Consider the following 144,179-nt stretch of genomic DNA (forward strand, 5'->3'; position numbering starts at 1 on the left):
GAATCGTTGCGTTATTTATGTATAATTAGTAATATTTATTCATTTTCCACAACATGTTTATGTGAATGAAAGTTGTGTATGATAGGTGTGAATGAAAGTTGTAAACGAATGTTGTGACCATACTGGTATGCCCGATTAAAATTATTTTCTTTTAATAGTTGCATGGATTTGAACAGGTGCTCTTATGTACTGTTTCTCACGGACTTATACGTAAAACTTTTGAATAAAATTTGTGAACATACTAGTATCGATTGCTGAGGATAAATGTTTTCTTTGAACATGTGTATGAATGTATATGATCATTTTTAAAAGGATACTCTGCCAAAATTTTTACATTAATTTGATACTTTGAATGTGTATGAAAGTTGTGAATAAAATTTGTAAACATACTAGTTGAACTCTAACAAGAAAAAAACTTCAGAAGAAGAATGAGAACCATCTAGGGCAATACATTGGATACTCCATCATTTCCTTATGATTTATTATCTTCATTCTTCACCATTCAACTTCATGCAAAAATTCTTCCTCGTTATCATCCTACGAAACCTATAAATGAATAGAAACCTACTTATGTTAGGCACTAAAAACCATTGATGGAACAAAAGACACCCTTTGCTGATAGTAGCATCTGCATTCCACTGCGATGAACCCACTAGAAGAGCCAAAACTAAATCCTACATGAAACCAAGGATGAGAAAATCGGATAATTCATGCAAGTTGATGACGTGAACATGACAATGACGATGATCAAATCTTACCCAGTATGCAGGACCTGAGGGTTTTGTCGGAACAATCATCAATTATCTTAATTCCTTTTCCAGATCCCTTCATTTTAATCTGTTTGCACTGTGTAAAAAGGTGATAAATGACTTGCAAATTGCAAACCAATTGGTTCCAATGGGATGTGAAAGGCAAGGGATGCAACAATAGTGGATGAGTAGGTAACCATGGCCAAATGGATTGGTTGGGAGTACAAAGTCAGGGTGCACTAGGGCTTGCAACCAAGGGAAGTCAATTGTTAGCTTATTAAATAATTTCACAGAGAGGCTATGTTGGCTCTATTAGAAGATGACAAATTACAACTAATCCACATAAAATATAGTTGTTTTGAGTGAGGAGCATCTGATGACAACATTAAGAACATATAGCAACTCTTTGAAAAAGAAAAAAACGATTAACACGCTGTAGGGATGATGTTTCAGAGTTTAGAAACAGTTTATGTTATAAATTGCAATTAAAAAGATAAAAAGAAAATGAAATACTTAAGATTTCTTAATTAATAAAAAAAATTGAATGTACAATAAATTTCGCTGTTTGGTTCAATTGGACCAAGCACCAAGATTTACATGGCAGCCTAATCGATTTAGTGATGCGTGCCTGTGTGGTAAGTAAATTCATTAGATCAAATATCGAGATTACGTGACAACTAAGAAATTTTTTTTCAAACAGAGTATTTTATATTTTATTATAAAATAATAATAAACTAGGAAAAAACTCAAAGATGAGGAGTCCCTGTCCCACCGTGCCAGCTCTCGTGTCCGAAATATACAAATACCCCCTCCTCCCTCGCCTACTCCTCTCCTTCTTCCCTCTCCCCCTCGCCTTTTCCTTTCGAGTGCTTGCGTGCGTGGCTCTCTCATCTCCTCAGTATGGTTAACACCGTTGGAAAGTGGCAGGGGGCCGGCGTCTTCTCCTCCTCCGCCTCTCCTCGTTAATTCCAATGCTCAATTACTTCCTACATATAAACACCTCTAGACTTCTCATCCGCCACCTTTCCTTCTACCTATTACATTAAATACCTATTACATTACAAACACACACTCTCTCTCTCTCTCCGCCCAGGTCACGCACTTCTCCAGTTGAATCCATGGCTCCGATCCAGCTCAAACGATCCCCGCCCCAAACCCTAACCAATCCCCAGGACGCTCGCCTCCTCGTCCGCGAAACCATCCGAATCAGCGCCAATCTCGCCTCTGCTCCCCCTTCTTCTCCCTCTCTCTCTTCTTCTCCGGCGTCGGGAGTGGCTGAGAGCAGGCGCGACACGAATTTAGGCCTCCTTCAGGACGATTTTGTTGATTCCAGCTTGAGGTTGATCTGCTGTGAGGAAATCGACGGCCGTCGTTGGAAGTACGTCGTGGACAATGGCGCCCCTGGTTGCTCCAGCAAGGGTTCCCTCCGCGCCATTAGCCTGCACACCCCGCTGACTCCCGTGGATGTCAGTTTCTTTCTATGTTACCTTTTTCTGCATCTGCATGTTTTGTTTTATTTCATTGCTTTTGGTACTCTTTTCGTTATCGTTTGAAGGTGCTTTTCTTGCTTTCTTCCAAGTTAAAGAATCAATTCAGTTGCTGCTAAAATCACGACGGCATTGCGAACCAAATGATGCTTTTTTTACTATCAAGTAAATAATATAATCAGGATTAGTTACACCATTGTACGAAAGAAATGACGAACAGCTTGTCATCCAATGTAGTGCTGTGATTATAATCTGAATGAAACCCAACTTATCTATGACCAGAGTATTAGCCCATGGGTTCTGTGCTTGACGCAGGACACCCAACAGGAAATAAACATTTAACATGAATTAGACAGTTCTATAAATCATATCCTGGCGAGTGTTTTAGTGGCTTTTTACAAGTCTGAAAAATAGTTTTAGGGTTGCTTAAAAAAGTGCTAGTAGGCACAGAGTAGCTAGGCTTTTAATCATGGTTTTGGTGCTTGAAATTTGTGAAGCAATTGGATTACAAAAAACTTGCAGGTATACTGAAAATCAGGGCTGTGAACAGTACCATAAAATTACTAAGGTTTGTTTTAAGGATTTTGTGTTCTAGGATTGTGGCTTTGTGTTTTGTTCATTTGAAAAATTTAGATAGAACTGAGGAATTCCCCTAAGATTTGGGAGAAATCGCCTCAATCACCACAAAAATGACATGGCCAATGGAAGGCAGTATGCTGGAAAATTCTATTTAATTCATCATTAAATCAAATGATCAGAACCCTTTTTAAGGTTCATGCTTACCATTCGTAGTAGGAATTTACTTGTTGGGTAAGCATCGAACCAAAGCATGACTTAACTTTTAAGCATATAATTTGAGAACTAGATTCGCTAAGGACTCTTTAAAAATTGCGCTACAAATAATCCATGGGAGTATTTCCATTTCTTCCCTTGTAGTGACTTCAATTTTGCTTAGTTCTTCCCAAAGAAATACTTTAGCGACCTACAACCACTGAGAACATAAAAGAGCTAACAAATTTTCACTCAATTTTTTTTTTCACACAAGTTTTTTTTTGGGGTTAGGATAGAAAAATTTTGTTGCTAATTCAGCATTGAATAAAAAAAGAAATAGGGAGGATCTCCATCATGAGTGCCTTGTGGAGTAACTTCTTTTTGTTCCATGCATTTGATTTTTGGTGCAGGAGTTGATGTCGTTCATTCAATCCTATGTGGTACCTGAAGGTTTCCCTGACAGTGTTGCCCCATCATATGTGCCCTACATGACATGGAGAGCTTTGAAGGTACTTTACTATTACGGCCAACCATCTATTCTTTTCTTAGAATTTTAGATTCAATTGGGTTCTTGAATCATTGTTTGAAACATCCATTGGAGTCAGCTTGTCATTCTATACTCAGTTCAACCCCCTTATAACCACTTGTTTTTTTTTTTTTAAAACTTTTTGTGAACTCATCTACCCTTTTCTTTATCATTACTTGCACATGGATACAATCAAAATGGAGAAATGTACTTGGACGAATCATTGCTTATAAATTAGTTATTTAAAATGTTCTTTTGATTGTTTGATTGTTGCTGAATGGCTTTGCAAAAAAAGATCGATTGCTTAGTCGAATGAAATTAATTGAAATGGGACTGTTCTAGAAACAATATTTTTTTTATAAAGAATTTATTAATTTAAACCAAAAAAAAAGGGCAGCTTGTTGCACAAAACTCCCGCGTATGTAGGGTCCAAGGAAGGGGCGGACTACGATGGGTCTATATTATGCAACCTTACCTTGCATTTTTGCAAGAGGCTATTTCCACGCCTTGAATCTATATTTTAAAAATTGATAATTTGATACCATTAGGATTTTTATTAAAATTATAATTCCTGATATCAGAATTTGTTGAACAATATATGTAGACTATTAATTAGGCCCCTGATGGAGATAAAAAAACTTCGTTATGTTGGAGGCTCTCTAAATCTCTGTCTTTGGATATGTGAAACTTCGTTATGTTGGAGGCTCTCTAAATCTCTGTCATTGGATATGTGTTTCGTGTGTGGAAACAATTCAGAGGATGTGTTCATTGTTCTTTTGCTTGGAATATGTGGAATTATGTTTTTTGGGTGCTTGGTGAAATGTGAGTATGCTCAAAATTAGTTGAAGATTTGTTGGTTATTTCTTCTGCTGGGTTTGGGAAAGGGGAAGTTTGCTAAAAGGTTGTCAAGATGTGTTCTTTGCGCTTTGTTGTTGAGGATATTGACTAGAAAGAAATGTTAAAGTTTTCGTTATTTGCGGAGGTGGGATGTAGTGTTTTGGATTGGCTGCTGTCCTAACTTGGGCTTCCTTTGGGAGCTAACCCTAGATCCACTAGCTTTTGGGATCTTGTTGTGGAAAGGGTTTCCAAACAATTGGATGGGTGGAGAGGCGCTCTTTTTTCTCTTGGTGGTAGAACAACCCTTATCTAGGCTTGTCTCTTTAGTATCCCTTTATATTTTCTTTCAATTTTCAAGATTTTGGTGCGGGTTGCTAATAAGACTGAGAATATTATGAGGGATTTCTTATGGTCGGGGGTTAGGGATTTTAGGGATCATTTGTTGGGAAGTGGTGGGTAGGTCTAAACAAGAGGGTTGTTGGGTATTGGAGATTTTATGTCTAAAAATACAACTCTTTTGATTAAATGGCTTTGGCGGTTTCCGCTAGAGAATTCTTACTTGTGACATTTTGCTATTAAAAATAAGTATGGATCAGACAAGAATGGGTGGGATACTAATTTGAGATTTAGATGTTCTTTATTGAGTTTGCAGAAAGTTATCTCTTAGAGTTATCTCCTCTTCATTCCCCATATTAAATTCCTGGTGGGGAGAGGTAATAATATCTGTTTTGAGAAAGACCATTGGTTGGGGAATGTTGTTTTGTCCACCTCTTTTCCACGCCTTTTTTGCTTGCGTTTAAGGTGGTAGGATGGTTTCATTTCTTCTTTTTGTTGTTGATCCAGGTGGTCCTTTGCCTTCTTGGGATTTCTACTTCTGAAGATCGTTAAATGATAGGGAGATGGTAGACTGTCCTCTTTGCTAGCCTTGTTGAATTACTGTCATTTTTCTTTGGAGGAGGGTAAGTGGTCTTGGACTTTGGATCCTTAGGAGGTATACTCTTGCATATTATTTTTGTGATTTTTTGAATATATATAATTTCTTTTTTCCTCTCTGTAGTTCCATTTGGAGGGCCAAAGTCCCCTTTAAAATCAAGGCTTTTATTTGGTTGGTTGCGCTTGATAGAATTAATACCAATAACTTGCTATAGGTTAGGAGACCTTTGAAGGCTATTTCTCTAGACATTTGTGGTCTTTCTTTTAATTGTTCATGATTTGTTTCGCATTTGTTCATTCATTGTGACTATGCTTGGAGGGTGTGGAACAAGTTATTTGGTCTTTTTGCCGAATGTTGGCTGAGTTTTGAGATAGTGGAGGACTTTTTGGCAGTGTCTTTTGTTAGCTTTGGCGTATTCTCAAGAGGGGGGGTGAATTGGAATTTTGAAATTTATTCCTAAGTTTAGCTAGTCTAACAGCAGTGTATTTGTAACCTAGGGTCTGTCTATGAAGTTCCAAATGCGCATATAAATATAACATGGGAAAATTAAATCATGCGTGACATTCACAATATAACATACACGTGCGATAAATAAATTGCTGAAAAATCAAATGCACACACGATATGTTATCGTGGTTCAGCCAACTGTGCCTACGTCCCCGCCTCTAACTCGCAAGTCCGAGGATTCTACTAAACGGGTGGAGCGACACCGATTACAATCAGGTCAATTCAAGGGGCTGACCTCAACCAACACGCGTTAACAGAATGTCGTACCTTGCTTCCCTAATCGGATCTAAGCCAATCCAGGACTATTTACCCTGCTAGTCTCCCTCTTCAGGCCTGTGCTTGGAATACAACAGTATGTTCTCAATAATGAAATTGGTACAGTGATTATGCTTTCATATAAAGCAGATGTGTACCCAATCTATGCAATCACATACACCACCAAATGATATAATGAAGTAAGTTCAATGTGGTCTTAGAGTTCTACTCTCAAATAATTATATGAGCGATGTAATCAGTGCGTGAGAGTGCAAACAATATGATCTCTATATCACAAAATATATTCAATCACGATGCTCAGACAAAGATATTAGCAATACTTTAGATATCTCAATGAGTAGATTTTCTCAACGTATAAAGCTCAAGAAATATATATATATATTTGGTTTGCAAAGAGGATTTAATCTTTGTATTCAACAAATGATATTACTCAATGAATATTGCAACAAAGATTTTCACCACATAAACATATATCTCTTCAAAGATTTCTCAAGATGAAACACACTAGATATTTGAAAATGATTTGAAAAGATTTTTGCAACCAAAATCAGATAAGAACTTCTCAAGATATTGCAATGATAATGCAATACTTAGAAGCTCAAGTGAAGTCTTCTTAGGATAGACTTATCAATGAAGTCCCCTAAGAACACTTGAGGTTTTGCTCTCAAATAAAATAATATCAAACAAGTACAATCTTGAGAGAGCAAATCTATAGAACAATAACACTCAAATCACACTTACAAAGATATATGAGCAATAAAATCTGGTAAGAATGAGTGTTGGAGGCTCAAAAATGAGTATTGTAGATTTTAGAATTTCAAAAGATTTTTCCTAATTAAGATTGCTAATTCCATGCTAATTATTCCAAATGAGGGGGTATATATAGACATCCCAAAAAATATAACCGTTCAGGACACATATGGAATTATTAGGAAACTTTTAATACAATTTAATTATTTTAACCCCGTTTAAAAATATTAATCACGGTAAAATATTTGGGGCAACCCGAGAACACTGGTCAATCGAGGTAGGTTCGGTTGACCGAGTTGCTTGAAGTTCAATCAACCGGACTGAGGTTCAGAGCGATTTTTCCCTTTTAGCGCGGTTCGGTCGATCGGGAACTTTTTGAACTATCTAGGTCGGTCGACTAGACTGTTGAGTTCTCACACGTGGGAACTCGGTCGACCAGGGCGTTGTTATTCATTTTGGGCACGGTCGACCAGAAGGTCAATTATGTTGACTCCTAGGGAGTTCGGTTGATCAGGTATAAGTGAACTAAACAAGTTCGGTCGACCGGGCTGTGGTCAATCTGTTGATCCGGCACCGGTTCGGTTGACCGGGAGGATTTTGTACATAGGAGTACGGTCGACCGAATGTGCACATTTAGTGCATTTTGGTCTTGTTTAAGCATGCAATCACTCAATTTAAATGATCATTCGTATGTGTGCATGTGTGAGTGTCCTAGGGTCATTTCTAAGTCCTTTTTAGTTTGAGCTTACTTGTTGTCTCATGCAGATGATGCGTATGATTATTACAAGTCAAACCCTAATTTACTATTACAGACCCTTTAAATAAAAATGAAATTAAGAAATAGAATACAACATATATTGCGTCTTCAGCTTCAATTCCTCTTAGTGCTATCATTATGATTTGCCAATTAGAATACCTGCACATAATCTCAAGCATGCATCAAATACAATAGGTATCTGTCATTATCAAAACCGGGCGTGACCTATGCGGTCAACATCTTTAGTTGGTTTTGGCAGAAAAAAGTGAAGGGCAGTGCTCTGGAAATGTGTTTTTTTTTTGCAGTCTTTTGGGGCTGTCGATGGAGCGTAATGTGTGTATTTTTCTAGGGAGGAACTCATCTCTTTTTCTGGTTTGGGAAGAAAAGATACACTATTTGGCTTCTCTTTGGTGTGTGGGGCAGGGGAATTTTAAGGAGGCGAGCTTTTCTGATATTTGGCACGATTGGCATTATGTGTTGGAGTGTTAGTTTGTGTTTGTTTTTTCTCTCTTTTGTTTTATAGTTTTCAGATTGTTTCTTTGTGTTTCCTATTTGGATTTTCCAGACTATGTTAAGGAGATGTTTATTCTCCTAGTTGTACATTGTTATTCCTTTTTCCATTACTGAAATTCTTCTTTTACTATAATTTTTTTTTCCAAGGAAGCATTTTGTATTAGGATTCATTTGGATAGAATTGGGTACTTAGCTTCTTTTGGGTTATGGTGCTGATTTTTTAAGGGGTGTTGTTTTCAAGACATCCCCTGAGATTGGAGTGCTTTTTTATAATGATGTAGTTTTGTTTTCTATTTTCTTTTGTTAGAGCCTAGAGGACTTCTTGTTCTGCTTTATTTTTTTGGTATTTTTTCTCCTCTCGTTTTAAAAATGGCTTCTTTTCTATAAAAAAACCTCAATTGTGAAAAATTTGACGTTCAATGCATTTCTAATTTTTGTTCATAGTTCTTCCCTCTTGTGCTGTTGTGAAATGCTATTAAGATTACAATGTTCATTTGCAGCACTTCTTTGGTGGAGCAATGGGTGTCTTCACAACACAAACACTTTTAAGTTCAGTTGGAGTATCTAGAAATAGAGCGACTCCTGGTGCTGTTGCTATCAACTGGATTCTTAAGGTATCTATGGTGTTTATACAAATGCAATGAGCCAATGAGTGAATATGCATAAATTTGGGGAACATTGAGATTAAGATCTTGTAGCATTTAACCTCATGGAATGGATTCAACCTCTATATATGAAAAACTTGCTATTGGTTGCAAGGAACCACATCATAAATTTAGACTACCTTGGTATTTGCACTTAAAAATCTAATATGACATACACCATATATGCACCCAGCTTATATACATATACATTTATACACATGCATAGGGGCTGGAATTTGTTGGTTTGGCAAATGCTATTTCAGGGGTTATTTGGTATTATTGTCAAAATTTGTGAAAACGAAAATTGGTAGCAAAAACTGAAGACTAGAAACGAACTAAAACCAGCAACCTTTTTGGGTGATATTTATAGAGATAGTACAAATTTTGGAGTCACACAATGCGTAATTGTCATCAGATCCTCATTTGCCATTGATGGGTACAAGACTACAAGAATGCCATTTTTCATTGTCAGGTAAGTGTGTCCAGCTACCAGCACTTGTGGAAGAAACCTTGATGTTCATTGTTTGTTTATTGTTGTCGCTTGTTCAACATTACTCTTACTAAGAAGCAAGCCGTTCAGACAATTATAGCATCCTTTCACTCATTGTCATTGACAACAAGGTCCTAAATTTTCAAGGCTTGAGAATTATGGAAATTTCAATTGAAATTTTGATGTCAATGTCAATCTTGATATGGGTTTTAAAAATGATGGAAATTAATAGTAAAATATGGAATTTTTTAAAGAAAATCTATAAACTACAGGTAGACATAATAATGTATAATTCATAATTAAAATACATCAAGGACAAGTATGTCATGTATACAGTGCAATAATTGTAATATAATAATAATATTCAATCAATAAAGGTGGAATCTATAATAAGTTAAATATTATTTTGTTGTGCAAATGAATGCGCAGCGGAAACAAATGATCTTACAACGCAGCAACCAACAATGAAATATACAGAAAAACACAATCACGCAGATCATATGAAAGCAATAAAACAATGACATGAAGAATTATGTGGTTTGACAATGCCTACATTCACAGGAGCAAATGACAGTGATTTTTCACTATCCTCTGTCAAAAAACATAGAGTTACATCATACAACATGTATACATAACCCTCTCGGAGGTTTTTCCCCTGAAACCCAACCTATACAACTTCCCAATTCAAAATTTGAAAACCAGCGCTGAGTAACTGAGCAAAACCGTCGAAGGTTTGATGTCGAGACCAAACAGTCGGTGTAACACTACAAAACAATCGATTGTTTCTTCTGAACTTGACAAAACTGTCGACGGTTTAGTCTTGCAACCCAGCTTCTCTATTTTTAACCATGTTTTCTCTTTGTACATGCATTCTACTCAACATATGAGCCACATATTACAACAATCTCGACCGTGGTGAATATACACCCCTTAGGAGACAACTGAAAACATAACATGCTGCTCCACTTGGGACAATGGGTTGGGACCGCCTCCCGTCTAGTAACTGGAGACATAAACCAAGTCCAAGTGATGCTTTAACTTGTCCATGGTAGCTTCGGCTACTGCCATATACCTCGACTTAGTTGTAGTAGTGCAACCAGAGACTGTACCCTGAACTTCCAACAAATAGGCCTTCCCACAACAGTAAACACATGCCTTGTTGTAGACCTTTTGTCATCCAAGTCCCCTGCATAGTCTGCAACCACAAATCCCACAACTGACGAATCACTCTATTGCCTGGCGAACATGATATCATAGTCTGAAGTACCCACACTGACAGCTTGTGCCAGACCCGGTCTTGTACTAACCACAGTATACATCAAACATTTCACTGCACTAGCATAGGGGTCCTTTGACATGTCACGAATGTCATCATTCGTCCTTGGGCACTGAGCGGTAGACAATTAAAAATGATTCGCCAACGGTGTACATACCGGTTTTGCATAAGCCATGCTAAACCTCTCCAACACTTTTTTCACAAAACTGTCCTGAGATAACCACAATCTCCCTGCGGCTCTGTCCTTGCGAAACTTCAACCCAAGAAACTTCTTCGTTGTACCCAAAATCTTCAAATTCTTTTCTCAACAGAGTTTTCAACTGATTAACCTCAGTCAAAGTTTTTCCAGCAATTAACATGTTATTCACATAAAACAATAGAGAAATTACCCACTTGTATCCTATCGCCCTCTTCTCTTCTGGAAGTTCCACCAATTTCTATGTCTGATTCTTATGCAATGACTCCATTTTCTCCACTATAACACTCATCCAATTACTTTTTCCTTTACTGTGCACCGCCTCTTGAAAAATAGTTGGAACCTTGATGGTAGTATTGAATGCATAAGATACCATATCATCAAATTCATACCTGAGTGGTGGTCCGATAGTGCATCTGGGCCCATTGTGATTCTACTTGTTTCCCGAGCTAGAACTCCCTGCATTGTGAACAATGTCACCTCTGCCTTGAGTCTGTAACTTCACTTGTATCACGTATCACAATCTCATTTCTACTGCAGTTTATACTGCAATACTGCTGATCTCCTGAGCTAGAACTCCCTACATTATGAACAATGTCATCTCTACCCTGAGTCTCCAACTCCACCTACATCACATTCTCATTGCTGTTGCAGTTTTTTGGCACCTGTTTCTCTTCATCTACCTGAGTATGCTGCACCATGACTTTCTCATCAATAACCATGTCTCCGCTAATCATCACCTTGTTTTCCATTGGATCTCACAGCTTGAACCCACCTTTCTGATGCCCTAGAAAGATGCACCGTTTAGACATTACACCAGACTTAGATCTCACCTCACTAGAATTGTGCACGATTGAACATTCAAACACTCTCAAAATGGAGTAGTCTACCGCATTACCTATCCAAACCTTCCTGCAACTGTCCCATCTAGTGATGCCTTTGACGATCGGTTAATCGAGAAACATGCCATACTCACTGACTTTATCATGAAGTTCTTTTCAAGCCCTGCATACAACCTGAGACACAGAGCCACATCATTTTGTTGTGGTGTCCTGCGTACTGTGAAGTGTCTCCCTATGCCATGTTGCTCACAAAACTCCCTGAACACCAACGTATTCAGTTCTATTGTCTGACCTGAGGATCTTTCTCCCGATCTGATTTTTTACCTTAGCCACAGTTAGACCTGGCAAACATTTTTGACTTGTGTAGTATGAAGTACACCAAGACCTTTGGTGATAAAATCATGAAGTGCATATGTCCAACCCGTGATGCTATCCTTATCGGTCCCCAAACATCTGAATAAATGTAGTTAAGAATACCTTCCGTCTTGTGTGTGGCTGTTTTACACAAAACAGTATTATTTGACTCAGAATTTGCGGCTGCAACTCCACCTTCAACTGTGGTACCCAGTAGCACATAGATATTTCCCACTAATTTCTTGTCCCTTCATCACCATCAAGATGCCTTTACACACCTTCATTATCCCACTTTTAGACTTGTAACTATATCCGTTACAATCTAAAGTGCCCAATGAAATCACATTCTTTCATAGATCCGATACATGCCTTAAGTCACATAATGTTCTCACAACACCATCATACATTTTAATTATGATATTCCCTATTCCAATAATTTTGCATGAAGCATCATTTCCCATTAGAACAGAATCAGAATTTACTGACCTGTAGGTGTTGAACCATATTTTATTTAGTGTCATGTGATAAGAACATCCCAAATCTAGGATCTAAGAATCCGTGAGGCATTTTGAACCCGATGAAATAGAAAGCATATCACCATCACTGCTCCCTGAGTCTCCTTCTTCCACTATATTCGCAGATTTTGATGAACCCTCTTAATTTTTTGCATTCCCCTTCTTTCACTCCAGACACTCCGATTTTATGTGCCCAATTTTCCTGCACTTAAAACACCTTATGTCTTTCTTCTTCTCGGACTGCAACTGAGATTTATCAGTGTTTTAAAAGACGAAGGCGTAAGGCGAGGCGTTTTACCCTCCGCGAGGCAAGGCGTTGAGGCGTAAGCCTTTTGGGGCTGTATTTTTAAAACAATTAATAAATAAAAAAAATTATATATATAGTATTAAAATGAGAAAATGTTAGAATAATGGGAAAAAAAAATAGCATTCATAATTCTTAAGTATCACATGGGGCAATTTTAGGCTTTAGCTAACAAACTCAAACAATGCATGTTAAAAATAAGCCATAAGTTTTCAAAAAGAAGAGAAAAAACCAAATTACAACATCACAATATCTCATCATCCAAGATTCTAATTTCTAAGATTCTAGTAAATCTTAATCAACAAAGTAAAGAGGGAACTATCCAGATCTTCATCAACGTCCTCATCTTCATCATAATAAATAGGAGTTCTTCCAGTAATAAATTCCTCTCCCACTTCAACATCATTGTCTTCCTCAATTGTTTCTAATGTTGGCCCCTTGCCTTTGTCTTGAGTGCCTACATATTCAGTAAAGCTATAGGTTAGGAGTTAGGAGAAATGGAGAATTATAAATTAGTAGATTAAAAAATGACTATTGATATGTATGTACCCAAGTTCTCACAATAATCACTAATTTTCCTTTTTCTAGGAAGATTAGAATGCGAGCTACCGGAAGCTTGTGTTGCTTGAGCATCATCTCCTTCAAGAGGTACCATGGTCAAATCTCTAATAGCATCAACATCTAGGACATTTTCATCATCAACCTAAGAAGTATCTTTTGGGAGGATAGGTTCTTCCTTCTTTGTGATCCATTCATCATCTGAAGCTACTTCTGGCACCAATATTGGATCATAATTTTGTCTTTTTCTTATAGCTCTCTCCCTCAATTTGGTGTTGTACTTGACGTAAACTAGAGCATTCAATCTCTTGTGCTCAAATCTATTCCTATTTTTCATATGAATTTGCTCAAATGTGCTCCAATTACTCTCACATCCACTAGCACTAAATGTTAGGCTAAGAACATAAATAGCAAAGTTCATCAATTTTGGGGTCTTTGTCCCAAAACGCTTCCACCAATTAGCTACAAAATAAAAGAGAACATGTTTAAGTTCCAAGTTATATGAAGAAACAAGGATAGAGTACTACTAATTAACTATTTTTTACTAAAATATTATTTTTACCTAGGCTTTTCAACATTCTGGAGTCAACAGCCACTCGAGTCCCAAAATCCCCTAGTGCATTATCAAACAAATCCAACTGGATGTCTATAGCTAGCCTCTCCTCATATGTCAACATTCTATCCATGCATTCAAATAATCCTTTCTTCACTTCTTCACAATTAGAGAAGTTCTCCTTATAACGCAACTGGGGATTTAAATAATATCCTGCAACATGTAAATGGTGATGAAGTTGTGGAGTCCATCTAGTATCCATTTTTCTCCAAATGGATCCATATTTTTTCTCATTTCTAGAAAAATTTGCAGCAATTTTTTCCTTTGCCGAATCCATCATCTTATAGAGAAACCCCATGGTTGGTCTTTCCTCAGAATCCACTTCCCTTAGAACACACACAAGAAGGACAACACTCTTGATAACATACGCCACGTGAGGCAAAAAATGTTGGTCAAATAAAACTATTGAGCGAGTCCTTATACCTTCATGCATTTTTGCATATGTAGAAGTACACCACATCTCCGAAGAGAACATAGATTGAAGGCCTTGCTTTTGTATGTAAATGCTTTGAAGTGTCAAAAATGCAGTAGCAAAGCGTGTCACTGCAGGGCGGATGAGTTCTTTGTTGTTGGTGAAATGTTTCCTCATCATTGCAAATACATAGGAATGATTATAAATAAATTTCACAACTTGCGTAGCCTTTAAGATTGTGCTTGCCTGGATCTTCAATTTTGCAATATCCTCCAACATGAGATCCAAACAATGTGCAGCACATAGAGTCCAATAGAGCTTCTCCCTCTTTTCCATAAGCTTTTTTCCACCATTTATCATGTTTTTCGCATTATCAGTTATCACCTGCACAACCTTTTCCTCACCAACTTCCTCAACCTCCTCATGCATATACTTAAACAACAAATCCCCATTTTTATAGAATCAGAAGCATCAATGGATTTTAAAAACCACGTACCAACAGTACTATTCACAAGGAAATTAATTAAGACCCTTGAACACCCATCAGTCCTTCCATCAGTCATGATAGAACTTCCATATTCCTTCCAGACTTTTTTGTGATCTTTCAACATCCTTTCGATGTCTTTCACTTCATCTTTAAGGATCCTAGTCCTCATCTTATGTATAGATGGAGGCTTGAAACTTGGCCCATAATTAGCAATTCCATCCACCATAACATGCCAATATACGTCATCCATCAAATTAAATGGTAACTAAGTTGTTTGGTAAGGGCAAAAAGTTTACATTTGTTTTAAACCACCATCAACAGAAAAATTACGTGTATGTGCGTATTTATACTTCCCATTGTTCTTTGATAAATTCTTATTTGTGCTAACTTAATTAATAAAACAAAATACATTATACACCCCATTAATCTATTAGACCCATAAGGCATACGAATAATACAAATATACAATAACTAGAAAGGAAAGAAGGTTGAAGTTGAAAAATATGGAACATATAAATATTGACTTGCTAATATTATCAAAATAAAATATTTTCCTAAGTAGTTAGTATTTTTAAACTGTTGTATTTTCAAACAGTTAATTAATTCTTGTGAGTATTTTTAAAAAAATACTCAATTTTGTATCATTATCATCCTCATTATAATCTTTTCCCCTTGTCACAACATAGTGTATTGAGAATGATTTATGAAAGGGGGTGGGGGGACAAAAGTGAGAAGGAAAAGTAAAAAATAGAATAAATTTTTTGGTGTAACAGTCCTGTAGCGGTTATGTAATGGCTGTAGTGGCCTTTACGTAACGGTTGCGGTCCGTAATGGCTGTTACGGCCGTGATTTTTTCTTCCCTCTAATTTTGCGGTAATAGTATCGGGAACCCAAATAATCGTTTTGTAACAACGTTACGTAACTGTCACGGCCGTTATTTAAAACCATGCTAGCGATAACTATATAACACACTGTAATTTTTATGATCGCATCTTTGTAGGCAACATGTGTATAGGGAGGGAGGCAAGGTAACATGATTACAAAAGCTAGTGGGTTATACAATGATTGATGAACTCTCACTCTCCCCTAAAGAGCATTCTATGCTATTGTCATTTTGGCACTATGAAACAACAATGTGACTGAGGAGTCATACTCCCCCTTTTGACTAAGGCAGTATCGTTTTCAATGAATAAAACTTACACTATTATTTACCCGATGGTTACCCATCTCATGAGCACAAGACAAGTGGTCACTGGCAAGAATTAAACAAGCTTTGCTCGTGACATTGGTCCATTGAGGACTTTGTTATGGAGTACACAGCAATCATATGACTTAAATTTCATTGCCCGAGCTGCTGCCTTTGCTGCCATTGCTGAAAAATAGAAAAGTGTTGGAAAGATACTTGTAGAAAATGTTATTTTTACGCGAGTCACTTCCAGTCTTACTAAGTTGCCTTGTTCAAAGCGAGTTGAATGCTTTCTTATTGACTACCATAATTGTGGGCAAAAAATGACGCTCTTATTGCAATTGTCATATGGAGCCATTATCTCATCATAATGGAGATAGCTGAGTGAAAGCCGAGCCCATGACTGACAAGAGTTATACTCAGGTCGTGAATGCACTTGGGTATTCTAAGGGTGAAGATGACCAAGCCCATGACTAAAAAGAGTCATATTCAGGTCGTGAATGCACTTGGGTATTCTATGGATGAAAATGAAGTGGCTTATTTTACCTAGCATGCGTGTTTGCTTTAGCTCAAAGTTTTTTTTTTTGGAGGGGGTGGGGGGAGATAGAAAAAGAAGATATTAATGAAGGAAGAATGTACAAAAGGGAGCATAAGAGTCTTTCTAAGGAGAAAAGAGGACAAAAAAGATAAAAATCAATCAAAACAACATAGCCATCAGTCACACTGTAAATATAAAAAACACCTGCCATTTAAGTAACCTGCTGCAAAAGCCCATAGCAAGGCTATATTCTGATTCCTATCCTATCCTAAAGGCCAAGTAATCTTCTTCTCTGTAGAGATATGCACTGTTCCAACCAAATGCAACAGCAAAGTCCACACCTCGACAAAGCCAAACCATCATTTCTCCTACCATAACGTGTGAAGGAAATATTCAACAAATCCTCCACCTGTTCTGGTCAAATTTAGCTCCTTCAAAATGCCAAATAACTCGTTCCAAACCCTCCATGAAAAAAACTATGCAAGAAAATATGGGAACACATTCAGAACTATCAAAGCCTTGCAGTAGATTGCTGGTGTGAACTCTATCGAGAACAGCCAACCAATATAAGCCTTAATCTGACAGGGAATTCTGGCGTTCCAAATACTACAATATAGTGAAAAGGACATTTTTTCACGAATCAAAATCCTAAAGAAATACCCTGAGGAATCTAGAACCGACAACTTTGTGTCCTTCCAACAACCCTTCTTAGTAATGGAGATTTTTAACACTTGATCCATCTTAAACTGGATTAACCTTTTTAATACGCTAGCTAAGATGTTGGGTTTTGTTAGGCTGCTTGGGCAGCAATTTTATTCATGAACATGATTCAAATTCAATTGGATATTAAGAAGTGTTATGTGTTTGAGATCATTCTTATTTATTTGTTATTTATTTATTGATTGAATTTTCACCTGCCCATCAAATACATCTCCTCATACCAATATAGCGATATTCTTTCACCATGATGGTTGTGAAGTTGTTGCTGTGCAAATCATCTTATACAAGAATCATTATGGGATTTCATTAAATACAGCATTGACCAAGAAAATGCTACATTGGATCATAGAGAGAGTTTGTGCAAAATCAACACCATAAAAGGAGAAAAGCAAAGTAGCAAACTAATGAGGAAAACAATGTAGGAATAGGATAACCAGTTGGTAGGCATGCTAATGCAAGTAGCTGATTGATAAATCATTCTAAGCTGTCATTTTGTTATCTTGTTTATTTCAATTTTTCAATCAGGATCTAAGTGAATATCAACCTTGGATCTTATCTGCAAGACTGCAGCACGTGGATATGCTCCTTTTAGACTCCGACCTTATTAGGTATATGGTCTCTGTTGTGGAATGCCCTTCTGGTTCTGTGAGTGGTTCAGGAGAGCACAACTGTAAGGATGAGGAGCAGATTGTTAGTAAAGAAGTTGGGAGATGAGTCCAATGAGGCGACGCTGAGTGCAAATTTGCAAATGTTTTTGGGTGCAATGATGGAATAGTGTTGGATGATATTCACGCTCCGTATGGTTGTAGTTTGGACTCTCCTTCAGAAAATGCTTCTCATGTCTCGTAACTCCACAGGAGGCTTAAAAAGTTCCAATGTTTGATGGATTGAGAGTAACATTCTTATTAAGATTCAAGGTACGATAGAGCTGGAAGTTGCAATCAACGGAGATGGTTTTTACTGATTTCGAGCAATGCCAGTGGTGGAGGTTGCGTTTTGTGGTGGGATTGTGGAAAATGCAAGTAAAAGAAAGTGCAAAGAAAGGATAATTTGAAATGCATGGTATGCACCATTATTGGTGAAGGGAAACTTTTTATATATGAGCTGTCTTGGTTTAGGTATTTTATTATGTTCTTTGTCCTTTTCTTTTTTAGTTTGTATTCTTGTCTCTCCTGCACAATAATTTTTTTTTTCTATAAAAATTCGTAGGTCTATTTGGAAACTCGGGATGGGTAACCTTTTTTCTTCTTGTGGGAAATAATGCAGACCTGAGTTTATTTTCATATAGTTTCATTAAGACCAAAAAAAAAAAAATTGCTTGATTTCCTGCAGGTCTCCTTTTGAATGTTGCTAAGAGATCATGGTTAAGATCCAGATCTTGTTTAATTATGTTTGCATGTTTTTGAGTTCTAGTACTATGCACCAGTGTTTCTTTAGAATTATGTACTGTTGCTATTCCTAAAATAATTTACTCATGATGCCTGAGAGAAAGAAGAGTGTCTCTTGAAACTGGTTGCTTTGAAGTTGGAAATGGTAATAGAATCAGGTTTTGGTTGGATGTTTGGTGTGGGATGTGGAGATACAGCTTTTAAAAATGAATTTGTGGCTTTGTTTAATCTGACCATAGATGAGGAAGATTTGGTGGTGAAGCTGTGAATGTAGTCTTATTTGGCCTTAATCCAATCACTTGGAAGTTGGACTGTCCAGTTCTGAAGGGAACGCCATGAGTGGGAGAGTTGGCTGTAGGAACCTTGTGGACCCCTCTACAGCATAAATCCTGATAATCTCAGGGAGGATGTGATCAGATGGAAAGGTGGAATGAATGGCAGGTTCTCATTTAAATTGTTTTACAACCTTATCATTAACGGGAGGCAGTTATTCCTTAGAAATCTGCTTGGAGGCCAAAAGCCTCAGAAGGTAGCTATTTTGCCTTGGAAGCTGTTTGGGAAGCTATCCTCACTGGGGATAACCTCGGGGGGGGGGGGGGGGCGGGTGTGGGTAGAGGGTCATTTTGGTCATCTGGTTCTTCATGTGCAAGGAAGATGGAGAGGCATCTAATTACCTTCTCTACCACTAAGAGTTGCACAGGACCTGCGGAGTTCCATTTGGCAGGGGTTTGGGGTCCATTGGGTTATGCCAAAAAAGTGTGAAATCTCTTTTGCTGTGGTGAGGCAAAGTAGATTAACCCTAAGAGGAAGAAGGTGTGGGATTCGACCTCCCTTGCCTTTTTTGGTGCATTTTGGGGGAAAGGAACTCCAATGGAGAGGTATCAGTTCAAAAGTTGAACAACTTTCTCAATCATTTGGTTTTCTAGCACTCTAGGATCTTTTATCCAGATTTTCTCTCCTGGATTGAATTTTTTAGTGTAGGATTTTTTTGGTATAGATCTGACCTTGTAGTTGGGTTGGCACCCCTTTTGTGCCCATACTTTGCTTATAAAAGAAAAGTCTCTTGAATCAAGCTTACCATCTATCTTTGTATATATAAACATCTGGTTGTTTCTGTATACTTTAGTGATAGTTCTTCAGTTGTTAATCTTATTTTCTACTGTTCTATTGCTGTACAATCTTCTTTTTTAGGTTTGAGTCTGGAGAATTAGAAATATCCCATGATGTTATGTTCTAAACCTGTAGGATGGTGCTGGTCGTGTTGGAAAAATGATTTTTGCTCGCCAGGGAAAGAAATTTGATTATGATCTGAAACAGGTAAAACTTCTCCAAGATCTACTTGTCTTTGCAGTCAATCTTTTGGGGATGTTCCTGAATTATATACTAGCCATGTCATGAAATTATGGTGTATTCCAGCTTCGGTTTGCGGGTGATCTCCTAATGGAGTTGGGTGCTGGTGTTGAGTTGGCAACTGCAGCTGTGCCTCACCTTTTTCTGCCTTTGGCTTGTGCTGCCAATGTGGTGAAGGTCTGATTGCTTCCTTCTGTTTTCCTTCATTTACATTTAGTTAATTTTTCTTGACAGCATCCATGCTTGTTTCAGTTTCAATGTTTATTTTTATTAACTTGCAGAATGTTGCTGCTGTAACATCAACATCAACTCGTACTCCAATCTACAAAGCCTTTGCTAGAGGAGAAAACATTGGGGATGTCACTGCTAAAGGAGAGTGTGTTGGCAATATTGCAGATCTGGTACGCTTGCGCTCATTTCCTCTTTCAAACTCCATTTTCCTTGGATTGATACCTGTGTGATGAGGATGCTAAGACTAATGATTGCGTAGAAATGACACAGAAAGGACATGGCAGTACGTGTGTGCATATATGTGTGTGTACAAAGGAACAACAAAATTAACCTGCATAGCAAGGACATCTTAATTTCAGCATGTGTATCTGTCTCTGTTTGTGTGAACAAGGAAAGAACAAAGTAAACCTGCATAGCAAGGACATCTCAATTTCTGCATTTCTTCACATCAAACAACATCTCTGGGCAGGTCAAACATGCTAAGGTTATAGTTTTAAAAAATCATTCACAAAGCCTATGTTCTGATTCTATGTAGAACCCCTGTGGACACATGCTAAGCATGGAGGCACTCCGTCTATGATTCTTTAATACACTCACTTACATAGTAAAAATGGCAAATTATAATTAGAGAATTTTTTATTTCATTTATAAAAGAATTAGGGCCTGTTTGGTATCGTTGTTGTTTTCTATTTTCTGTTTCTGTTTTTGCACAGCAAAAAAATAGATTATAAAACGCGTTTGTTTCTACTGTCAGTTTTCTGCTTCTGTTGCCGATTTTCAGCTGTTTGCCAAAAACTGAAAAACCAAATTTTATGGTTTTTAGTTGTTTTGGCAACCTGTTTTTAGAAATTTTAATATCTAGAAATAGTTTTTTTGGATTAAATTATTCATTTTATACACTTGTAAATTAAAATCAAAATTAAATGAACATATGAATTTAATTATAATTAAAAGAAAAATATGCATAAATTTCAAAAAATAATAATAAAGCCAATTTACAAAATAATTTTACTATTTTTCAATTTTCATGTTCAATAAAATTTATATTGTAAAGTAAATTTTGAAAGAAGAATAATGAAGTAAAATAATTATAATAAATTTTATTTTTATTATAGTAATTTTTTAATGTATATTATTTGTAATTTTATTATTTTAATCGTATTTTTATGATACTATGATTCAAATATGAAAATGAGAATTTTTTAAATTAAAATTTTAAGTTGTATTAGTTTTATAAATGTTAACCAAATAGGTTGCTGGTTTCTAGTTTTTAGTTTTTGGTTTTCGTTTCTAGTTTTCGTTTCTCTAATTTTTGACAGTGATACCAAATAACCTCTTAGTTTTTTTAGATAATAGAAAAAGATCTGTTAAGAGAGAAGGAGAATATAGAGAAAAAAACAACAAAAACAACAAACCGAGCCTTAATTCACACTAGGTAGGGTCGGCTACATGAAGCCTTACCATCTCATTCCAAGTTATTTTAGGTCTACCCCTATTCTTCTACTCCTACTACGAGTAATTAGTGTACTCCTTATCTGTGCACTATTTGGCATATGTTGCATGTGTCCAAACCATCTAAGACGCCCCTTCCTTATCTTATCTTCTACAAGTGGTATGCCTAAATTACCACAATATGTGTTCATTCCTTAATTTGTTTTTTTTTTAACAGTATAATACTCATCAGCCTTAGCATTCTCATTTTTATCAACTTTTACTTTTTGGACATATAGTTTCGTAGTTGGCCAACATTTTGATCCATATAGTATAGCTAGTTTTATAGCCTATACAACTTCCCTTTTAATTTGAAGTGTATTCTATGATCACTCAACATGCTTAAAGCACTTATTTATTCACCCATTCCACTTTAACTCTGTGTATAAAATTTTGTTTGATTTCTCCTTCAGCTTGCAAGGTTTCAAAATATAGTAGTGCTATTATTTTCTTGACCATCAAGTGTAAGCTTTTTTCCAATATTCCTCCTACCATGACTGCACATTTCATATATTCTGTCGTATTTCTACTTATCCTAAAACCTTTATATTCTAAAGCTTCTCACCATATCTCTATCTTAGATTCTACTCCATCCCTAGTTTCATTCATCAAGACCATATCATTTGCAAATGACTTACACTATGGAGCCTCAGATGCTCCTACTAAGTTCATCCAACACTGGTGCAAAAAGATCAAGGTTGTTAGAATTAGGATCCTACATAGGATCATTGGGGGGGGGGGGGGTTTCCAAAGGATTGGATTGTAGGATTGGGTCGTGGTTCGTAAGATTCTACTTAAAATGTAAAAATAAATTAAGAATTTACGTGTTTGTCATTTTATGACAACTCAATAAAATAAGTAAACATGGTAGCAAGTTTAAGAAATTAAAACAAACTTCAGGAATGTAGTCAGCTTGCCAGCCAGCACCTAGCAGGATTTTTCTTCAGTAATTTCTACCTAAAAAAATCTGAATCATCTGAATTTCAAAGTGCTCCTCAAAGGGCAGACTGTTGCTAGTTTGTTTATTCAATAATTGTTACCAAAAATAAAAGCAAAAAGAATGAAGAAAAAAGGAAGAAGAAATTTCTATTCTTAATTAAATGAATTGCTGTTAACTTCTTAGCTTCTGTGGTCTTGTCATCAGATCATAAGAAGAAGAAGAAGAAGAAGAGGAAGAAGGAAAGAGACGAGGAATAGGAACAAAAAGAGGAGGAAGAAAAGCTTTTTCTTGAAAGGAAGAACTTTTTTTTAGTCGAAAAGATAAGAAGAAAAAGAAAGATGTCTGCTTGCTGCATTTGGGGAAAAAATAGGTCTCTGGCTTGTTGATAATAAGAAAAAAGAAAAGGAAGAAAGTAAAATATTAAAGATACGCATAACTGATACAAGCCTGCAACTTTAAGCTCTTAGCCTGATTGTACAATTCCTTGGTTGTTACTTTATGCTGATTTCAAGGCTCTCAGCTAGCCTTTGCTGCTGTTGGAAGAAGGAACAGTCCCAGCCTGCTGATAGACAGCTTGGTATCTGCCTCTCAAGAACTTTAAGCTCCCGAAGAGCTTTCGGTTTCGAAGGAAGAGAGCTTTCAAGAGATGCTCAGCTGCTCTCTTGACTTGGAACAAGCAAATCCCAAGAGATACTTGTTATTTTGCGCTAATTTTGAAGCAGTTGGGCCAACTGGGCTAAATTATGTGTTTATATGCAAAAGTGAAATTTTTGGGCCAATAAAAATATAGATTGGACATTTTATTTAAAATTCTAAAAAGAAAAAACCCATATTATGTTGCATAAGCAGGATCACAATCCTAAGATTCTAAAGATGTTGATAACTGGGATCCTACTTGATTCCAATCGTCAAACAATCCAGATTAATTGGGCAAATCTAGATCGAGGACCACACAAACACACAATCAAGATCGAGATTTTGATAACCATGAAAAAGACAAGGGCTCAAAGCAAATCTTGATGTACACGTATTGTGATTGGAAAGTCCTAACGCGAGTCATTATTCTATAGTATATATCCTTGTATGCCTACTTCATACTCATATTTTTTCCCCAAAACCCATCATACAACTTCCCTAGGTAGTAGGTACGCTGTTCTATAAGTCAATAAAAACCATATGCTAGCTCCTTGTCTTTTCCTTAAACTTTTCCATTACTTTTCTTAGAAGATATATAGCTTCTGTAGCCGCTCTCCTATGTTTCTGAGAGCCTTGGGTATAACCTTGTCTTTGTTCAGTTATCCTTTTTCAAAGCTTTATTGTATGGCTCATAAGTTTAATTCCACGGTAGTTATTATAACTTTGAATATTTCCTTTATTTTGGGAGATAGTTATTAAGGTGCTTTTCTTCTATTCATTTGGCATTTTTTTAGTTTTTGTAATTGTGTTAAACAATTAGTTAATTTCTCAGGCGAAGGATCGAGCACTAAAATCGAAGCCTCTGGAAGAGCCTTTGTTCCACCATTGAGAATCTTGCGACCTGTTCTCTCTTGCCACATCGACCCATACACCATCGCGACTCTTCTTCTTTGCTATAGAGAAACTGTAGTCAATTTCCTCTTTTGTTTGCGATTGTTCCCTTTTGCGATGATGACCGGTGTGACTCTTCTCCATCGCTGCATATCAGGTCTATCGTCTCACATCACAGAGTTATGCTTTGGTATTCTTTGGCCGACTTATCAAAGAAGATCTTTTCACACTTCGGGCAGAATCGAATCTCTACCTTTCGAAGTAGCTTTCTTTTTTTGGAAGCAGAACCTGTGAGCCCAAAAGTCCTAGTTTCTGGTAATCTGTTCTTTCGCTTTCTTTTGCTTATTTGAACTCTATAGAGTCAAAGGATTGAGGAAGAAGGTACAAAAAGTAAGAACGAGAGATCTCATGATGCCAAAACCCATCTCAATAGATAGAAAATTATTCTCTTTTGAATGGATTCCAACGTTGGGAGCCCCTCAAATCTTGGAGAAGGCAAGAAGGAAGGCATATCGCTATGTTTTGCTAAATAATAAGGTCCATCGGTTCCAGGAACAGATGTTAGAGTTTTGGGGGCAGAATACCAAATTCTCGTGGATTAAGCAGATGAAATTCCCAAGAGGTTTTTTGATCGTCAATTTTACGTGGAACAAATTCGGAAGAATGATAGTAGTTGAGAAATTACTGTACTCAAGGGGTAGAGTGTCATTGAGAATTCCAAAGGGCAGGGAAGCCTCAGGTTGGTGGAGTTCTTGTAGATCGTTGTAAGGGAACGATGAATGCTTGAAAGGAACCATTGAAAATTCGTGGGCATGGTGTTTAGATAGTGTAGTTCAACCGATATAGAGTAGAGAAATGGAATGGCTACTATACCGAAGGGATTACCCAATGTGCTAAGTTATGCATAGGTTGTAAAAAATGGAGCTGAGAATGAGCGTATTTCTCCGGTGAGTCGTGTCGGACAATTGAGAGAGGTAAGACTCTGATTTTGGAAAGATAAAAATTAGGGGAGAAAGGTGAAAGCCCTTTGCCTAAAATAATTGGTTCAATTAGAAGGCTGAAAATTGTGGAAGTGGATAAATAACTTTACGTCACTCATTATGAGCCAGGAGGACTTGTATGAAAACTTGCTTTCCTGACAGGTCCAAAAAATTTTAAGTGGGTTGGATCAGTGGGACTAGGGTGGGTGGAGAAGGAAATCTAGTTAGAGGAAGAATTTAGGAGGTAAACATGATTCTAACTTGCTGAAGGCACAAATGATTGGCAAGTTGGAACATTGTTGCCATTCACCAATCATGGGGGATTCTCTGATAGCATCATAAGAAAATGTAAAACCTATTGTTGACCTCTCACTTCAAGGAGAGAGGACAACAACAAAAAATGTAAAATCTTTAATTATAGAAGAAGCGGTTAAAAAGAATGAGATCCTTCAAAAAGTTGTGGAAAATACAACACTACTTTGTGAGTCTGAATAGAGGTTTATTTTCCAGGACTTTGATATTAAATTGGAAGATTGGTTTGGAGGATAATAATGGTTTGATTTTGGAATAGATTTGAGAATTTGAAGAGGCGTGCATGGGCTCTTATCAGTTGAAAACTTTGGATACTGGTTGCCAGGAAAGGAGTGATTGCGAAATCACGAGGCAAGAGGCTACTTCTCAAGACTAAGACATTAATATTATCCATTTGAGTCTATCAAAAAGTTACAGTAAAGAAAACAAGGGGAAAGAGTTGGCTAAGGGTGTCAAGTCAGTAATGATATTGCAATAGTTGGATAGATATTGCCTTCAACCGCCTCCTGAAAATGCTCAAGCAGGTAAAAATCTTATTGATTACAACTTTGATCATTTGCAAGTCTTAAATGTTGAGGGGCTTGTGCCTTCTAATGCTAGCCTTGGGATCGTTTGTTCTTATAAGGGCAATTCTATTAATCCTTCTAGTGTTGAGGGGGGGGGGGGTTTCTTTTGGGAAGGATGATCTTCTTTTGAAGGACCTTGGTTCATCTAGAATTAGCAAAGGTATTCTACCTATTCCTACCCAAACCATTCTTTCGTTGGAAAATATATGCCTTAAGTCAGACTCTAATAGGAGGAAGGGTTGCGACTTTAGCAGTTAGGGTGGTGAGAGAGACAATATAGACCCACTTAAACTCCTCAGGGATCTAGAGTTGTAGGATTTAGATGCTGTTGGAAACCCGGTGAAAGTGGGCCTTAGTCCTAGGACTTATGAAAGAAGGAAAAGGAAAGTCCAAAAAGAGCGAGTGTGGTAAAGGCTTTGGCAGGGGGGGTAAGTGAGTACTATGAAGCTTGTTAGTTGGAATGTAAAAGGACTGGGGGGGTTAGGAAGAGGAGTTTGATAAAGGAAGTCCTGGACAAATACTCTTCGGATATTGTCCTTATCTAGGAGACTAAATTGGAAGAGGTTGATTGGGGTGTGTGTGTGTGTGTGTGTGTGGGGGGGGGGGGCGTGCGCGTTTGTAGGGAGTGGGAGTTCATACCCTCGTGTAGTGCTTTTGTTGGCATACTAGTTATGTGGGATTCTCAACATATTTCCAAGTTGGACTCTTTGTCCAAAATTTTCTCCCTATCCGTGTTATTTGAAGTGCGAGGGAGAGGTCAATGGTGGGTTCCCTTTTTGTATGGGCCTACTAGACCAACTCTTAGGAGTTCTTTTTTGGGAGTAGTTGTATTATGTTTTTGGCTTCTGCTCTTCTAGATGGGTTGTGGGAGGTGATTATAATGCAGTGAGATTCCCTAGTGAGAAGAAAGGGAGTGGTAGAGCAAAACTAGCATACATAATTTTGATTTTCTTATCAAGGATTGTGGTTGAAGAGATATTCCCTTGGGAAACGCTTCGTTTGTTTGGTCTGTAGCAGGGGCTAGAGTGATGGGTATTAGAGTTGAAAGGTTTTTGTTTTGCAGTGAGTGGGAGGATGAATTTCCAAACCTTGCTCATTGTGTTCTTTCTAGGACTGTGTTTGACCATTTTCCAATCTTGTTGGAATCTAGTAAGTTGTCTTGGGGTTCTATGCCTTTTAGATTTGAGAATATGTGGTTGGATCATGCTGCCTTCAAGCCTTTGGTTAGGGACTCTTGGGGAGAGGATTTGGAAAGGGGTTGGGGTGGTTTCTGTTTCATGAGGAAGTTGAAACACCTGAAGGAGAAGTTGAAAGAATGGAATAAGGAGGTGTTGGTGACCTCATAATTAGAAAATCTAACATCTTGAGTGAGTTAACTTCACTGGATAAAAAGGAGTAGGATTGTATCCTACAGATAGTGAGGAGATTAGGAGAGTTTTCCTAGAAAACGAGCTAGAAGAGGTGATATTTTAGGAAATGAGGAGTTGGAGACAAAATACCAAATTCGAATGGGTTAAGGAAGGTGATTGCAACTCTTCTTTCTTGTATAGACTAGCTAATGTGAAAAAGGAGTAAGAATTTGATTTGGGAGTTAGATGTGGGGGATGGGATAGTTTCTAACAATCAAGGTCTTATTCGGAGGAGGATCAGTGTAGGCCGATGGTAGAGAGATTAGATTCAAACCCTATTTTTGTCAGGATCAAGCGCTACCGGTTCGTCTAAAAGCAAGTGCTGTTAGAGAGGGTGCAACTTTATTTCCTTATACTCGGCAGCGTAGAGCCTTGTTCTAAGTGGCAGGTGGGCATGGGGCCTGCACCATTTCTGGTGCCAATGGGCAGTCTGCTACGTTCTCCGATGAGCTGGGTAGATTGCTGGCCCCCATAAAGCCAACAATCTCCCCCCTAGCAGCTACCATGGGAGCACTCGAACCCATGACCCGCTTTGATACCAATTGTTAGGATCAAGTGCTATCGGTTCATCTAAAAGCAATTGCTGTTAGAGAGGGCGCAACTTTATTTCCTTATACACAGCAGCACAGAGCCCCGTGCTAAGTGGCAGGTGGGCATAGGGACTGCACCATTTCTAGTGCCATCGGGTGGCCTCGCTACGTTCTCCATCGAGCTGGGTAGACTGCTGACCCCCATAAAGCCAACAATTTTTGCTTATCAGATGTGTTGGTTAGAGAGACATTTTGATGATGAGGAATTTGGGGGGGGGGGGGGGGGTTGTTTTTGGGATGGATAGGGATAAGGCTCTAGGCCCGGATGGTTTTAACATTGCTTGCTTTCAAGATTGTTGGGAGGATAGGAGGATTTTTTGAAAGTTTTTAGCGAGTTCTTTGATAACGGAGTCCTTAGCTAATAGGTTGAATGCAGTGCTTGATGTTATCATCTCTAGTGCTCAAAGTGCATTTGTTTGGGGGAGGCATAATTGTGGATGCTATTTTCATTGCGTATGAGGTGGTGGAGGATATTTATAGGAATATTGTCTTTACAGTAGATTTTGATATAGCTTACGATGGAGTGAGTTGGATTTTTTTGGATAAGGTTTTTCATAAGAAGTGTGCGCTGGCGTCGTTGGATCAAGGGTTGTTTATCTAATGTGTGGTTTTTAGTAATTGTTAATGGTGAGCCTAAATCTTGGTTTGGTGCTCCGAGGGGTTTTAGATTAGGAGACCCTTTATCCTCTTTTTTGTTTGTTCTTATATTAGATGTTATATGTAGGATGGTGGATAGGGCGGTGAAAAGGGGTTTAGTTAGAGGTCCAGAAGTGGAAGAGCGGGGGTGGTGATTTCGCATCTTTAGTTTGCCGATGATACTGTTTTCTTTGTGGACTATCACAATTTCTCTTTTAGGTTTATTTTAGATATTTTTTATATTTTCAAGAGTGTTTGGGCTCGAAATTAATGTGGGGAAGAGTGGTTTAGCGGCTATGAATGTGCCAGTCGAATGTGTTAGGGAGCAGGCTAACGAACTGGGGTGTGGTATTTTGGATTGGCCTTTGACATACATAGGTGTCCCTTTGGGAGGTAGCCCTAGAGCTGCAGATTTTTGTAACTTGGTAGTGGAAAAAGGGTGACGAAAAGATTAGATGGTTGGAAGGGAGTCCTCTTTTCTCTTGGGCGTAGAATTACTTTGATTCAGGCTTATCTTGCTAGCATCCCGTTATATTTCCTATTTGTCTTCAAGATTTCGGTGGGGATTGTTAGCAAGCTTGAGAGGATCATGAGAGAGAGTATCTGTGGTCTAGTTGGGGAGCCATAGGGACCCATTATTGAGTTGGAATGAGGTTTGTAAATCTAAAAAGAAGGGGGAGGGGGCGGGGGTTGGGTCTTGGAAAATTGCTGCCTAAAAACACTACTCTTCTAGCTAAATGGCTATGGTGTTTCCCTTTAGAAGAATTGTCCCTCTGGAATAAAGTAATAAGAAGTTAGTTTGGGTTGGATGAGAACGGGTGGGATGCCAATGCTAATTTAAGATACTCTTTGGGGAGTCCGTGGAGATCCTTTTCTCAGATTTGCCGTTCTTTCATCCCTCACACTAAACTTGAGGTGGGGAGGGTTCCCATTTTCGTTTTGAAAAGACCCTTGGTTGGGAAATGCACCATTTTCTACTTCTTCCCATCGTCTATTTCATCTTAGTTACGAACAAAATAAAGCCATTTCTTTCTTTGTTGTCGATTTGAGTAGTCCTTTGGTTTCTTGGGATCTTCATTTTAGGAGACCTCTGAATGACAGGGAGATGGTGGAATTGTGATCTTTGTTATCTTTATTGTGCGGGAGTAATCTGTTTTTCAAGAGGGACATTCATTCTTGGTCTTTGGACTAGTCACGTATGTTTTCTTGCAATATATATATACTTTTTTTTGAAATTTTGATTCATTCCAACTCTTCTTTCTTGCTATACTCTACTATTTGGAAGGCTAAGGTTCCCACTAAAATAATGGCTTTCACTTGGTTGATTGTGCTTAATAAGATAAATACTAATAACTTTTTGCAAATTAGGAGACCTATGAAGACCCTCTCTCCCGACGCATGTGTGTTTTTGTTACAAGAACTCTGAGACAAACTTCTCATCTTCTTTTGCAATGAATTTGCTTGGAGTATTTGGAATATGCTTTTTGGCATTATGGGAGAAAGCTAGGTTAGTCCTCCCTCGGTGAAGGACCTTTTAGTAACATCCTTCGTAGGTTTTGGCAAAATAAAGGATAGGGCAACTTTATGGAAGTGTGGCTTTTTCTCAAAAGTCAAGATTATGGGTGTTTATAAATGGAATGTAATAATAGGATATTTTTTGGGAAAAGAAAGGAGAAGAGAGAGAAGTTCCTCAAGATGACGAAGAAACTCTTATAAGAAACCTTGTGAAGAGCATCAGAATGACGGCAAGAGAGGGAAGAGATGGAGGGCAGTGGGCGAAGACCAAGATTGTGAGTTAAGGTGTGATCCCAAGAGGGGGGTGAATTGGGTATTTAGAGATTTTATACAAAATCTTAATTAGTTTTTACTATGATTTTCACAAGTGATCTAACTTCTCAATAACAACAATATTCTCAGTAGATAAATGTATCAATATAAATATGCTTGAATATAAAAGTGTTTTTGCTATGATTCCAATAGGTGATCAAACTACACAATATAATAACAATATTCACAGCAAATAAATATCAATATAAATATGCTTAAAAATAAAAGAGTTAAGCAAGAGAGAGTGACACCGTGTTTTACAAGGTTCGGCGAGGATTTCACTATACCCTCCTTCAATAGGTGGAGAAACCTCTCTCCTTCAGTAGGCGGAGATGCCTCTCTCATTCAATAGGTGGAGAAATCTCTCACCTTCAATAGGCGGAGATGCCTTTACAATTCCCTCCTTTACTAGGCGGAGACGCCTCTCTCCTTCAATAGCCGGAAAAGCCTCTCAAGCGAAAATCCCCTTTCGCTTGTCAACGATTCAATCCCAGAATCGTCGAGATATAAAGAAGCAATCAAAGTAGAGTTGTACAGATAAAACTCTCTGAATAGAGCGGTTGTGTACACAAATCAAACACTAATACACTCTCAGTTGAAGATTGAAACGAAGCTCAGAGAGTAGCTAGGGTTTTTCTGGTTTTTGAAAGCAATGCGCTTGAAAAAAGAACTCAAAAAATTTTCTCAGCAATAGCGGTGTTAATCACAATCATTCTTTGTTCTTAACACGTTTAGGGCTAGGTATTTATTTATAGGAATGAATTCTAGCCGTTGGGTGTGTTTTATGGCTTGATAATTTAGAATCTTTGTGATTTTATTGCCGTTGCGAAAATTATCGCATGAGCTTTGCTCGACTGAGCTGTGTATTCGATCGTCTGAACCAATTAAATCAGGAATTTCCAAATAGACAGTACCCACTCAGTAGACTAAACTCTGAGGTTCAGTCGCCCGAACCAATTGAGTCTGGAAATTCAAATTGGCAGTAGCCATACAGTCGACTAAACCCCGAGGTTCGCTCACTCGAACCACCTGGAGCCAGACCAGTGTTTAGACAGTATGCATTCAGTCGATTGAGCACTTTGCCTCAGGTGCCCGAACTTCTTCGAATTACAAAATCCTTCATAATTCATTCCGAAAATAATTTTAGCATTTTGAAATACGTTTTGTACTTGTATAAAATTTTTTTCCAAGAATTTTAAGGTACGTAGGGTCCAACTATGTCACCTAAGAGTTTCGTCACAATGATCAAACAAGGTGTACTTACACAATTCCTAAATGCAATTACATAACAAAATTATATGTCTTTAAGCTTGGTCTTCATACAAGCTTCATGTTTATAGCCAAATATCATCGTCTTGTATGCTTTATGGCTTTCCATTTTGCATCTGTTATTGTGCTTTAATATCTTAATACCTGTATACACACTTAATAGCACAATTAGATACCTTGAATTGTCATTATCAAAATGGGATTAAACCTTGTTTGGCCAACAATTTCCCCCTTTTTGATTATGACAAACAAGGAGCAAAATGAGATTGCCTTTACAAGGCTCCCCCTCACAATATGCATAAGGAAAAAAATGAGCAATGTATAATCTTTTTAGGCATATTTGAATGAAGACTTAGAATTTTTAGGTATTTGAATAGAGACGTAGAATTTTCATGTTGCTGTCTATTAAACTCAATTTTGATTACATTTTGCAAATTAGGAGAATATATATCAAAGCTTTTAAAAATCCGATAAAATGTAAAATGAAATAATAATTTTTGCCTTTAATTCTCCCCCTTTTGACATCAACAAAAGGCTTAAAAAAAATATGAATAAGATTGCAATTTGCATTCTGCTTTACATTTTCCCAAAAAAATATATATGATTATTCATTTCAATTTCCATCAAACAGGAAATGGACATTGCCAACCAGCATACATAATTTTGCCAACATACAACAATCAACGGTATCCGCACAACCATTCACGTGATCATAACGTTGTCAAAACAAACCATATATATTAAGATTTGAAGCATGCATGAATAATCAGAATGTTTTCAAAAAACAAACTCATATACATAACAAATATATAATAAGATACAATAAGCTCTCCCCCTAAAAGTAAGCTCTCTCAATCTAATCTTCTTCGGTAGCATCTCCACTAGATGAACTCTCATCTTCCTCGTTCCTTTCACTTAGGCTTTCTTCCATAGGCACTTTCTTTTAGAAGAGGTAGCACCATTCAATTTAGTTTCAAGCCTTTCAAGTCTTTGGTTGAAGGACCGGAAGTTGGAATGGATGCCATGTTGAAGTGCGTTGAATTTAAAATCTATGTCCTATTGAAGTGCACTGAATTTGGAATCCATATCCTGACGAAAGTCCTGATACCAATCATGAGGAGCATGTGTGGCACCCTCAGGGTCATTTGGTTCCACCTGATGGGGATCATCCATACGGGCATATTCGCGTTCCTCCTCCACACGTGCATTGACATTTCCTCGTTGTGGTGGATGATGCTTCGGGATCCAACCATTTGGACCATCTAGTTGATAGCCCATTTGCTTTACGTAGTAGATGAAAAGAAATTAGAGGATTTGCATGGAATAAAGAGGGAAGAGTTGCGTTTTACCTTAAGAGACTCAAAAATTCGGTCTCCATAAGGCATAATTACCCGTTTAGAGCTTTCTTTGGTAAACATCCATTTAATAATTAGGGATGGAAGGTGAAGATGCCTACCAGTATAGAGACACCATAGGATAAAATGGTCGAGATGTGATAGGTGGTCTCTAGACCCGCTACGAGGAAGAATAGTGTACATTAGGATTAAATGGATGATTTTAGCTTCAAGAGTGAGTTGCTTGTAAAGTGGAGGATGACCAAAGTAGTCACTGGCTTCCTCTAATACAAGCGGTAAAAAATCTTGTGGAGTAAAATTTTGATCCATTATCCATGAGATTCCTATTTTGGGGCATTCAAACTTCCCTTGCTCTATTTCGAAAATTTCGGCTAACGTTTGATCACTAAAGTGGAAGGTTTTGGAAAGTATGTGTGTGGAGTAAAAATCGCTATCTTGAACAAGATTAGCGTAGAAAAGACGCACAAGATTTGGAAATACACCTTTGGGTTGATAAAACAGAAATTTTCCCCAACCAATATTTGTAAAAAGACGACAGATATTCGGAAAGTATTGTTCGATGAAAGGTAACTCAATAGCCTTACCAAAAATTGGTTCTAGAGTTTGAAGATATTCGTTATAAAGTTTCTTGGCCCGAGGAGTAACCAGCTAGCGACTAATTCCTTCAGAATCGTCTTTACTTGCGGATTTTCTCCTAATGCCTTTGATCCTAGGCATGGTGATGTTTAAGGACTAGAAGAGTGATCTTGATGGAGGATTTGAGCTTAGATAGGTCGAAAAGAGGGTTTCACACGTTCGGGTGAGAGCAACAGAGTGTGTTTGGGTGAGTGAAAGGGTAAGAAGTTAGGGTTTTATGTGAGGTTTAAGTTTTTAAATCACCGTGATTTGGTTGATCGAGTGTAGGATTCGGTTGCCCGAATAACCTGACACTCCCATTTAATGAAGTTAGAATGGATTCAGTTGACTGGGCTTATTCATTCAGTTGCCCGAGTCATTCGGTTGATTCACTTTTGACTGCTAGTCGCTTGAACCATTTAACACTCCCCAACAACCAATCAATATGAATTTGGTCGACCGACCTTGACACTTTGGTTGCCCGAGTTTCCTAGAACTCAAAAGAACCTAAGGCGGTATGTATTCGGTCGATTAGGCAAGAGCATTCAGTTGCCCGAATTGCCTGAGTTGCCAATTTCTTAGATTTAGCCTTGTATACTAATTTTGATGGCCCGATTTGCTTCAAATTCTCCCTTTTTGATCTAAGATCATTCATTTTGCAGAACTCCATTTAAGAACTCCATTTTACTTATGAAGAGCAACATGCGAATGGCCAATGTCTGAATGACTTTCCAATTTAGCTACTGGTGCATAGGTTTCTTCGAAATTGATACTTTCATCTTAATTAAAACTTTGTGCAACCAATCTAGATTTGTCCGCAACAATACCATTCTAATAATATGAAGCTCTAACTTATTGATCAAGGGTTGTAGGCTTATAAGGGAGTATGAATAAGTACTCTTATACAAAGAATAACTTAATAATGAATTCAGAAGAGTATTTAGAAGGAATATTTCTTTTTTGGATCAACCATATATATTGTGAATGCTCAGACCCAAATTGCATTGCACTAATACTTTGAAACTTATGGTTGAGCGTGGGTTTCGTAGATAAGCATGAATGTTCATTAAGAGAACCCATCATTGCTTTAAGATATTGATAAGATGAATCTTTTGTTTATTTAATGTTTGACACGAATAAGTATAAGGATCTAAACGATTTCCTTTCGTCCTATGAGGTTTCATATTTGATTCTCAAAGAAACACTTTACTTGATTAAAGTGAGTTAAGGATAATACCATGTTAGCTCATCTCTTGACAATATCAGCAGATCTTTCCACCATCGTCACTGTATAATTTCTTTTGAAAAATAAAAGACGTTCATTCTAATTATGTGGAAAACTAGCAGCTCTAGAATATGTCTATATAAGCATAACATAATACATAATGGAGCAATATGAATGAATATTGAATTTTGTTGAGCATTTTGTTAAGTACTTGATGCTTTTGTTGAGCAATTATCTCAACAAAGTGAATTTTAGATAAGGGGCTGAATTGTCCTATGTTAAGATAGCCTCTCTCTGAATTACTTTGGTATTGCTTTCCTGATTAGGATCCAAATGATGAGTCATGTATACCTTGGCAGATGATGCTTATTAGGTCGAGTATAGCTCGAGAGCTATTTTTCAATTTAGTATGTCATTCCAAAGTAATTATAAGTGGACTTTCTCAAACTAAGCATAATATTTTCATCTTAGAAATACAAGGTTCCCAAAAAATTTCCTATTGTAATTCTTAAATAGGTTAATTAAGCCCTTAACCTTTACTTTGGACATTTTGGAGGAATGATATCTTTTGGATTTATGTGGAGACTAATGTCCCATTAAAGCAAATGCTGTTTCATTCCTTTCTAGTCCTAAGCTAGCATGCTATCTTATCCCTTAAGCTATAGCCAATACTTTCATATATCAACAAAGATATATACAATTGAAAGATCATATATTGGATTTATCATTTGAATTTCTCATATTGGCTTAGTTCTCTAAAGTCCTTAGTATGGTAAATGCATATACTAGGATTTGACATCTTAAATGCTATCCCTTTTCATTTAGGTATGGTTGAAGCTACTTAATCCTTAATAGATAACTAATTCTAAGATCTATGAAAGATCCATTTTAAAGATTATGTAATTTGTTTTGGTACCCATTCTTCCTTGGGTCTTAAGGGGTTAACACTAGATGTTTCCTTAATTTTCCATATCTTTTTAGTTTTCACACTTTTCCTTTTAAACGGGCAATCAAATTTGACATGACCCTTCTTTTTTGCACAAGAAACAGGTGGTGGGCATTAATCGAAGAAATAATAGCATAAAATTTAGACTCTTTTCCTATTTTCTTTGCCATTAAAACCGATGCCTTCTTTATCCACGGTCATCTTTTGAGAACCCACTAGCTTATCAAAATTATCTTTTCCACTCGTAAATTTATAAATTATTTTAGAGTAGTCTTCAACTTCACTTTCTAAGTTAGTGATCTTCAAATCCTTTTTGTTTTCAAGGGTAGCATGGGATTTTAAGTCTTCTAATTCTTTTGTCAACTTTCCAATCTCTTTTTCTAATCTAGTAATATTCAAGTCCTTTTCCGTTTCAACAATATTATGAGATTCCAATTCTTTTACTAAAGCTTCATTTTCATTTTTCAATGTAGTGTTTCGTTTAGACACCCTAACAAGGCTCTCATGTAATTTAAACAGTTCATTTTGCAATTCAGTATAAGGAGGCATGCTATCACAAGATTCATCATAAGATTCAATAAATGAGTTCGAAGAAGAAATTTGTACTTCATCATTGTTTAATGCCATAAGGCAAAAGTTCGCAACCTCCTGATCGCTTGATTTGCTTTTGGAACTACTTGAGCTTGAATAGTCCCAAGTAGTAGCCTTCATAACCTTCTTCTTCTTCTTCTTCTTCTTGGTGTCCTTTTTGAGTAGTGGACACTCTGATTTGGTATGTTCGACCTTCTTGCAGTTCTAGCAAGTAGGCGGTTCTACTTCTGACTCTCTTCTACTTGACTCTCCTCTATCCATCTTGGAGCCTCTGAATTTTCTCGTGAATTTCTTGTTCTTCTTGAAGAACTTTCCGACTATTTTGGTAATAAGGGCTATGTCATCTTCATCCATCTCTTCGTCATCCTCATTACTGGAGCTTTCCTTGGAAGCTTTGAGAGCGATGGATTTCTTGGCTTTATGGTGTTCATTCGCTCATTTGTTGATAGCCATCTCATATGTGACAAGTGACCCAATGAGCTCATCTAGGGACATTGCCTTCAAATTCCTACCTTCAGCAATGGGTGTAGCCTTTGGTTCCCAGATGGATGGGAGTCCTCTAATTATCTTCCTAATCATCTTATAAGCGTGGTAAGTCTTTCCAAGAGCGTTAAGAGAATTTATAATGTGTGTGAATCTAGTGTACATGCTGGAAATAGATTCATCAGGGGTCATTTTAAAAGCTTCATACTCACTAGTGAGCATGTCTATACGACTATCCTTAACGTCTATGGTTCCTTCATATGTTATTTCTAACTTTTCCCAAATCTCCTCAACACTCTTACATGCCATTATCCTATTAAATTCATTTGCATCTAATGCACATTATAGGACATTCATAGCACTAGAGTTAATTTGCACTAACTTCATATCACTTTCGTTCATCTCATTCTCAACTTTAGGCACTTCCTTGTTATCAATAATTTTTGTAGGCACATTGCATTGGACAATTACTCTCCAAGCCCTCCAATCCGTAGTTTGAATAAAAATCCCCATTCTTTGTTTCCAAAAAGTGTAATTAACACCGCAAAAAATTGGAGGCCTTGTGGAGGATTGACCCTCCCCAAAAGAGGATACACCTAGGTTTGCCATAAGATCTTTATGCAACTACTTGTTAGGTTTATTGCAATCGTGTTCTGATACCAATTGTGAGTTAATGTGTGATCCCAAGAGGGGGGTGAATTTGGTATTTAGAGATTTTATACAAAATCTTAATCAATTTTTACTATGATTTTCACAAGTGATCTAACTTATCAATAACAACAGTATTCTCAGCAGATAAGTGTATCAATATAAATATGCTTGAATATAAAAGAGTTTTTGCTATGATTCCAATAGGCGATCAAACTACACAATAATAACAATATTCACAGCAAATAAATATCAATATAAATATGCTTAAAAATAAAAGAGTTAAGCAAGAGAGAGTGACACCGTGTTTTACAAGGTTCGGCGATCCATGCCTACGTCCTTGTCTCAAGCGGGTTGCTTGAGAATTTCACTATACCCTTCTTCAATAGGTGGAGAAACTTCTCTCCTTCAGTAGGTGGAGATGCCTCTCTCCTTCAGTAGGTGGAGAAACCTCTCTCCTTCAGTAGGCGGAGATACCTCTCTCCTTCAATAGGTGGGGAAACCTCTCTCTTTCAATAGGCGGAGATGCCTTTACAATTTCCTCCTTTACTAGGCGGAGACGCCTCTCTCCTTCAATTGACAGAGAGGCCTCTCAAGCGAAAATCCCCTTTCGCTTGTCAACGATTCAATCCCAGAATTGTCAAGATACAAAGAAGCAATCAAAGTAGAGTTGTACAAAAAAACTCTCTGAATAGAGCAGTTGTGTACACAAATCAAACACTAAACAGTTGAAGATTGAAACAAAGCTCAAAGAGTAGCTAGGGTTTTTCTAGTTTCTGAAAAGCAATACACTTGAAAAAAGAACTCAGAAAAATTTCTCAGCAATAGCGGCGTTAATCACAATCAATCTCTATCCTTAACATGTTTAGGGCTAGGTATTTATTTATAGGAATGAATTCTAGCCTTTGGGCATGCTTTATGTCTTGATAATTTAGAATCTTAGTGATTTTATTGTCGTGAAAATTATCGCGTGAGCTTCGATCAACTGAGCTGTGTATTCAGTTGTCCGAACCTATTAAATCAGGAATTTCCAAATAGGTAGTACCCACTCAGTCGACTAAACTCTAGGGTTCGGTCGCCCGAACCAATTGAGTTTAGAAATTCAAATTGGCAGTAGCCATTCGGTAGACTAAACCCTAAGGTTAGCTTGGCCGAATCACTTGGAGCCAGACCAGTGTTTAGACAATATGCATTCGGTCGACTGAGCACTTTGCATCAGGCACCTGAACTTCCTTGAATTACAAAATCCTTTATATTTCATTCCAAAAATAATTTTAGCATTTTGAAATACGTTTTATACTTATATAAAATTATTTTCCAAGAATTTTAAGGTACATTGGGTCTAACTATGTCACCTAAGAGTTTCGTCGCAATGATCAAACGGGGTGTACTTACATAATTCCTAATGAAATTACATAACAAAATTATTCTTTTCTTTAAGCTTGGTCTTCATACAAGCTTCATGTTTATAGCCAAATATCATCATCTTGTATGCTTTATGGCTTTCCATTTTGCATCTGTTATTGTGCTTTAATAACTTAAAACCTGTATACACACTCAATAGCACAATTAGATACCTTGGATTGTCATTATCAAAACTTGATTAAATCTTGTTTGGCCAACAAAGATGTCAAATATCTTTGCTATTACGGCGAGTGACAGCCCAATTCAAAAGATTGAATGATTATGAGAGGGAGCAAGGATGGAGGTGGATGAAGGGGCAGTTGGACAATTTGTGAACGGAGAGTAGACTTTTCTTTTAGGTGCATCTTTTGATGAGTGTATTCTCGTTTCAACTTTAGCATCCGAGGAGGTGTTCAACAACATCTAATCTTAGGTTGGTCTGGGATGGTGAATGACTCATGTTCCAAACCAGTGCTTTAGCCACCCAGGTGGTAGGTTTCTGACCATTATTACATGTTTGGCTATGCTTGCATGTGCTTGTGTGTGTGCACATGTTTTTCCCTTTGAGGAATCAATATGAGAGAAAGGCCAGAAATTAGTTTATAAATCGTAGCATGTGTATTGTTAGGCTAGCAGCATATGTATTTCAGCAGTATTTAATAAGATGGTACGATATAGTTCAGTTGTATGACAGTTGTGGTGAATCATGTTGTATTATTGAGCTGAAAATGAGTCCTCACAATGAATCCTGTTGCGTGTGATCTTAATACTCAATGGTACATATCTATGTTTTTGTGATTAAGCTAATGTAAGTGAACTTTTGGTTTGTGAAGCTGGGAACTGGACTGAGTATCATGATTTCAAAAAGAAATCCATCCTTGGTTACAACATTTGCCCTCCTCTCTTGTGGATATGTCCTCAGCTCTTATCAAGAGGTTTGGTCTTTTAAAATTAGTGGATATTACTTCTCTGCTTCTGGCCCAGCTCCCCCAACCCCAATTCCAATTGGCAAGGGAATATTTTCCCTTCTGCTTGCCGCAGTTGATTTTTTTTTGCCACTTACATAAATGTCATATTTTGCCAGGTAAAATCTGTTGTCTTGCGCACATTGAATCGGGCTAGGTTTACAGTGGCTGCAGAGTCGTACCTAAGAACAGGCTAGGACTGCAGCTTCTCCCAAGTACACTAAAATAAACTATTCTTTCCTATACTTGATGGCTAATTTGTGGCATCTTTCCATTTTGCAGGACAAGTACCTTCATTGCAGGAGGGGAACATGATGGAAGATATATTTAGCTTTCCATGGTTGAAAGACAGGCCTATTGTTCTTGGTGTGTATGACTAGTTGATTAGATGAAATGATTTATTGAAGCTTAAAAATTCTGTTCAAATTTGAGCTTGTTGGCAGGGCCGAGATTTAAGGATGCTTTCCAAGACCCTTCTTCTTATCTAGCAGTAGAGCGTCTCTTTGAAGTATAAATCTCTCTCTTCCTCTCACACATGCACGAACACAATCCCCCCCCCCCCCCCCCAACACCCCCAAAACAAAAAAAAAAAAAGAAAAAAATTGTGTTTTGTCTTACTCTCTTTCTTTCCATTTTAATTGATGGCAGGATGAGCGGTATATTGTGACGTTCAATCCTTCTAAGGGTAAAGTATATGCATTGCTCAAGGATAAAGCGAAGTCAGATGACATTCTAAAAGCAGCATTTCATGTGAGAATTCTTACTTCCTCATATTATGTGCATAATTACAGTGCGGATGATTTCATGTACTTGGGATTTAAGCTAAATTTGCTGTGTCCAGGCTCATGTGCTTCTGCATTTCATTCATTCTTCAAATAAGAATCATACTTCCAAGGATTGGGAATCTTCCAATTTAATGCTGACAATTACTGACCTTGAAGATCATATTGCCAAATCATGTAAGATGGTCTCGACATCATATGGACTTTTCAAAAGTAAAGCTGCAGAGCAGGTGTGTGGACATCATTACATTCTTTTTCCTTTTTTTTTTTTCTCTTGGAGATAACAAGTAGGTTTTTAGCACTTTTAGATTTGAGCTGTGTTATGTGTGGCTTAGCCACTATAATCTTAAAATGCTGTGTTGTCCTTCTGCTGTCTTGCAGAATTAACATACTCTGCGCTATGAGAAAACTCCATTAAAAAAAAAACCAACTTGTTTCCCAAGTGGTCTGTTTTTCTAACCACAAAGATGTTCAAGATCACTTCTTTTCCAGCAGCTAAAAGTGTTGTTGAGTTTGTGAGGAAGAAAGGTTTGTAATGCCTTCTGGAAAAAGCTGGTAATGCATATTGCATGATCCAGAAATTTTGAGCGTTCAAATGGGAGGATGCAAGGATCATTTCCTAGCAGCTATGATACCATACACCATGCCTCCATTTTTAAAAAAATTTGAAGCGGCTGATTGTTTATATCCATTTCATATGCCTGGGAGATTCTTGTTAGTACGCATCAAAGATTATCATCATTCTCATACGTGATACACAAGCATTTGGTGTCTCATGGTAACGTCAAACTTGGCTGGTCTATAACTGAAAGGTAGGAAAATGAATAGTGATATTCAACCTCCTCCAAACATGCACACAAACACAAACATCCAAAGAAAAAATATATATAGAAAATTGAAAAAAAATCCCAAAAATATCCTTGAAATAGATGGGAAATTATTGACATTGTTGAATTTGTTCTTTTGTTAGGCAATAACTTTTGTGACAAGCTGTAGGTTAAGTAAGAATGTAGTCTAATAAGAAAAGGTTCTGGGTTGTGCTTAAGACCCAGTGCTGATGCTGGGTGGTGGAAATTTTTATTTACAGGGGTGGATGATGTCAGAGTCACTTCTTAATCCTGGTCGAGCTCGGCTTTGTTAGCTGATTGCTATGATGAATATGCCAAACTCTTTTTTTTATCACTTTTTACAACAAAGTCGTCACATGCTGAGAGACTCAGACGGCTGCTGCTGCTGCTGCTCGCGCATTTACTGATCTCTCTACAGTTTTTGACAGACGAAACTGAGGAAGTGTGTATGTAACAGAGAGCGCTTACCTTGCCTTGTTATTTACCAATGGGAAAGTGTGAACTGTGTTTCTTACAAAGGCTGGTAAGTTCTCCATCTTGTGCAGTATCGGCTGCCATCGTCCTTTCTCTTCTGCTCCATCCAAATTTCTACATTTTACCTTGGGAAGCTGCCTGACATGTTGCATGTTACTGTAGTGTTGTACAGTGAAACAGTAAATATATACGCAGTGTGTCTCTTTGTTGTGATGGTTGGTGCGGCCGGGGTTCCATTTTTGTAGCTACTTGAATTGTTCTCAAATCCCACTTCACCTTGGCAAGCCATCGCATATGTGTAGAATGCTTTTATTTATCTATACAGTCGAAAAGATATGAATTCATCTTATGCTTATTGCACAGTTAATGTTCAAAAGGGTTTAGAAATTCAAAAAAACCATTCCACTCCTCGCAGGTTTAGTGTGTGACCATCACGAACATGCTTGCTGTCATGGTAGCAGGAGAGAGAAAGGACATGAGCTAACGGGCCTCTCTTCTCTCCTACCACATGAGCTAGTAATGTTACGGGTACATGATGTTTTAGCATTTTTCAATTCAAAAAACGAAAAATGGATGAACAGCATTAGAGGCATGGCTTCTTTTTAAGAGCTGTAAGACAGGCTGCCATGCGAGTGATGTGTTTGTTTCTGTGGCAATATTGTCAGGCATGACACTGTAGCTCCATCCCATGGATGGGAGCTTGATGGCACTCCCAGTATCAATTGTGTTGAATTGTTTTTTTTAAACCTTCCGGGCAGGACCTGTGTTTGGTTTACCCTCTATTTTATCATTCCCCATTTTCTTTATTTGTTTATAGTTATGTTATATATCCCTCATCCTTAGGACAATAAGAAATTACTATTCATATTTGAAATTTTAATGAATGTGGCTTGGAAAACAGGACTAGAAATTCTTTTTAATCATTTCACCTCATGAAAAGGATGTCTCTTAAGCCGCATGGCAATAGGTAAATAACATTTCCTTTTCTTGGCCAAAAGTGATAGAACCTACTTGTTTTCCTATGCCTCCATATTTCAATTTCTATCCTCGATTCGTATGTAAGTTCTCAGCTAGAACTTAAATATATTATATAATCAAACTTTAGAGGCTCAAGTGCTAGACAGTATGAAATGTCTAGGAATTGGTCACGTAGACCTCCCAATTGATATGAATAATTTTACGAAGGCTGTTAATGTTGACACATTTAGTATTCTTTAGTAAGTGCTGTTATGTTTTAGTGTCTTTACATAGCAACTTGGGACTGTTATTGTATGAGACAAACAATAAAGTGACCATTCATTTTTTGGATGATTACTTCATGACTATTAAGGATCGAAGTATTGGGAATTATTATTGTCATGTTCTTGACCCCTTTAAGAGCTCTCATTTTTTTTAACTTAGATTTTATGAACATATCATGTAACAAAGGTTATATTTATATGACATAAATAATTAATTTCATTAATTAATTAAATATGAGAAATTACAAATGTTGCAAATGTTACAAATGGTAGTTTATCTCTCGTTGTCCAAGGATAGCCCCCACAGCAAAGTCACTTGCATCACACATTAATTCAAAAGGAAGTGACTAGTCAGGAGATTGAATGATAGGTACAGTGGTGAGACATGTTTTTAGTTCATTAAAACCATTTTGACACTCTTGGGTCCATTCAAATTCCTTATGAATCTTCTATAAAAGTTTGCAAAGAGGTTTAGAGATAAAACTAAAATTCCTTATGAATCTTCTATAAAACCAGCATGTCCTAAAAATGATTTAACATCTTTCACATTTTTAGGTGCAGGCAAATTTGAAATCAAGTCTATTTTATCTTTATCCACCTCTATGGCTCAAGAAGATATAATGTGCCCCAAAACTATTCCTTGTTGGACCATGAAGTGACATTTTTCCCAATTTAACAACAATTGCTTTTTTTTCACATAAATAACTTGCAAATTAGACAAACATGCATCAAATGTTTTCCCAAAAACTGAAAAGTCATCCATGAAAACCTCTACACTATCCTTAATCAAGTTGCTGAAAATACTTAATATGCATATTTGAAAAGTAGCCGGGGCATTGCATAGCCCAAATGACATTCTCCTGAAAGCAAAAGTTCCAAAAGAACAAGCGAAGGTAGTCTTCTCTTGGTTTTTTGGAGCTATTTCTATTTGATAATAACTAGAGAATCCATCTAAAAAACAGTAGTATTCATGTCTTGCCACTTTTTCTAAAACCTGGTGAAGGAAAGGTAAAGAAAAATGATCCTTCCTTGAGGCGGCATTCAATTTCCTATAATCTACACACATCCTCCAGCATGTAATCTCTCTAGTAAGCACCAATCCTTCCTTATCATTTTCTACAACAGTTATACTAGATTTTTTTGGAACAACTTGTATTGGACTAACCCATTTACTGTCAGCAATTGGATATATGATGCTTATGTCTAACAATTTCAAGACATCCTTTTTTACCACTTCCTTCATTGTGGGGTTTAGTCTCCTTTGCATTTCTCTAGAGGGTTTTGAATCCTCTTCCAAATATATCCTATGGGTACAAATGAGAGGACTTATACCTTTGATGTCAGCAATGGACCAAACAATGATTGATTTGTATTGTGTCAAAATTCTCAACAACTTACTTTCTTGGTCAGGGATCAACAATGTAGAAATCACCACTATAAATGAGTTCTCTAGTCCAAGGTAGGCGTATTTCAACTCTGACGGTAGTGGCTTCAATTCTAGCACTGGTGTCTTCTCATTGGATGGTTGTGCTGGGGTTTGTATTGTTGGCAATGGCTTAAATTTGAGCTTCTATTGCATCTTAGTTGAATCACCTGAAGCACAAAGAGAGGAAAAATGATCACTGGACTCAGTTAAATTAAGGGAGTCTTCTAAATCCTCCCACTGCTTATCACAATCATAATTTAACCAAGGAGTGTCTGCAATTAAGGATTCCAGTGAATTGACTTCTTGAATGTCTTCATGTTCTTGAGGTTGCCTGCAAAAATTGAAGATATTCAGTTCTAAAGTCATATTTCCAAAACTCAATTTTAAAACACTACTCCTATAATTGATTATGGCATTAGAAGTTGTTAAAAATGGTCTTCCCAAAATCACAAGTGGTGAAGAATTTGCGTGGGTTACACTTTCATATCCAAGACCACAAAATCCACAAGGTAATAAAATTTATCCACTTGGACCAAAGATGTCCTCAACAATACCCTTAGGAATTTTTATGGATCTTTCAGCAAGCTGCAAAATAATGGATGTGGTTTTCAATTCCCCTAGCCCCAATTGTTCATACACACTATAAGTTAGCAAATTAACCTCCGCACCTAAGTCTAGCAAGGCATGCCCAATCTTAGAATTTCCAATGACACATGAAATAGTAGGTGACCTAGGATCCTTGTACTTGGGTGGTGTGTGATTTTGAATAATGGCACTAACTTGCTCAGTGAGGAAAGCCTTTTTCTGCACATTCAATTTGCGTTTCACAGTGCATAAATCCTTTAGAAATTTAGCATAAGCAGGAATTTGTTTTATAGCATCAAGAAGTGGAATGTTAATCCTAACTTGCTTAAAAATTTCTAGGATTTTAGCATGCTATTTATCCTTGTGCAAAGAAAGCAAATGTTGTGGTAACGGTGCAGGTGTGGGACATGAATCATTATTTGAATTTAAAGTGCTTGACTTACCACTATCAAGAGGAGGGTTAGCATTGTTACCTGAACTTCCTATACTATGGGCAGGGTTACCCAAAATCTTACCATTCCTCAAAGTTGTAATAACTTTCACTGATTTCACATTGCTCCCTTCACCCGAATTCTGAGATGATTGACTGTGCCCTTGTGGATTGGGTTGGGGTTGAGCTGAAAATTTTCCTTTCTTCTAGTTACTCAAGGTGGTGGTTACTCTAGTGAGAGTCCCTCTGATGTCATTGATGACCTGGGAGTTCTGATTTTTGATCATGCTTTGACTTTACATGAACTGTTGCAAGCAAACAATTAGTTGCTGTATGGAATCTTCCACTCCTCTTCTCTGCATAAGGGGCAGCTGATTTGGAAAATGAGGTGGTCCCAAGTCTTGGCCAATTGCTGCATAAGGAGTATATTGACTTGGTCCCTACGTAGATGGCCTCAGTTGGTCATTTTTCCAGCTGAAATTTGGATGATTTCTCCAACTTGCGTTGTAAGTATTAGAATAAGGTCCAGAAGAATTCTTAGAAAACATATGCACTGGGTTAGATTGATCAAGCAAAACTTCCTTAAAAGTAGGAATAGTTGGACATGCATTAGTCACATGCCCTGGATCCTCACATATGCTGCATTTTTCAGAAGATGATGGTAAAACATGCATTTCATTTACTTTCTTAAGTTCAATGGAATCTAACCTTTTGGACATCAATGCAAGCCTAGCATTCAAATCATCAACTTCTTTCAATTGATACTTACCACCCCCACTAATACATTTTTGTTTTTCAGATCTATCATACACATTAAAGACATCCCAAGATTGGGTGTTTTGAGCCAAATAATCAAAATAGTCAAAAGCTTCTTCGGGCCCTTTATTGAAAAACTCACCATTGCACATTGTTTTTACAAATGGCCTCATCTTTGGTTGCAACCCCTCATAGAAAAAAACTGATGACCCTCCAATTCTGATATCCATGGCGAGGACATGCATTTAAGAGGTCTTTGAAATGTTCCCAACACTAATAAAATGTTTCCACATGCTTTTGGCAAAAATTCATGATTTGTCTTTTCAAAGCATTAGTTCTCTGCATGGGAAAAAATTTCGTTAAAAACTCAGTTTGCATTTCTTGCCAAGTCCCAATGGATCTTGGTCTTAAGGAATTCAACTAGGTTTTTGCCTTATCTTTTAAAGAAAATGGAAACAATTGTAGTCTTATTACCTCTTCAATGCATGTTCTATCCATGAATGTGGAACACACTTCTTCAAACTCTTTGATATGCAAATATGAGTTTTCAGATTCAATGCCATGAAAATGAGATAACAATGGAATCATCCCAGGTTTAAAATTAAAAGCATTTGCATTCAAAGGTAGAATAATGTAAGATGAAGTGTTGGTCCTAACAAGTTATAAATATTCTTTGAGGGTCCTATTAGGATTCTCCCTATCATGATGTTCATTTTTAGCCACGATGCTATGAGTGTGAGATGACGATTCAAGTGATTCAAGTGAAACAGGTGCACTCGATGATGAGATGGATGAGTCTGTCCTAACCAGTCTAAATGTGTTATTTTTAGTCCAACCAGACATACAAACTCAGTATAAATGAAAAAAAAAAAAAAAAAAAAAAACAGGTCAAAGGAGAGGAAGTAGATATCACCCAGGCTGTGAAGGCGTTCACAGCTCTATAAACACCCTTTCTGAAATATGGGAAACACTTCGATGACACCAATTGGTCCTCGGCAATGGCGCCAAAAACTTGACTCGTTCTGAGTTTTGCTTCCAAGTGCAGAAGTGTCAAGTTGTATCAAGGATGAGTCCAGGATCGTATTCCACAGGGACCACTGAGTATCAAAGTATTTATGAAAGTTTAGTAAAATCTTATTTTTGTAAAATGTGGTTTGAAAATCTTTTAGGTTTTTTATGATTTTTGAAAACAGTAAATAGAGCGGGAGATGCTTGAGTAAACTATCAAAATGAGATTGAAATTTTATCAATTTTCCAAAAATATAAATCTAATAACGCAGCCAAAACTAAACATACTAACTGAAACAGTTTACCAAACACTTGGGTTACGGGTTCAACGCCCTTTTGCTTCCACCATTTACTAATTCCCTAGGCCTTACTCCTCTTCTTGTTAATCCAATTAAGACATTAATAAGATGAAAATTTCATACTAAAGCTCGAGTAAATTGGCCACATCCAATAGAAGAAAATAATTACTCTCATTAAGCATCAATCGAATTTCAAGTAATAATTTATTGACAAAAATCCTAGATTAAATTAAGGTTTTGATGTACCTAACGTCAACAACAAAAAAAGAAATAAGAGCCAGCGATTTATAAACAATGCCTTCAATTTTTGGTTTTAGCCAAATAAAAGTTTAGCAATAATATTGTAGGAAAACTATTACACCATGGAAAGCAATCAACACTAACCCACAACCCAAGTTATAAAACCTAGCCACTTATGCTTGCAATCCGCAATTTTTGGGTCAAACGAATTTCACAATAAATCATTGGAATAATAAAATAGAAAAAAAACAACAACTTAAAAGAACAATAAAGTAGATGTATACTAAAACTAAAGAACTAATTAATCTAACCTAAAATCATTCCAATCATTAGACTAAATGTATACTAAACTAAAACAAAAAATTAATTCAACCTTGAAAGCATTCAAAATAACAAAGTAAAAGATAAGCTATTAATTAATCTAATGACCATACTTAAACAAAAAAATGAAGAAACTTAGTATTAAAGCACTTTAATAAAGTATTAAAAATTATTATCAAAATACATGAACTTCTTCCCACAATCCATTAAAATAAACATTTAAAATAACTAAACAAGAAGAGAGAGAGAGAGGGAGAGAGAGAGAGAGAAAGAATGAAGAGAGTGGAGTGGCCGTAGGGGACCTCTCATACAGCAGTTACGGCTGTTGTGTATTCTCTTTGCAGCAACGCACGACCCCCCAAGGAGCTCCCCCAAACCCTAGTTAAAAACCCTATACTCTAGGCCTCATTTTTGACTTTTCTTCCTATTTTTTTCTTTACTTTTTTTTTTCTTTCTTTTTTTCTCACGTGCCTCTCATGCCTTTTCAAAGAACTCTCCCCAGTGACTCACTACCAGCACACTGCATGTGGCCCTCACGTGGTTACATCAACCTCTTTTTTTTTTTTCTTTCTTCCTTTTATTAACACATAGTGAGTTCTACACTTCAAGCCCGATTTTGATCTTCTTACAGCCTGAATCTCTCAAAACTCAAAATACAAAAATTGTAATGCACTCTCTCTTCTTTCCACATAATTTTGAATCGTCTCGATTGGAATTCGAACAAAAAATTTATGCCAAGATTACGAAGTAGTGTTAGTTTTAGCTTCCAATAGTTGCCTTACAATAAAAAATACCAAAAATTCATAAATTACTTAATAAAATCCAAATATTATAAATAGAACACAATGTTAAAATATTAATAATAATTAGGTATTTAATTAAAAATATAAGCCTTAATGCATGAGTTAAAACACCTAATTACGCAATTTAAGCGCATAATCACACACTCTTTTATAGGTTTCACACTCTTTTATAGGTTTTGTATTTTCATACATATCAGCTAGGGTACAAGCCCTTCTAGGCCTCATGTCTGAGATTTCATGCTCAATTAGTGATGGAGCTCCATTCCTCAGTGGTGAATGGAAACCGTGTGGAGGTGTCTGAAGTTCAGGAACTTGTAACTCGATAGCCACTTTTGTTGTCTATGTGAGTTCTTCTCCATGAAGCATCAATTCTGTATCTTTGGAAGATTCAACCTGTTCCCACTTTTAGTATCATTTTCTTCAAAAATGACATCCTGGCTGAAAATGACTTTCTTGTTGATGGGATTGTAAAGTCGATATTCCATGGTATTGTCGCCGTATCCAACAAGGATACACTTCTCTCCTTTGTCTTCCAACTTTGTTCTTCTTGCCTCTAGGATCTTGGCATAGGCTATGGAGCCAAACATTCTAAGATGACTCACACTAGACTTGTGAGTACTCCAAGCTTCATGCTGTGTCTTTGTATCAAGACTCTTCGTAGGACACCTGTTGAGCAGATAGACTGTACATAACATTACTTTTGCCCAAAAACTTTTGGGCACATTCTTATCATTTAACATGCTCTTGGCTATGTTAAGGATCGTGCGGTTCTTCCTCTTAGCTACACCGTTAAAAATAAGGAGTGTAGGTCAGTGTGAACTGGTTTTGAATTCTTGGAAAGTTTCTTTCTTGTACTCTCCTCCTTGGTCTAATCGGAGTGACTTAATGCGATAGCCACTCTGCTTCTCTACAAGAGTTTTGAACTCTTTGAATTTGTCAAATACTTTTGACTTCTTTTTCAGGAAGGAGACCCAAGTTCTTGCTGTAATCTTCAGTGAAGGTGAGGAAATTGTTGACTTTTTGAGTCTGATCCCTATTTTGATACTAATAAAGCACAAGGATATTATATGTCTTTAAGTGCTTGAACATAATTATATCTTGGCACACACATAAGATTAAAGGGTCATGGAAGCCAGGAGGAACTTGAAGACTATACAATCTGGTGCACTCCTTGGAAGACCGAAGAGCAAAGAAGATTGAAGACATTTAACTGTTTCAATTGTAATGGCATTTTTTGTTTTGGTTTGTAATAATGCATAACATGCATGATGTGGATGATAGCTCAGCGATGACCATAGACTGACCATAGGGGACTCAACACCTACACCAAAAATCTTTTCCCAAAAAGCTAAAATCATATAAGGGTTTTTGGAATAGTTTTGAGGTAAAAAACAGAGCCAAAATTAAATTTACAAAGACCTCGATTGACCTTTGGTCGACTGATGTTGCTTTTTTAGGCTTAGTTAAAAAACCTTGGTCGACCAAACCAATTCAGTTCAAAATCCCTCAGTCGACCAACATGCTAGAAGTTTAAGTTTGACAATGGCTCAATTGACCAACCACTTTATCAACGTAGTGTCTACAGTCTACTGACCTTATATTTAGGCATGTTTATTATGCCTCGGCCGACCGGCATTTAATTGAAATTTGCCTTGGCTGACCGACCTTCATAAATCGACAAACCGGCTTTAAGACTGGGGAACTGAACCTACGAAGGCTCGAAAAATCTCCTTGGCCAGCCAACCGGTCAGTTTACATGGCCAACTGAACCCCGGAATTAAATTCAAAATTTTGTGTGTAGTCGGTCGATCGGCCCTAGCATCAGTCGACCGAACCTCTCGGGTTCCGACATTTTTCAATGCTTAAAGGTAATTTCTTTTTAATTAAACAAATTCAAAAATGCCTAATATGTCTGTAAAGGTCAAAATTTTTCGAGAGTCTAATTGTACCCCTCCATTACTCATTTTAAAAAAAAAAAAGATATTAGAGAGAAAGTCCTCCCTAAATATTTTTGATTCTTGTTCATTTTTACACTCTCCTACACTTATTATTTTGAAAAATTTCTTTTGGAGAGCATATATTTTGGGGCATATATTTTATATCAAAATTTGTTTACTTTCATTGTTATTCAGTTTTCAAATCATCTTTTAGAGAGTAAATCAAAGTTTTTCTCCACTTATTTCATTTTGATAAATATCTTTGGAGAAAACTTATTTCTTGCTTGTGAATTTTGCAAATTCATTGCAAGATTCAAAAGCTCTTATTGTTCTTCATTGCAAAAATCTTTTGAGCTAAAATCCTTGATTCCCTTAAACTATATATTTGAAATATTTGTTGGGAATATTTCTTAGGGGTTAAGATCTTTGAAGTCTTTATTGCATACTCATTTTTATCAAAGATCATATATGATTTTATCTTTGCAAAAATCTCTTCGAAAGCAAAACCCTAGCTTCCTTTGAACTATACTTTTTAATATCTTGTTGTAAGAAATTATTTGGGGTTAACCTTTGAAGTACTCATCATATACACTTCTTTCAAAGGTTGCATTATATTGTTGAGAAAATTCACATACACACTGAGCTTTAAATTCATATCATATGTGAGTGCATTGTTCTTATTGGTGTATATATATGCTTTTTGAGAAGCATTTTGTATTCCCAACGTGTGGTGAGGATTGCACTAGCCTGTAATGTGCACTGGATTTCTTAGACCCGATTAAAGAAGCACCGGATAGTTTAGACCCGATTAGGAGAACTAGGAGCACCTTTCTAAGGTGTAGCTGTAAAGGTTGGGGTCAGCCTTGTAATCTGACCTAAGGTTTCCCTTGCCCAGTAAGGAGGGGAGGTTGTAATCGGTGTCGCTTCACCCGTTAAGTGAGTATTAGTGGAGTCCTCTTGCTTGTTAGCTTTAGGCGGGGACGTAAGCAAGTTTGGCCGAGCCCCGATGACATTTTCTGTGTCCGCTTTTTATTTCTCACACTTAAAATTTCCACACATGAATGCCCTATTTAAACTGCTTTGCAAGGTTTAAATATTTGCATATCTCATTATTTGTTGATTTAGTGAATGATTAGAAAGACCTTTGGTTGTAGAATACTGAATGTGATTTGAATCTGACCTAGGAAGGAAAAAATTTTAAGTACCCAATTCACCCTCCTTCTTGGGAGTACACCAATTATATCAATTGGTATCAGAGCCTCGTTGCATTAGACTTAAATGTTTTTGCAAAAGATCGCAGAGACTTTCATTGGTGTACCACATTCGGAGAGGGACAACCATTTACGAGTCCTCCTTTATTTTGTGGTGTTGATTACACCATCTTGAAAATTCGAATAAGCATATTTATAAAATCAATGGATTGGAGGGCTTGACAAATGGTTGTTAATAGAATTAGTATGCAAACGAATGAAAATGATACTACTTTAGTGCATGTGAATTCAATTGCCATGGATATGCTATATTGTGCTTTAGATTCCAATATTTTCGTGAAATTTTGGCATGTAATTTTGTGAGAGAAATATGGGAAAAGCTAGACAGGAGATATGGAGAGGCAAAGAAAGAAGTGACCACCACTCTTGAGGGATCATGATCAAATATTCAAGAAGTGGTAATTCATGAACATAGTGCATTAGTTAATGAGGCGGTAAATGTATCCTATTCTACCATGACTACTGATGGATTTAATGATTATAGTTCTGTATGCTGCTATACACTATATGTTAAATCATCTACTGTTTCTGATGATAATAGTGCTTGCATCGATTCATAGGAATATTTTAATGGTAAATCTTATGATTAATCATGCATTGAAATCAATGATGAAATCATAGCCTTTAACGAAAAGCTAGAACATGCTTTATTGAAAATGCATAAATTTCAAGTTAGGATATTGTAGACACCCTATTTTTGCCCTAACCAGATAGAACAAGGGGTATATTCTTATTTTCATTATTATTATTATTACCTTATTAATAGTATTATTATTTTATTATCACTATTACTTTTATTTATTATTTTTATTATTTTTAGTCTTATTTTTATTATCTTTATTTTATTATTAGTTTCTTATAATTATTTGTATTATTTATTATTATTACTAGTAGTATTATTAGTATTACTTTACTATTATTATTTTGGATATATTTATTATTATTATTATTATTATTATTATTATTAATATTTTCATATATTATTATTATTACTTTATTATTATTTTTATTATTTTGCTATTTATTGCTTTTAATATTAGTATTATTACTTTATTTTCTAATTATTATTATTTTTATTTATTATCATTATTACCATATCTATTATTACCATAAAAATATAAAAAATAAAAAAAAAAGAAAAAATAAAAAAAGGAAAAGAAGGGGGTGCTAGGGTTGGCAAAATTTTTATAAAAGGAGGGCGGGCGCACAGCACAAGGACACACGGGGAGAAGCCAAAGCCAAGGAAAAAAAAAAAAAAAAGCCTCCTTTTGATTCTGCTTCTCCGGCTTCTTCTTCTTCTTCTTCTTCTTCTTCTTCCTGTCAGCCCCTCATCTCCAGCCACCTTGCTCCCAGGCGCCACCCACACACCAGCAGATCCATTCCGGCACCCCAAACTCCACGGCTAGCCTCCCTTCTCCGATAGTAACAGCGTCTTCGGTAGAGCCTCACGGCTACCACGGCTTTGGCCTTAACTCCGGCTGCCCTGCTCCGGACATCCGAACGCCGCACTCCTGCATCATACCCGAACGACCTCTCGTGTCTCCGTCTTCAACCTGCAAACCACTCTCACGGCACCGTCTCTCACGCACGAGCCACCTTGCTACCAGCTCCGCTCTAGAACTCCGGTGAGAACCTGCTGCTGCTCAAGCCACAGGCAGCCGGTGCATCAACCCTTTGCCGGAGTCCTCTGCTCCGGCCATCTGCCGCTAGCCACAGCAACTCTCAGACCAGACCCAGAGCTCTGGCTTCTCCCCGGTGAGTTCCCTGCCTCCAAACACACACACACACACACACTGTACATGTACAGAACACACACACACATGCCATTTTATTTTATTTTCTTCATTTTGTTTTATTTTATTTTTATTTATTTCTATTCTGGTTTTGGTCATTACTAATATCTAATATTCAATTTTTTTTTTATTTTTTTTGGTTTTATTTATGCAGGTATGTGTAATATTTAGTGTCTTTTTTTTTTTTTTTTGTAATATATAGTTTTCATGTTTAGACTCTTATTATATGTATTAGTATTATTGTTGGATTATTAATTTTTTTTAATACCTTATTACATGTTCATATTTATTGTTTGAATATCGGTGTAAAGTGTTTATATTATCATTGTATTTTCAATCATTGTAGTATACTTATTTATTATTTAGGGTATCTATGTTATTGTTGTATACTATCTTGTGGTATGTTATTTATTTTAGTATATATTGTGTATTTAGGGTTTAAATTATTACATGTTATATTTAGGGTTTTAATGGTATATTTAGGGTTTTGTTCATCATATGCTTTATTTAGAGTTCGATTGGTCTCTCATATTGTCATGATATATTAATGGTAAGGTTTTAAAATTATTTCCATAATTTTTGTCGCGTGTTTTATTTGTTAACTCTAGGGTTTAAATTACTTTCCATAATATTACTTGTGTAATAGTTTCCATTATTGTATATATTGCATGTGTATTATAGGGTTTAATTTGTTTCCACATTGTTATTGTACATTAATTGTAAGGCTCTAATTATTTCCAAGCTATTATTATTATTGTACATACTGCCTATTATATTTAGGGTTTTCATTGGTTTCCATGTTATTAATATTTTTAGGGTTTAATTCCCTCTATATAGATTGTTTATTAATTTTAGGGTTATGAGTGTTTCCATATTGTTATCACATTTCAACTTTAGGGTTTCATATGTTTCCAAATTATTAGTACATATTTTTTAGGATTTTTGATTTATTTCCATATTATTGCATGTTTGATTATTTTCATATTATTGTATATTATTGCGGGTTTGATTGACATTGTATATTTATTTTAGGGTTTGTCTAATTCCATAATTTCGTCTTATTTGTTTCTATGTTTGTTTATATTGGCTTTAACTTTTAGGGTTTGATTTATTGTCATGTTCTTAAATGTTTCCTTTATTGTTAACATTAGGGTTTTATTAGTGTTATGTTAAAGTTTTGATTATTTATAGTTAGGGTTTTTGTATGTATTTGTTAAGATATATTATTATCATATTGTATAGTTAGTAAAATTATGATATATATATGTATTATTAGTCTAGTAGTATTATTATGATATAGTATTAATATTTACGTGTTATGATATATATATATATATATATATATTAAAGTGGTATTATAATATCGTATTGATATTTATGTGTTATTAATATTATGAGATATATATGTGTTATTATTATAGTAGTATTATTATTACAGGTAATGTATTATCATTATAATATATTAGGGCTATTATTTTCACATATTTATGGAATTTTCAACTATATCCTATGCTTATATTTTGTATTGAGATATCCATTATTTATAATATTTTGGTATTATTTTAGTAAGTATTTTTGTGTGGGTATATCCCTATGATTTTAATGTTGGGGTATGAGCGTTCGGGCTTCACGTACCTTTAGTTCTGAGGGAATATGTAAATATTTATATTTTACGTATATTTTTGTATTATTTATTTACTTATTTATTTATTTATTTATTCACTTTGTACGTGTATTAATAAATTTACTAGAGGAGTAATTTTAAAGACTTACTAGATTAACTTAGGGATAATTTCAAATTAGTTAGGTACCGTTCGTAAGAACGGGCGTGTAGGGGGTGCTCGTACCTTCCCCTCACGTAACCAAACTCCCGACCCCAGCTCTGATAATGTAGACCCATTCTACCCCTAACGGGGTAGTAATCAGGTGTTCTAACCACACTAAAGGTTAGTGGCGACTCTGATATTCCCATTTTTCATGAAAATATTAAAATTGATTTTTATTTCGCCGCCCGGGGCACACGGGCTCCGGGACGCTCGCGACAGCCTGGCGACTCCACTGGAGACATTAGAGAGTCGAGCCAGTAATTAATTAGAAATTATCCCAAGTTCAAATTTAATAAATCTTTTAATTACTCCTTATTTTGTGAATATTGTAATTTGTAAATAACCTTGATGAATTGTAAATATTTTATTTCCATAATTTACAAACAACCTTAATTAATTAAAATTATTTCATTTCCTAATTTTTTTGAATATTAATTGTAGATATTTTGTTTCCAATAAGTATATTAATTGTAGATATTTTGAATGAGCATATTAATTATAGATATTTTGTATACTAATCGTAAATATTTTGTTTCCATATTTTTTTTAAGTAAGCATATTAACTAAAAATATTTTGTTTCCAAATTTTTTGAATCAACACTATCGCGACGTCCCGGGAGCGTGTGTGCCCCGGGTGGCGAAATTAAAAATCGATTTAATATTTTCAAGAAAAAATATGGATGTCGGAGTCGCCACTAACCTTTTAGTGCGGTTAGAACACATGATTACTACCCCGTTAGGAGTAGAATGGGTCTACATTACCAAAGCTGGGGTCGGGAGTTCAGTTACGCGAGGGGAAGGTACGAGCACCCCCTACGCGCCCGTTCTTACGAATGGTACCTAATTAATTTAGAATTATCCCTAAGTTAATTTAAAAAGTCTTTAAATTACTCCTTTTATGAATTTATAAACACACATGAAAAATATATAAATAAATAAATAACTAAATAAATATAATGTATACATATATATTCCCTCAGAGCTTAGGGTACGTGATGCCCGAAGGCTCATACCCCCGCAATAAAATCATAGGGATATACCCACACAAAAATACTTACTAAAATAATACCAAAATATTAGGAATAATGGATATCTCAATATAAAATATAAACATAGGATATAGTTGAAAATTCTAGAAATATGTGATAATAATAGCCCTAATATATTACAATGATAATACATTATCTGTAATAATAATACTACTATGATAATAACACATATATATCTCATAATATTAATAACACATAAATACCAATACAATATTATAATACCACTTTAATATTTATATATATATCGTAACATGTAAATATTAATATTATACCATAATAATACTACTAGACTAATAATACACATATATCATAATTTTAATAACTATACAACATGATAATAATATATCCTAACAAATATAGGCAAAAGCCCTAATTATAAATAATCAAAACTTTGACATAACACTAACAAAACCCCGATATTAACAATAAAGGAAACATGACAATAAATCAAAACCTAAAAGTTAAATATGAACAAACATGGAAACAAATAAGACGAAAATTATGGCATTTAGACAAACCTAAAAATAAATATACAATGATATGGAAATAATCAAACCCTAAAAAAATTCAACGTGTAATAAAATGGAAATAAATCAAAAATCCTAAAAAATATGTACTAATAATTTGGAAACATAACAAATCCTAAAGTTAAAATGTGATCATAATATGGAAACACTCATAACCCTAAAGTTAATAATCAATCTATCTATAGAGGCAATTAAACCATAAAAATATTAATAACATGGAAACCAATCAAAACCCTAAATATAATAGGCAACATGTACAATAATAATAATAGCTTGAAAATAATTAGAGCCTTACAATTAATGTCCAATAACAATGTGGAAACAAATTTAACCCTATAATACACATGCAATATATATAATAATGGAAACTATCATACAAGTAATATTATGGGAAGCAATTTAAACCCTAGAGTTAACAAATAAAACACACGGCAATAATTATGGACATAATTTTAAAACCTTACCATTAATATATCATGAAAATATGAGAGATCAATCGAACCCTAAATGAAGCATATGATGCACAAAACCCTAAATATACCATTAAAACCCTAGATACAACATGTAATAATTTAAACCCTAAATACACAATATATACTAAAATAACATACCACAAGATAGTATACAACAATAACATAGATACAATTATTAATTAAATGCTACAACAAACAATATACTAATATGCACACATACATAGCATAGATATAAATATTACCTAAATATTACAACAAATAATATATTAATATACATGTATACATAGCCTATATACAAATGTTAACTAAATATTACAACAAATAGTATATTAATATACATATATATATACATAGCACTTATATTAATTAAATATTACAAAAAAATATCATATTAATATACACACACTAAATACCAGAACAAATATTATATTAGTATACTCACATGCAAATGAAAGAAGAACAGAAAAAAAGAAAACAAAATTTAAAAACTTAAACTTTAAGAAAATAATACTAACACACACACACACACACACACACATATGTATATATATATATGCCTGCAAAAGTAAAGAACCTTACGTATCTCAGAATATAATATACAAGCATGTACAATAAAATAAAATAAAATAAAAACATGTGTGTGCTGTGTGAGTGCGTGTGTGTGCGTTCACTGTGTGTAGAGCTGTGCAGAGAGCTTTACCGCAGATTTACCGTGGACTGGCGGAGAGGAAGCAAGTGGCCGGAGGATGGGCAACAAGGCGGTGACGGCGGAAACGGCGAGTGGTGGGACTGACGGTGACGACGGCGGTTGTTGGGTTGCTGTGCGTGGCCGGAGGCTGGTGTGACGGTGGCGACAATGGTGTCGAGAGTCAACGGCGCGGTTGTGCCGTGAAGCCGTATGACTGCTGCCCGGGAGCAGGAGCTTGCTGAGAAGCGGCTGGGAGCTTCGGTTGGAGGATGGTTCGCCGGTGAGATGGAGATGAGAGGAGGGGGTCGTGCTCTGCTTCACAGCAGTGCTAGTGTGGCTGGAGGGGGCTCGGGTTAGCTGCTCGGACAGAGCTGCTAGGCGCTGCTGGTACTCGGGCTGGCTGGTGGTCCTCGGGTCTGGTTTGGTCGGGGAAGAAGCAGGGAGAGAAACTGATAGAGCAGGGGAGGAGGCTGGAGCCGGGGAGAAAATTAGGGTGCGCAGGATGAAAATTTTCTGCTCTGCTTTCCTGCGCCCCCGGCTGTGTGTGTGCAGCACCCCGGCTGTGTCCATTGGGAGAGAAGAAGATGGTCTTTTATAAAAGCTTTTAGAAACCCTAGCTCCTCTCCTTCCTTTTTTGGTTTTTTATATATTTTTTATTATATATTTTTTCTTTTATACCTTTATGGAAATAATATATATGAGCATAATTACTAATATGGTAATAATGATATTATAATAATAATAAGGTAAAAATAATAATAATAATAATAATAATAATAATAATAATAATAATAAAATGCATATAGAAATAATGATAATAATAACAAGAGTAATAAAAATTAATAAAAATAGCCAAATAATAATAATAATAATAATAATAATAATAATAATAATAGTGGTGAATATAGTGGTAAAAATAACAAATAGAAATAATAATAATAATAATAATAATAAATAAATAAATAAATAAATAATAGTGATAATAATAAATTACTTATAACAATATAGGAAAAATAATAATAATAAAATAATAGTAATAATAATAAATTACTTATATCAATATAGGAAAATAAATAATAATAAAATAATAGTAATAATAATAAATTACTTATATCAACATAGGAAAATAAATAAAATAATAGTAATAATAATAAATTACTTATAAGGAAAATAAATAATAATAATAAAATAATAGTAATAATAATAAATTACTTATATCAATATAGAAAAATAATTAACAATAATAATAATAGTGAAAAAAAATAAAAAATAAAAATAAAAATAATAATAATAGTGTAAATAACAACGATAGAAATCATAGTAATAATGATAATAATAATAATAATAATAATAACAATCAAATAATAGTAATAATAATAACAAAAATAATAATAATGATCATAATAATAATAATAATATAAAGATAATACTAATAATAGAGAAAATAATAATAATAATAATAATAATAATAATAATAATAATAATAATAATAATAATAATAATAATAATAATAATACAATGAGAAAGGAACCCTTGTTCTATTTGGTTAGAGCAAAAATAGGGTGTCCACAAACATATTAATTGCAGATATTATGTTTCCATATCTTTTGAATAAATATATTAATTGTAGATATCATGTTTCCATATTCTTAATAGCATGTGAATAAATGTGGGGATAGCGGGATTAGGTTAAAATTTGAATTCACACACTTTCACGCTCTATACCCGAGCTTTCCTTGTTAGGATTAGATAGGAGTGTAATAGCGTCAGTCCCTTCGTGGCAGAGCTTGATGGGACCCGCGAACCTCTCCACTCAGTGCGGGTTTTATCCGGACCCCTATGGGGGATGATGGAATTCCAAACTGGGGACCTTTTGTCAATAGGGTTAGAGCCTACCCACACATACTTGTATACAGTTTTCCTTAATTAGGATAGTGCCATGACGAACCTTGTATATACATACCTACCCTGGGTCGGGACATCCTTCTCCCCATACCATCTATTGTATATATGTTGTGAGATACCTTGTATTATACCATGCATTCTGCATCCATTTTAGACTTACATACTACTTAGCCAGTATTTTAAAAAAGCCCAATAATGAGACCATGACCCATCCTTTCAAAGAATGAAGAACTTAGCCCAAGCATTTTATGGGTCGGCCCAACCCTTTCCAAATAACTCGAGCCCGACCTTTTCTTAAGCAAAAACTCGACCCAAGCTTGATTTTCAAAAAGGGTCAAACCCAAATTTCAAAAGAGGGCTTCGACATCATTGCCTAAAAATTTGGACTAACATTTTTCAAGTAATCCAAGCCTAATTCCTTTTCAATTAGGGCCTTATCCCATCATGAAATAGCTCGAAGCCTATATTTTAAAATACTTGAGGCCCAAGTGCACACTAAAGTTCACAAGTTCACAAGTTCACATTGAACAAATCCAACGCGTTGACTAGTCTGGGTCAATCCCAACCTCAGAACATAATCTGACCCTTCATAGAATCTGAGATACATGGACTGTCAACTAGGAAAAGAATGGTTAAGGGAAGATTTGAACTGAAATTGTGGCTCATCAAGGGTCGTGTTAATCTTGAAATCTCTCATTAGTGAAATTTTTCTAGAATCCTAGCAAAGTAGTCATTTAGGTTACATCGTATTCATGCATTTCATTTCATACATAGTCATGCACGATAAGCCGCATGCACGCTCATATCTTTGTTTGTATATACAAGCGCACTAGTTGCATCCATGCATAAACACCTATTGCATACCCTGATCATGCATCAAAACACATTCACTCATGTAGTGCATAATTGTGCATTCATGATTCTAAAAAGAAGTTTTTTGGTTTTCAACTCCTAATCACAGAGGTCTTGTAAAAACCCCAAAAAGAGATATAAAAGATTAATAGAATGATTTCAAAAAATAAATAAAATAAAAATAATTTTTTTTTAAAAATAAATAAATTAAAATTAAAATTAAAATAAAAAAAATAAAAAAAATTAATTAAAAAAAAATAAATTAATTAATCTGAGGAAAAATGTAAATTGCAAGAGTTAAATTTCGGGCTCCAAGGGCGTGAAATTTTAGGTCATAAGGAATTTTTCAGTAGGCAGGTAAGGGAATAAACTAAAGCAGTAATTTTTCCATACAAATTATTATCGATTATGAGTAAATTTATTTTCAGAAAAGCATATGTTATATTGTGTATTACAAATGAAATGTACGATTGGGAAAATACTGCTATGATGATTAAAATGTATATGTATGTATGAGATGTAAGGAATTCACGATTTTAGAATATGAAGTATGACTTTTAACAGCATATGTGTGGCATGAATATTATTTTATGTGAAATGTATGATGATGTGAAAGATTTTACGAACCAAGCATGATTTCAGGTATTATGAAAATATGAGTTATGTTGTGATGGTTTTGACGATTATGTAATAAATGATGTATTTTCAGTATATATATATACCTGAAACGATTTTGGCGCGAGGCCATATATTTATGTTATCGGCACTAGGCCGTATCTATGTTTTTGGCGTGAGGCCATATATTTATGTTATCGGAACGAGGCCGTATTTATGTTATTGGCGCGAGGCCATGTATTTATGTTATCGGCACGAGGCCGTATTTATGCTATCGGCAGGAGGCCGTATTTGTATTATTGGCGCGAGGCCATATTTACTATGATTTTGGCACGAGGCCATATATATGATTTCGGCGCGAGGCCGTATCTATGTTTTCGGCACGAGGCCGTAATGATGTTACGTGTGATCATGTATTATATGTTTTCACAACCAGGATGTTAGTTTAGTTCAGACTAGGAGCTCGGTACCGTAGCTATGGGTTCATTTTGGTACGAGGCCTTATTAGTGCTACCGTCCCACGAGGGGTTGGGAGATGGATAGTCGATGTGGCTTTCAGTAGAGTGTGGACGTCCACCTGGTAGTCCGGACCAGGGTGTGGCGGGCTCATCTTACTTATAGACATATTTGATTCGGCAGTGGTCGGCTAGCCATTGTCGGGTCCCGCCTTCGAGCTGCACAACCCGTCATGGGGGGTAATACATGACACCAACTAGCTAGTCATCCTGGGTTTGTTTTCAGTACTACAATTATAACAGATGATTTTATGTATGATATGATTTATTAACAGATGTGAAAATATATGTTTACCCAGTACAATATGATTATGTTTATAGAATTATGAAATGTACTGTATACGTACAAATGCATTAAATATTCATGTTGCCACACAGCTGTATTTAGTTTATTTTCCCTTACTGAGAATTGTCTCACCCCTAAACTTAATTAATTTTTCAGGAGCTCTTGAGAGACTGGCGGGTCAGGGCCGCCGTTGAGCTAGTGAGATTACCCTGTGAGAAGGGTAAGATTTTGTAATAGCGTCAGAGTTATTTTGTGTTTGACCGTAGAGATATTTGGATGTATGTGAGGATGTATAGAATTGCTCTGGTATTATGTTTTATGATTGGATGTTTGAGATTTTATGTTTACTGCTGCTAGGTTTTCTGCTGTGTTTGACAGGTGTCCCCGCTACCCACGGGTTCGGGTTGACCATTTTATTTATTATGTGATATTTTATGTTAAGAAATTGAGGGACGTTACAGGTCTTTTGAGTAACATAAAGCAATAATTGAGACCACCATGCATCAGTATAACACCAGGCGAAGAGCAAGAGAAATGAGTGAACAATTGGAAAATAGGGTCCTAGGTCTAGAACAAGGACAAGAAGAGATAAATGATAAGGTAAGTAAGATCCTAGAGTTACTGATGAATAAAGGAAAGGCGGTGCAGGTTGATCCCGAAGTAGATGTGGACCCCACTCATCCCCTAGGGTTCACCCCATATCATGGATAAACATCAATTCCACCACCTGGTGTCATGGGGGGTCCACTGCCAAATATGCCTCCTTTTATCCCTACTATGCCAGCACAGGGGTTCCCAGTGGCAGGAACTCCTCCGTTAGTACCTTCTGATATGGGGATAAGCAAATCTGAGGCTAAGCGTCGCTGCGACGTATTAGAAAAGTGCTTAAAAGCAATGGAAGGTTCTAATACTTTCGATTCCGTTAATCCAAATGACCTTTGCTTGGTGCCAAAAGTCACCCTGTCGCCAAAGCTCAAAATGCCCGACTTTGAAAAGTTCGACGGGACCCGGTGCCCTTGAACGCATTTAGTGATGTATTGCCAAGTAAGGGCCGCTTACTCAGACGATGAAAAACTAATGATGCATTGTTTTCAAAGCAGTTTGACCGGGTCCGCTATCCGTTGGTACATTCAGCAAGATAAGGCTCAGGTCCGCACTTGGAAGGACTTGGCCAATGCGTTTGTCACTCACTGCCGCCATGTGACAGAGATGGCGCCTGATCGAATGACTCTATGAGAAATGGAAAAGAAATCCACCGAAATATTTAGAGAATATGCTTATAGGTGGAGAGATATGTCGATCCAGGTGGACCCCTCGATGAGTGACTGAGAAGCCATCTCTTTGTTTGTAAACACATTAAAAGACCCCTACTGTATGCATCTTCGGGGGGCAACTCCCCACGATTTTATGGATATTGTGGCTGCGGGAGGAAGAATTGAAGGCGATATCAAGGCAGGCCTAGTCAAGGATAGTGGCACATAAACTGGTTTAGGCAAAAGGTGGACTAATAGGAAGAAGGAGGAAGAAGCACAAATGATACAGGGACAATTTAATTGGAAGAATCAATACCCAAAAGGTGGGAACCAATGGCCCAAGAGAAACTTTGGTTTTGAGCACGCGGTAAATCAAGCAGGGCATACAGGCACGAGGCCCCGGATTGTTCACTCTGGTCCTACGTTCACCCAGCTGAATGCTCAAGCACAAGAAAGAAGTGGCCAAAAGAATTTTTGGAGAATAGATCCTATCCCTATGTCGTATTCAGAGTTAGTCCCTCAATTGCTCGAAAGAAGAATGGTTTTAACCATCCCAGGGGCTTCCATTCCAACCCCTCTCCCGCAATGGTATGACCCGAACGCCAAGTGTGCATATCACGCCAATTCCCTCGGTCACGCCATCGATTGATGCTGGGCGTTCAAACACAAAGTGCAATCATTAAGAGATGCAGGATGGTTAGCTTTTGATGACAAGCAACCAGGAGTTCAGGGGAATCCTTTGCCTAAACACGAGGAAGGAAGTGGTTAACATATCAGGGAGGTTCCCAAATCAATGGTTTCAGTCATTATCCACCGAGGCTAAAGTGCTGGAGTAGCGAGTTTTTGACTATTTAATCCTTTTCATTTGATGTTCTTTTGTTTTCCCCATTGTTATTTGCCTTTTGTAATCCGTGGACGCCTATGTTTCGGAAGATTTTCTATCTTTAATAAAATGAATTATGCATTTCGTTATCTCACTTGCATCATAAGTCTAGTTGCAAATTTTGTTTGCTTATGTGTCATGCGGGAATAGGGCAAGTAATATTTCCAGTATTCACAAGCCAGAAAGAGCTATTAATTTTTGAAAATTTAACTCAAGAGGCGAAAGAAGAGAAGGATGAAACAATCATCAAATTCAAACGTTATGAAGAAGTATCTTACTTTCTAAGGAATTCAATGAAGCGGCTGCGCTGTTGTTCTGATAATTTCCTATCAATTCATCACTCATGTTTTGGTCAAATGATGGATGACCCTCTTTGGCCGACCAGTTATCCCTAAAAGAACCCAAACAATGATTTACCATTTGTCAACCAAGTTGAGCCTGAATGTTAAACCAGTTTTTTTTCGTAAAAGTTAGATCACCAGAAATCTAACTTGGGCATGGGTACCTTAGCGTTTGGCAAATCATTTGAGACAATAGTCATTACCAAAAGGATGGCAGACCATTGTTCTGCTACCCAAAAGAAAGTCGAAGAAGAAATCCCTTGACAACCCTTTTGAGCCTAAAAAATTTATTCCTTGATTAACCTGTTGAAGGATCACACCCCACACTGGGGTAGTTTAAAAAAAAAAAATCGGTCCCAAATGAAGTCAAAATGAAAATGAAGTTAAGATTCCTTTATAAAAGGAAAAGTGAAAGTTGTAGTAAAAGAAGGAAAAGAAGATGAAAAATTAAAGGAGAAAAAGAAGAAAGAAAATAAGGGGCTTACTACATATGTGATCTTCGACCAAATTACCCTTGATGAAATTGATGATTTTGAGCTTTATGTAACTCCTTCCTTCTTTAACCTATACCCTTAGCCTACATTACGATCCAAATGAAAGTCCTGACCAGATTGGTCTACATTGTTGTCTCTAATGATTTGTCAAACTCAATGTTGAGTCTGAACTACGTAATGACCTGATCCTGAAAAGGTACATAGGCAGCTTGTTTAAATAACAAGTTCGGTCAACATCTTGCAAAACGCCTCAACTCGAACTGGGGGCATAAAACATCATTTGGGGTGGTATTTTTGAGCCTTAGTTTCCCTTTTATTCTGAAAACCTACATCCCAAGGCCTACGTTTCGTCTCGAGTCTTAAAGACCATCTTGAGATCAAAGCATGGGTTGATGAAATTGGGACAATTGAAGAGAATGACAGTCGTTTAGGCTGGGAAATCAACGTTATACGACTCTTGAATACTGGTATAAATTTTCCCCTATGATAGCATTGAAACATGGTAAAACATTTATTTTGTGCGGATGACCTTTTGATCTAGCAAGTTGATGTCATAGTTGCATAATCATTCCTCGTTCCTTAAAAAAATAAAAAAAAGAAAAAAAGAAAAAAGGGAACCTTTCTTACTCTTCAGAGCATTTTCAAAATCCCCAATAGTTTCTACAAAAGATACCTGTGGAGAAAGAGCAGCCTAACTGGGGCAAATGTTATGTCAGGTTTCAAAGATTTGCTTATCCAACAATAAAGTCAAGATCAGTGGTAGGTAAATTTAACTGGGGCAAATTTTGAGTTGAGTTTCAGTGGATCCTATTCAAGCGCCTTCTTATCAGATGGGAATATGAAATCAGGGCCGAGATCAGCAATAGGTCCATTCAACTGGGGCAGATTTTGTGATTTTTATTTGAGACGAGTAAATCACTTCCATGACCGGATGAATCAAAGAGATTGAGCCAAGATCAGTTACAAATCCATTAAAATGCGGCGAGTTTCATGTACAGATCAAATATGAAGTCATTGATCACAAGCGCGTTAAGAGGAAAGATTTATGCATTGCCACGCATTTCATGCATTTCCCTATATTTCATGCATTACCATGCATCTCATGCATTATCTACATTTCATGCATTGCCATGCATTTCATGCATTACCTAATTTCATGCATTCTCATGCATCTCATGCATTACCCTACATGTCATGCGTGCATTGCCATGCGTTTCATGTATCACCTACATTTCATGCTTTGTCATGCATCTCATGCATTACCTTACATATCGTGCACTGTCATGTATTTCATGTATTACCTTACATTTCCCGCATTACCATACATGTCACACATTTTATGCATCATTATGTATTTCATGCATTGCACAAAAAATAAAAAGAATATAAAAAAAAAGAAAAAAAGAAAAGGGAAAATCACAAGTTAGCAGCATGCATATCAATAGCAACATATCACTGCATTCTAGCATCATAAGTTAACAACATGCATACATATAACAGCATATCATTACATTCTAGCATCACAAGCAGTAATAGAGCACCCTTCACACTTGTTTTAAGCTTTCAAATGATTATTTGACATCCTTGATGAAGAGATTCCTGTTGTGTATAATTTTGAGCTAGGGTAGCTGACCCCAAGCGCACATTGATTTACTTGGAAAACTGGGGATAGTTGACCCCAGACACATTGATTTATTTTGAAACTAGGGCAACATATCCCAAAGACAAGGGGATTCATTCATTGACATTCAGACCTTACCCCAAGTGCATTTTCAAAATAGAGTAACAAATTTCCAAACTTTGCTTTCACACCTTGTTACTGGTTGAGGTGGCTCGGATCATCGTATCTGCTACAGCTCGGATTCTTACATTCGAAGCAAGCTATCATTATGTCCTATGGCTGGATCATCGTATCCCTACAGCTCGAATTCTTACATTCGAAGCAAGCCATCATTGTGTCTCATGGCTAGATCATCGTATCCCTACAACTCGGATTCTTACATTCGAAGCAAGCCATCATTATGTCCTATGGCTGGATCATCGTATCCCTGTGGCTCGGATTCTCACATTCGAAGCAAGCCATCATTGTGTCTCATGGCTGGATCATCGTATCCCTATGGCTTGGATTCTTACATTCGAAGCAAGCCATCATTGTGTCCCATGGCTGGATCATCGTATCCCTATTGCTCGGATTCTTACATTCGAAGCAAGCTATCATTTTTTCCCATGGCTGGATCATCGTATCCCTACGGCTCGGATTCTTACATTTGAAGCAAGCCATCGTTGTGTCTCATGGCTGGATCATCGTATCCCTACGACTCGGATTCTTACATTCGAAGCAAGCCATCATTGTACTTAGGCGCTCGGGTTCTCAAAACCAGTGCAAGTTAGTTTCATTGCACTTAGGCACTCAGGTTCTCAAAACCAGTGCAAGTTAGTTTCATGTACTTTGGCGCCCGGGTTCTCAAACCTAGTGCAAGTTAGTCTCATGTACTTTGGCACTCGGGATCTCAAACCCAGTGCAAGTTAGTCTCACATACTTTAGCGCTCGGGTTCTCAAACCCAGTGCAAGTTAGTCTCACGTACTTTGGCGCTCGGGTTCTCAAAACCAGTGCAAGTTAGTTTCATTGTACTTTGGCGCTCAGGTTCTCAAACCCAGTGCAAGTTAGCCTCATGTACTTTGGCACTCGGATTCTCAAACCCAATGCAAGTTAGTCTCAGGTACTTTGGCACTCAGGTTCTCAAACCCAGTGCAAGTTAGCCTCATGTACTTTGGCGCTCGGGTTCTTAAACCCAGTGCAAGTTAGTCTCATGTACTTTGGCGCTCGGGTTCTCAAACCAAGTGCAAGTTAGTCTTATGTACTTTGGCGCTCGGGTTCTCAAACCCAGTGCAAGTTAGTCTCATGGACTTTGGCACTCGGGTTCTCAAACCCAGTGCAAGTTAGTCTCATGTACTTTGGGGCTCGGATCCTCAAATCCGGTGCAAGTCATTCTCATATACTTAGACGCTTGGGTTCTCAAACCCAGTGCAAGTCATTCTCACATACTTTGGCGCTCAAGTGCTCAAGACCGGTTCAAGTCATCATCATATACTTAGGCACTCGGGTTCTCAAACCCGGTGCAAGTCATCATCATATACTTCGGCATTTGGGACCACAAACCTGATGCAAGTTATCCTCCTTAATTCCTTTTGATCCTTTCAAGTTGGATTACCTCGTCCATTCAAGAAGTCATCTTCTAGAGAATCGTGCTAAACATTTCAAGTTGGCCTTAGTCACTCGTTATTATCTCTGATTGGTAAAAACAAATAGTACCTGATTGAAAGGCTCCAGGAAGTTGAATGGTTTGGCTAAAATAGGTGTCTTTTATCTTTGCAAGCTTGTTGCTACAAAAAACGTAGGAGAGTTCCTACCGTTACATTGAAGCAACTAAGCCTACAAAGAGGAGTAGCTGTAGACACCCTATTTTTGCCCTAACCAGATAGAACAAGGGGTATATTCTTATTTTCATTATTATTATTATTACCTTATTAATAGTATTATTATTTTTTTATTTCTATTACTTTTATTTATTATTTTTATTATTTTTATTCTTATTTTTATTATCTTTATTTTATTATTACTTTCTTATAATTATTTGTATTATTTATTATTATTACTAGTAGTATTATTAGTATTACTTTACTATTATTATTTTGGATATATTTATTATTATTATTATTATTACTATTTTCACATATTATTATTATTACTTTATTATTATTTTTATTATTTTGCTATTTATTGCTTTTAATATTAGTATTATTACTTTATTTATTATTATTATTATTTTTATTTATTATCATTATTACCATATCTATTATTACCATAAAAATATAAAAAATATAAAAAAAGAAAAAATGAAAAAAGGGAAAAGAAGGGGGTGCTAGGGTTGGCAAAATTTTTATAAAAGGGGGGCGGGCACACAGCACAAGGACACACGGGGAGAAGCCAAAGCCAAGGAAGAAAAAAAAAGCCTCCTTTTGATTCTGCTTCTCCGGCTTCTTCTTCTTCTTCTTCTTCTTCCTGTCAGCCCCTCATCTCCAGCCACCTTGCTCCCAGGCGCCACCCACACACCAGCAGGTCCATTCCGGCACCCCAAACTCCAGCCATACTCCACGGCTAGCCTCCCTTCTCCGATAGTAGCAGCGTCTTCGGCAGGGCCTCACGGCTACCACGGCTTTGGCCTTAACTCCGGCTGCCCTGGTCCGGACATCCGAACGCCGCACTCCTGCATCATACCCGAACGACCTCTCGTGTCTCCGTCTTCAACCTGCAAACCACTCTCACGGCACCGTCTCTCACGCACAAGCCACCTTGCTGCCAGCTCCGCTCCAGAACTCCGGTGAGAACCTGCTGCTGCTCAAGCCACAGGCAGCCAGTGCATCAACCCTTTGCCGGAGTCCTCTGCTCCGGCCATCTGCCGCTAGCCACAGCAACTCTCAGACCAGACCCAGAGCTTTGGCTTCTCCCCAGTGAGTTCCCTGCCTCCAAGCGCGCACACACACACACACACACTGTACATGTACAGAACACACACACACACATGCCATTTTATTTTATTTTCGTCATTTTGTTTTATTTTATTTTTATTTATTTATATTCTGGTTTTGGTCATTACTAATATCTAATATTCAATTTTTTATTTTTTATTTTTTTTGGTTTTATTTATGCAGGTATGTGTAATATTTAGTGTCTTTTTTTTTGGTAATATATAGTTTTCATGTTTAGACTCTTATTATATGTATTAGTATTATTGTTGGATTATTAATTTTTTTAATACCTTATTACATGTCCATATTTATTGTTTGAATATCGGTGTAAAGTGTTTATATTATCATTGTATTTTCAATCATTGTAATATACTTATTTATTATTTAGGGTATCTATGTTATTGTTGTATACTATCTTGTGGTATGTTATTTATTTTAGTATATATTGTGTATTTAGGGTTTAAATTATTACATGTTGTATTTAGGGTTTTAATGGTATATTTAGGGTTTTGTTCATCATATGCTTTATTTAGAGTTCGATTGGTCTCTCATATTGTCATGATATATTAATGGTAAGGTTTTAAAATTATTTCCATAATTTTTGTCGCGTGTTTTATTTGTTAACTCTAGGGTTTAAATTACTTCCCATAATATTACTTGTGTAATAGTTTCCATTATTGTATATATTGCATGTGTATTATAGGGTTTAATTTGTTTCCACATTGTTATTGTACATTAATTGTAAGGCTCTAATTATTTCCAAGCTATTATTATTATTGTACATACTGCCTATTATATTTAGGGTTTTCATTGGTTTTCATGTTATTAATATTTTTAGGGTTTAATTCCCTCTATATAGATTGTTTATTAATTTTAGGGTTATGAGTGTTTCCATATTGTTATCACATTTCAACTTTAGGGTTTCATATGTTTCCAAATTATTAGTACATATTTTTTAGGATTTTTGATTTATTTCCATATTATTGCATGTTTGATTATTTTCATATTATTGTATATTATTGCGGGTTTGATTGACATTGTATATTTATTTTAGGGTTTGTCTAATTCCATAATTTCGTATTATTTGTTTCCATGTTTGTTTATATTGCCGTTAACTTTTAGGGTTTGATTTATTGTCATGTTCTTAAATGTTTCCTTTATTGTTAACTTTAGGGTTTTATTAGTGTTATGTTAAAGTTTTGATTATTTATAGTTAGGGTTTTTGCATGTATTTGTTAAAATATATTATTATCATATTGTATAGTTAGTAAAATTATGATATATATGTATTATTAGTCTAGTTGTATTATTATGGTATAGTATTAATATTTACGTGTTATGATATATATATTAAAGTGGTATTATAATATCGTATTGATATTTATGTGTTATTAATATTATGAGATATATATGTGTTATTATTATAGTAGTATTATTATTACAGGTAATGTATTATCATTATAATATATTAGGGTTATCATTTTCACATATTTATGGAATTTTCAACTATATCCTATGCTTATATTTTGTATTGAGATATCCATTATTCATAATATTTTGGTATTATTTTAGTAAGTATTTTTATGTGGGTATATCCCTATGATTTTAATGTTGGGGTATGAGCCTTCGGGCTTCACGTACCTTTAGTTCTGAGGGAATATGTAAATATTTATATTTTACGTATATTTTTGTATTATTTATTTACTTATTTATTTATTTATTTATTCACTTTGTACGTGTATTAATAAATTTACTAGAGGAGTAATTTTAAAGACTTACTAGATTAACTTAGGGATAATTCCAAATTAGTTAGGTACCGTTCGTAAGAACGGGCGTGTAGGGGGTGCTCGTACCTTCCTCTCGCGTAACCAAACTCCCATCCTCAGCTCTGATAATGTAGACCCATTCTACCCCTAACGGGGTAGTAATCAGGTGTTCTAACCACACTAAAGGTTAGTGGGGACTCCGATATTCCCATTTTTCCTGAAAATATTAAAATTGATTTTTATTTCGCCGCCCGGGGCACACGCGCTCTAGGACGCTCGCGACAGCTATCTAAGAAGAAAATATTTTTGAAAAATGAGAATAAAAGGATAGCTACAGAATTAAAAGAATTAAAGGAATATCATGCTATCCTTGAAAAGAAAAAGATCAAGAAGGTCTTGAAAATTATTTGCTTGAAGAGAAAAATTGAAGACTATTCTTGAATGATTTTCAAACCCCCAAATGAAAAAGATAACCCAATTCAACCCCTAGGAGTCAAAAGAAATAATATCTTCAAAAAGGGGACATCTTATAAATCCAATAGCCATTTCTATGTCTCAACAAGTAAAAATGGAACAAATAAGCAAACTTTTTCACTTGCACATAAAGTCTGCTTATTTTGTAAAAGGAAAGGGCACATCTGGTTTAATGGTATATTTAGAAGTGCTAGAGGCTTGGATAAAAATATGATATGGGTGATCATGATGGATAATCACATTGGACAAAAGGAAGGATGGGTTTCAATCGAAATTAAATATTTATTCAATTCTTCCTTATAGCATAGGATTAACTATAGGGGGTAGTGAAGATTGTAGGCTTGGAAAGTGGTTCGAGCTTAATATGTAAAAAATTAGTATATGCATCCACTACACACTATTTTGTATACTAAGAGTATATGAAAATCAAGCCAATATGAGTATTCAAGTAATGTATCCAATCTAATCGCTTGTTGTAGAAATATCATAATGATTGGACGAATTGAAAACATTGGCTGCAGCATGCTAACTTTAAATCTTGCATAATTTCTCAAAAGCATGCTTGAGTTAAATCCACTTTCAAATGGACAGGACATCATTGCTGGGCAAATAATTCTTAATGCTTAACCTATGCTTAAATATAAAATTTTAAGTTAAGCTCATTTGTATCCATTGCACAAGCCTAAGCTTTAGGGAATCCATCTTGCACTATATTTTATTTAACCCTAAGCTTATCCTTGAACATAAAGGCTTGATAAAATAATAGTCATCACTCTAGCCATACGCATTGAGTATAATAATTTCCTAATTTGTTAAAGTGCGTAATAAAAGTCTTCTCCTCACAACCAAAATAGAGGGCATCCACTAAGGGATTCAATTTTTATTGTCAACAGTAAAATACTCCCTTTGTGTTAAAATTGTAAACATTCCCTAATGGTGATTAATAAATAAGCCTTCCTCCTCCATAGGATCTCTTTACCAAACCACGATCACTGGTCCATATCCTTGCTCTAAATTGTGATCATACTTAAAGGATAGTTTCCAATCACCAAAGAGCATTGTTAAAAAATGTTCGTATACTTCTACTTGCTCTTTACCTAAATGTTAGGACATATTAGCTAGCACGAAAATATCTTGAATAATGTCCTGCTTCTTTTGAATACTCTTCCGAACTTAATAGAAATTTAAATCCTTAAGAGTATTTTTCCTATACTTCTCTCATGAGCTCTCAAACTTTAAAATATATCCTTTAGAGATTCATATCTTTATTTTGAAGTTGAATGGTCGAGATAATTTCACTAGATTCCAATCTAGATGAATGCACTAATTTCAAGAAGTCTATGCACAAGTTGGCTAAAATCCAAAACCATTCAAACTTGAGCCTCTCATGCATTAAAATTCATAAGAAAAGATGCAAAAATAGGCTTCTGACCCTGAAGAAGTATTGTTTATGCCTTTTTGGTCCGTTAAGTCTAACAACTCAAAGCCAAAAAAAAATTATTGAGAATCTTATAACCCTTGGCTATTGAACTTGAAGATGAAAGGAAAACATAAGGCGGTGTTGAGTGCATAACTCAGGGGGAGCATATCTCTTTCACATCTGTATAAATTTAATTCTCTCATATTATTTTTCTCTTATATGCCTTGATGAGAAAACACTATGGCCTACTATCCATTGCTTGCCTTATGACTATATCTTTTGTTGGATAATATATATTTGAACTACTGAAATGCATGCTTGTATGGAACACCAACTGCATGGTTGATCTAGTATCTTGTGTATTGCATGCTGGTAGTGGATATAGGTTCTCGCATGCTTGAACTGAAGGACATTTGCATGATGTAGATCATTATAAATTGCTTGCTTGAATCTATCAGGTACAAGTTTTATGGGAAAATGTCCTATTTACAGATGGCATGCTTCCAAAATTTTGTAAAACTTTCCTAAATCAAAACCATGTACAAAGATGATTACGATGAAATTAATGCTAAAATATTTTTGAAAGGATGAGTGAAAATTGAATATATTTTAAACTCCATCCTTACATAATCATGGAACATTTAGGGGAGCTGAGCTCCATCCCTAGGAAAAGAGCATAAATAACTCATATGCATCATGTCTTGCTTTTTGAATATTGGGGCTCTTCTGAAAACCTGGAACATCAGATACAACTCTTAAAGCTTTATGAACAAATATGGATTGGCAGGTTTATGAACTCTAGTGTATGCCTTAATATTTCTTTTCTAATGCATGTGTGAATTATAGGGATGATTATACTGGTTGCATAATTAGAGTGAATCAATCTTGATCCAGTATATTTGTTTTAAGAAACTTAAAATGATTGCTTATACTGCTTGACTTGTTTTTCTTTAATAAGTATAAGCACTTTATTTCATCTAAGCTTGAATTCAAATTGAAAGGGGGAGCATCTAAAATTAAATCACATCCTGTCTATGCTCACCCCATCTTTGGCTTAGACTAATTGCTTACTGTGGCCCATATGCTTTGCAAAATAAAATCCCATTCTGTAGAGACCCGACGAATTATAGTAATTAAATAATAAAAGAAAGGAGAGAAAATAATTTCTCAAAAAGGGATTTTAGTAGGGTCTCATCGACGAGTGAAGAAGTGCTTGTCGACAAGCAAGGTTCTTGGGCTCGTCGATGGAGACATGCGTCTCGTCAACGATAGATTACCAAGAGGGCTATTTCCAGAGCTCGAAACTCATCGATGAGGAGAAGGTGTTCGTCGACGAGACTATCTCTTGGACTCATTGACAAGAAGATGTGACTCATCGATGAGGCCACGTGGACCAGCATTCTATATAAGGCCAAGAATTCATTTTTCCTGCGAGAAACATGCAAGAATCTTCTCTCTCTCTCTCTCTCTCTCTCTCTCTCTCTCTCTCTCTTCCTCTCTCTACCTATCCCCCTCTACCTTCTCTCTAGGTTTTTGTTCGATTCTTTGCTGATTTGATGATCCGAAGCCGCCACGCTACTCCTTGGAAGTTTCTTTTCATTTCTGCAGGAGTAGATCGTTGGTTAGACCAACTTAGGTGCCATCCCAAAATTTGGGTAAGTTAGCTAATCTCAGTTTTATTGGGTATTTGATGTTTTTGGACTGAGGAAAATATGTTAGGTAAGATAATACTAAAGTTTATTGGGGGAAAATGTAAATTTCAGGGTGTCGCGCTAGGAACACTGCAAGTGTAGGATTGAGTGATTTGTGGGCTTTTTAGTAGTCAGGTAAGGGGATAAACTAAGTTAGAATTTTTCATGAAATTATTTATTATTCTACAACATTAAATTTCAGGAAAATTATGTACATCATAGAATTATGTTTGGGAAATACTGTTATGAATAGGGATATGATTTAAACGTGTTTTATCAGAAATTATGATTTTAGAATAGATTTTACATTCAGAATGTTACCTGCTTCTGTGTGGCCTGGGTTTAAATTTTCATAAAATTATGTATATCAAAATAATATGTTTTTCCTAAAACAAGCAAGATATGATAGTTTTCAGAACAATTATAAAACAATACAAGAACCATGATTTTATGAATATAATGTTAAACAGCACAGAGAAATTATGTTCAGTATATTATGATATGCCAGTGCAATTGCCATGATTAACTATTATGTTATGTCGGCGCAGATGCCATGATTCATGTTGGCGCAGATGCCATAATCATGCATGATAAGACATAATTCATGAAATATTACCATGTCAGATATTATTATAAAATACGAAACAGTTATGTTTAGTATATGAAACATATTATATGTTATCAGAACCTGGATGGTATGGTTTAGTACAATTTTCAGGAGCACAGTATCGTAGCTATATGTTTAGAATTATAATAGTACTACCACATGACCAGTAGTGTGGGAGATGACAGTTGATGTGGCTTCAGTGTAGAGTGGAGTTGTTCCCGTGACAATTCGAGACTAGAAGGGGCAGGCCCATCATACTTATAGACTTATGATAATCTAGCATGGTCGGCCAGCCATTGCTAGGTCTCGCCTTCGGGCTGCACAATCTAGTCATGTGGGGGTAAGACATGACATCAGCTAGTTATCCATCTTGGGTGTTATTTCAGTATTGTAGAGTTATATAAGATGATTTTTACGTATAGAAATCTAGTATGCCTTATTATGATATAACAAATCATATTTAACTCAGTTTTGCTACAAACAGGTTTTACCAAATATGCTTATTATACTGTTTATATGTATAACATGAAAATACTCATGATGCCACACACTGATGTTAGTTTATTTCCCTTACTGAGAGGTGTCTCACCCCAACATTTCAAACATCTTAGGAAATCCGGGTAGAGGAGCAGATAGAGCTCCGCGACGGTAGAGTCTGACAGAACTATCTTGACAGAAAGGTGAGTTGTTGAGTTAGGGTTAAATTTATTTTTGGGAAGTGACCCTAGGTTTCTTTTTGATCTTTTGGTGGATTATTGTATATATATATATATATATATATATATATATATATATATATATATATATATATAATAGATTTAGTAGGACTCTGGTATTGTGGTTGGTAGGACGACATGCTTGTAAATTACGTTTCCTGCTGCTTAGGTATCAAAGTTATATGATGGGTTTATCCCTGGTACCCACGGGTCCAGGTTGATCATGATTACATCAATTTAGTAGGTGCTAGTGTTACTGTGAGTATTTATTATGGAAAAAAATATATATATTGTAAATTGGGTAGGTCGTTACAGTTTGGTATCGGAGCCAAGTTTGTTAGGTTCTGTAAACTTTAGAATGCAGTGGAAACAATACTTGAGTATAGAAAAATGATTTGAGATTTTGTTTTGCAGTCTAGAGGAAGGATTTCCGTGATTGTTTCTGTACCTTTCATGGGGTGACGATTTTTGAAAATTCATAGTAAGCTATTGCTGGGTTGTGTTTCTAAAGTGTAAGACTAAATCTTGAATTAAGATAGGGATGTCAAGATAAAGAGATAATATAAGTTTTGGGTTAGATACGTAAATTATAAGGACAAGGTTTCTAAGCCATGTTTCTGTCTTTTTAGGATGGACCCTAGAGCTAGTAGTGCTCATGCGAGTGGTAGTGATGGAGTTGGACCTTCAGGTGTAGGCGGTGGTGATCCAGATGCCGTATTACATAGTTTAGCTCAGTAGGTCATGGATAAGATTGCACGGAGCTCCAAAGAATAGGGAGCCTCGTCTGCAGTCCATGGGTGCACAATAGAGAAGTTCTCCAAGAAGAATCCTTCGACATTTTCAGGAGGAATTGATCCTGCAGTCTCCAAGAACTGGATATAGGAAATATAGAAGGTTTTGGAGGTTTAGTAGTGCACTGAAGAGCAAAGAGTCTTACATGACACTTATAAATTGATAGGGGAGGCTGAAAGATGGTGGACTGCGGTAAAATTACTGGAGAATCAGAGGGCAGTGCCTATAGAAATGACTTGGTTCCTTTTTAAGGATTTGTCCTTCGACAAATACTTTCCAGCCATTATCAGGGAGGCCAAAGTGGAGGAGTTCCTGAATCTGAAGTAGGGATGGCAGTCAGTCCAGCAGTATGCGATGAGATTTATCGAGTTGTCCCGCTTCGCCCCGTTTATCATACCCAAAAAAATAAAGAAAGCAAGACAGTTTGAAAGGTGTTTGAGGCGTGAGATCTACATGCAAGTTATGGTGTTGAAAATACAGGACTTTGCTGAGTTAGTTGATAGAGCAACTTTGGCTAAGGCCGGTGAGCGGATGGGTGCAGAGGAGCAGGGACAAAAGAAGAGGTCCACACCTTCAAGCTTCCAGTAGGGCTTTGGTCGGGGTTAGTGGAGGAGAGGAAACTACGATAGAGGTCAGAGGTAGGAAACTGGGGGCCGTGAGGTTCAAGGTGCTTCGATCTACCCTGTATGTCAGATATGTGGAAAGAGGCATCTGGGGGAGTGCCGAGCAGGGACAGGTGTATGTTGTCATTGTGGAGGATCGAGCGTCTGGCATGAGATTGTCCTACACCAATTGGTACTGCTCCTGCTCCCAGGCAGTTCAGGGGAGGTTACCAGGTGCCTCGTGGAGGTCAGCAGAGGAATGTAGCCCCAACGAGGGTTTATACTCTGACGCTAGGAGACGATGAGACTGCCACAGACGTCATGACAGGTACCCTTACTGTTTTATCATGCCATGCAATTGTTTTATTTGATTTGGGTGCTACTTATTCTTTTGTATCTGTGAATTTCATTAAATTGTCTAGAGGTGAGACCCAGTCATTAGATGTAGAATTGTCAGTAGCTTCATTGGCTGGTTTAGTGGTAAAGTGTCGTAGGGTGCTCAGGGCCTATCCAGTAGAAATTCAGGGGAGAGTACTACCTGCTAATCTAATTGTACTTGACACGCATGGGTTCGATGTAATACTGGGTATGGATTAACTAGCAGCTAACTATCCTAATATTGACTGTCATCCGAAAGAGGTTATTTTCAAACCACTAGGCAAGCAAGAATTCAGGTTTGTGGGGTCGCAAGTGTGTTCCCCACCTCAGTTAGTGTCAGCTATGCAAGTGAGAAGGCTACTCCTAGATGGATGTCAAGGGTTTATGACTTTTGTAAAGGAGGTGTCAGAAAATGAATTGAAACTTGGTAGCACACCAGTGTTTAAGGAGTTTCCAGATGTTTTCTTAGAAGAATTTCCAGGGTTGCCTCCCAACCGCGATGTAGGTTTCACTATCGATTTATTTCTTAAGATGACACAGATCTCTAAAGCTCTTTACTGGTTGACTCCAACAAAATTGGGGGAATTAAAGGACCAGTTGCAAGATCTATTGAATAAAGGGTTTATTAGACCTAGTGTATCACCTTGGGGAGCTCCTGTATTATTCATGAAGAAGAAAGACAGGTCTATGAGGATGTGTATTGATTATAGGGAAATTAATAAGGTGACAATAAAGAATAGGTATCCTTTACCCCGTATAGACGATTTATTTGACTAACTTCAGGGTACGCGGGTCTATTCCAAGATTGACCTCAATCAGGCTACCATCAGGTAAAAGTAAAAGCAGAAAATGTCTCAAAGATAGTCATTAGGACCAGGTATATGCATTATGAATTCCTCGTTATGCCTTTTGGTTTGACGAATTCACTTGTTGTATTCATGGATTTGATGAATAGAATCTTTCATAATTATTTAGATCAATTCATTGTAGTTTTCATTGATGACATACTGGTCTACTTGAGGAGCTTTGAGGAGCATGAGATGCACTTACGACTAGTACTTCAGATGCTCAGGGAAAATAAATTGTATGCCAAGTTTAGAAAATATGAATTTTGGCTAGAGAAGGTGTCGTTTCTTAGGCATGTTATTTATGGTGATGGTATTTCAGTGGATCCCAGCAAGATTGAGATAGTGGTGAATTGGGAAAGGCCGAAGAATATTCAGGAAATTAGGAGTTTCTTGGGATTGGCGGGTTATTACCATCGGTTTGTTGAGGGGTTTTTAGTTTTGTCAGGACCTCTCACACGTCTGACCAAAAAGAATGTTAGGTTTGAATGGGATGAGGATTGTAAGCAGAGCTTTCAGGAATTAAAGAAGAGGCTTGTCACTGCACCGGTGTTGATCATTTCGTCAGGAGGTGATGGTTATGTTATTTACAGTGATGCGTCTTTGAAAGAACTTGACTGTGTATTGATGCAACATGGTAGGGTCGTAGCTTTTGCCTCCTCACAGTTGAAAGAGTATGAAAAGAACTACCATACCCACGATCTGAAATTGGCTGCAGTGGTACACGCGATAAAGATTTGGAGACATTACTTGTACGGTGGGAGATGTGAGATATTCTCTGATCACAAAAGTTTGAAGTACTTTTTCACGAAAAAGGAGCTGAACATGTGATAAAGGAGGTGGTGGGAACTTATTAAAGATTATAACTGCACTATCAATTACCACCCAGGGAAAGCAAATGTGGTAGCTGATGCTCTGAGCAGGAAAGTAGTGGGACTAGCAATGGCAACTATGGAGGTTCAGCATCCGATCCAAATGGATCTGGAGAGACTCGGTGTAGAGTTGGTAGAGAGTGATCCTCAAGCATTTATTGCTAACCTGGTAGTGCAGCCTACTCTTCAGGAAAGGATTAAGACCGCTCAGAGAGATGACGCAGAATTAATAGAGCTGATAGCTAAAGTGCAGGATGGACAAGGAGAGGAATTCAATATTTATGATGACGGGGCCTTGAGGTTCCATTCTAGGTTGTGTGTGCCTGCAGATATGGACATCAGGAGGATGATCTTAGAGGTAGCTCATAGGTCCTTGTACAAGGTTCATCCAGGTAGTACTAAAATGTATAGGGATCTGTGAGAGTCTTACTGGTGGAATAGCATGAAGAGGGAAATTACCGAGTTTGTGTAGTAGTGTTTGACGTGCCAGCAGGTAAAGGCTGAGCACCAGAGGCCACTAGGCTAGTTGCAGCCGCTTTACATCCTAGAGTGGAAGTGAGATCATGTATCTATGGACTTCGTGACAGGTTTACCGTCGGCACCGCATGGTTAGAATGCTATTTGGGTGGTCGTTGATAGATTAACGAAGACCGCTCACTTCATTCTTATTAAAGTCAACTACTTCATGGACAGATTGATGGAATTATATATTCAGGAGGTAGTATGATCACATGGTGTGCCAGTGTCTATAGTATCAGACCGAGACCCACGTTTCACGTCACGATTTTGGAGGAGCTTGTAGGAGGCTCTGGGATCTTTGTTATCTTTCAGCACAACGTTTCATCCTCAGAAGGACGACCAGACTGAGAGGGTGATTCAAATATTAGAAGATATGTTGTAGGCGTGTGTGCTGAATTTTGGAGGTAGTTGGACCCAGTATATGCCGCTGGTAGAGTTTGCATACAATAACAGCTATCAGGCCAACATCGACATGACACCTTATGAGGTGCTCTATGGTAGGAGGTGTCATTATCTTCTATACTGGGATGAGATAGGTGAGAGGCGAATGTTGGGACCAGAAATAGTGTAGAAAGCCTACAACAAAGTTCGGCTCATTAAAGAAAAAATCTGTGCAACTCAGAGTCGGTAGAAGAGTTACACCGATACTCGCTGCCAAAAGTTGGAATTTGAAGTTGGGGACCATGTGTTTTTGAAGATAGGGCCATTAAAGGGAGTTATGAGGTTTGGGAGGAAGGGTAAGTTGAGCCCTAGGTTCATTGGCCCTTTCAAGATACTTGAAAGAGTGGGATCAGTTGCATACCGACTAGCTTTACCACCAGCCTTGTTCAGAATGCATGGCGTATTTCATGTTTCCATGCTTAGGAAATACGTCATAGATCCCTCTCACGTGGTCAGTTATGCAGAGTTAGAGCTTATAGATTCATTGACTTATGAGGAGATACCAGTGCAGGTTTTGGACAGAAAAGAACAGGAATTGCGCAGTAAGAAGATTCCTTTAGTAAAAGTCTTGTGGAGAAGTCATGCGGTAGATGAAGCCTCATGGGAACTCGAGGAGCAGATACGACAAAAATACCCACACTTATTCAGTGGAGATTAGCGCTAGGTATACGAGTAAAGTAAATGTAGTATGGTTTAATTTTATGAAAAGTAAGATGATATATGCATGAGTAGTATTGTAGGTTATAGAATAGGTAGTATTTTGGTTTTGGTAGAATTTTAGTTTATGTATTGTAATCTCTCAGGACCCTAAATATAACCATGGTATTCCTCCGTCACAAGTGAGGGTAAGTAATAAAATAAGTAGCCCATTTTCTTTAAAGGATGGTGTTAATACAAATAGTAAATTTCGAGGACGAAATTTTTATAAGAAGGGGTGAATGTAGAGACCCGAAGAATTATAGTAATTAAATAATAAAAAAAAGAGAGAAAAGGATTTCTAAAAAAGAGATTTTAGCAGGGTCTCGTCGACGAGTGAAGAAGTGCTCATCGATGGGGACAAGCATCTCATCGACGATAAATTACAGAGAGGACTCTTCCTAGAGCTTGAAACTCGTCGATGAGGAGAAGGTGTTCATCGATGAAGCCACGTGGACCAGCATTCTATATAAGGCCAAAAATTCATTTTTCCTGTGAGAAACATGCAGGAATCCTCTCTCCCTCTCTCTACCTGTCCCCCTCTGCCTTCTCTCTAGGTTTTTGGCCCGATTCTTCTCTAGTTTGATGATCTGAAGCCGCCACGCTACTTCTGGAAAGTTTCTCTTCATTTCTGTAGGAATAGATCGTTGGTTAGGCCAACTTGGGTGCTATTCCAAAATTTGGGTAAGTTAGTTAATCTCAGTTTTATTGGGTATTTGATGTTTCTGGACTGAGGAGAATATGTTAGGTAAGATAATACTGAATTTTTTTGGGGGAAAAAATGTGAATTTCAGGGTGTTGCGCTGGGAACGCTGCAGGTGTAGGATTGAGTGATTTGTGGGCTTCTCAGTAGCCAGGTAAGGGGATAAACTAAGTCAGAATTTTTCATGAAATTATTTATTATTCTACAACATTAAATTTTAGAAAAAAATATGTATATTATAGAATTATGTTTGGGAAATACTACTATGAATAGGGATATGATTTAAACGTATTTTATTAGAAATTATGATTTTAGAACATATTTTACATTTAGAATGTTACCCATTTTTGTGTGGCATGGGTTTAAATTTCCATATAATTATGTATATTAGAATAATATGTTTTTCCTAGAACAAGCATGATATGATAGTTTTCAGGGTAATTATAAAACAATATAGGAACCATGATTTTATGAATATAATGTTAAACAGTACAGAGAAATTATGTTCAGTATATTATGATATGCCGACGCAGTTGTCGTGATTAAATGTTATGTTATGTCGGCGCAGATGCCGTGATTCATGTTGGCGCAGATGCCATAATCATGTATGATAAGACATAATTCATAAAATATTACCATGTCATATATTATTATAAAATACGAAATAGTTATGTTCAGTATATGAAACATATTATATGTTATCAGAACCCGAATGGTATGGTTTAGTTTAGTTTTTAGGAGCACGGTACCATAGCTATATGTTTAGAATTATAATAGTGCTACCACACAACCAGTAGTGTCGGAGATGGTAGTCGATCTGGCTTCAGTGTAGAGTGGAGTAGTTCCCTTGGTAGTCCAGGACCAGGAGGGGAAGACCCATTGTACTTATAGACTTATGATGATCTAGCATGGTCGGCCAGCCATTGCTAGATCTTGCCTTCGGGCTGCACAACCTATTCATGTGGGGGTAAAATATGACATCAGATAGCTATCTATCTTGGGTGTTATTTCAGTATTGTACAGTTATATAAGATAATTTTAATGTATAGAAATCTAGTATGCCTTATTATGATATGACAAATCATGTTTTACTCAGTTTTTCTACAAACAGGTTTCACCATATATGCTTATTATACTGTTTATATGTATAACACGAAAATACTCATAATGCCACACATTGATGTTAGTTTATTTCCTTTACCGAGAGGTGTCTCACCCCAGCATTTCAAACATTTCAGGAAATCTGGGTAGAGGATAGATAGAGCTCCACGACGGTAGAGTCCGACCGAACTACCTTGACAGAAGGGTGAGTTGTTGAGTTAGGGTTAAATTTATTTTTGGGAAGTGACTCTAGGTTTATTTTTGATCTTTAGGTGGATGATTGTATATATATATATAACAGATTTAGTAGGACTCTGGTAGTGTGGTTGGTAGGATGACATGCTTGTAAATTACGTTTCCTACTGCTTAGGTATCAGAGTTATATGACGGGTTTATCCCTGGTACCCACGAGTTCAGGTTGATCATGATTACATCAATTTAGTAGGTGTTAGAGTTACTATATGTATTTATTGTGAAAAAAAAAAATATGGTAAATTAGGTAGGTCGTTATACTTTCACCCACATTAAATCTCTAACTTATAGAATCTAGGATTGTATTCAAATTCATAAGGGGAGCTTCCAAAAATAAAATTCTATCTTACTATGCTCACCAAAATTTTTGGCCTAGATCTGATTTGAATTCATTGTGGCATGTGCTAAAATGTGTTGATTTTATTGAAAATCCTAAGTTGAAATATGTCGCTTAGCCACAGTCATCTATGCTGCCATATGATTTTAACTTAAATTGCTGTATTCTTAGGATCTATATGGCTATCTTTTTCTGGTCATATCTAGTTTTGTGCTTACTTGACTTCCAGAAAAATTTTGCATGCATGATATCTAAAGTTTTTTGATAACATCATTAGGGGAAATACATTTTAATTTTTTTATTCTTTTATTCTGTCTGTTGTTTTATGGCAAGATATATTTTCAAAACTACAATTCATTACCTCTTGCCTTACTCTTTAATTGGATAGCTGGTTTATTCATTCATACATAAAAATGCATGCTAACCAGTTAGACTGAATTGATACTCAAACCTACACATGCCTTTATATGCCGTGTACTTTGAACTCTTACCTTTCACGAGTCTTATGAAGTATTTTAATTGCGAAGGTTTGTGGATACTTCTAGTCCAACAATGTTTAACATGTGTTTTTTTTTTTTTTTTTTTAAATGACTAGTTATACTGTTGTATGTGTTTTCTTGAAAAGTTTCCAAATCAACAGTAAAATGTTTTTATATGCCCAAATCTATTACTAAAAAGAGTGAGAATTTTAATGCTCAAATGATTTTATAACTTAGCCCTTTACTAATGACAAAAGGGGGATTATTTTTTAGGAGCAAAATGATAGAATTTTTCATTGCCAAAAAGGGGGAAATTTTTAAAAGGGAAAATATCTGAGCTACAAGCATTATGCACTTGTGCGTTATTGCTAAAAAACCTTGTTTAAGGTCTTTTTGATATCCTTGAGCTTCAATGTTTATCTTTTAATTTATGCATATTCTTGGGGGAAGCCTTTTTAGGCTAGACCCCATTTTGCTCTGGTGCATTTGTCATCATAAAAAAAGGGGAGATCGTTGACTTTTTGAATTCGATCCCTATTTTGGTGTTGACAAAGCACAAGGATCTTATGTGTGTTTAAGTGCTCGAACATGTTTATATCTTGGCACTCACATAAGATTGAAGGGTCATGGAAACCAGGAGGAACTTGAAGACTATACAATATGACACACTCCTTGGAAGACCGAAGAGCAAAGAAGATTGAATACATTTAACTGTTTCAATGGTAATTGCATTTTCATTTTGGTCCGTAATAATGCATAACATGCATGATGTGGATGATAGCTCAACGATGACCATAGGGGACCCAACACCTGCACCAAAAATCTTTTTCTAAAAGGCTAAAATCATACAAGGGTTTTTGGAATAGTTTTGAGGTAAAAAACATGGCCAAAATTAAATTTACAAAGACCAGGTCCACCGACGTTGCATTTTTAGGCTTAGTTAAAAAGCCTCGGGCGACCAAACCAATTCCGTTCAAAATCCCTCAGTTATCCGACATGTCAGAAGTCAAAGTTTGACAATGGCTCAGTCAACCGACCACTTTATCAACATAGTGTCCACAGTAGACCGACCTTGAAACGCCCCGACCCCTTTATGTGGGCCCGGAGTGCTACTAATCCATAATCCATTCATTTACTTGATAATCCATAAGTCAATATGTAGCAGAAAACACAAATATAAACTCCACAAATATAATACCAGCGTTTACTATCCCTATCTATCAACCATAACGAATTAATCATCTACCTGTATTCAACATATATAATTATCCCTAAAAACATCTAGTATTCACAACCATTCTTATCTCAGAAAACTTAAAACATAGAACAAAAACATAAATTTATACATCTAAAAATTAACATAAAAATATACTGTTTTCTCTTTCTATTTCCAAAAAATGCTATAAAACCTCGAGCTCTCTAAACTTGATTTCGAAAAGGTCCTGAAAAAGATGAATTCATATTCGGGTGAGACACATCTCAGTAAGGGAAGAAACAATATATTAAAACAGTGTGTGACAAACATGAGTTTATAAATATCATTTTAATAACATTTTTCAAATCATTAACATAACACTGAAATCATTCTCTAAACCTAATCAATCACATGTAGAGATTTAACCCACAAGACTACCCAAGGATAGGGGTGATTACCCGCCCATACAAGTAGCACCCCTCTGTCCTGATACTTAGGTAACCCTAAGGTCACAACTAAAGCATATCAGGGCACTCACCTTACTTAATAAGCCCTCAAGTATTAGATTGATCTCGTACTCACACAGTTCAACAATAGTTTACTGGCAAAAGCCCTAAGGATAGGGAAATCTACCTGCCCATACAAGTAGGTTCCTTCTGTCCTAGTACGTTATGCGGCTACTGTCACATCTGTAGCTACTAGTGCACTCGCCTTACTCAGCAAGCCCTTAGGCAAAAGGTACGCCTCGCCCAATCATAACATGTTCTACGTACATACATACTTCTAATATCATAATATATCATTCTTTCTATCATTATTCAATCATACATATCTGTTCATATTCATAGCTTAACATTGCATTGCATTTCACTTTAAGTGACTCTTTCCCATATGTATCGTTCACGTTTCACATTTCATTTCATTGCATTGTCATTCCATTGTCATTTCATTGTATAACATTTTCATTTCATTCCTTCGTACTACAGTTGGTCTTTAACCATCATTAGTTAGTCCACATAGAAATGAGTTAAAATCTGCTAACAGTTAGTCCACATAGAAATGTGCTAAAATCTGCTAACATGGCTATCTTTTAGCTGTCTTGCATTTACATGGTTGCATTTAACATACACAAGTAAAATTGTCCATATCATATTTTATTCTCAATACTTTACTTACTTAGCTTGCATCTCATACATTTAAAATATCTTTGTATAGAATCTCATGCCACACAATTTAATAGTAAAATTCATACATATTCCTGTAAAATAGGCCAACCCACATTTAACATTTATACGCTGAAAATACATTTCATTTCTTACATAATTCCTCAAAAACTACTTTTCACTTTCATCAGTTCATTTCCACATGTACAGAACTAATTAAGTGGTCTTAGGCTCAGAAATCATAGTTTTACATGGTTGACATTTTAATAATTCACACCAAAACACACATATAATATAACATAAATTATTATTTTTAATTTCATAAAATCTGATTTAATATATAATTTCCCCTTACCTGGTTTTTTGAACTACACCAACAGGGATCCTGAAAAATACCATGGCGCTCACAAGGATCCTGAATCAAAAATCGTAATTCTAATATTTTAATCTTAAATAAAATACTATTTTAATATTTCCTAGGTCCTTAAATACCAAATAAACAGTTATACCCTCAAATATAACCAATTTGCCAAATTTTCCAAATCATATTCTCGCTTTGGAGTGAGACCTAGAAAACCTCAATTGAAAAATTACCTACGCTAAAATGACGACGATCATGACTAGGACCCCATGGTGGTTCCTAATCGTCGATTTAATAGCAGATTTAACGAGAAATTGAGAAATTAGGATAAATATGCATTTCCCTAGGAGTGGTGCCTACGCTCCTATGACAAATTCGCTCCAGTAGAAATGTTGGTGGCGGAGTTAGGAATCCAATAACACCTTTCGTTTCCCGATCGATCAAATATCTGTCGAGAAATGAGGGGAGAGAGAGAGGCGGAGACGAAGAAGCGACGAGCAGACAGAGAGAAGAAGACAGACGTAGGAAGCTTCAGGTAAGCTTTCTTTATTTTCCTTTTATCTTTTTTTTTTTTTTTTACTTACTTTAACTTAACTTATATATATATAATCACCATTTTACTTAACTTAATTAATTTAAGTTAATAATGTTTAACTAATTAATTACTAATAAATAATTTTAATTTCATTTAATTCTTTCTCTTTTTTTTTTTTTCTATTTCCTTTCTTTGTTTATTTAATACATTAATTTAATAATGTTTAACTAATTAATTGATTAATAATTTTAATTAATTAATAATGTTATTTTGTTTAATAACTTTTTTTTTTCCGGGTTATTACATTCTTCCTTCCTTTAAGAAATTTCATCCTCGAAATTTTTACTAATCCACCATCCATGGCCAAATTAAATCATTATTATCTTAATCATAAACCTAAACCTGTGCCCCTGAAATTATCCGGTTCAGTCGTGATCAACGAGTACTCATGCTGATCCACCTCTACCTAGAGGTATTTGCTGGTTTCCCCTGATACCATAACCTCATACCACACATTTCCATATACTCCAATTGAAATACAAACACTCAAATTGACCACAAACCATTAAATCACATCACTTAAATTATTCTCCTTCAAAGATTTTCCTCTACAAATCAATCAACCTAACCTTCGAGTTCAAATTCCAAGTTCGAATTTCTCTGCTCGAAAACATCACCATCGATGGATTTACCATGATTTTTTGAATTTAGCTACTTCTTCAGAAAAACACAGAAGACCATCAAGGGATTTCTGCCCCTAAGCTTACGAAACACAACTCAGAATTCCTAACGGTATCTTAATCTACCCATTCCTATCCTTATCGCAACTCAATCCTATATTCTGGTATAAATCATTCCTAACCTAATATTCTATTATTTCCATATCCAGGTGATGTGAATCTAATCACACTTCTGGCTGGACATTACTCTGATACCACAATGTAATGCCTCGACCCCATCTACGTGGGCCCAGAGTGCTACTAATCCATAATCAATTCATTTACTTGATAATCCATAAATCAAAACACAGCGGAAAACACAAATATAAACTCCACAAATATAATACCAGAGTTTACTATCCTTATCTATCAATTATAACGAATTAATCATCCACCTGTATTCAACATATATAATTATCCCCAAAAACATCCAGTATTCACAACCATTCATATCTCAGAAAACTTAAAATAAAGAACAAAAACATAAATTTATACATCTAAAAATTAACATAAAAATGTACGATTTTCTCTTTCTATTTCCCAAAAATGCTATAAAACCTCGAGCTCTCTAAACTCGATTTCGAAAAGGTCCTGAAAAAATGAATTCATATTTGGGTGAGACACATCTCAGTAAGAGAAGAAACAATATATTAAAATAGTGTGTGTGGAAAACATGAGTTTATAAATATCATTTTAATAACATTTTTCAAATCATTAACATAACACTAAAATCATTCTCTGAACCTAATCAGTCACATGCAGAGATTTAACCCACAAGATTACCCAAGGATAGGGGTGATTACCCGCCCATACAAGTAGCACGCCTCTGTCCTAATACTTAGGTAACCCTAAGGTCACAACTAAAGCATACCAAGGCACTCACCTTACTCTGTAAGGCCTCAAGTATTAGATTGATCTTACACTCACACAGTTCAACAATAGCTTACCGGCAAAGGCCCTAAGGATAGGGAAATCTACCCGCCCATACAAGTAGGTTCTCTCTGCCCTAGTACGTTATGCGACTACTGCCACATTTGTAACTACTAGTGCACTCGCCTTACTCAGCAAGCTCTTAGGCGAAAGGTACGCCTCGTCCAATTGTAAGATGTTCTACGTACATACATACTTCTAATATCATAATACATCATTCTTTCTATCATTATTTAATCATACATATCTATTCATATTCGTAGCTTAACATTGCATTGCATTGCATTTCACTTTAAGTGACTCTTTCCCATTTGTATCATTCACGTTTCACATTTCATTTCATTGCATTGTCATTCCATTGCCATTTCATTGTATAACATTTTCATTTCATTCCTTCGTACTGCAGTTGGTCTTTAACCATCATCTATTAGTCCACATAGAAATGTGCTAGAATCTGCTAACATGACTGTCTTTCAGCTATCTTACATTTACATGGTTGCTTTAAAAAACACAAGTAACATTGTCCATATCATATTTTATTCTCAATACTTTACTTGCTTAGTCTGCATCTCATACATTTAACATATATTTGCACAGAATCTCATGCCACACAAATTAACAGTAAAATTCATACATATGCCTGTAAAATAGGCCAACCCACATTTAACATTTATACGCTGAAAATACATTTCATTTCTTACATAATTCTTCAGAAACTACTTTTACATAATTCCTCACCCGGATCCTAAATAAAAATTCCTAATACCATTAAATTAATCCTAAATAAAATACTATTTATATATTTCCTAAACCCTTAAATAACAAATAAATAGTTATACTCTCAAATATAACCAATTTGTCAAAATTTTCAAATCTCACTCTTGCTTTGGAGTGGGGCCTAGAAAACCCCAATTGAAAAATTATCTACGCCAAAATGACGACAATCACAACTAGGACCCCATGGTGGTGCTTGATTGTCAATTTAATAGCATATTTAACGAGAACTTGAGAAATTAGGGAAAATATACCTTTCCCCAGGAGTAGTGCCTACGCCACTCCCACGACAAATTCGCTTCAGTAAAAATGTCGGTGGTGGAGTTAGGAATCCAACGGTACCTTTCGTTTTTCGATTGGTCGAATATCCGTCGAGAAATGAGGGGAGAGAGAGAGAGAGGCGGAGATGAAGAGGTGATGAGCAGATAGAGAGAAGAAGACAGATGCAGGAAGCTTCAGGTAAGCTTCCTTTATTTTCCTTTTATCTTTCTTTTTTTTTCTTTTACTTACTTTAACTTAACTTTTTTATATATATAAATATAAAATCCCCATTTTACTTAACTTAATTAATTTAAGTTAATAATGTTTAACCAACTAATTACTAATAAATAATTTTAATTTAATTTAATTTTTTTTCTATTTCCTTTATTTGTTTATTTAATATATTAATTTAATAATGTTTAACTATATAATTGATTAATAATTTTAATTAATTAATAATGTTTTTTTTATTTAATAACTTTTTTTTTTTTTTTCCGGGTTATTACATACCTTATATTCTTGTTTGTTTATTATGCCTTGGTCGACCAACCTTCATGAACCGGCAAATCGGCCTTAAGATCGGGTGACCGAACCAATGAAGGCTCAGAAAATCGCCTTGGCCAGTCGACCGGTCACCTTCCACGGCCAACCGAACCCCGAAATTAAATTCAAATATCTATGTGTAGTCGGTTGACCACCCCTAGCATTAGTCGACTGAACCTTTCATATTTCGACATTTTTCAGCACTTAAACGTAATTTATTTTTAATTAAAAAAATTCAAAAATACCTAATATGTTCCTAACGGTCAAAATTTTCCTAGAGTCTATTTATACCCCTCCATTACTCATTTTTTTTTTTTAAAAGAGTTAGAGAGATATCCTTCCTAAATATTTTTTATTCTTATTCATTTTTACACTCTCCTACACTTATTATTTTGAAAAATTTCTTTTGAAGAGCATATATTTTGGGGCATATATTTTATATCAAAATTTGTTTACTCATTATTATTCAGTTTTCAAATCATCTTTTAGAGAGTAAATCAAAGTTTTTGTCCCCCTATTTCATTTGGATAAATATCTTTGGAGAAAAATTATTTCTTACTTGTGAATCTTGCACATTCATTGCAAGATTCAAAAGCTCATATTGTTCTTCATTACAAAAATCATTTTGAGCTAAAATCCTTGATTCCCTTAAACTATATTTTTGAAATCTTTGTTGGGAATATTTCTTAGGGGTTAAGATCTTTGAAGTGTTTATTGCATACTCATTTTTATCAAAGATCGTATATAATTTTATCTTTGCAAAAATCTCTTCAAAAGCAAAACCCTAGCTTCCTTTGAACCATACTTTTTAATATCTTGTTGGAAGAAATTATTTGGGGTTAAACCTTTGAAGCACTCATCATATACACTTCTTTCAAAGGTTGCATTATATTGTTGAGAAAATTCACATACTCACTGAGCTTTAAATTCATATCATATATGAGTGCATTGTTTTTATTGGTGTGCACATATGCTTTTTGAGAAGCATTTCTTTGTACGTAAGTTTATACTGTTGTATTCCCGACGTGTGGTCGAAAGAGGATTACACTGGCATGTAACGTGCACCAGATTGTTTAGACTTGGTTAAGAAAGCACCGGATAGTTCAGACCCGGTTAAGAGAACTAGGAGCACCTTTCTATGTTGTAGGTGTAAAGGTTGGGGTCAGCCTTGTAATCTGACCTGAGGTTTTCCTAACCCAGTAAGGAGGGGAGGTTGTAATCAGTGTCGCTCCACCTGTTAAGTGAGCAATAGTGGAATCCTCTTGCTTGTTAGCTTGAGGCAGGGACGTAAGCAAGTTTGGCCAAACCCCGATGACATTTTTTGTCTCTACTTTTTATTTCTCACACTTTAAATTTCCACACATGAATGACATATTTAAACTGCTTTGCATGATTCAAATATTTGCATATCTCATTATTTGTTGATTTAATGAATGCTTAGAAAAGACCCTAGGTTGTATAATACTGAATGTGATTTGAATCTGACCTAGGAAGGAAAAATTTTAAGTACCCAATTCACTCCCTTCTTGGGAAACACTAATTACATCAGAAGTATTGGTGCTATCTATTTCAAAACGACTTCAATGGACCCCACACGTCTGTGTGTACTACCTGGCACGGCATGGTAGATCTCTAAATGACTTACTTTCCAAAGTTGTTTCTTTGTTGCTTGCTCGGAACACAACTTTCACATATCTAATTCGGATGCTGGATGTTGGGTAAGCCGTTCACCATCTTCTTGCTTCCCAAGTGATTCAAGCTTTCAAAGTTGATGTGTCCAAACCTTAGATGCCACAACTAGTATTTATTGTTGATGATGGCACTTAGACATCTTGGCGTGTCGTGATAAATGACAAGAGAGAACATCCGATTCTTCGCCATAGTGACTTGAGTAACAAGATTACCTTGAGCGTCTGATATCACCCTCTACTTATTTCTAAGGCTAATACGGTAACCTTTCTCCACAAGCTGTTAGAGACTCAAGATGTTGGTCTTCATGTCTATTATATAATAGACGTCTGAGATGAAAGAGTGATCTTCGACCTTCTACTTGATCAAAACATCTTGTCTCCCTCGGTCTGGGACTTTAGAGTTATCACCAAAAGAGTTCTCCCTTTGAACTTTCTCATCAAGTTCAATGAATAGGTTCTTTCTGCCAGTCATATGGTTGCTGGTACCAAAGTGAAGGTACCAAACATTTTGGTCTTGGGTTGAGCTGTGTGCCATTAGCATCAACGACTCTCCAGCTACATCTTCAATTTCAGCAAGGTTAGCCTCCTCGCTAACCTTTTCTTATTGTGACCCCTAACACTCGTTGCTATAGTGGCCAAACTTATGGTAGTTATAGCACAATATTTCTTTTATCAATGTTCTGAGGTTTTTATAATCGCCACCTCTTCTTCCACGTCTTCTTCCTCATGGGACGTTGTTCTGTTGTCCGCGTCCTCCTTGTCTGCCTCGGCCTCCTCCTCTAGATTCATTATATCCAGATCCTCTTCTGTGAGATCCTCGACCTCTCGTTCGTCCTCAGTGCAACGTCCCCCCTTGTTCGTGTCTCCCATCAGTCAAAGATAGTTTTGACTGTAGGACTTGTTCAAGTGACTTATCGTTGCTTCTTCTGTTCACCTTCTGCTCATGAGCTTGCAAAGATCTTACGAGCTCTTCTACAAACATGGTCTCCAGATCTTTCGTTTCTTCCATTGTGACTGCTATGTAGTCAAATTTTGGATCCAAAGATCGCAAAATTTTCTCACATATCCTCATGTTTATGAAATTCACTCCATTTCTCCTCAACTAGTTTAAGACAACCATTACCCGATTATAATTGTAGAGACCTGAAGAATTATGGTACTTAAATAATAAAAGAAGGATAAAATTGGAATTGTAAAGGGGGGCACAACAAGTCCTCGCGTTCGTTGACGAAGAGGCTTATTGGGATCGTCGACTGGGACACGTGTCTCGTCGACGAGGAGTTACCGAGAGGGCTATTTCAGGGCCTGAAATTCATCGACGAAGGTTATGAGTTCATTGACGAACTCCCTTTTTGACCTCGTCGACGAAGTGATGTGTCTCATTGACGAAGGCAGGTGTATAAATATGCTAAAATCGGATTTCAGCACGGGAAATTTGCATGTGGCTCTTTCTCTCTCTAGGTTTTCATTTCCTTCACATTCTCTCCTCGATTCCAACCCCGTTATTTACCAGATCGACAACCCGAACCCGCCACGTTACTCTTGGGAAGATTCTCTTCAAATCTGCTGGAGTAATCCGTTGGTTAGGCCAACTTGGGAACCATCCCAAAACCTGGGTGAGTGGATTATTTGAGCATTTTTAGTATTACCCAGTTCATTTGAAGTCAGATTCTGCATTATATGCGAAAATACTAGGGTTTTGTGAAGTAAAATTTAGATATTATATTTTCAGGAATAAGGTGCTTCGGGACCCTATGGACAAGGGTTGAGGACCCCAATGGGTGGTATTTTAGGAACCTAGGTAAAATGATATATGGATTATAATTTAGGATTTGTGCATGTGTGGATTTGGGGAGTATGAATAGAATAATTATTTAGGTTAATTCAGTTGTATGAATAGAATAATTATTTAGGTTAATTCAGTTGTTTGATTTGGAAAATGTACGTGTGTTATCTCAAGATGTTGAAATTATGAATGCCACACACGTGGGATTGCAAATAATAGTTAGTGCTCAGATAGTCAGGTAAAGGAAATATGTTAGGAATTTTAGTATAATAGTCAGCAGAAATTATATGTTTTATCAGATTATTACTATTCAGATTATAATATATATATTTGCATAGTAGAAAATACAAATTTTAGAACAAGTGAATTTATTTATTTAAATTTTGTGGCATAAGTTTATAGCAAACTAGTACAATATTTATACAGTTTACAAATACCATGTTTTACAGTGTATTAGGCAGAAAATAACATGGAATAAATATATGTTTTATAAAATGATGATTTTCAGTATACCTACAGATAGAAATTTTACAGCATATTTAGAATACCATGATTTATCTATTTTCCATGATAACATGATTTACAAGACGTGTAGAAACATATATTTATAGCATATTCAGAATACCATGATTTTAGTCAGATAATTAGATGTACAAATATTAAATGTTCAGCCAGTTATTCAGATTAGCAGATCAATTTTTATAATGTTTTAGTTATTATAAAATCATGGTAAAACAACAATATAAATATATTAGTTACATATGTATATAGTATCAGACCCTGAAGGACCAGATTTAGTTAGTAGAGCACAATACCGAGCTATATTTAGTTCAGAGTGCAACCACATTACTTAGATAGTATGTGGTATTCAGCAGTCGATCGTGCCTACGTTGTGGACAGGCTCCCCTTCAAATAAGAATTGAGGAGGCCGATCTGTCTTTCAGAGTTCAGTTGACTTATCCTGATCGGCCAACCAGGATAGGTCCCGCCTTTGGGCTGTACAACCCTGTCATGAGGGGTTAAATCATGACTTTCAGTTATCCATCCAAGGAAATTTTCTCAGTTATTATATATATATATATATATATATGTATATTCAAATTTAAAAAAACCATAGATATACCTATGAATATTAGAAGAATTATGTTTAGAAAATTCAGAAAAACAATTTATGTTAAGCAGCATAGGTATGAGCTATATTGAAATTTCATGTGTTTCATAGACTCAATTATTTATGGTATTTCCAAATCAGTTTTATAATATGTAAACTCACCTGCCACACACTAGTAATAGCATATTTCATCTTAGTGAGCGTTGTCTCATCCCAGTGATTTAATAAATTTTTTTCCAAGTGATCTAACTAGGCGAGCAAATCAGACTTGTAGGTAGAGGGGACTACAGTACTGCCCTAACTGTAGGGTGAGTATTTTTGGGTAGTTATTTTGAGTAGTCCCTAGCTCCAGATGAGGGTATTTTGAGTCCTATTGAGTATATATATTTTTGGAAATATTCTGACACTCTGGTATTATATATATGGTTATGGTTGTATGTATTCTACTTCTCGCTGCTTAGGTTGTTTATTGTGTCTTAGATTCCGTGGGTCCTATCTGGTCCATGATATTAGTTTGATTTATATTAAAAGGTACCAGAGCAGTGAAATCTCACAGTATGTACTTTCTTTTGAAAAAAAAATGGCAAGAAAAGCAGGTCGTTACAATAGTACTCGGCAATGGACTCAAATGACTTCATTTGCAAGGATTCGAATTCACCTCGTAGAGTTTGGAGGTGAATCCTATTCACTTTGTTGGCACCTTTGTATGTCTGGTGGAGAGTATTCCAGACTTCTTGGGATGTCTTGGCGGAAGTGATGATTTTGAAGGTGGTAGATAATGGACTTGGCTTTGCAATTCCTTTTTCGATCGCGCATGGAGGGTCGTTTGTTAAGCATCAGACATAGATGTTTCAGATTCTTTTGATGGGGCTTCTTGGTACCCATCTTCAACAATGTCCATGACATCCTGAGCACCTAGTAGGGCTTTCATTTGAATACACCAATTGTCACAGTTGTGCTTTGTCAGCTTTAGAATCATCTCTTGTGCAGTACCGTTTGTGTAATAACCTAAGAAATTAATCAGGGTCTCGTCCATGAACATAGGGGATTTTGTCGACGAGAATACGTGAGGGCCTCGTCGACGAGAAGATACTAAGAGGAGGATTTTGGAAGTTTGAAATTCGTCGACGAGGGTTCAGGTTCATCGACGAACTTCTTTAGGGACTCTTCGACAAATTCAGAGTTATAAATAGTTGAAACTCGGATTTTTGGACGAATTTTGGCGCAGGAAAGTTCCTTCTCTCTCTAAAACATACCTCTCCCCTTCTCTCTTCGATCAAGACTCCATTTCTCGCCAAATTGGCGATCTGAGGCTACCACGATGCTCCTGGGAAAGTTCTCTGCAAATCTGCTGGAGTGGATCGTTGGTGGGACTTGCTTGAATTTCATCCCAATCCTAGGGTAAGATATTTTATTCAATATTTGCCTTTCCCAAAGTAATAAGAAATGTAGAATATGAAGAAATACTGATATTTTGTTCTGAGGGATGTTTTCAGGGTGTTGAGCGGGGACCCCTGCGGGTGTAGAGCTAGATACAGTAGGGGCTTTTCAAAATTTAGGTAAGGTAAATATGCTATGTTAGAGATTTCAGAAATCATGTCAGAAGATTATGTTTATGTATATGTGTGTGTGTGTGTGTGTATATATATATATATATATATATATATATATATATATATATCAGCTTATTGATAAGTTTTTCTAGAATATCATTGTTATTAGTATTACAGTAGAACTACAAAAATGAAACATGAGATTTTAAATACACAGTTGTGTGGCCTGAGTTTATTATAGCTCAACATGATTTCTTTATGTAACTTTATAGATATTCAGTTACATAGATTGTTAGCAAAAGGTATGACTTATAGTATTTTTAAGAATAACATGATTTCTAAATCATAACACTCACAAAGATATATAGAGATCTCAGACAGACATTACAGAGATTTTAGATAAATAGTACAGATATTACAGATATACCAGATAGAAAATACAAATATTATAGTTCAGATTTATAGTGTTATGATTGCTTTGAAATCATGTTAAAACGGCAACATAAGTATATATATATATAGTACTACACAGTTTTAGATCCCTGTGGATATTACAGACAGAGATATATAGCAGAGCACGGTACCGTTGCTATTACAAACACGTGCAAACACATAACTTAGATACTATGTGGATTCTGTCTAACCATGCGAGGAGAGATTGCAGTCTCCCTAGCATGCTGGGTTGAGGTAGCCGGTTAGACGAGATAGAGTTGGAGATTGCCTGGAGAGATTGCAGTGGGCCAGATTCATGTTAATTGGCGGATGTTAGAAATACAGATTGACTTACCTGGTAGGGCAAATAAAGTAAGTCTAGTCTACGGGTCGCATAACCCTGTCATGAGGGGATATATCATGACATACAAATCCCAGGGTATAACAAAATTTCCTATGTACATATATATCACACAGCAGTAGTTATATTATTATATTAGCAGTATATACAAATAGCAAGCTCAGATACACAGTTATATTTTAAACTACATTACATGTGCTTTATACAGTATATCAGCTTACTCATCTTATAGTATCAGTATTATTTCAGTATGTTAAAATGTAACTCAGCCGCCACACACTAGTAATAGCATATTTCCACTTATTGAGCGTTGTCTTATCCCAGTGGCTTACTATTTTTTAGGAGATCCAGTTAGGCGAGCAGATCAGGCTCGCGGGTAAAGGACGACCTACATTGCTGATTACGCGTCAAAACTGCGTAATTGGGCATCTTAACCCGGGCTTTACTGTTTATATTTTTAATTAAATGTCCAAAATTATCTAATATTTTAATAAAGTGCCAAAATCATAATTCTTGAACTTTATTGCATTATTTATGAAGTTTTAGTAATTTTTTGTCGCAGGAAAATTCCAAAGAACCAAAACCAATACCTGTTCGTATTTTGTGCATAACTTTTCCGTCCGAGCTCCGATCGAGACGATTCAAATTTTTAGAGAAACAGGAAAGGATCATCTACAACTTTTGTGTTTTGAGTTTTTTGAGATACAGGATCCAGAAGGGTTAGATTTGCGATGAACAGAGAATGAAAAAAATGAAAAAAATCAAGTTGCTGGGTCAACCCTTTCCAAACAGATCGGGTCAGTACTATCCGGGTCTAGGGCACCCAATGCCTCCTTTAAATCTCCTTCTCCTCCTCTCCTTGCGCAGGCAGCCCCCGTGGCACCCCATTCTCCTCTCTTCCCTCTTCTTCTTCTTCTTTAGTTAGTTTTTTTTTTTTTTTTTTTTCTGCTTTGTTCCTTCTCTGTTTCCTTTTCCTTCTTCCCCTGTTCTTCCTTAGCTCTGCCTTTCCCTATTCTCTTCCTTGCCCTTTGTTCCAGTCCTCCTTCAGCACAGCAGCCACGCACAGCATAGCTGCAACACCAGCAACACAGCAGACCCTCACGGCACAGCAGCAATACCCGCAGCTTGCAGCAACTTCTCCAGCACAGCAGCAGCTTCACGGCACAGCAGCAGCTTCATGGCACAGCAGCCCCTGCACAGCTCTTCTCTCTCTCTCTCTCTCTCTCTCTCTCTCTCTCAACTTTTCTTTATGATTATTTTATTAGTATTAATTGTTTGAGCATTGAATTAAATTGGTTTGAATTTTATTTTAGACTTTGATTGTTGTTTAGACTTTTTATTAAAGTACGAATTTTCATTGGGATATTTGTTTAGGATTTTTATTCTTCTTACAGTATTTATTTATCTATTTACTTATTTTCTTTTTCTTTTAATTGAGTATGTGTTAGGATCGGTAGTGCTCAATTTAGTACCTTAATTTGGTGATATCCATTCTAGTTCTTAAATAATAATAATAAAAAAGGAGAAAGGTGTTATTGTGATTCGTTAAATTTAGATCTTTGTTCGTGTTTTGTTCCTTCAGTTCGAGTTCTTGACTCGTATTAAAAGTTCAGTATTTAGTTAGTGTTTAAATTGTGATTTTGGTTCGTAAATTTTGGTTCATGTTGCGGATTTGATTTTTATTGCGCGTGTGTGTGTTTGATTGAGTTTCCTTTGCATGTTTTAATTCCTTATTTGTAGTTGCCATCTTTAATAATGCGTGTTTAGGTATTTCCTTAAGTAGACGTAGGGTTGCTATTCTTGTTTTCTTTTATTTAGTGCATGTTAGTTTAGGATTTTAAATTATGTGTCATTTAATTCATCAAAAGTGAAATTGAACCATCTTGAAAACCCGAATCTGAACTAAGTTCAGTGTAATTTAATTTTGATTGGGAGAACGTTAAATCGGAGATTAAACACATTCCTTGAGGAGACGATCTAGCCCTTGAGCTAAATATTACACGACAGAACTCCTATACTTAGGATAGTTTCCGAGCTGCTCATTTTTCGAGTGAGTCAAGTTTTTGGCACCGTTGCTGGGGAATGTCGGTCTTAGTCTCAAATTTGCATTTTTCCCGTTATTTTTATTAGTTTTAAGAAAAAGGAAAAAAAAGCAGAAAACAAAAAAAGAAAAAAAAATCGAGTTTTGAAAAATGGCTGCACCTGCACCGCGCACGATAATGGATTTTTTGCAGCTTGAATATGCCACTGCATCCTCTTCTACTATTTTGCCTTATGACGAGCTTAATTTCATGATGCAGCACGGGAGGACGTCATTGCTACCCGAGTTCTGCGAGTCGGAATCTGAGTGCCCTTATCAGCACCTAGCAGAGTTTGAATTAACCTGCAACATGTTTTTCTCTCATGCTAGAGCTGACGAATCTATTAGACTGAATTTATTTCTTGTTACTTTGCAAGATAGGGCACTGATTTGGTTTCATTCTATGAGACCTCACTTTATCACTAATTGGTCTGATATGGAGCATGAATTTCTACATGCATTTTGTCCCTCACAGAAAACTCAATTTTTGTAGGAACAGATTCTTAATTTTGTGCAGCAGGATGACGAGAAATTTGGGGCTTGTTGGAAACGATTCAAGGATCTGCTAAGTACTTGCCCACATCACGGGTTTGACTCATGGAGATTAGCTGATTGTTTTTATACTACTTTTACCCCTGATTGCAAGTGTTTTGTCCAGACTATATCTAATGGAGAGCCCGTCAGCGAGGATCCAGATCAGGTATTATCATTCTTTGATTACTTAGCTGACAATGTCCCACAGTGGAACACACGATGCACTCAGGTACCCATAACTGTACACCCTATCAGCACAATCGGTGGTGGAGATGTATACGAGCCACCAAACTGCCCAAACAACCCTCTACCTCAATATCAGCCACAACAGATCTCTCCGAGTTGTACGTCGTCAGACCTTTTCAAGGATAGCATAACACAGATGGCGAACATGCTCCAGTAATTCATGCAAACTCAAGTTGATCATAATAATGAATTGCGGGATACCATTAATGCGATAAGCACATAGTTGGATATCTTAGAAAATGACGAATTGCTCACAGAACCTCAGCCTAGTCCTCAAGAGTACCAGCAGCCACACCAAAAAATACACGATGTTTCTCTTGAGACAACAAAGGCCACCACTACTTCAAGAAGCGAGAAAGAATTTCCCTAACCTGAGATGCTTATCGTTGAACAACCAGTTGTCCCAGCACTAGAAGTCATGGCTGAACCAGAAGAGGTCAAAGAAAAATCAGAGGAAACGAGCCCAAAAGCGGAGCATTTAGTTGATGATGAGACTGATACTCATACGGAGTACCAACTTGTGGTACCTCCTACTCCGAGCTCATAAATCGTGAAATCATCACTCCCGCTTGAATCAGATGTTAAGGAGCCTAATGTGGAGGCAGACTCTTACAATGGTATGATGATATGTACACTCGATAAAGAGGGTGACCAGTCTGGTGAGCATATGATTTTCAAAGAACCAGGTAAAACCTTTAATGTTAATGCTTCTAAAGAACTGCAGGTAATTATTCCGATCACTTTCCCTCAACCGTTAGTTCGTAAAGAAGTACATTTCCTGGACACAATGTTAAATAAAGACCCTTTCTTATCCACACACGAGGGTCGACTTGCACACATATTTTTTGGTATTTTGACACGCATTTATTCATTTAAGGTTGATTTCCATGCAGGTATGAAAACTGATCCACTGTGGCGGCTTAAATTTGGAGAACCGCCGGTGCAATTTATAGACCTGCGGCCACCAGACGAAATTCCTCTAGAGCCTCCGCCAAGACAATTGTGATGTTTTTATTTCCCTTATTTTCCTTTTATTTTATCTTATTTTATTTTTAGTTAGTTTTCAGGTCTATTTTCTCGTAGTTTGATCTTTGTTTTCCAATATTTCGCCACTCAGGTACGCCTTACTTTTCCCGTGCACAGTATTTTCTATTTCCCCTATGCTTTCACATTGAGGACAATGTTCCACTTTAGTTAGGGAGGGGGGATGAGCATTCGCATGTGACACTGTGCACGTACACGTACTGGGTTTTAAAAACAAAAAATCAAAAAAAAATCAAAAAAAAAAATCAAGAAAGAGAGAAAGAAAGGAGGAGCACTGAGGAATTATACAGCACTATGTCATGCTTAACACTTTGTATACCCTTTGCATACTTGCATATAACTTATGAATGACACACTTGAGTCAATCATGCGTAGTTTCTCTCTATATGATCTTATGACTCTATGAAGAATTGATTGGTAGTACATTCGTGTTAATTTGACTATATAATTTCTTGTATTTATACGGCATCTCACGAGGCTGAATAAACACATTCACGTGATTCATTGCACTTAGGGTTTCCTGTGAGCATTGAGAGAACACCCGTGGAGACTATGACACCTTGTGAGATATCCTTGAGCTATTTATCATCCTTTTGAGCGTTAATATCAAATCAGAGTTCATAGAACTTAATTCTCTTTTTCTGGATGATTCCTTGTACACTAGTCTTTATTTTTGATTTGCTAGCCTAGAGGTGACACCAAGTGGGGAGATAGAAACCTAGGCCTTGTAGCCTACTCAAAATGTGAAGGCTGAGCCACCCCTAGAGATAGACTTAATTCATGAACTCCTATTCGAGCTCAATTCCCATTGATTGTTTGAAGATTACAAAAGAAGAGTTATATTGTCCTTATTGCTCAAGAAAAGACAGAAAATAAAGAATAAGCAGGAAAAAAAAGAATAAGCAATACACATGTGCATGAAATGAAATGTCAATGCCGGCCCAAATACATATCACAAAAAATCAAGGACGACACATATTTTCCATGTATGAAGATTCTTCAACTGATTAATGCCTCAGATGCATTCACGACAAGTTTGTGAGTAAGTTGATCTAGGGTGGTCCCAGTTGGATATGGCGAGTAGGTGAGAAGATGCTAGGGTGAAGGACCCGACACCTCATAGATAGGCTAGATCCTTTCCAGACTAGTCCACTCCATATACTTAGCGTTGTTCCTTTTAATATGTGGGATGTTTGATCGCGACACTCCTCCTCACATATGATGAGTGAACCCATTTTCTTTGAGTGTTCTTGAGGGTATACTAGGTAGGCCGAGTCAAAGCGACTGTTTTGTAGGTGTCCACTGGCGTCCTAGGTGTATTGAGTCACGCACATCACACACACCTCGAGAGTTTACCTGTTTATACTAGAACTTATATGATTGCATTAACTTTGAATGTGCCACTAATTAACTTCATGTGAGTATACTGCTCTCCAATCACATATAAACGATGAAACTTGTATGAGTGGCGTGCTTTGGAGTCGTGTGCATTGAATATGAACAAACTTGTGTGAAATTCAGTTATGTTCCAGTATGTGAAGTGGTATAGTTATGTTACATGTGCATTGATTTCATGATCACCGGAGTTTGTAGTTGTAGGCACAACCCTAAGATTCATTCACGTCATTTGCTAGAGACTAGCAAAACGTTAGTTGGGGGGTGTGATTACGCGTCAAAACTGCGTAATTGGGCATCTTAACCCGGGCTTTACGATTTATATTTTTAATTAAATGTCCAAAATTGTCTAATATTTTAATAAAGTGCCAAAATCATCATTCTTGAACTTTATTGCACTATTTATGAAGTTTTGGTAATTTTTTATCGCGGGAAAATTCCCGGGAACCAAAACCGATACCTGTTCGTATTTCATGCATAACTTTTCCGTCTGAGTTCCGATCAAGACGATTCAAATTTTTGGAGAAAGAGGAAAGGATAATATACAACTTTTGTGTTTTGATTTTTTTGAGATACAGGCTCCAAAAGGGTCATATTTGCGATGAACAGAGAATGAAAAAAATGAAAAAAAATCAAGTTGCCGGGTCAACCCTTTCCAAACGGGTCGGGTCAGTGCTATCCGGGTCTAGGGCACCCAATGCCTCCTTTAAATCTCCTTCTCTTCCTCTCCTTGTGCAGGCAGCCCCCGTGGCTCCCCATTCTCCTCTCTTCCCTCTTCTTCTTCTTCTTCTTCTTCTTCTTCTTCTTCTTCTTCTTCTTTAGTTAGTTTTTTTTTTTTTTTTTTTTTCTGCTTTGTTCCTTTTGTGTTTCCCTTTCCTTCTTCCCCTGTTCTTCCTTAGCTCTGCCTTTCCCTATTCTCTTCCTTGCCCTTTGTTCCAGTCCTCCTTCAGCACAGCAGCCACTCACAGCATAGCTGTAACACCAGCAACACAGCAGACCCTCACGGCACAGCAGCAATACCCGCAGCTTGCAGCAACTTCTCTAGCACAGCAGCAGCTTCATGGCACAGCAGTAGCTTCAAGGCACAGCAGCCCCTGCATAGCTCTTCTCTCTCTCTATCTCTCTCTCTCTCACAACTTTTCTTTATGATTTTTTTATTAGTATTAATTGTTTGAGCATTGAATTAAATTGGTTTGAATTTTATTTTAGACTTTGATTGTTGTTTAGACTTTTTGTTAAAGTACGAATTTTCATTGGGATATTTGTTTAGGCTTTTTATTCTTCTTACAGTATTTATTTATCTATTTTCTTATTTTCTTTTTCTTTTAATTGAGTATGTGTTAGGATCGGTAGTGCTCGATTTAGTACCTTAATTTGGTGATGTCCATTCTAGTTCTTAAATAATAATAATAAAAAAGGAGAAAGGTGTTATTGTGATTCATTAAATTTAGATCTTTGTTCGTGTTTTCTTCCTTCAGTTCGAGTTCTTGACTCGTATTAAAAGTTCAGTATTTAGTCAGTGTTTAAATTGTGATTTTGGTTCGTAATTTTTGGTTCATGTTGCGGATTTGATTTTTATTGCGCGTGTGTGTGTTTGATTGAGTTAACTTTGCATGTTTTAATTCCTTATTTGTAGTTGCCATCTTTAATAATGCGCGTTTAGGTATTTCCTTAAGTAGACGTAGGGTTTCTATTCTTGTTTTCTTTTATTTAGTGCATGTTAGTTTAGGATTTTAAATTATGTGTCATTTAATTCATCAAAAGTGAAATTGAACCATCTTGAAAACCCGAATCTAGACTAAGTTCAGTGCAATTTAATTTTGATTGGGAGAACTTTAAATTGGAGATTAAACGCATTCCTTGAAGAGACGATCTAGCCCTTGGGCTAAATATTACACGACAGAACTCCTATACTTGGGATAGCTTCCGAGCTGCTCATTTTTTGAGTGAGTCAATTGCCCTTATTGGAAGGGTAGGTGTTTCTTTGGTATCAGTGTTTTGGGGTAGATTCCAGGTTTTGATGACGTCACTAGGTAATTTGTGATAAATATATATTTCGAGATTTACAACTTTCTGGTATTTTATATAGATGATTACAGTTTTCAATTACCGCTGCTTAGAAATGAAATGGTGTACAGAGTTTTCTTAGTGCTCCTTTGAGCCTGGGGTATTATCAGTAGTATTTTAGATAGATGGTAATTATGTTATATGTGGATGGAAAAATAAATAAATAATGTAATATAAGTGGCAGGTCGTTACAGTTTGGTATCAGAGTCTAGGTTGGTAGGTTCTGTAGACCCTAGAATGCAGAGGGAACAATACTAGAATATAGGAAAAAGAATTTAAGGTTTTATTCTGTGATCTGAATACAGGATTTTCGTGGTGGTTTTTGTGCTTTTCTTGAGGTGACGATTTCAGGAAAGCCATAGTAAACTACTGATGAGTCATGTGTTTAGGTTGCAGGATTGGATTTTGGGTTAGGAACAGGGGTAATAGTTAATAGAGAATCTGAGGTTTTAGTTGAGTGAAATAAATTCTGTGTGGGAAGTAGGATTCTGAAATAGTGTTTATGTATTTTCAGAATGGATCCAGGAAGTAGTGGTACGAATGCTGAAGGTGATAAACCAAGACCCTCCAGTATAGGAGGTGGAGATACAGATGCAATATTGCGTAGCGTCACCCAGCAAGTGATGGCTGAGATGGTTAGGAGTGGAGGAGAGCGTGGCTACAAGATCGAGTAGTTTACGCGGATGAAGCCTCATTCTTTTGCTGGAGAACCCGACCCAATTATACCTGAAAACTGGGTGCAGGATGTTAAGGAGATTTTGGCAGTCTTGTCATGTATAGATGAGCAGAAGGTATCATTTGCGACGTTTAAACTAACAGGAGAGGCAAAGCGCTGGTGGAGATCAAGGCGTTTAATTGAGGTCAGGGAGAGGAGTTTAGTATCTCTGACGATGGAGTTCTGAGATTTCACACTAGATTGTGTGTGCTGACAGATGATGATATTAGAAGGACGATTATGGAAGAGGCTCACAGATTACTATTCACGGTTCATCCCGGAAGGACTAAAATGCATAGGGATTTGTGAGAGTATTTTTGGTGGAGTGGGATGAAAAGAGAAATTGTCGAATTTGTACAATAGTGTTTGACGTGCCAGCAGGTTAAGGCTGAGCACCAGAGACCAGAAGGGCAGTTGTAGCCACTCTTCATTCCATAGTGGAAATGGGATCACGGTTCACTTCACGATTTTGGAAAATTTTTTAGGAGGCTATGGGTACACAGTTAGCATTTAGCATGGTTTTCCATCCCTAGACAGATGGTCAAACTGAAAGGATGATCCAGACATTAGAAGATATGCTTTGTGCATGTGTGCTATATTTTTGGGGTAGTTGGACTTAGTTTATGTCGTTGGTTGAATTTTCTTACAATAACAGCTATCAGACTAGCATCGACATGGCACTATATGAGGCATTATATGGTAGGAGATGTCGTTCTCCTCTTTTCTGGAATGAAGTAAGTGAGAGGTGAGTTTTGGATCTAGAGATCGTACAGTAGGCGCATGATAAGGTCTGACTAATTAAAGAAAGAATCAATACCGCACAAAGTCGGCAGAAAAGTTATGCAAACACTCACCTCCCGGAGTTAGAGTTTGACGTGGGAGATTGAGTATTTATGAAGGTAGCTCCTCTGAGAGGGGTTATGAGATTTGGGAAGAAGGGCAAGTTGAGCCCTAGGTTTATTGGTCCTTTTGAGATACTAGAAAGAGTAGGGTCAGTTGCCTACAGGTTAGCTTTGCCGCCAGTTTTATCCAGAATACACAACGTATTCCATGTAACTATGCTAAGGAAATACGTCCCAGATCCATCCCATATAATCAGTTATGCAGAAATAGAGCTTAAAGATTCATTAGCTTATGAAGAAGTACCAGTATAGATCTTGGATAGAAAGACACAAGTACTGCGCACTAAAGAAATTCAGCTAGTAAAAGTTTTGTGGAGTAATCATGCTATAAAGGAAGCTTCTTGGGAGCTCAAGGAGCAGATAAGACAAAGATACCCATAGTTAGTTCCAAGAGATTTAGTGGTAATCAAGTAAAGTATAATAGTTAGATAGTGTTTCTTTTGCAGGTACATGTATTGATTTAGTTAGTAAGTAGTCTTTTAATTTTATATGTGTAATTTCCCAGAACATAGAATGTAACCATGGTATTCCTCCACCATAAGTGAGGGTAAGTAATAAAATAAGTAGACCATTTTCCTCAGAGAATGATGTAAAGTACAAATAGTAAATTTTGTGGACGAAATTTTATAAGGAGGGAAAATGTAATAACCCAAGAAATTAATCAGGGTCTTGTTGACGAACACAGGGGATTTCGTTGACAAGAATACATGAGGGCCTCGTCAACGAGGACACGTCTCGTCGACGAGAAGATATCGAGAGGAGAATTTTGGTAGTCTGAAGAGGGTTCAGGTTCGTCGACGAACTTCTTCAGGGACTCGTCGATGAGATGACGTGTCTCATCATCTCATCGATGAATCCAGAGCTATAAATAGTTGAAACCCAAATTTTTGGCATAATTTTGGCGTAGGAAAGTTCCTTCTCTCTCTAAAACGTACCTCTCCCCTTCTCGTTTCGATCCCGACTCCATTTCTTGTCGGATCGATGATCTGAGGCTACCACGATGCTCCTGGGAAAGTTCTCTTCAAATTTGCAAGAGCGGATCGTTGGTGGGACTGGCTTGTATTTCTTCCCAATCCCAGAGTAAGGCATTTTATTCAGTATTTGCCTTTCCCAAAGTAATAAGAAATGTAGAATATGAAGAAATACTGATATTTTGTTTTGGGGGATGTTGTTTTCAGGGTATTGAGCGGGGAACCCTGCAGGTGTAGAGCTAGAATACAGTAAGGGCTTTTTAGAATTTAGGTAATGGAAATATGCTATGCTAGAGATTTCAAAAAGCATGTCAGAAGATTATGTTTATGTGTGTGTGTATATATATATATCAGCTTATTGATTTGTTTTTCTAGAATATTATTGTTATCAGTACTACAGTAGAACTACAAAAATAAAACATGATATTTTAAATGCACAGTTGTGTGGCCTGAGTTTATTATAGCTCAGCATGATTTCTTTATGCAACTTTACAGATATTCAGTTACATAAATTGTTAGCAGAAGGTATGATTTATAGTATTTTTCAGAATAACATGATTTCTAAATCCTAACACTCAAATACAGACATCTCAGATAGACATTACAGGGATTTCAAATAAAAGTATAGATATTACAGATAGATATTACAGATATACCAGATAGAAAATACAAATATTACAATTCAGATTTATAGTGTTATGATTGCTTTGAAATCATGTTAAAACAGCAACATAAGTATATATATATATATATATATATATATATATATATATATATATATATATATATATAGTACTACACAGTTTCAGATCCATGTGGATATTACAGATAGAGATATACAGCAGAGCACGGTACCATTGCTATTACAGACATGTGCAACCACATAAATTAGATACTATGTGGATTTTGTCTAACCATGCGAGGAGAGATTGTAGTCTCCCTAGCATGCTGGGTTGAGGTAGCCGGTTAGACGAGATAGAGTTGGAGATTGCCCAGAGAGATTGTAGTGGGCCATATTAATGCTGATTAGTGGATGTTAGAGATACAGATTAACTTACCTGGTAGGCCAACCAGAGTAAGTCCAGCCTATGGGCCACATAATCCTGTCATAAGGGGATATATCATGACATACAAATCCCAGGGTATAGCAGAAGTTCCTATGTACAGATATATCACACAACAACAATTATATTATTATATTAGTAGTATATACAGATAGCAAGCTCAGATACATAGTTATATTTTAAACTACATTACATGTGCTTTATACAGTATATCAGCTTACTCATTTTATAGTATCAGTATTATTTCAGTATGTTAAATATGTAACTCAGCCGCCACAAACTAGTAATAGCATATTTCCACTTACTGAGCATTGTCTCATCCCAGTGACTTACTATTTTTCAAGAGATCTAGTTAGGCGAGCAGATCAGGCTCGTGGGTAGAGGACGACCTACAGTGCCCTTATTGGAAGGGTAGGTGTTTCTTTGGTATCAATGTTTTGGGGTAGATTCTAGGTTTTGGTAATTTTGGATAAATATGTATTTTGGGATTTACAACTTTTTGGAATTGTATATAGATGATTACAGTTTTCAGTTACCGCTGCTTAGAAATGAAATGGTGTACAAAGTTTTCTCAGTATTCCTTTGAGCCTGGGGTATTATCAGTAGTATTTCAGATAGATGGTAATTATGTTATATGTGGATGGAAAATAAATAAATAAATAAATAATGTAATATAAGTAGCAGGTCGTTACAATTTTCCCTCTAGTTTGATATACATCAAAATTGAATGTTATGGATGGATTTTAACAAATATGATGCCACCAGTGTGTTCAAAAGGTTAGAAACCTCTAGGGACTGATTTTGGGAAGTAAAGAACCAGTCTAAATATTACTAAACCGGCTAAAAAAATTCTAAACTAGTTTGAATGGACTTGTTTTTCATAACAACAGATAGATGGCGTCAATGAACATCGTTAGGCCACGTGGCAAATTTTGGGCTAGCCACATGTCGTGATGATCTGCGGATTTGGACGCGGGTCGGTCTTCCGGGTTGGGTCATGCTCGCAGGTTTGGATACTAGTTGCTGTTGGCAGGTTAGGTCATGAATCGGGTTGCGAGTTTCGGGTTAGATCTCATTAGTCAGGTAAAGAAGATGCGTGTAGGCATGTGAGGCATGTGACGTCACCGGTCAACACTCTTGTTGGCGCATGCAGCGCGTATCAATGATGTTGTATCAGTTGGTGGCGCGTGTGAGCGCATGGGGAGGCTCCTGAACTCTGTTTGAGACGCTGTTTTCACCTATGGACTTGTCTTGATGCATTGTACGCGATGGTACGCTCAAAAATTGATTTCGAGCAACTTTATATCTAAAAAAAAAAAAATTGAATTCCTCTATGTTCGCCTCTGTTTTGGCGAATTCCAGCAAACCTTGTTGCTCTGATACCGCTGATGGGTGGAGGGGACATACTTAATCACTTGTTATGATTGAACTCAGTGAGGAAACTCTCAATTGCACATAAAAAACATCATTTGATTTCAATAATAATATGAAAAAATACAGAGAACTCACAATTACAGAATTTGTTGACCTTATAGGTCACGCCCTAGTTTTGATAATGACAAATACTCTTGTATTTAATAAATATCTAGTTCATGTGCAGGTCCATGTTAGCAGATCATTAATGGCACGTGAAAGATCAAAGCTTGAAGACAAATTCATACTCTTGATTGTAATATTTTTGTAGTGAAATTTGTCTGTAATAGTAATTAGGGTATTCAGTTTGTAATAAACACACACATCACATGTATGGTTTATTTTGTAAGCTCAAACCAAATCATAATACAAAATGACCTTAGCATGACCTTAGGGTATAGGTTGACCGACACCAAACTTGGTGTCCTCAAATTAGACCCCAAGTGACCCTAGGACACACATATTTACACATATGTTTGTTAGGCACTTGAATAGGGCTTGTTTGTTTCGAAGCGGGACCGAAATGCACTCATGGTGCACTTTCGGTTGACCAGCCAAGCTAGTTCATTTTGGCTTGGTCGACCGAAACTTCCCTAGGTCAAAAGTTTGACCATCTGGTCGACCAACCAAGTTAGTTCAAAAAGCCCTGGTCGACTGAAACCTCCCTGGGTCAAAAGTTTGACCATCTGGTCGACCAAACCAGGTAGTTCAAAAAGCTCTGGTCGATCGAAACCTCCTTAGGTCAAAAGTTTGACCATCTGGTCGACCGAACTAGGTAGTTCAAAAAGCCCTGGTCGATCAAAACCTCCCTGGGTAAAAAATTTGACCATCTGGTCGACCGACCCTTTTTGTACTCCAACTACCTGGTTGACCGGAGGATCCTGGGGAGAAATCCCAGCGATTTGGTAGACCGAACCAGGTAGTTCAAAATGTCTTGGTCGACTGAACCTCAGAAAATTGAGAAATCGCCCTCTCCTGGTCGACCGAGCCTTCGGTTCAAAAGTCCCCTAGTCGACCGAAGCATATGAGATTTGGTCGACTGAACTTGTTCTGGTCGACCAGACCTCTCGGGTTGCCATAATTTTTACCACGGGTTAAATATTTTTAAACAGGGTTAAAATGCTTTAAACATCATTAAACTTTTTCAACAATCCCTAATAGGTCCCCAACGGTCAAATATTTTTGCATGTCCATATATACTCTTTCATTTAGAGAATTAAGTGTAATTAGCAAAAACCAAAATCAAAATTTCTCTCTCAAGCTAAATATTTCCCATTGCTCATACTCTTCCAAAATCCACTCAAGCTTACCTTCTTCATCTATCTACATTATTTGTAAGTGTATTGAGTGTTATTGCTTAGAAGGTTTGCTCTCTCATTTGTTGTGTATTTGAATCGATTTTTTCTTGAGAGCATAACCTAAGTATTCTTAGGAGGCTTTTCTAATAAGCCTACCCTAAGAAGACTTGTGTTAAACTTCCTAGTGTTGCATTCTCATTGCAATAGCTTAGGAGGTTTGTATCTGTTTTTGGCTTGCAAAAATATTTTCAAACCTACTCAAATATCTTCTGAAATCTTTATTGAAATATTTGTGAAAAGATATTTGTGTTTGTTACATTAATCTTTGTGGCAATATTTATTCAAGTATATATCATTTGCTGAATACAAAGATTATCTACTTTGCAATCCAAACATATACATATTCATGTGATTAAGATACTTTGCTAGTTGATATTCTTAAGGCTTGATACTCTGTGTGAACACGTTTGATTGAATATTTTGAAATACATAGATTATTATTGACACTCTCACATGCGTACTACACTGATAGAAAATCTATTTAAGAGTTGAACTACTTAGACCACACTAAGCTTACATTTTAAATCATCTGTGGTGTTTGTATTTGTGTGCATTTGTGGTACAAATCTACTTTACGTGAAAGCACCCATAAATTGCACCTTTTGATTGGATATCTGAGAGATTCCAGGGGTGGCCTGAGGGGGCGGTAATCTAGCCCGGTAAGGATTGGTGTAAAGGTTGAGGTCAGCCCTGTGACAATTTGACCTGGTTTGTATAGGTGCCGCTCCACCCGTTCAAGTGAGCAAGTTAGTGTGATAATTCTTGTGCTGGTTAGCCAAGGCGGGGACGTAGACAGTTAGCCGAACCTCGATAACATATCTGTGTGTCACCCTTTATTTATTGCTTTCTGGTGATTGTGCGATTAATTAAACTACTTAATTTAATTTCTAATATATTTATATTATTCACATTAGATTGACCATAGGATTGTGAACATACTGCTGTTAGGAGAAATACCTAGGGGTTAAATTTTAAAAATACAAATTCACCCCCCCTCTTGGGATCACGGTAAAGCTAACAAAATTTCTCATCAACTAGTTACTCTCCCTTTTCTACACCACATATTTTACACACACACACACACACACACACACACACACACACACACACACATAACTCCATATATATAGAAAATGATGGTAGGTGAAGATTATAATCAACAAAGTTGGGCTGAGGTTGGTGGAGTTGGCTGCCTACTTCAGCTCAACAATTCGATGAAAGTGAGCAGGGGTTGGTGGAGGTGGTTACTGACTTCTCCTTTGCAGCCTAATCAAGTTTAATTTTCATCATGTTTTAGACCCAATAAACTCAAATAACCATTAATAAATAGCTTCACGAAGCATCAAACAACCGTTCCTTGGGTGTTGCACATGAGTAGTTAAAAAAGGTGAGATCTTTAGACAAAAAATATCACAAAAACTCCAATAACATGTTAATAGAGGGGTTGGATCATTGCTGGATGATTTCAGGTAAAAAACATGCTTGAAAGTAAGGGGTAGATCGATAGTGTCTATGAGTGACAATAATGTTGTTTTTGAAAAATCTATAGTAAATTTTGTTGGCCTAATAAGGCTTACAATTCTTATTTTGATGATAACAAATCAATGATCTGTTTAATATGTTTCAAGTAAAATTTTTTCAGGAAAGTGACAAAGCCCAAGTGCGTAAAGAAGCCTATGAATTACAAAGAATTCTTGAAGAACACAAGTATAGCTTATGGATTACAAAGAATCCTTGAAGAACATAAAGAAAAGCTTATGGATTACAAAGAGCATGAGGAATAAAATTATACTGTTGAAAAGCTCAAATAAAAGATTGAAACAACAAAGATGATGGAAGAACAAGATTGAAGATTAAAGAATTATATTTTAGGATGTTCTTAATATAAGTGCTTCAAAGGTTAAACTCAAATATATTGAAGCTCATAGAAAATCAAAACTATATTTTTTAAACATATATACTCTAAAAAGTATTTTTTTTCAATAAATAAAAAGGGCTTAAGAAGGGAAGATTTTTTAAACCATTTTTTTAAACATATATACTCTAAAAAGTATTTTTTTTAATAAATAAAAAGGGCTTAAGAAGGGAAGATTTTTTAAACCATGTTTTTAAACATATTTATTTCAAAATATTTGGAAATGAATTTTAGGAATCTTTGGGAGTAATGGATGGCTTCTAAAAACATCTATAAATAGTCAAAAGCTTCAAAGGTTTAAAATAATGATCATAGAGGCAATATTGAAAGGTTTTTGAAATTAAGCAATCTTCAAAAGTTTCAGATCTAGAAATCTTCAAAAGTTTCAGATCCAAAAATTTTCAAAGTTTCAGATCCAACAATCTTCAAAGTTTAAGATCAAGCAACCTTCAAGGTTTTTAAATCAAGCTATTTTTCAAAGGTTTTTAGATGAAATGATTTTCAAATATTCAAATTTCTCAAAGGATCTAAAATTTTCTTTTGCTTAAACTTTCTAATCTGATATTGATTTATATTTTTTGAAGCAAAGCTTAAAAAAATCAGAATCTTTCATTTTCTTTGAAAAATCATTTGGTGATTCATACTAAGCGTTGAGCTTCAAATTTCTTATATTTGAATTACTTTGGAGTATAAGTGAGCTGATCATTGTACTAATCTACTCTATTGTGAGAGTTCTCTTTTGTACACAAATTTCTTTATCATCATTCTTAAACGATTCAGAGCTGTTGAATCGTTGGACCAAACAAGGGGTTATTGTTTGGAGAGGCGGGTTCTAGCCTAACAGAAGGAGTGGTTGTAAATTAGTATTGTTCCCGCAGGTAACGGAACTGATATAGTGGAATCCTTTAGTGTTTTTCCAAAGGCGAGGACGTAGGCTGTGTTGAAGTCGAACCTCGTAAAAATTTTGTGTCTTTCTCTCTGTTTTACTTTATATTATTTACTTGGTATTGTGGTATGATTTAAATGTGCAGGTTATAGATTCTTAAGTGAGAAAGAAACAAAGGTACTTTATATTTAGAAAGTACTTTTTGATTAATCATTTGGGAAAACCCAAAAAGGGAGTACGTTGGTTAATCTATGGAAATCTTGATCAAGTAAAGTGCATACTAAGAGTTTACAAAAAAATAAACTAAAACTCTAATATTTTTGGTTGAGTGATTGAATTACGTTGATTTTGTTAATTGACTTGTGAATTTAAATTTGAGTATTTTTAAGTGTAGTTATCGTTTATATATCTTGTTTTTTGGGTAATTAAAATCAATAGCTTAAAAATCATTAAAATTTAAAAAGAATCCAATTCACTCCCCTTTTGGGAAGCTATTCCTCATTTCAATTGGTATCAGAGCCTAGTTATAGAAATTCCTAACAAGAAACTATAAAAAGATCTAATGGCAAACATTTGAGTAGCACCCTTTGGTGAAGGACAATCCTCAACCCGTCCACCAATCTTTTGTGGACACAATTATACTTTTTGGAAAAAGAGAATGGAAATATATCTCCAACACATGGATTGAAAAGCTTGGGAAGTTGTTATGGATGGAAATCTTATTCCCACTAAGTTAGTTGATGGAAAACACATTCCAAAAGAAAAGAAAGACATGACAGACTTAGACTATAAAATGCTTCAGATAAATGCAAGTGCTATAAATGCGTTATATTGTGCATTAGATGCTAATGAGTTTAATCGAGTCATGGCTTGCAAAATAGCTAAGGAAATTTGGGATAAGTTAGAAGTAACTTATGAAGGAACTGTCGATGTTAGAGACAATAGGATAGATATGCTAATAAGTGAATACGAAGCCTTCAAAATGAATTCTAAAGAAACAATATCAAGCATGTACACCAAATTTACCCACATAATAAACTCTTTAAGTGCCTTAGGAAAAACCTATACTACATATGAAATGATTAGGAAAATTCTAAGAGGTCTACCCTCTATTTGGGAACCAAAGGCCACAGCTATCACGGAAGATAGAAACCTTAAGACTACGTCTTTGGATGAACTTATAGGTTCACTTCTTACATATAAAATGGCACTGAAAGAAAGAAACCCCGAACCAAAGCATAAAAAATCCATAGCTCTAAAGGCATCTAGCCATAGCTTTAGTGAAGAAGAAAGTGAAACAAGTGACCTAGATCAAGATGAATTGACATTCATTACTAAGAGACTAGGAAAATTCTATAGAAGAAATAAAAGGTTTCCTAGAAAATTCTACAAAAAGAAAACTGAAAAAGGATATACAAGTAGGAAAGAAAATAAAGGTAAGAATGAATTACCAATTTGTTATCACTGCAAAAAGCCAGGACATATTAAACTGGAGTGTCCATTGTTCAAGAAGGACAAGAAGAAAAAGAAGGAAACAATGAAAGCTACTTGGGACGATTCAAGCTCTAGCAAAACTGAAACTGAATCAAGTAAACAAGAGATAACAAATATATGCTTCATGGCAAATGATGAAGAGGTAAATTCTTATTATTCTTCAACAAAATCTCAAAATGTGTCTTGTGAGTCATGTGACAGGTTGCCTCTTACAAGGAATTACAAACTGAATTATTTTTACTACATAAAAGATTTATAAAAGTGTCTAAAAGAAATATAACTTTGAAAGATTAGAATCAAGAACTAGTAAAGCAACTAGAATCATTCAAAGTTATTGAAGAAGAAAGAAATACTTATATTAAGAAGCTGGAAGAAGAAATAAAACAAGAATTAGATAAAACTCATATAGATGGTTTGAATAAGAAAGATTTAGAAATAAATGAACTCAAAAAAATAATTAAGGATAAGGAAAAGATTATCTATAACTTTACTAAAGGTAAAGAGAACTTTGAAAAGATGATTGGAAAGCAAATGCTTCATGGAAACAAAGAAGGAATAGGCTACAATGGTAAAACAAATAAAAACAATAAAAAGCTATACATGGGATACTTTAATAAGGAAGCTAGGTTTTATGCTAGCACTTCATCAAATAACAAACATGAACACACCACTTGCTATGTGTGCAAGACTAAAGGTCATATAATGTTTAATTGTCCATTAAAAAAAAAATATGTTAAAGTCCAAGGAGAATGGAAAACAAATAGTGGAACTAACAGTAAAACAATGAAAGTCAAAAGAATTTGGGTTCCAAAAACTAACACATAGTGTCCCTCATTATAGGTTTGCCTTAGGACAACAACAACAATGGACAAATGGTACTTGGATAACGGATGCTCAAGACATATGACCGGTGATAAGAACAAGTTCACTACCTTAAAACAAAAAGATGGGGGATACGTCACCTTCGGCGACAATGCCAAAGGTAAAATTGTCGGTATAAGTAAAATTGGTAAAAAAACCTTCACTCACTATAGAAAATGTGTTATTAGTAGAAGGACTAAAACAAAATCTTTTAAGTATTAGTCAATTAAGTGATAAAGGGCCGAAGTAATGTTCTTGAAAGAAAAATGTGTCATCCAGAATCCAAAAAATAAAGAAACCTTGTTTATGGCTCATAAAATAAATAATGTTTACTGTATAAATCTTGAGAAAATAACAAATCAAAACATAACTTGTTTAACAGCCATGAATGAAACAAGTTGGTTATGGCATAGGAAATTAGGACATGCTAGCATGGACCTACTATCTAAATTATCTAAGAAAAATCTTGTAAAAGGATTACCAAATATTAAGTATGTAAAAGACAAGATATGTGATGCTTGTCAAAAGGGAAAACAAGTAAAAACAAGTTTTAAAAAGAAAAAATTCATATCCACCAAAAGACCCCTCCTACACTTAGACTTATTTGGTCCAACTAGAACCTTAAGTTTAGGTGGAAAACAATATACTTTTGTAATAGTAGATGATTTTTCAAGATTTACTTGGGTAATATTTTTAGCAAACAAAGATGAAGCTTGCAATAAATTAATAACCTTATGCAAGAAACTACAAAATGAGAAAGGTTATAATGTAACAAGCTTTAGAAGTGACCAAGGAAGAGAGTTTAAAAATAAGGAAGTTGATAAATTTTGTAATGAACATGGAATAACTCACAATTTTTCAGCACTTAGAACTCCACAGCAAAATAGAGTTGTTGAAAGGAAAAATAGAACTTTGCAAGAAATGGCAAGAACAATGCTCAATGAAAATAGTTTATCTAAATATTTTTGTAGAAGCTGTAAATAAAACATGTTATATTGTAAATAGGGTATCAATAAGATCAAAAATAGATAAAACACCATATGAACTTTGGAAAGATAGAAAACCAAATATATCCTACTTTCATGTATTTGGTTGCAAATGTTTTTTATTAAATACTAAAGATGACCTAAGAAAATTTGATGCAAAGTCGGATGAAGGTATTTTCTTAGGTTATTCTACAAATAGTAAAGCTTATAGGATTTATAATAAAAGAACTTCTACAATTATGGAATCAATTCATATAACTTTTGATGAATCAAATCATTTTAACATTAAAGATATGAATGATGAAAAAGAAGTCACTTCACAAAAGGAAGATGTTCTTGAAATAAAAGAAGAAAAGAACAATGATGCATTAAATGAAAACCTTTTAGAGAAACTGAAACTTCCTAAAGAGTGGAAATATGACAAAAATCACCCAAAAGAACAAATTCTCGGTGAAACCTCAAAAGGAATAACTACTAGAGTCTCACTAAAAAATATTCGCAATCATTATGCTTTCTTATCCCAACATGAACCAAAAAATATTGAAGATACCTTAAATGATGACTCTTGGATTATAGCTATGCAAGAGGATTTAAATCAGATCGAAAGAAGTCAAGTATGAGAACTAAAACCAAAACCCAAAGATAAATCAATTATAGGAACTAAATGGGTGTTTAGAAATAAGAAGGATGAAAACAGAGTTGTTGTGAGAAATAAAGTTAGGTTAGTGGCACAAGGATATAATCAAGAAGAGGGAATTGATTACGATGAAACTTTTGCACCTGTAGCAAGAATGGAAGCCATTAGGATGCTTTTAGCTTATGCAGCCCATAAGGATTTTAAGTTATATCAAATGGATGTGAAGAGTGCATTTTTGAATGGATATATAAACGAAGAAGTATATGCCAAACAACCACCAGGGTTTGAAAATTCTAAAAATAAAAAACATATATTCAAATTGACAAAAGCTCTTTATGGTTTGAAACAAGCTCCAAGAGCTTGGTATGAGAGATTAAGTAAATTCTTACTTAAAAATGAATTTACAAGAGGAAAAGTTGATAGTACCTAATTCATTAAAACTAAAAACAAAGATTTGTTATTAGTTCAAATATATGTGGATGATATTATATTTGGAGCTACAAATAAAGATCTATGTAAAGAATTTGCCACATGTATGCAAAAAGAGTTTGAGATGAGTATAATGGGAGAATTAAATTACTTTCTTAGATTACAAATCAAACAAGAAAAAAATGGAATCTTTATAAATCAAACTAAATACAATAAAGACATGTTAAAAAAGTTTGATATGGAAGAAAGTAAACCCATAGGAACTCCTATGAGTACTTCAACTAGTCTTGACAAAGATGAAAAAGGGAAACAAGTTGATACTAAGCATTATCGAGGAATGATAGGAAGCCTACTCTATTTAACAGCAAGTGGGCCAGATATTATGTTTAGTGTATGTATGTGTGCAAGATTTCAGTCAGCCCCAAAGAAATCACATCAAACAGCAGTCAAAATAATTCTTAGGTATCTCCTAGGTACACTTGAACTAGGTTTATGGTATCCAAAGGAATCTGGATTTGAAATGATTAGTTATTCAGACGCAGACTTTGTTGGATGTAAAATAGATAGAAAAAGCACAAGTGGAACGTGTCATTTTCTAGGACATTCTCTAGTTTCATGGTCTTCAAAGAAACAAAATTCTGTAGCATTATCCACAGGAGAAGCAGAATACATTGCTGTAGGAAGTTGTTGTGCTCAAACATTATATATGAAACAACAGTTAAAATATTTTCAAATACAATATCAAACTATCCCTATCAAATGTGATAACACAAGTGCTATTAATATTTCAAAAAATCTAGTATCTCATTCAAGAACAAAACACATCAATATAAGACATCATTTCTTGAGAGATCATGTACAAAATGAAGATATAGTACTAGAATTTGTAAATACACATGATTAATTAGCAGATATTTTTATAAAACCTCTGTTGAAAGAAAGATTCATATTTATAAGAAGAGAATTGGGCATGCCTCACAGTCGTGAAGTAATCTAGAAATTGTTCTGGTTGGCAGGCGACTGCCACCAGGGTACCAGGCGACTGCCTGGCTACTGTATTTCAAAATTCCACAAAGACAGGCGGATGCCACATTGAAGCAGGCGACTGCCTCACGGCGGGTAGGGTTTAAAACCCTATTTTAAGTCATTTTAAAACCCACCAGGCGCCTGACCATTCATTTTTTCTCTCTGAAACCCTTCGTCTCCATCACTTTCCATACACAAATCTTGCTTAAAGCATCTTGCAACCTAGTATCAAATCCTTCCTCCACACAAACACCGAGCTTAACTTAGAGTTTCTTTGATTTTCGTCTTCATCCAAACATGCCTAGATCAAAATCCGTTGGTGTTAAAGGATCTTCCTCTTCCACAAGAATAAATGACGATGAGGTGGAGAAATGGTTGGTCACTCCACACGCCAAGCACCTTTACCGAAATCAAATTGCTTCAGCTGAACCGATATTAGGTAAGGTACTCGACGTAACATTCTTCAATTTTGATTTTCCAGAAATCTTGGAACTTTTCAAGAACATTGGATGGGATAAATTTATCACCTACCAAGCTAAAGGCTGTTATCCCAATGTTGTGCTCATTTTTTATGCAAACATGGAGCGATGCGATAATAGAATCAAAACAAATTTGCTTGGGAAAGACATCCATCTAAATCCCATATCTTTGGGAAAGATTCTTCGAATTAAGCCAGGGGATTTTGAGATTCATATTATTGAGAAGCAATGGATTCTAGCTCAAGGTTTTACACCACAAAAGTTTTTGCCACTGGTTATGACTGCCACTCCAGTAAACCTTGATCATCCTCCACTTTATAAGAAGCTTAGTTTGAAAGCCCTCGTTTTGCACAAGCTTATAACAAACAACATTTTACCAAGATCTGGTTCTCAAGATCACATTTCGTTTCTGGATTGTTTTGTAATGTGGTGCATCCTCAAAGGAAAGAAGATGAATCTTCCAAGTTTGATCATTCAGTGGATTATCATGAAAGTTGATGCTCTCCGTGTTGTCCTACCATATGCGGGAATGTTGAATATGGTTTTCGTTCATTTTAATGTTTTAACTCCATCATTTAACTTTACTAGTAAGACGTACTATGATATCTTTTCTGACACCGTTCTAAAATGGATGGGCTATAAAAATTCTCCTCAAGGGTGGTTCCATAAAGGACATAGAAATGTCTCATTTGCACCACCACCTTCTTTATCATCTATCCACACACCTTTAGTTCAGCCTGATCCAGATACTCTGTCATGGTTTGTTCCATTTTTTAACCATTGTGTGACATTTAGTGATGGTATGAAATCTGGCCTCAGTCTTTTGCAAGAGAAGGTTAAATCCATAGAAACTTATTGTTCACAAATTGATAAGCGAGTTGAAAAGATTGAGCAACAGTTGGCTAGTTCCTCTAAAGGAAAATCTCCTATGAGTATCAGTTCTGCTACATCCAGTGTGGGTGAATTTGGATAACAAGAAGAAGGAGAAGATGAAAGTGAACAAAAAGAAGGAGAAGATGATAGTGAACAAGAGGAAGGAAATCATAAATCTGAAGAACAAGAAGAAGAAGATGATGAAAGTGAAAATATGGAAGCCTCTGACTAATGTGCCTTTACCTATCACTTTTATGTGTTTTTATGTAATTCAAATTTTATCGACTAGGCTATCTTTGGTTTTCTAAAACTAGTACTTTGACTTGCAGCATTTCTTTGTTTTGTCTCTCTTTTTCCGTTTTGATTGATGTCCAAAGGGGGAGAAAATGTTTAAGAGAAGTGTGTGCAAAAATATGATATATAATGGTTTGTAAAACCTTTTAAATACCCTTTCAATGGATGGATGAATCTTTTACGTGTATGTATGGTTTATTCATGTATTATCTTTTGGACTTACATACATGAATTGTATCATGCTTATTGATAGGGGGAGCCATGCATATTAAAATCTTATTATTTTTGTTCTCGATTTGTCATCATCAAAAATAGGGAGATTGTTGGTCTAATAAGGTTTACAATTCTTATTTTGATGATAACAAATCAATGATATGTTTAATATGTTTCAAGTAAAATTTTTTTAGGAAAGTGACAAAGCCCAAGTGCATAAAGAAGCCTATGGATTACAAAGAATTCTTGAAGAACACAAGTATAGTTTATGGATTACAAAGAATCCTTGAAGAACACAAAGAAAAGCTTACGAATTACAAAGAGTATGAGGAATAAAATTATACTGTTGAAAAGCTCAAATAAAAGATTGAAACAAGAAAGATAATGGAAGAACAAGATTGAAGATTAAAGAATTATATTTTAGGATGTTCTTAATGTAAGTACTTCAAAGGTTAAAATCAAATATAAAGTGGTTTGAAGCTCATAGAAAATCAAAAATATATTTTTTTAACATATATACTCTAAAAAGTTTTTTTTTTTTAATAAATAAAAAGGGCTTAAGAAGGGAAGATTTTTTAAACCATGTTTTTAAACATATTTATTTCAAAATATTTGGAAATGATTTTTAGAAATCTATTTCTCCCAAATAATACCCATCTAACCTTCCCTAGACTCCATATACCTCAAATTAATATTTAAACTAACATTTAACAATCCCACTTAATTTTCTGAATTTTGCTTGCGGGTCCCAAAATTACACCAGCGGCGCTCACTCGGTCCCTAAATTTCAAAAATCCTACTTCAACCTCAGATGCTCAACATTTTAACATTTTTAAATTAATCCTAATTAATTAAAAATAAGCCTCTTAATAACCCCCGTACCCCAAATTTGGGATTTTGCCCACAACGACCCCACGAGAATTCTGCCCAGCTAAACTTGTAGAGAATCATCCATAAATTCTCGTAGTGGTGTCTGTTCTTCGATTGTGCTTATAATTTGTAAGAAATTAAAGAAAAAGTGGAAATTGGCTTACCCCAAGAGATACGTCTACGCCGCTCCTACCACCGATCCGCTCCGGTAGAAATGACGGCAGCGGAGAATGGAGTCCAGTGATATCTTCCGAATTTTGATCGGGTAAAAATCCGTCACGAAATCTAGGAGAGAGGGAGAGAGAATGAGAGGAATCCTAAAGCTTCTTAATAATAATAATAATAATAATAATAATAATAATATATTTAATTAATAAAAAAAATTAATAATTTTTTTTAATTTTAATTAATTAATTATTATTATTTTTTTTTAAATCATCTCATTAATCTTCTATATCCCTTTTTGGTTATTACAATAGGAAAGTATTGTGGTGTCAGGAGAAATATTTAATTGGAAGTGGGGCTTGAATTATTGAATTGGAGATGCAGAAGAATATTTAATTGGATGGTGGTGTCAGGAGAGATGTTGAATTGGACCTTGAAATGTTTGAATTTAAGATGAGGGTTGTGCTACACAGCTGCGGCAGAGAGTTTCCGGGGAAGATGGCGCAGGTGTTGTTGTTGCAGTTGGGGCGGGGGGCGAAGAAGCAGTCGTCGCCGCAGCTGTTGGCTCTAGCGAGGGAGCACTGATCGAAGCGACAGCGAGCAAGGTGGTAGGAGGAAGAGACATAGTTTTGGTCGCAGTCAACCCAGAGGAACTCACCACCGAGATCAAGGACGAGAGACAAACCACAAATTTTCTATGGAAGCTGAAGGCGAAAGCAAGTTAGGAGGGAGGTGCAATGCAGGTGCGGCCGAGCACCCGGAATAGAATATGGCACCGGCGAGGAAAAATTTCATTGTGTAGATTTGTCGACAGAGAGGTTGCAGAGACTTGTCGATTTTAGGAATGGGCGGGCTCAGATACCATGAAGAGAATTATTTATTTTGAATATATTCTTCTTAATAATACATTGCTGCACATGGCATTTTACACATAATTAATGATGAATGCAGGAGCTATACACAGTGAATTTAGAGTAATCTCAGCCAAGATTCACAGAGATAACGGAGGCTTGACCGGTAGAGTGATTGGCGGCTTGATCAGAGGAGCAATGGTAGGTGTTGACCTATCACATCTACATATTTGGCAAAATTTTATAAATTTATGCAAATGATAGTGTTTTGTGTAATTTTCTTAAAAGGTTCTATTTAAGAAAAATCATGTTGTATGCATCTTGTAATACTGACTGATTGCAAACTCAAAAATACCAATGCAAATGCAAAAGTTACAAACATGGGATTGGTCAAAATGAACCCTTATAATTGAGTGTTTCTTTATTCTCACCAAAAAAATATTGTGCTACTGTAGGTCAATCCATTGTAGCCTACACCATTAATAAAAATGAAATGGAATGAGAAATCCTTTGTTGTGTATTGAGTTATCTCATACTCACATGTGACTATGAATAGAAAAGAGATAGATCATTCTATCTCATATAGGTTAGTTCATCATTTGAGAAAATACTAACTAAACTTAATTGATGCACCTCCACAACACAAATAATAAATGTATTTGATGGCAATTAATGGACCAACAAAAGTTTATCAATGGGATTGCAACTTTTTACATTGGTCAAATTGCTTTCAATAGTCGCACTTCCCTAATGACAAACCAAGGAGGCACATACTTAAATACAAAAGGAAAACCCTTTACATTCATATAGGGTAAAGAGACTTCCCTAACTCTTGTATGCATACTATTCCCCCATCTTCGTCTAACTTAGATATTGAATAACCCTCCAATTAAGTAGAGCATACATCGATCAGTTTTGTTTCACAAGTTGGTAAAGAACTAGGAAAAGATTATGGAGAGATCATCTTGACCTAGCATATTTTTGTATCATTAATTGGCATAGCTAGTAGCCCCCTTAAGAAGTCATGGTTTGTATAGTAATTGTTAATGGTTATTTAGTTATTCAGCATTATTATTATTATGAGTTAAGAGTTTTGTGAATAATAAGTGTACGTTAGTAAGAGTATTATGGGCATTCCTATTGTACTTGACATATATTATAGAGAGAGAGAGAGAGAGAGAGAGAGAGAGAGAGAGAGAGAGAGAGAGAGAGAGAGAGAGAGAGAGAGAGAGAGAGAGAGAGAGAGAGAGAGAGATTTCTCATTGAGTTTAGGTCTTCCACTTTACCCAATTATTCAACATGGTATTAGAACATGATTTTAGAACCTAAACCCTAACTGTTACCACCACCATCAAAATTGAAGCTTAAAACCCAAAATTTGCTACATATATACCATCATAGAAGAATTTCCAGCAACACTATAGCCCTAGAAAATAGCTAACACGAACCAAAAGTTAGACCATTTGCTGGAAATTTTTTAGGTGACACTGCCCTTTCAAGAACACCAAATCTGAAATGAGGAATAGCTTCCCAAGAGGGGCGGTGAATTGAATTCTTTTTAAATTTTAATGATTTTTAAGCTATTGATTTTAATTACCCAGAAAATAAGATATATAAACAATAACTACACTTAAAAATACTCAAATTTAAATTCACAAGTCAATTAACGAAATCAACTTAATTCAATCACTCAACCAAAAATATTAGAGCTTTAGTTGATTTTTCTGTAAACTCTTAGTATGCACTTTACTTGATCAAGATTTTCGCAGATTAACCAACGCCCTTTTTGGGTTTCCGCAAATTATTAATCAAAACGTACTTTCTAAATATCAAGTACCTTTGTTTCTTTCTCACTTAAGAATCTGCAACCTGCACATTTAAATCATACCACAATAGCAAGTAAATAATATAAAGTAAAGCAGAGAGAAAGACACAAAATTTTTACGAGGTTCGGCTTCAACACAGTTTACGTCCTCGCCTTTGGCAAAACACCAAAGTATTCCACTATATCAATTTTGTTACCTGGTGGAACAATACCAATTTACAACCACTCATTCTATCAGGCTAAAGTCCGCCTCTCCAAACAATAACCCCTTGTTTGTCCAACGATTCAATAACTCTAAATTGTTTAAGAATGATGATAAAGTAATCTATGTACAAAAGAGAACTCTCACAATAGAGTAGATTAGTACAATGATCAGCTCACTTATACTCCAAAGTAATTCAAATATAAGAAATTTGAAGTTCAACGCTTAGTATGAATCACCAAATGATTTTTCAAAGAAAATGAAAGATTTTGATTTTTTTAAGCTTTGCTTCAAAAAATGTAAATCAATATCAGATCAGAAAGTTTAAGCAAAAGAAAATTTTAGATCCTTTGAGAAATTTGAATATTTGAAAATCATTTCATCTAAAAACCTTTGAAAAGTAGCTTGATTTAAAAACCTTGAAGGTTGCTTGATCTGAAACTTTGAAGATTGCTGGATCTGAAACTTTGAAGATTTTTGGATCTGAAACTTTTGAAGATTTCTGGATCTGAAACTTTTGAAGATTGCTTAATTTCAAAAACCTTTCAATATTGCCTCTATGATCATTATTTTAAACCTTTGAAACTTTTGACTATTTATAGATGTTTTTAGAAGTCATCCATTACTCCCAAAGATTTCTAAAATTCATTTCCAAATATTTTGAAATAAATATGTTTAAAAACATGGTTTAAAAAATCTTCCCTTCTTAAGCCCTTTTTATTTATTAAAAAAAAAAAAACTTTTTAGAGTATATATGTTAAAAAAATATATTTTTGATTTTCTATGAGCTTCAAACCACTTTATATTTGATTTTAACCTTTGAAGTACTTACATTAAGAACATCCTAAAATATAATTCTTTAATCTTCAATCTTGTTCTTCCATTATCTTTCTTGTTTCAATCTTTTATTTGAGCTTTTCAACAGTATAATTTTATTCCTCATACTCTTTGTAATCCATAAGCTTTTCTTTGTGTTCTTCAAGGATTCTTTGTAATCCATAAACTATACTTGTGTTCTTCAAGAATTCTTTGTAATCCATAGGCTTCTTTATGCACTTGGGCTTTGTCACTTTCCTAAAAAAATTTTACTTGAAACATATTAAACATATCATTGATTTGTTATCATCAAAATAAGAATTGTAAACCTTATTAGACCAACAATCTCCCTATTTTTGATGATGACAAATCGAGAACAAAAATAATAAGATTCTAATATGCATGGCTCCCCCTATCAATAAGCATGATACAATTCATGTATGTAAGTCCAAAAGATAATACATGAATAAACCATACATACACGTAAAAGATTCATCCATCCATTGAAAGGGTATTTAAAAGGTTTTACAAACCATTATATATCATATTTTTGCACTCACTTCTCTTAAACATTTTCTCCCCCTTTGGACATCAATCAAAAAGGAAAAAGAGAGACAAAACAAAGAAATGCTGCAAGTCAAAGTACTAGTTTTAGAAAACCAAAGATAGCCTAGTCGATAAAATTTGAATTACATAAAAACACATAAAAGTGATAGGTAAAGGCACATTAGTCAGAGGCTTCCATATTTTCACTTTCATCATCTTCTTCTTCTTGTTCTTCAGATTTATGATTTCCTTCCTCTTGTTCACTATCATCTTCTCCTCCTTTTTGTTCACTTTCATCTTCTCCTTCTTCTTGTTATCCAGATTCACCCACACTGGATGTAGCAGAACTGATACTCATAGGAGATTTTCCTTTAGAGGAACTAGCCAACTGTTGCTCAATCTTTTCAACTCGCTTATCAATTTGTGAACAATAAGTTTCTATGGATTTAACCTTCTCTTGCAAAAGACTGAGGCTAGATTTCATACCATCACTAAATGCCACACAATGGTTAAAAAATGGAACAAACCATGACAGAGTATTTGGATCAGGCTGAACTAAAGGTGTGTGGATAGATGATAAAGAAGGTGGTGGTGCCAATGAGACATTTCTATGTCCTTTATGGAACCACCCTTGAGGAGAATTTTTATAGCCCATCCGTTTTAGAACGGTGTCAGAAAAGATATCATAGTACGTCTTACTAGTAAAGTTAAATGATGGAGTTAAAACATTAAAATGAACGAAAACCATATTCAACATTCCCGCATATGGTAGGACAACACGGATATTTTTTGAAGCAAAGCTTAAAAAAATCAGAATCTTTCATTTTCTTTGAAAAATCATTTGGTGATTCATACTAAGCGTTGAGCTTCAAATTTCTTATATTTGAATTACTTTGGAGTATAAGTGAGCTGATCATTGTACTAATCTACTCTATTGTGAGAGTTCTCTTTTGTACATAGATTACTTTATCATCATTCTTAAACGATTTAGAGTTATTGAATCGTTGGACAAACAAGGGGTTATTGTTTGGAGAGGCGGACTTTAGCCTGATAGAATGAGTGGTTGTAAATTGGTATTGTTCCACCAGGTAACAAAATTGATATAGTGGAATACTTTGGTGTTTTGCCAAAGGCGAGGACGTAAACTGTGTTGAAGCCGAACCTCGTAAAAATTTTGTGTCTTTCTCTCTGCTTTACTTTATATTATTTACTTGCTATTGTGGTATGATTTAAATGTGCAGGTTGCAGATTCTTAAGTGAGAAAGAAACAAAGGTACTTGATATTTAGAAAGTACGTTTTGATTAATAATTTGCGGAAACCCAAAAAGGGCGTTGGTTAATCTGCGGAAATCTTGATCAAGTAAAGTGCATACTAAGAGTTTACAGAAAAATCAACTAAAGTTCTAATATTTTTGGTTGAGTGATTGAATTAAGTTGATTTCGTTAATTGACTTGTGAATTTAAATTTGAGTATTTTTAAGTGTAGTTATTGTTTATATATCTTATTTTCTGGGTAATTAAAATCAATAGCTTAAAAATCATTAAAATTTAAAAAGAATTCAATTCACCGCCCCTCTTGGGAAGCTATTCCTCATTTCAGATTTGGTGTTCTTGAAAGGGCAGTGTCACCTAAAAAATTTCCAGCAAATGGTCTAACTTTTGGTTCGTGTTAGCTATTTTCTAGGGCTATAGTGTTGCTGGAAATTCTTCTATGATGGTATATATGTAGCAAATTTTGGGTTTTAAGCTTCAATTTTGATGGTGGTGGTAACAGTTAGGGTTTAGGTTCTAAAATCATGTTCTAATACCATGTTGAATAATTGGGTAAAGTGGAAGACCTAAACTCAATGAGAAATCTCTCTCTCTCTCTCTCTCTCTCTCTCTCTCTCTCTCTCTCTCTCTCTCTCTCTCTCTCTCTCTCTCTCTAATATATGTCAAGTACAATAGGAATGCCCATAATACTCTTACTAACGTACACTTATTATTCACAAAACTCTTAACTCATAATAATAATAATGCTGAATAACTAAATAACCATTAACAATTACTATACAAACCATGACTTCTTAAGGGGGCTACTAGCTATGCCAATTAATGATACAAAAATATGCTAGGTCAAGATGATCTCTCCATAATCTTTTCCTAGTTCTTTACCAACTTGTGAAACAAAACTGATCGATGTATGCTCTACTTAATTGGAGGGTTATTCAATATCTAAGTTAGACGAAGATGGGGGAATAGTATGCATACAAGAGTTAGGGAAGTCTCTTTACCCTATATGAATGTAAAGGGTTTTCCTTTTGTATTTAAGTATGTGCCTCCTTGGTTTGTCATTAGGGAAGTGCGACTATTGAAAGCAATTTGACCAATGTAAAAAGTTGCAATCCCATTGATAAACTTTTGTTGGTCCATTAATTGCCATCAAATACATTTATTATTTGTGTTGTGGAGGTGCATCAATTAAGTTTAGTTAGTATTTTCTCAAATGATGAACTAACCTATATGAGATAGAATGATCTATCTATTTTCTATTCATAGTCACATGTGAGTATGAGATAACTCAATACACAACAAAGGATTTCTCATTCCATTTCATTTTTATTAATGGTGTAGGCTACAATGGATTGACCTACAGTAGCACAATATTTTTTTGGTGAGAATAAAGAAACACTCAATTATAAGGGTTCATTTTGACCAATCCCATGTTTGTAACTTTTGCATTTGCATTGGTATTTTTGAGTTTGCAATCAGTCAGTATTACAAGATGCATATAACATGATTTTTCTTAATTAGAACCTTTTAAGAAAATTACACAAAACACTACCATTTGTATAAATTTATAAAATTTTGCCAAATATGTAGATGTGATAGGTCAACACCTACCATTGCTCCTTGATCAAGTCGCCAATCACTCTACCGGTCAGGCCTCCATTATCTCTGTGAATCTTGGCTGAGATTACTCTGAATTCACTGTGTATAGCTCCTGCATTCAACATTGATTATGTATAAAATGCCATGTGCAGCAATGTATTATTAAGAAGAATATATTCAAAATAAATAATTCTCTTCATGGTATCAGAGCCCGCCGATTCCTAAAATCGACAAGTCTCTGCAACCTCTCCGTCGACGAATCTACACCATGAAATTTTTCCTCGCCGGTGCCATATTCTATTCCGGGTGCTCGGCCGCACCTGCATTGCACCTCCCTCCTAACTTGCTTTCGCCTTCAGCTTCCATAGAAAATTTGTGGTTTGTCTCTCGTCCTTGATCTCGGTGGTGAGTTCCTCTGGGTTGACTGCGACCAAAACTATGTCTCTTCCTCCTACCACCTTGCTCGCTGTCGCTTCGATCAGTGCTCCCTCGCTAGAGCCAATAGCTGCGGCGACGACTGCTTCTTCGCCCCCCGCCCCAACTGCAACAACAACACCTGCGCCATCTTCCCTGGAAACTCTCTGCCGCAGCTGTGTAGCACAACCCTCATCTTAAATTCAAACATTTCAAGGTCCAATTCAACATCTCTCCTGACACCACCATCCAATTAAATATTCTTCTGCATCTCCAATTCAATAATTCAAGCCCCACTTCCAATTAAATATTTCTCCCGACACCACTCCATATATTAAATACTTTCCTACTGTAATAACCCAAAAAGGGATATAGAAGATTAATGAGGTGATTTAAAAAAATAATAATAATAATTAATTAATCAAAATTAAAAAAAAATATTAATTTTTTTATTAATTAAATATATTATTATTATTATTATTAACATCCTGAAGCTTCAAAGAAGCTTTAGGATGCTTTCTTCAGGATGCGCAGGTCAAAGCCCCCCCTGAACTCTCTCTCTCTCCTCTCATTCTCTCTCCCTCTCTCATCAATTTCGTGACGGATTTTTGTCCGATCGAAATTCGGAAGATATCGCTGGACTCCATTCTCCGTTGCCGTCATTTCTACTAGAGCGGATCGGTTGTAGGAGCGGCGTAGACGTATCTCTTGGGGTAAGCCAATTTCCACTTTTTCTTTAATTTCTTGCAAATTATAAGCACAATCGAAGAACAGACACCACCACGAGAATTTATGGATGATTCTCTACAAGTTTAGCGGGGCGGAATTCTTGTGGGGTCGTCGTGGGCAAAACCCCAAATTTGGAGTACGGGGGTCATTAAGAGGCTTATTTTTAATTAATTAGGATTAATTTAAAACTGTTAAAATGTTGAGCATCTGAGGTTGAAGTGGGATTTCTGAAATTTAAGGCCTAAGTGAGCGCCGCGAGTGTAATTTTGGGACTCGCAAGCAAAATTCAGAAAATTAAGTGGGGTTGTTAAATGTTAGTTTAAATATTAATTTGAGGTATATGGAGTCTAGGGAAGGTTAGATGGGTATTATTTGGGAGAAATAGATTAATTAATCTAGGAAAAATGTAAATTTTAGGAGTTGAATTTCGGCCGCCAAGGGCATAGGATTTAGGGTTCTAACAAGACTTTCAGTAAGTCAGGTAAGAAGAATAAATTATAACAGTATTTTTAAAATTACTATGTGAATTAATATGCGAAAATGAACATATGATATTTTTTCTGAAATTATTATGATATAAATATTAGATAAATTATGTGGCATTTGAGTAATATTAAATTGTGATGCTTTACAGTGTGAAATTAACATATTATGAGTATTAGATGAAAATTGTGTGGCACATGATATGTGTTAAAAAATGTGAAATATAATGATGTGTATTTTCTGAGAAAATATTGAAATGAGAATGATTGATATGATATTTATACGTGAGTAGAAATTATTTGCATGAAAAATGAGTTTGTACAAATTACTGATATGAGTATTTTGGGAAATGTGGAAATATGTGAAATATGATATATATTATTATGAGATGATGAAATGTGCACAGAAAATTATGAGAATATTTATATTAAATTAAATTGAGATATACTGAAATATGATTGATGATATGCCAATACCGCACAATAATTGCGGGTAGGTGGTATTCCTTTCCTACTGATGCCGTTGGGGAGGTATGCTCAGTATGGAGACTGTGTGTGTGTGTGTGAAGTTCCTACTGATGCCGTTGGGGAGGTATGCTCAGTATGGAGACTCTGTGTGTGTGTGTGTGAAATTCCTATTGATGCCGTTGGGGAGGTATGCTCAATATGGAGACTGTGTGTGTGTGTGTGTGTGTGTGAAGTTCCTACTGATGTCGTTGGGGAGGTATGCTCAGTATGGAGACTGTGTGCGTGTGTGAAGTTTTTACTGATGTCGTTGGGGAGGTATGCTCAGTATGGAGACTATGTGTGTGTGTGTGAAGTTCCTACCGATGCCATTAGGGAGGTATGCTCAGTATGGAGACTGTGAAGTGTTGTTTTGAAAAATAAAGCATGTTATAATTGAACTCATAAGCCACACACTGTAAATAATTTATTCCTTCTTACTGAAATGTGTCTCACCCAATTTGTCTAAATTTTTCAGGGAATAAAGACTGATCGGGTGATAGAGGTCCGTGATAGTAGGTAGCTGGAACCTTGATATACAGGGTGAGTTTGGACTAGGGAGGTGTGATTCCCTAGGGTTGTATTGTTTTGGGTATAAGATAGTATTGTGTATATGTATATATTGATACTCTGGGTATTCTATTCTGACTGATATGTATATACTGTCTTCCGCAGTTAGGTTGTATAATAAAATAACTTTTTACTCAGTACCTAATGCGAGTTGGGTCGTATGAATGATAGTAGGATTGTTGACTTGGCTGATTTGTGGATGTTGTGGATAACGAGTGATTATTTATTTATTATTGTTTATAAAAAAAAAATTGTACGAAAATTGGGGCATCACACCTACATCTCCAATTTATCAATTCAAGCCCCACTTACAATACAATAATTCAACCCATCCATGAAATACTCCCTTCCTAAAGACCCATACTGCGGGCCTTGCACCCATCTCCTTATTCACTTTTCCATCCATTTGTCCTCTTCCAAATTTTCCCTTAATAAAACCCAGACTCTTGTACTCCTATATATACATACAACTAGCCTATCTTCTCGCATATTTTAATTATGGTTGAATCCAGTGGAGCTACAGTTATATCTGCTGGCAAAAATACTCATGTTGTCTCAATCAATACATCCACAATTATTACTTCCAAACTTTCAAGCGGCGTAAACTATTCAATGTGGAACTCCCAGACGACAAATCTTCTTCTTGGGTATGATCTCATGGGATTTGTAGATGTAACTCATCCATGCCCACCAATTAATGATCCAAAGTATAAAATTTGGATTCGTCAAGACCGACTATTACTTCATGCTATCCAAACAGCTATCACTAGACCAGCAGGACCAGTTGTATCTTGATGCAAAAATGCAGAGGAAGCATTGCGCAAACTCAAAACTACATATGCCAACAAATCTAATACTCAGATGGTTAGTCTAATTGATTCCCTCACCAAGGTCAGTCAAGAAGGAAAGAACATTTCTGAATTTATGCATATTATTAAAACCATTATTGATGATCTTACTATAATTGGGCACAATATGAGTGATAGAGAAATAGTGGTACATACACTTAATGGTCTCACCGATGATTACAAAGAACTCAAAGCTGCCTTACATGTAAGAGAATCACCCATATCCTTTGAAGAATTAGTAGAAAAACTCATAGAGTATGAAACGAGCCTCAAGCAATTACACTCGACAGACTCTCACATCACTGCCCAATATTCACAAAAGCAACACAGCAAGAAAGGTAGAAATAACACCTTCAATTCCTTTCCAAACCAGTATCGATTCAGAGGAAACGATAATGGCTAACTAGGGAACAACAACAATCAGCTCTAACATAATTCCTATAGAAACCGCGGTGACCCAAAATTTTCCAACAATTTACAAACTCAAGGACTCTTGTCAAACTACTCAAATCAGACTTGGTGACCTAACTTCAATGGGAATCAACCTCAAGTTTTCTATCAATTGTGTGTCAAGCCTGGTCATGTTGCCAAAGTATGTAGATCACATTCCTTACCCATCACTTGGCCACAAGCCAAGTTCACGACTCATGACACTCCGAGTAATCAGTCAGGTTGGATAGTTGACTCTGGGGCATCTCATCACATCACCTCAGATTTGCATAACCTATCCATTCACTCTAAGTATGGTGGCAATGATGATGTCATGGTTGGAAATGGTAATAACGTTCCTATCACTCATATTGGATTTACTACTCTTAATCCCTGTGATTCCACTTTCAAACTCAATAATGTTTTGTGTGCACCTAACATAAAAAAAATCTTCTTTCTATCTCTCAATTTTGCTTTCAGAATTACACCTCCATTGAATTTTTCTTGATTTTTTTTCTTGTGAAGGATCTAACCACGGGGGCATCCTTGGTGCAAGGCCGGAATAGAGGAAACGTTTATGAGTAGCCTACTTCAGTTAGTAGAACAACCTCTTCACCACAACACTCGGCTCTCACAACAACCTTGTCTAGATCTAAACTTCCCATGATTAGTCTCTGGCACAGTCATCTTGGTCATCCATCCTCCAAAATTCTTCATCAAATCATTGCATCTCATAAACTACTTTTCTTTAAGTCCAATTCCTTGTCTCATCATTGTAATGCATGCTTATGTAATAAAACTCACAAACTTCCTTTTGGTGTTTCGTCCTTAACTTGTTCTAGACCTTTGGAAACTTTATTTATGGATGTTTGGGGTCCTGCTCCTCTCCTCTCCTTTGATAATTTTCACTATTACGTTATTTTTTTGGATTACTTTACTAAATATACTTGGTTGTATCCTATCAAGAAAAAATCGGATGTTACTTCTGTATTTGAACGATTTAAATCTCTTGTTGAAGATTATTTTTCTACAAAGATTAAAATGGTTTATACACATGGAAGTGGTGAAGCCACCAGCCTCGAACATTTTCTCTCATGAGTTGGTATTCAACATCTCAAATCTCCTCCCCATACCCCAGAACATGTTGGCACGACTGAGTGTAAATATCGCCATGTTGTTGAAACTGCACTAGCCTTGCTACATCATGCATCTGTTCCACTCAAATATTGGTCCTTAGTAATGCAAGCCGCCGTTTACCTTATCAACTAAATGCCCTCTTTGGTAACACGTAACCAATCTCCAATCTCTCATTTCTTTAAGCAGTCACCTAATTATTTATCCTTGAAAATATTTGGCTGTTTGTGTTATCCATGGTTGCACCCCTACACTTCTCACAAACTCCAACCACGGTCCTGTCCTTGTATATTAATTGGCTACTCAACTCCACATCATGCTTATATGTGTCTTGATCCCTCCACCAAAAAACTCTACATCTCTAGACATGTCTTTTTTGTGGAACACACATTTCCCCTTCAGAATATCAAGTCTCACACTACGTCACCTTTCATCTTACCTTCCTTTACCAATTGGTTATCTAAATTAACTCAGGTATCCACTCCTACAACTTCTCTTAATCACTTCCAAGTGCCTTTCACCTCCATCCTTCGAGTTGAATCTGCATCTCCTTCTCTTACTTCTACTTCACATGGTGAGTCTTCTCCTTATCAGAGTGAATCTCCCCACCAGGCCATTTCATCCTCGGGACCCTCCTCCACGCTTCCATCATCGGACGCATCAACTCCTTCCCAGGTAAGTATCTCATCTACCATTCCAGCACAACCTCATCCTTATAATACCAGGCTACCTAATAACATTACAAAGCCAAAACATATCTTTGACCTTCACACAACCACCACTCCTTCCACTATTGAACCTTCCACGTTCAAACAGGCCCAGCAACACCTCTCCTAGCGACAAGCCATGAGCAACGAATACAATGTCTTACTCTCCAATCACACATGATCTCTTGTTCCACACAATCCTACAAAAAACGTTATTGGGTGTAAGTGGGTCTATAGAATTAAGAAAAATTCTGATGGGTCCATCACTCATTATAAAGCTCACTTAGTGGCTAAAGGTTTCCATCAACGATTTGGGATAGATTTTTCTGAAATCTATAGCCTAGTTGTCAAACCTGCAACTATTCGATTATTACTTACTCTTGCTGTGACTAACGATTGGTCTCTTTGCCAACTGGATGTAGATAATGCGTTCCTGCAAGGCTCCTTATCGGAGGCAGTTTTCATGGATCAGCCCCCTGGCTTCACCAACCCCGATCTTTCTGATCATGTCTGTTCCTTACACAAGGCCATATATGGGCTTCGACAAGCACCTCGCACATGGTACCACAAACTTCGCAATTTTCTTGTCTCGGAACACTTCACCAACTCTCAGTCAGACACCTCCTTGTTTATGCTTCACTCTTCTGGCACAGTTCTTTATCTATTAGTTTATGTGGATGACATCAACGTCATTGGATCCTTTACTGCTCATGTGACTGCCTTCATCACCAATATTTCCAAATGATTTTCTCTTAAGGATCTTGGTAATCTCACATATTTTCTTAGGAGTGAAGCACACTTTACCTCTAATGGTTTGTTTTTGTCTTAAAGGAAATATATCCAAGACCTCTTGCATCAAGTTAACATGGACACTGCCAAGCCTGTCTCTACCCCTCTTGCAACTACTGAAGCTCTCATATTGTCAGATGACTCTCCACCAACTGATGCTACCTTGTATCATCAAACTCTTAGGTTGTTACAATATCTCTCGTTGACACGTCCTGACGTGTACTTTGCCGTTAACAAGTTATCTCAGTTCATGCATTCTCCTTCAACTCTTCATTGGTTCGTAGTTAAACGCTTGCTCTGCTATTTGGTTGGAACTCTTGACTTTGGCATCATGCTTCGCAAAAAATCACCACAAATACTTCATGCATTTGCCGATACTGATTGGGCTGGTGATCCTATTGATCGAACTTCAACCTCTGCTTATGTTCTTTTTCTTGGCGCCAATCCCATCTTCTGGAGTTCTAAAAAGTAAAAGACTGTCGCTTGCTCCTCCACCGAGGCTAAATACCGAGTCATCGCCTCTACTGCAGTTGAAATAAATTGGGTAATGAATCTTCTTCAAGAGTTGCGTGTACCTGTAGCCTCTACTCCAGTCATTTACTGTGATAACATGAGTGCTACTTATGTTTGTGCCAATCTAGTGTTTCATTCTCGTATGAAACACATCACTATCGACTTCCACTTTGTTCGCGATCAAGTTGCTACATGTCACCTACGCGTTTCCCATGTTCATACTTCTGATCAACTAGCTGACTCTCTTACCAAGCCGCTACCTCGATTCTCCTTTCTTTCTTATCGAACCAAGATTGGTGTCCTCAACGGCCAGTCAATCTTGCGGGGGCATGATAAGTCAACACCTACCATTGCTTCTCCAATCAAGCCGTCAATCACTCCACCGATCAAGCTTCCATTATCTCCGTGAATCTTGGCTGAGATTACTCTGAATTCACTGTGTATAGCTCCCGCATTCATCATTGATTATGTATAAAATGTCATGTACAACAATGTATTATTAAGAAGAATATATACAAAATTAATAATTCTCTTCAAGGTGCACATTTAGTTTATATATATATATATATATATATTACTAGTTAGAGTAAAATAAAGTAATTCAATTCAATCATATAATGAAATTTAAAAGTTTCCTTCCAAATTTAGGTTAGCATATTATTTTATTTTCTAACATTTTAATAAATATATGTGTGAGAGGGGAACTTGACTTTCTATGGGTATTAATAAATAACATGCATGTGAACATTTAGTATTGTGGTCATTGGCTTTGTGACTCCTGCAATGTTACATGTTTTACTACGTCTCTATTTGAAACTCGAAAAATGTTAGGAAAAGAAAGAAAAATATAAAAAATTCACATTTTTATGTTTTGTTATCAAAGAAAGTTAGAAAGAAATAAAAAAATTATTAAATTTATAAATAAAATTTTGAGTTTACACACTATTAATTTAGTTTTTCTTAATTTTTAATTATATTAAGATAAATTTTTATTTTGGATAGAATTAAATAGATAAAGAAAATATAAATTTTTTCTTCTAATTTTTCTTTCCAAAGTTCTTGTTAAAATTGAAGGCATGTGGGAGAGGTGGCCGTGAGGTGCGCACACACTACAGTATATTAATATATATTAATATGCATGCATGGCATGAGACACACACTACTATATACTAATATTAATTAATATGCCATGCATGGCATGAGAGTGGGATAGGGTTGGGACTTAGCAGGATCATTAATTTATCACTGCTCCAGAGCATACATGCATGTGATAATTAATTAATGCTACAGGAGAAATCATCATCATCATCATCATCATCCTCATTATTATTATTATTATTATTATTATTATTATTATAAGTTTTTTTTTTTAAAAAAATAATATCTAAAATCCTTTAAACAATCGTCTAATCTATTCAAACACTAAATTATTATTGCAACAATAATACTGTACACAATATGCAGATTGAAGTATTAATTCTTATTCCTACCTAATTGGCTAATCCTAATCATATTTAATGTCATTTCCCTTCTTATTTTTTAGCTCTCTTTAACTTTATATTTGGAGAAACCTTAAATTTAGATTTAAATTTATGCTTCTAAATGTAATATAAAAAAAAAAAATTAATAGGGCATTCTCATCCCCTTGCACACACAAATGCATGCTTCATTTGTTACAACACAAACTCATGAATCTCGAAGTGTTAGTATAAGAATCCAAAATATGAAAAATGAGTTTAAATATTAAGAGAGAGGCAAAATTAGAAATTCCAGGTCAAATGGCTATAAAAGGAAATTTCCTTTGCTTCCTCATTAAGAAATCTCAAATATCTCTCTCACTCTCTCTAAACCTCTCCCTACTCCTTCTCTATAGAATTCTTCGCCAATCGATGACAAAATCGGGAAACAGAAGCTACCACGAGGATCGTGGAAGGATTCTCTACAACTTCTACAAATCGGAATCTCGTTTCGGAGATTTTCGGGTTTCAGTGTAAAATCGAGGTAAGACTCAGTTTTCAATTCTGATATGGTAGATTTGTAGGTAACTATCTTGTGAACATATTCTATACTGTGATTTGTAGGTTTTGGAACTCGGTTCACTGTTTAGGGACCTTAGAGTTCGGGATTTGCTTATGGGGTTAAGGTAAGGGAAACTATGTTTATATTGGTTATTTTTGAAATCAGGTAGAACTGTGGTCCACAGTCCTGTGTGTGTTTTGGTTACTCATTTGGGGGGATCTAATGGGAAAAATTATGAGTTTTTCATTATTATAGTTTTAGGAAAAAGGGGGCGACGGGTTGAATCCCAAGTTTTGTTGAAAACTGAGTATATGTGTGATTTATACTGTGATATTGGGATGGTCGTGCCTTGACTTTATTTAAACTGTATTTGTTTGGAAAAACATGATTTAGACTACCAAATGAGTGTGGTTTGTTTGGTTATATGAGCATGCATATGTGTGTGATATGTTGAAATGCTAGTAGGAACGCGGTTCCGAAATTGTCCCAGGTACTGAGAGTGTTCGGCTCTATATCCGAGGGCATGTTATCGCCTGTTATGTAGGAAAAAGTGTTTAGCTCTATATCCGAGGGCGTGAGCCTATTCTGGTAGATCAGGCCGAAGGGTGTGGATCCACCAGTTTAGCGCTGGTACGATGCCGTGGGAGTCAGGGACTAGCCATGTGCCGGTGGCGTCGTGTTCGCGGGTTGGCTACGAGCTAACGCCGTATGTCGCGGGCCGGCTTTCGGGCCGAAGAGTGTGACGACGTTGAGGATTACTGATCATGTGTATGCATTGTGACGGGACTGCGTATAAATGGCCACCGTATGTATGCGTGTATGCACTGTTTAAATTAGTACTAGAATGCATTTAACTGCGTGTATGTTGTATCATGATAACACTCAAATGCCAGACACCGATATAACCTGTGTTCTTCCTTACTGAGAGGTGTCTCACCCCTACTGTAGGTACATTTTTACAGGTCCTTCGAGTAACTAGAACTAACGTCCTGGTGTAGGGAGCGTAGTGGCCGATGTACTGCGTTAGCGCTTGGGTAAGTGTTAGGACTGTAGTTTTGTGATGACCCAAAAATATATATATGATTAAAGCACAATAATAATAAAATAATAAAAATGGTCATTAAGTTAATATCAATACAGAAGTGTTTTTTTGTAGGATCCTTGATTCCATGTTTGATGCCTAAGAAAGACCTTGTCTTAGCAAGTCAAGTGCTCAGAGACCATTGCGGCTCAGTCGCTCCCTGGAAGTCGGCCTGATCAAAATGGAATTTCATAAGATAAACAGGATAGACACTGTTTGTACACGTAAATAAGTACATAAAATAATGTTTTGATTGACATAATTTGCAGAAATATATGATAAAATAATAATAATATATGTATCCTATGCGGGGCTCACATGAGTCCCGAAGCCGTGTGGAGGTTTACACGAGTCTCGAAACTGTGTAGGGCTTATAAAATCGTATGAGGATTATTGGAGTTACGTAGGATCCATTTGAGTCTCGAAGTTGTGTAGGGCCCACAAGACCAGGTGGGGCCCACATGAATTTTTAAAATTTAAATTTGATTCTTGTTCAAAAATAAATAATAAAATAAATAAATATTAAAAATAGTTTAAAAGTAATAACAATGATAATAATGATTAAGAAAAATAATAAAATAATTAAATAATTAATTAACTAATTGATTAATTAATTAGGTAAGTAGTTAATTAAAAATTTATTTAATATGGTGGCAAGCACTTCCACATGGCCTTCATCCCCATCCTATACTCAACCCATACCTTGCTCATCCTTTGCCCATTCTTTAATTTAAAAAAAAAAAATTATAATTTCACCAATCTCCCCACACTTTTATAAATTCCATTTCTTTCCCAAAATTTTCCTATAAATAGGAAGCTCTCAACCTTCATTTTTCACAATAATTTTTTAAGGAAGAGAAGGACTAGTGAGTGAAAGAATTTGTGGTGGAGAGAGAATTTTTGAATAAGTTCTCAATCATCAATTCTTTCCGATCTCATTTCTTAGATATAGTTACAGTGTTCGTAAGGAAAAATGTAAGTAAATTTTGATTATGTTAGTTTTTTTTTTTATTTAAAATTCACACCCGAGTTTATTTTATAAGTAAATTTCATTTATGTTAATTAGTTTCACAAAATTTCCATGAATTTATTTTTACGCATATTTAATTATATCAGTTGTATCTTTAATATACTTGCATCTATTTTTAGGTTAAGAAATGTTCTAATCCCCTCGGGTAAATTTTTAGCATTTCTTTCTATTCAAAAATAAAATTATATATATTTTTAACACGAAAATTGTGTGGCATGAGTTTATTTTTACGTTGCATTTTTATGGAAATACGAGTAAAGATGAGATTTTCACGATATTATTTTAAATTGCATAAATTATAATAAGATGATTTTAAAACCCCTTATGGCAACGAAAGTTCAAAGTTACAGATGCTTGGTACCGTAGTTCAAAGTTTATACGGATCAAAGTGCACCCACACTATTTACAGAGTGGTTATTTATGTTAGTGGATTTCTCCTAAGTGTACACCTGGTTCCGAACCGGGACTTAATAAGGAAAATCTCATTTAAAGTTTACGTACGTTGATTTAGTTTGGTTGGTCAGCCAGCTAAGTCCAGTCTTCGGACTGCACAATCCAGTCATGGGGGTAAACATGACTTACGACAAATAGGCCTGAGGGTGGTTTTATAATATATGTTTATACATAGTTAATTACATGTACAAAGTTACTGATGATTTGAAGGAAAAGTGTAAGTTTACATGAAAATGATCATTCTAGTGCTTAAATGACGATCTAAAGAAAACTTATAAGGAAAAGTATATGTATATTTATCATTAAATATTTATACAGTTTTAAAGTTAAAAGTTTAATTTAACAGTTATAGTATACGATTATAAAATTTTACTGTTATAGTTGATGGTAAAAGTTTTATGCAGAAATTTTTAAATTTATATTTATTCTAGAGACAGTTGTGAAGTTATAATATTAAATATTGTTTTATGAAATTTTTAAAAAACTCATTTTGGCCACACACTAATAATAATCTTATTTACTTACTAAGCGTCGTCTCACTCCAATCATATTTTTATTTCAGATAACTCTGAAGAGCATGTTGGAAATCAGGCTTAGCAAGCATGTGGGTGGGGATAGAAAAATAAAGATTTGTTTAGAAATATTAGTATGATGTCAGATATTTATGCTTGTGTAATTTTTCTTCTTTTGAAATAAATGATTGTAATATGGATAATTAGTGTTCTGGTATAATAATAATTGAGTTTATTTACTTCCGTTGTAAATCAATAATGAAAAGTTAATATCCCAGACCCCTCGGGGTCGGGGTGTTACAAGTTTTGTTGGGTTGCCATTTTGAGTTGTATTTGGGCACCTAGTTTGTACGTTTTGTTAGAGCCATGTTCTGCTCTTATATAGACTCTGGTATGGTACTGCATATGTATATAGAAGACCTTTTTTCACTGCGTATATGATTATGATTGGATGTATTTAGGGTGCCTGGGAACCCCACGGGGTTGGACCCTCATCCTTTGTACTGTATCTATGATGATTTGTATGATATAGGGACAAATTAGGTTACATGCTCACCCTGGGTCCCATTTTCGGGTTCGGGGCATGACAACTTGGTATCAGAGCTAACCAGGTTACTAGATCTTGTAGACTTGGTTAGGCTTAGTTATGAGTACATACCAGAGTATAGGATGTGGATATGGGTAGAGTTGGTTGAGGGTTGTTCAGTTGCTAGACCGGGAATTGTCGATGGTATTCTATGTTTTTCCTGGGATGATGATTCCAGTAAAAGTAGGGTATATCATTGATGACTTTCATGTCGGTGTAATAGGACAGACCTAGACCTAGTAGGAAGTAGTTAACACGATTAGTGTAGATCATTGTGTTAACTATATGTGTTATAGGGATACTGATAGATTTCTATTGTGTTGCAGAATGGAGCCCAAGGATAATAACCTGGGAAGTGGCTCCGAGGATACTGCGAGTGATGAATCTCCTTTTGTGCCTCGGGATTTGACGAGGCAGGTATTACGGGAGATCGGGTGGAGTGTGAGGAGACGCGAGCGCTCTCCTACTGCTGCGGGGTGCACCATTGAGAGGTTCACATGCATGCATCCTTCGACGTTCTCTGGAAGACCTAACCTGATGAAAACAAAGGACTGGATGGAAAAGACTAAGAGGATCTTGGAGGTCCTGCACTGCACGAATAGGCAACTAGTTCTTTATGCTACCTTCCAGCTGTCTGGGGAGGCGGGTCGATGGTGGACTACGGTGAGTCTGCTGGAGAAGCAGAGAGCCGGTCCTGAGGAGACGACGTGGAGCCATTTCAAGGAGGTGTTCTTTGACAGATACTTCCCGGCTTCCGTACGTGATGCGAAGGCAGATGAGTTTTCTGCGCTGACTCAGGGGAG

The 144,179-nt window shown here is 36.0% G+C and overlaps 1 protein-coding gene across 2 annotated transcripts; it reads left to right on the top strand.

The window, feature by feature from the left end:
- Positions 1–1,575: 1,575 nt before the first annotated feature.
- On the top strand, positions 1,576–42,443 carry LOC131164569 (protein root UVB sensitive 6). 2 transcript variants are annotated; one of them, XM_058121858.1, is made up of 13 exons: positions 1,576–2,215; positions 3,418–3,516; positions 8,608–8,721; positions 19,876–19,947; positions 20,047–20,157; positions 20,262–20,381; positions 39,859–39,960; positions 40,110–40,182; positions 40,273–40,356; positions 40,434–40,498; positions 40,639–40,740; positions 40,832–41,002; positions 41,860–42,443. In XM_058121858.1, the coding sequence occupies exons 1-13, from the start codon at positions 1,868–1,870 to the stop codon at positions 41,911–41,913; spliced, it is 1,515 nt and encodes a 504-aa protein (XP_057977841.1). In that variant the 5' UTR covers positions 1,576–1,867; the 3' UTR covers positions 41,914–42,443. The 2 variants fall into 2 exon arrangements, with proteins under 2 accessions (XP_057977841.1, XP_057977842.1); XM_058121859.1 differs by lacking the exon at positions 8,608–8,721.
- Positions 42,444–144,179: the final 101,736 nt, after the last annotated feature.

Source organism: Malania oleifera, chromosome 9 (genome assembly GCF_029873635.1).
Source record: "Malania oleifera isolate guangnan ecotype guangnan chromosome 9, ASM2987363v1, whole genome shotgun sequence".
Lineage (NCBI taxonomy): Eukaryota > Viridiplantae > Streptophyta > Magnoliopsida > Santalales > Ximeniaceae > Malania > Malania oleifera.

Coding starts and splice junctions, on each gene's coding strand:
- LOC131164569 (XM_058121858.1), top strand. CDS start 1,868: ATGGCTCCGATCCAGCTCAAACGATCCCCGCCCCAAACCCTAACCAAT. Junction 19,948..20,046: donor TTGATTATGATCTGAAACAG/GTAAAACTTCTC, acceptor GGTGTATTCCAG/CTTCGGTTTGCGGGTGATCT. Junction 40,499..40,638: donor CAGTAGAGCGTCTCTTTGAA/GTATAAATCTCT, acceptor AATTGATGGCAG/GATGAGCGGTATATTGTGAC.